Source organism: Dendropsophus ebraccatus, chromosome 11 (genome assembly GCF_027789765.1).
Source record: "Dendropsophus ebraccatus isolate aDenEbr1 chromosome 11, aDenEbr1.pat, whole genome shotgun sequence".
NCBI lineage: Eukaryota > Metazoa > Chordata > Amphibia > Anura > Hylidae > Dendropsophus > Dendropsophus ebraccatus.
The window spans coordinates 58,166,193-58,292,552 of NC_091464.1; the positions used below are offsets into that span (position 1 = coordinate 58,166,193).

General features: G+C 44.5%; 3 protein-coding genes across 5 annotated transcripts; 2 read left to right on the plus strand and 1 right to left on the minus strand.

Annotated features, from left to right (window-relative positions):
* Positions 1-5,082: 5,082 nt before the first annotated feature.
* Positions 5,083-9,624, plus strand: LOC138767455 (integumentary mucin C.1-like). The gene is made up of 4 exons (XM_069944957.1): positions 5,083-5,253; positions 6,110-6,182; positions 7,368-7,562; positions 9,151-9,624. The coding sequence occupies exons 2-4, from the start codon at positions 6,125-6,127 to the stop codon at positions 9,552-9,554; spliced, it is 657 nt and encodes a 218-aa protein (XP_069801058.1). The 5' UTR covers positions 5,083-5,253; positions 6,110-6,124; the 3' UTR covers positions 9,555-9,624.
* A 2,716-nt stretch (positions 9,625-12,340) lies between these two features.
* LOC138767456 (trefoil factor 3-like) lies at positions 12,341-18,165 on the plus strand. Its single transcript, XM_069944958.1, has 3 exons — positions 12,341-12,427; positions 16,128-16,394; positions 18,042-18,165. The coding sequence occupies exons 1-3, from the start codon at positions 12,346-12,348 to the stop codon at positions 18,053-18,055; spliced, it is 363 nt and encodes a 120-aa protein (XP_069801059.1). The 5' UTR covers positions 12,341-12,345; the 3' UTR covers positions 18,056-18,165.
* A 17,008-nt stretch (positions 18,166-35,173) lies between these two features.
* On the minus strand, positions 35,174-118,592 carry ABCG1 (ATP binding cassette subfamily G member 1). Of its 3 annotated transcripts, none has more exons than XM_069946225.1 (15): positions 118,536-118,592; positions 98,036-98,279; positions 53,310-53,427; positions 52,431-52,563; positions 51,931-51,981; positions 49,649-49,794; positions 46,568-46,691; positions 45,557-45,671; positions 44,510-44,655; positions 44,051-44,152; positions 40,790-40,958; positions 39,903-40,003; positions 39,659-39,817; positions 39,193-39,311; positions 35,174-38,188 (listed from the first exon to the last, which is right to left on the minus strand). In XM_069946225.1, exons 1-15 carry the CDS (start codon positions 118,551-118,553, stop codon positions 37,960-37,962), a joined length of 1,974 nt encoding a protein of 657 aa, XP_069802326.1. In that variant the 5' UTR covers positions 118,554-118,592; the 3' UTR covers positions 35,174-37,959. The 3 variants fall into 3 exon arrangements, with proteins under 3 accessions (XP_069802326.1, XP_069802328.1, XP_069802325.1); XM_069946227.1 differs by lacking the exon at positions 118,536-118,592 and adding an exon at positions 108,075-108,275 and having other exon boundaries at positions 35,174-38,143; XM_069946224.1 differs by lacking the exon at positions 118,536-118,592 and adding an exon at positions 108,075-108,275.
* Positions 118,593-126,360: the final 7,768 nt, after the last annotated feature.

Here is a 126,360-nt window from a genome sequence, read left to right on the forward strand (position 1 = left end):
TAAAAAGAATGTGACGTATGTACAGTATGCTTTATTGATTAAACACATTTATGGAATACTTTGTATTCCATAAATATATTCCATATAGTATTCCATAAATATATTAAATCAGGGGTGGGGAACCTCCAGCCCGCGGGCCGCATCCGGCCCCTGACACCTCCGGATGCGGCCCGTGGCACCCCTGTGACATGCGCTGCTCTGGAGCAGAAGGAGCTGGCATTCACAGTTTCCTCCTGTGTCTGTGACAGTTACCAGACACAGGAGGACGCTGTGTATGCCGGCTCCTTCTCCTCCAGAGCGGCACACGTCTTCTGCGGTTTGCGGCTTTCCTGTCATGTGCGCCGTGGTGGTGAGGCAGGAGCCGGCATACACAGCATCTTCCTGTGTCTGTGCCGGCTCCTTCCCCAACAGAGCGGCGCACATCTTGTGACTCCTGCGGGCCGCGCGCGATGACGTCATTTCACCACGCGCCGCCTGCAGGAGAAGACCGGCACAGAAGAGAGGAGGGAGAAGAGGACCTGGATAGCGTGGGAGCGGAGGAAAGGTGAGTGGGATGTTTATTTTTTTTTTATTTGGGGCAGGCACTGGGGATTAACTAGGCCACCAGGGACATGACTGGGGGGGATGGGGGGTTAAGAAGGCCACCAGGGACCTGACTGGGGGGTTAAGAAGGCCACCAGGGACCTGACTGGGGGGTTAAGAAGGCCACCAGGGACCTGACTGGGGGGTTAAGAAGGCCACCGGGGACCTGACTGGGGGGTTAAGAAGGCCACCAGGGACCTGACTGGGAGGTTAAGAAGGCCACCAGGGACCTGACTGGGGGGTTAACTAGGCCACCAGGGACCTGACTGGGAGGTTAAGAAGGCCACCAGGGACCTGACTGGGGGGTTAACTAGGCCACCAGGGACCTGACTGGGGGGTTAACTAGGCCACCAGGGACATGACTGAGGGGGTTAAGAAGGCCACCAGGGACATGACTGAGGGGCTTAACTAGGCTACCAGGGACATGACTGGGGGCTTAACTATGCTACCAGGGACATGACTGGGGGGTTAACTATGCTACCAGGGACATGACTGGGGGGTTAACTAGGCTACCAGGGACATGACGGGGGGCTGACTAGGCTACCAGGGACATGACTGGGGGGTTATCTAGGCTACCAGGGACATGACTGAGGGGCTAAACTAGGCTACCACGGACATCAAAGAGGGGCTTAACTAGGCTACCAGGGACATGACTGGGGGTATTAACTAGGCTAGCAGGGACATGACTGGGGGGATTTACTAGGCCTACCAGAGGCATCATTGGGTGTGGGGGGGGGGTAATTAGGCTACCAGGGACATGACTGGGGGGTTAACTCAGGCTACAGGGTATCACTAACGATTCACATCAGGTACAAGGGGCATCACTGAGGGTTAACTACAATAGCAGGGGCATTAGGGGAACAATACTTTGCCTTGCCCCGGGTGCTGCAAACCCACGCTACCCTGCTGCGCACGGTATGCGGCCCTCGAATGATTTTATAAATGCCCGACCGACCCTCGACATGGAAAAGGTTCCCCACCCCTGTATTAAATCAATACATTTAGAGGGCACCGAGCAGGGAGGGAGACAGGTGCCTGTGCATCCAACTACCTCCCCCCCTTCTCAGTGCTGTGGGGCACATATACACTGTACTACTCCTCCCATCATCTGCTCATAGTATGGGACACATCAGGGAACTAGTGGGCAAGACGCCGTTGAGCTCTGCAGTCCCTAGAAGGGCATGTGAACTGCATTGCATCAGCGGTGGTGGCATCAGCAGCGTCAGGGATATGATGGGGATAGCCCTGGTACTACTCCGACATCATCTGCTCATACTAAGAGCATATGATGGGAGTAGTAGTACAGTGCATATGTGGCGGCAGCGCATGCGGGGGGGGGGCTGTTTGGTGATAGGGATGGCCCTGATACTTCTCCTCCATCATACTTTGAGCAGATGATGGGAGAAGTAGTACAGTGTATATGTGTCCCACAGCACCTAGCAAGGAGGGAGGGAGGGGGGGGGGTAGTTAGATGCACAGGCACCCTCCCAATGTATTGATTGAATACATTTATGGAATACTTTGGGGAGCAAGGACACTTGCATTTTATAATGGAAATCAATGGAAAAACTGAGCAAAATGGATGCTCACATGTGAATCAGTTTTTTAAATGAGTTTATTGCATAAAACGGAAGAAAAAAATGGACTGCAAAATGCAGTGCAAACCCAGCCTAGCAGCTGCTGTTCCCTGCGGCCATCAATATAATGTTCAGGTCATTGACTGGCGAACAATGGCCGTTATTTTAGGTTGTTCACACACAGATTTTCACCAAGGGTGTTAAATGCGGATATCATTCAACCAAAACTTAAATGATGTACCAGCGCCTGTCATTGTAATGATCGCCAGCAATGTATCTTAAACAATAGCCATTAGGAGTATCAAGTAACGGCTGTTGAAAATCGTTGTAAGAACATAGCCCTTATCTTTATTAAAGGGGAATTTTAAAAAATATAATTTTTTAACCTATTTTTAAGACCCTCCAGTGGACATGTATAAGAAATCCCTTGATTTCTTATTAAGTAAGAAGGAGGAGAAGATCCACAGCGTCCAAAAAAAGTTTTGTTGTCTTTATTATGAGGCATATAAAAAGTTACAAAAGATAAAAACGTGGCCTACGTTTTTATCTTTTGTAACTTTTTATATGCCTCATAATAAAGACAACAAACCTTTTTTTGGACGCTGTGGATCTTCTCCTCCTTCTTACTATTATCACCGGGTGCGGCCCGCTACTACTCCACTTGCTCCTGCCTGAACGTCCACCATCACACAACAAACCACCTATGGTGAGCTGAGTTTTTTCTTTGTTCATGAGATTTCTTATTAAGGTTAATGCATTACTATTGCATTGAATTAAAGTGACACTGTCACCCCCTTTTTGCATTCTGACATCTCTACACAGGTGTAAAGGGTAAATTTAGCAGTTTTCATACCTTATTTTATATCATACGTCATGGTGCTTGTTCAAGTAAAAAGTGATCTTTTATGGACAGGGGGTGGGGCCCAGACCTTTGGGCCAGCCTGTTCCAATGGCCGACGAGGGGGCGGGACCAATGGTGTTGTTGTGGGCGGGGCTAAGTGGCGTTAATGCCGCGAGGGCCCCACCCACTTAACACAATCTGCAGTTGATAAAAGATGACTTTTTACTTAAACAAGCACCATGACGTATGATATAAAATAAGGTAATGAAAACTGCTAAATTTACCCTTTACACCTGTGTAGAGATGTCAGAATGCAAAAAGGAGGTGACAGTGTCACTTTAAATTGTCAAATTGGCGCAGTACTAGTACAGTCTATAGTACCGTAGTACATTTTGTATTCTTGCTTCATTATATTTTTAGGCCTTAGGCTTTGTCTTTGATTGGTGTTTTAGAAATAACACAGATTAGTCTTTGTGTATGTTTTATACAATGTTAGATAACTTTTTCTATATACATGATTTGTGAGCCTTTTTATTTTTACAAATCTTGATTCTGCTAAAACACAGGTGAAGCTTCCATATGGCGGCATACATAGTTCCTGTAGGTTAGTGATTATGAGTCACAGGGATCCCAGTTTACAGGGACTGTGCATGCCATGTACATTATACCATATCATGACGCTGATTTACAGCCAAATACAGTATGCCCGCCCCACCCAAAGTATTTCTTGGATGGCATCACAGCCGAAACTTCTTAACCCTTTTCCTCTCCGTCACTTACTGTGATTCATTAACAAGTCATACAGTAAGGGGATAGGGAATCGGGAATCATATAACGTCTATATATAGACGGGGATCAAAACAATTACCATACTGTCACCTCTTACCTTCAGGACAGAACTGCCCCTCATTCCATACCTTGTAGGAGCAAGGAGTGGCAGGAATGGGGATGGCTGCTTCCACTGTTATATCTGAGAGCATTGTCACACCGTCCATATGGAAATGGAGAACAAGGTGGGGTTGACCAAAGTCTTCAAAACTTCAGTGGAAGCTACAAATATCCATAGAGACCAACTTCCTGGTGTCAGTCCCCCATTATTTCTCCTCAGGTAAAACATGAGGCATTTGGGCCTTAATGCACAATCTGGATCAGGATCATCCTTACCCCACAAGGCGAGATCTTACATAGAAAACCAAACGAAAGAAGATTGACAGTCATCTTATGTTTTTTTTACATTTTCTAATAATTGTGCCAATGCTTGTAGTCTTCTTACTATGCTTCTTTCCTATTGTCCTGTAGCCCATCCCAGCCTTGTGCATGTCTACAATTTTGTCCCCGGTGTCCTTAGACTGCATTTGGTCATGGCGGAGGGGTTGGAGTGGGATTGAGAGTAGGAGCAGAAAGTAACAGATCTGTGAGAGGCAGAAATCTTGCTGGTTGGTTGACGATTAAATACTTATTTCATGTAATAAAATGCAAATTAATTATTTAAAAATCATATAATGTGATTATCTGGATTTTTTTTTTATAGATTCTGTCTCCCACGGGTGAAGTGTTCCTACAATACAAATTACACACCTCTCCATTCTTTGTAGGCAGGAAAACTTGCAAACTTGGCAGTGTATCAAATACTTATTTTAAGGGATCACAGCTTGGCCACTTCCACCCAAAAATCAGATTTTCCTATAGACAAGTTCAAAGATAATCAATTTCTTTTCCAAACAACAAAAACCCTTTAATCCTAACCCTACAAACCTTATGAATATGGTCATACTGGTGTCCACAGACCCATTGAGGCAAAATGGCAGTAACCATTCCTGTACCACCCATACATGAATGCACACCTGACCATTATCTGGTCATACACTGAGATGTGTTGGCCATAGACAATGGATTCCTCCTAATTTAGGATCCATTTAGGAAACCACTCTGGAGTTGGAGGAATTGTCAAGATTAGATTATGTAATCTTTTTTTGGCCATCTTCTGTGTTTTGTAATATGGATGTGTTTTAAATGGAAACAGGTTTTACTGGCAGTATAAACAAGGCGTGGATCGCCATCACTCACAGCCGTATGGAATATTCCCTGTATTTATACCATTCTAGTCACCCTGATTGCAAAGACATCAATTAATGAGATGTCATTTTGTTGAGTTTCGGAGCTTTGCTGTATCATCCTCTATTCTTCAATTGTCATTGTGGCGTAACATAACTGAGACGAACACCGGAGAGGGAACATCGGACAGAGCTGGAGGTAATTTTCTATTCTTTTCGTATATACTTTAGGGACAATTAGAGAAAATGGGATCTCAGTGATAACAAAAGTCAGGATTACCACCCTATTCTTATCAATTTTTCTCCTCGCCACAAGGACCGTAATATAACATATAGGCTTCTTTGTAGTCAACTAGTACTCTGTTTTGTACTAATAAGGGGCAACAACCCTGAAGGCTGACTTCTGCTTTTTAAGGGGCACTGGTTTAGCCAAGGGTGCCCAGGCAAGATGGGAATTATTGTTTTGCAATAGCTGGAGGGCGGCAGGTTGTGCACCACTGCTATAAACCTTAAATACATCTTAGGTATATCTGGAGAAATATAGTGACTTGGGCCAACAATCTATTGTGTATTGGAAGGCAGTTTTCTTCCATCTTCCAAGATTTTAAACAAGGATCAGGGATGTATAAAGATAAGTATTGCCGAATCTGGTGTATGTGATTTGGATCAGAGGGGTATTCAGCAGTGGGGTCACATGGAGGAACATCACTGGAGAGGACACTACGGTCTTGGTGGCCTGGGCATCCACAGCTTACACCATCCCATGTTGACTTTAATGGGAGATGGGCTTCAGACATGTCAGCTGCAGTACTAAGATATAGACAGGTGAAGTGCGCAGCAGCATGCTTTACTGACCGGCTGTCAATCAAATCTGATTTATTCACTCCATTATAGTCAATGGAGAGCATGAGTGGGATCTCTCGGCTGGCTGAGGAGTGAAGCATTGTAGCTATAGCTCAGAATCAAAGTGTCCCAGGTTACCCTGCTGTACGTCTGTGTCAGTCATTATAATGCTGGTTTCTGTATTTGTCTATATCTGATGTTTTGTATTTCAGGTCACCCATACGACAATGTCCCTGCAGTTGTTATTAGTCCTTGTGATCACCATCACCTCTATGGCTGTATCACGTAAGTACATAATTTGTACTGTCGAGGGGCTCAGCAGGGTTTATAGGACATGTACTGTATACTTATTTACTCCCCCCCCCCCCATTCTTACCCTCTGCCTTGGATAGTACAGATACTGCATCATCCTAGTCACCCAATCACAGAGTGCCTGCCTAGTCTAAGCTGCTCTGGGATTGGCTGATCATATCAATAAACACATCACTGCCCTAGACCATCATAGATCCTATCGTATAATTTAAGGAAATATCACTGCCCGGGACCACCAGGAATCCTAAAAATAAAAAAAAATACCATTGCCCTTGACCACCAGGGATCTGATTATTAAAAAAAACCTCACTGTTATTAACCATCAATGTCACTACCAAAGTTCATATAATTAAAAATGACACTGCCCTAAAACCCCATGGCTCTTATCATTATACATGTCACAACCCTAGACCACCAGGGATCCTAAAATATGAAATGTTACTACCAAAGATCATATTATTAAAAATTGCATTGCCATAGACCCCCAGGGCTCCTTTTATTATATCTGTCACTTCCCTAGAAAACCAGCGATCCTATAATAAAAAATCACAACCCTAGGTTACAAGGGATAACATATGATTGCCCTAGACCAACAGTGATCCTATCTTTAAATATACTATTGCCCTACACCACTAAGAATTCTATAATAAAAAAGCCATAGCCCTAGATCACAGGGGAGTCTTTTATTAAACATATTATTGCCCTAGACCACCAGGAATTCTATTGTTAAACATCACTGCTCTGGTCCACCAGGCAGTCTTTTTACTAAAATGGCATGTCCTAGACCACTAGTGCCATCACTGCCCCATCACTTAAACCCATCAGTGCCCTAAGCAACCATGAATTATTAACCCTTTTTTTCACACTGCCCTTGACCACAAGGGATGTTACCACCCCAGACTACTAGGGATGTAACTATAAACCTCTTCACTGACATAGATCACAAGGGATGTTACCATTTTCCTCTTTAGTACTCGGTAACCTAATGTTGAAAATTAAGTTGTTTTCTGGAAAAATATTAACAAAAAAAAATTCTATAATATTTCATATATTAGAAGATTTAAGATGAAGTAAATAGCTGAAAGCTGAAAATGCAGATTGATGACGTTTCTACATCATGATACTTGCTTGTAAATGAAATGTATTCTTTTTTTTAAGCTGATGCCCAGTGCAAAGTGCCACCGAAGGAGAGGACAGACTGTGGGTTTTCGGGCATTACAAAGAAGACTTGTCTCAGCAAGGGATGCTGCTTTGACTCAAGTATCAGAGGAGTGATTTGGTGTTACCACTCATCACAGCCTACAACAACCGAGACCGGGACCCACAGTACAACATCTGTACCATCACAGAGTGGTAAATACTTGTGACAAGGCTCTGTGCTGGGCTTACACAGTACACTACTAAAGATGGCATGCGGGGAGAAGAGGTTACTAATGCACTGGTCTTGCTGGGTAATGTGTGAGCAGAAATGAAAGAAACCGCAGCAGCACGGCAGCACAGCACTGAGCTGCTGCTGGGGACAAGCCTGCAGACTGAAGGGAAAAGGAGATTAGATACAGGAAGCAGCACAGTCTATATACAGCAAGGAAAGGGTTACACTAAGCACTGAACTGCCAGCAACAAGAGGGAGGAAAATTAGATACAGGAAGCAGCACAGTCTACATACAGCAAGGAAAGGGTTACACTAAGCAATGAACTGCCAACGACAAGAGAGAGGAAAATTAGATACAGGAAGCAGCACAATGTACATATAGCAAAGAAGGGGTTACAGATACACTACTAACAGAAACTGCTGCTGAGATAAGAGGGAAGCCTTGATTTACCTTGCATGGGCAGTGCAAATCCTCTGGAGAATGGACCTAGCTTGCAGGTGCACAGTCTTTCTCTCCATCCATCCATCTATCCCGCCCAGAGCACATGCGGAGTCCCCACTGTCTGTTGCTAGAGATAGATTTTTTTCAGACAACAGGAAATGGACAGCAGATGGCAGAGAAGCGAGACACCTAGTGACATCAGCTGTTTTTCTGAAGTAAAAAGTAATTTTTGGTAAATTAAGTAATTATTAGAAATGTTAAGAATCACATAGACTATCACATGGAGGGACGGTTCTGCAAAACCTAAATTTAAGCCTTTTGTTTGGAGGCCAAGAATCATGAGGAGGCTCCTGAGGCTTCTGTAGGACAAGAGAGGATCTTCGGATTAGTGATGACTCCAAAGAGCTAAAGTATTGTCGGATTATCGTGTTAAGTGATACTAAAGATTAAAAATGCCTTTAAAAGCTACAATAAATCTCACATCGCCCTAAAAAGTGCCCTACACCCTTCATTGTCACAGCTGCATTCTGCTAAGATACACGGCTGCACCCACTGTGTACCACTCCCATTACAGAGAGGGCAAAAGACAGCAGCCTGGCATTCAGCCGCAGAGATTTACAGGTAGAAGACAGGGCTCAGCTTATTTCTGCAGTCACTCTGTTAGATTCTCCAACTATTATATAAAAACTGAGCTATAAGAACTGGAGGCCATCAGGTAGATAAGCCCAGAAGTCATGGTGATAAGTGGTAGCGACAGGCAGATAAGTGCAATAAATGTGATATATCTAATAGCAACAGGTACATACTGTATTGTACATAGTCCAGAGCAGGAGAGGTTTTCTATGGGGATTTGCTACTGCTCTAGATAGTCCCTGACAGAGGTGGCAGCAGAGAGCGCTGTGTCAGACTGGAAAGAATACAGTACTTCCTTTAGGACATACAGCAGCTGATAAATACAGGAAGACTTGAGATTTTAAAGAAAATCTAAATAACTTTCTGACGGTTAATTCGAAAACATTTTTATTTTCTCCACAGTACCCCTTTAAATTTCCTTTATGGGTCCAGGACAGGTGACATTGTTGTGTTATCTCTGATAATAGTCTCTCTCCCTTTGGTATTATTAATAGGCACAACAGCAGCTTCACACCCTTTTGACATTGGACTGGCAGCAGAGCCTGTGACCAGAGAGCCCTCAGTGAATGCCACTCAGCAGACCCCTCAGAATGTGACCACCCAAAATGCCACGCTGCAGACCACCCAAAATGCCACACTACAGACCACCCAGAATGCCACGCTGCAGACCACCCAAAATGCCACACTACAGACCACCCAGAATACCACGCTGCAGACCACCCAGAATACCACGCCACACACCACTCATAATACTGCGTTGCATACAACCCATAAAACTATGCTGCAGACCGCTGGGCAGACCACCACACTGAACAGCTGTGGACCCCTCAGGAGCTGGAGTCACCTCACTTACATGTGTCTCATCTCTATAATGTCTGTAGTGGCTCTTTCTGGTTAATAAAATAGTTATAATAATCATGATATGTCTGTGCACCTGTATACAATGATATTAAAATGTTATAATATACTGTTTAGTCTACATTTTTGTACGGGGGGTGTCAATGGCAGACATATATTCCATGCGGTGGAACATTCTGAACATCCTTCTGGACATAACCCTAAACTATGGCATGAACCTGGATCACTACACTGTTTTGTTGGGTTCTATTAAATTGGAGACATCCACATGGTGGTCATGCACTCTGCAGGGGGCTGCAGTATAGGTGTGATGATCATCATATAAGAGCCACACTGCATAAGGACTGTCTCGAGGCCCTGAAGGGACCTAGTCTAGTCCTATGAGACACTGGTATAACATATCCTCACAGTTTTGGTTCTCTCTCCTTTCTCTCACTGCTTTCATGACTACATTAGACACAGGAGGCAGAAAGTTCCCAAGCTATCCTGGGTTTGGGCCTTGCGAGGCTCACTCACTCAGTAGGGGTACAGCAGAAATAACTGGTAACACATCCTTTCATTAGGAAGGCTCCCTTAGACTCCACCAGGCTCTAGTTTTTTGTTAATTCTTATTGACTGCACAAGAGCACAAAATCACTCTGCTGCCCAAGAGATTTTGTGTCTACAACTGAGCGTGTGCGACCACCAGCACTGGACAACGTAGGTGGACATTCTGAAAAGGAAATCAAAAGAACAGCAGGGGTGCCATCATTTTTGATGATTATATCTAGACATTTGAAGGACTACACATAAAGTCAATATAGGAAACTAGAGAGACTCATGAAAGATAGTAAAGGGCAACCTGAAAGGCGGAGGGCCATATATAACATGGTGGAGAGAGACATGAAAATATTGGTAGGAGACTAGGAAGATGTTAGTGCAATGATGGCTCCACCTTTCTTGGGTCCTGTAACTCCCAGTACTCAGATACCCCCAGGACTTGTAGTAAAGCACAACAGCATGACCAGCAAGCAGTCACAAGGATTTCATATAAACAAAGATCAAAACAGGACAGTAACAAGAACCAGATGGCAACTTACCATTAAAAGGCTGGATGTTTTGGATGAAGATGAATGAGGAAGAAAGCAGCCGGGAAAGAAGGAGAAGATGATAACACTAAGACCAACACAAGAAAAGGCTATAAATCTCCACAATCTTTTCCTAAATCTACCCCTAAAAAGTAAACTAAAGCTGCTTATACACCTTATCCTAAATTTGGCAGCAGATTGTACCAACAGTATAAAGTATATGGGGGCCTCCCCGCTCTCTACCAACAGATGATGAGAGTGGAGAGAAGGGTCGGGTGTGATGGATTTCTGTTGTTCTTAAAGGAAAAAGCCACACCTGATTATCCATAGGGGATAAATGATAAAAAAAAATTCTGACATCTATGGTCAGCTTAGTGGTGCCTGTACACCTTCAATGGCAGTTGCAGAATTGTCAGAAACTTTGGTGAAGGAATATCTTTCCTGAGAGTTTAAATTTAACATGTCCAATCCAGCGTCAGGATGCCACCATATACACCACCAAATGTCTAATGTGTATAGGGGGCTTTGTTCCATTTACGGAGTACTTATTTTTTTAGGGAGCTGTATAAGGCTTATTCACACTACATAAGTACCGTAGTGATCACGGCCGTGATTACTACGGTACTTACGTAGTGCTTCCGCGGCTGAATAGCGGCCGTAGAAAGCCCTGTCAGTTCACACAATGGAGCGCATGAATTCAGCGTCAGTAAAGATCATCCGGCTAGTACCGGACTACCAGCCGGGATGATCTTCAGAGACACCGGCCGTTCTGTTACAACGTCTGAACATGGCCTGAATCTGTAAGAAGAGTGCTCCCCCTACAATGGTATAAGGAGGTAGGTGGGTCCGGATGAGATGAACAAAGAGCAGTCATTGGTTATCACTAGAGATGAGCGCAACTCGACCATGCTTGAGTCTGTCCAAACCCGGAAGAGAGTCCTGGAAAACATGCCTAGATTTCTGTGTTCGGACAGACTTAAGCATGCTCGAATTGCGCTTATCTCTAGCTATTACATAACTGTCTAGTAATATGGTTGACCCTGTGACAAAGTTTTATCATCTACAAGCCTGTTATTGCTTAAAGCAAATGTACCATCAACAATCTTGTAATTTTTTTTTCTGCAGTACCTGCTCAGGGCCAGCGGGGGATCCAATGGCACGGCCCTTTTTTCAAAACGCCACCCGGTTCCCGGCTTGGAGCACTGAGGGCAGGCCTGGCGCCTTCCGGTGTGACGATAACCTGCTTGATCCAAGTGACTCACACTCCTAAAGACACACCCCAACGCGCATTTTCGTCAATCCTTTTTGTCAAGTTGCCTATGTAAAAAATGCTTTTTGTATAGATACAATATAGCTAGTGTTATGCATCTATCTTATATGTACGGTGGTCTCCCACCACCAACCTCCCAAGAAATGATGTTGGAGAAGAGCAGGACCGGATAGGGGAAATTTGAACACGCAATCCTTTTGTTCTTGGTGCAGCCACTACCACAGGAGGTCTGTATGTCTGAAATAAATGATTCTTATACTTCACATTTGTCTTACGTGTTCCCTTCTATCCGTCCATATGTTGTACATGTATAAACATTCTTAGCAAATAAAATAATCTGTCTGCAAAGTGCATGGCATTAACGTTAAGAAGAGGATTATGTGGAGCTCTACCCGCTCCCTTAGTAAACAGGTCTCATAAAATATACAAATACTTCGGATGTATATAAATGCGTGGAGCCGTCATTATAATAAGTGTCTATTATATCAGCCACAATGTCTCTGTGCTCGTTCTTAGTCCTCACCCTCACCATCATCTCCGTGCAGCTTCTGCAAACTAAAGCTGGTCCTGCTCTGAGTAAGTAGAAGAGGTATTGTATTACCATCTATAGTCTTATTCTTAACTTTGGTGTCTACATTTTCATTGGGGATTAAATGGATTATCCAGGCTTAGAAAAACATGGTTGCTTTCTTTCAGAAACTTAAACTCTTATCGTCAGTTCCATTGAAGTGAATGGAGCTGAAATGTAACACTGCACAAAACCTGAGGTTGGAGTGGCGCTGTTTTTGTAATAAAGTAGCTGTGCTTTTACTAATCCTTAATAACCCCTTAGGTATTGCCTCCCACCTACTGGAAAGATTATTTAGTCCAGGGGAATCTTGAGAACACGAAATCTCAGAGAGATCTGACAACAGTATTCCCGCACCTTTGCATTCACATATATGACCAGACTCGGATCTTTTCATTGTCGAGAGATTGAGCTACATACTTAAGATCAGAATTGGTCCCACGTGATGGTCATGAGTTTTGAAGGTTCTTGTGTTTGTCCCACGTTCATGCAATTCTTTACCATCTTGTTTGCTCTGCAGTTCCTCTACATAGGAAAGCTCTGCACAGGTTTCCCCCACCCAATAGAGCTGGGTACAGAATTGCATTCAAGTCAGTGGAGTTAAACTGCAGTACCAGACATGAACAATAGTGGAGCTGTTAATTTGACACAGTTCATGTTTTTTGTTTTTATAAATTATGTATTGGTTATATTTGCCCTAGACCGGATTAAGCTGCAGTCAGATGATACCAGGGATGGGAATATTATTCCTATGGTTAAAGATAGACTGATTAGCATAACTTTACAAACAACAAGTAAAGGATGATGGAAAGACTTGTGGCAGGGTCATGGGCGCCTAAGGGGCCTATTCCACAGAGGGATAATCGGCCGAGTCAGAGCGATAATCAGCTGAATCGGCCTGATTCGGCCAATTATCGCTCCATGGAATAGAGAGAACGATCAGCTGATGATCGTGTCATCGGCTGATCGTTCATTTAGTTTCAGACCTAAAATCACCGTTCGCCACCAGCGCATCGCTACGGTAGAATAGCGGTGCGTGGTGGCGACCGACAATTTCAGCAGCCCCATACATTACCTGTCCGGGCTGCAGGTCTTCTCCTTCTCCCGGGGTCCTGTGCGCAGCAGCTTCGGAGCGGGGCTGTCTGAACTGACAGACCGTTTAGCCAATCACTGGCCGGAACCGCCGTGGCCAGTGATTGGCTGAGTGGTCTGTAAGTTCAGACAGCCCCGCTCCGAAGCTGCTGTGGCACGGGACCAGGAGGAAGAAGGAGAAGACCTGCAGCCCGGACAGGTAATGTATGAAACAGGGGCTGCAAGGACATTGGTAACGATGTCCCTGCAGCCCTCGCTTAACGATCATCGGGGCCGTGGAATAGGCCCAGTAAATGAGCGCCGATCTAGCAGAACGATGCTCGTTTACATCATTGATCGGGCCCTGCTCGGCCCGTGGAATAGGGCCCTAAGGCTCATTGATATGTGAGATGTGAAGGCTAGAACATATGGTCTGATCCGTCTAGAAACTGTGAGGACACACAGAACATAATAATTTGTGCAGGGGCAGATTAACTTTACCATAGGCCCTGGGCTATTCACTAAGCCTGGGCCCCCCACCCCACTGTAACTACATCTTTAGTATAGCTTCTCCATAGTGCAGACTGTACAGGACCTGTGGTCACATCACAGTCACATGTTAAGGTCCTTCAGCATGTTCTTTAATGCTACTAAATTGTCTTCTGGCTATAGTTTTCCTCTAATCTGTGCAAAATTGCAGTTAAAAAGCAGTGATTTTTTGCAAATCAAGGCAGAACTGTAACCAGGAGACAATACACCATGGAAATGCTACATATGTTTGGGTGGCCATCGGCCACCAGGAGCTCAGGGCCCGGGCTACCGTCCGAAACGAACCTATTATAATCCGCTACTGAGCTTTCAGCATATGGAGTTTCATAGCCGTGTAAAGTTATGGCTGATCAGTATAAACTGCTTTAATAGAGTCACTTTGACACTCAGGACATTGACGTGTCGTGTCCCACTAGGGGTGTGGCATATATATAGAGGAAAGTAGTACTAAAGTTCGCCATTCGATGTCGCTATATTATGTATGCGTATATGGAAGCTGCACAGCTGAAGGATTGCAAAGGGTTATTGTTTTCTTTGTGTTACCTGAATTTTTAGACCAGTAGGAGTCTAGCTTTATTTTTTCCTATCATCGCCTCTCTTTCTTCTTCTATTGCACTCTTTCACCCACTCACAGCGCACTTAACACGCTGGTGAGGAAGTAAGTAACATGGGTGGAGGAGGAACTAAGTTCTTTTCGTTCCGGACGTTGTGGAGGATAGACACACGCTAGATAGCTCTCCACGGTGATCCTGTCTGTGCCCTGGCCCTCTGCCAGGTCCCCGTACCTTAAGTCAGTCTTAGTTAGTACCCCGCATGGGAAGGACGCAAGACAGCACACTGCTACCAACTTCTTCACTAGTTACACTCCAAAGCACTATGCATTGTTTAACTCCTCTTAGAAAAGGACAAGCCAGAGACAACCTCAACCCATGCCGTGAACAAGGAGAAGTCACAGAGCAGGACAGTATCCACAATAGAGCCAAAGAGCTAGGAACTGATCCGGACAGAGCAAAGTTGCAGTAAGCATAGGAACTCTGTCTCGTAGCGTGGGTGTCGGCAGTGAACCCTCAGCATTCCGCTCAACCCAGGTAACAAGGTCTGGGGTCTGTGTCACCCATTAGGAAGGTTCAGCCGAGTCTAGTGGGCATAAGGTCATAAGGTGGTGTGAAGACTAAAGTCAAAGGTCAATACACAGGGACAGGTGTTCTTCTTCTTCTCATTCTTCTTCTTCTAAGTATTCTACCTCATCCTCCAACATCCCGGCAGAGCACAGTACTACATGGGTTGAGACTCTCACGGCATCCTCCTCTCTGCTACTCTATCTCTTGTATCGCTCAATACAACTCAACCAACATGACTATCTCCTATCCTGCACTTCAGCTACAGATTTGGTGGCTCTATTGTCAAATGTTTATTGGAACTTTGTCAAGCGTGTTTCAGAGACTTTATCTAAAAGAACCTTATACTGTTGAACCTGTATTACCTGCTGCACATTTACAAATAGCAAACCGACTTAACTATAACGAGAGACTCTGTGATTATTCATGGAAACTACCAACACAGCACACACCGCAACCTTGGGACAATCTCCCCTTTCTGTGGGTGGCGGGTCCTACTATTCGGGAAGGTCACTACACCACTCTGGCCATCCGTGAACACTCAAACCCAAGGTACCCAGTAGCAACCCGGCAAAACACTGACCACAGGAGAGAAGGGTACAACCGGCCTTGTAAAATAAAAGCAGGCGTGTCATCACACCGGTGTGCCCACCAGGCACTGGCATCACGTGACAACATCCCAAGGTCCAGCTTTATCTCGGCCATCTACCACAGAAGTGGCATCACACCACAACAACTAGTGACCGGCCGCTCCTCCGAAATAACACCTCTGGGGGTACACCACAGAGGCATGTATTAAAATGTAAGCCTAGGCAAGAAAAAGGTCCTGATGGTCTGAAACTCCATAAATCTGTGAAATAATGGAACGTTTCCTGTATTCTACAGAAGTCACTCTGTTAGATATCTCCCCCCCCCCCCTCTTCCCACTCCTGATTGCATATAACACATGCCTTTATTTTTTTTTCTCAAGCTGAAGCTCAGTGTACTTTGCCACCACGTGAGAGGACAGACTGCGGTTTTGGGGGCATTGGTGAGCAGGAATGTATCAGGAAAGGATGCTGCTTCGACTCACGGATCCCTGGGGTCATTTGGTGTTACAAAGTCCCTGAACCTGTGGTCCCAGATATAGAGCCTGAGCCTCAGGTCCCAGAAATAGACCCTGTGCCTCAGATCCCAGATAGAGAGCCTGAGCCTCAGATCCAAATTCAAGAACCTAAACCAGTAGACGACCAAGAAGGTAAAGACATTATGGACATTACAGAAATACAACATTTACAAAGGGGTTGAATCATTGGGACACAGACAGGTATATGTTACTGCAATGATAAGGTTGGGTTAAGACATAGGGCCATATTACGTATTACCGCATTACCTGAAATTAGCTGTAAGTGATCGCCGCTTGTCTACAGAGCTGATTACAAGGCTTGTTGGTTACTTTCCTGTGCTGATTTAGTAAAAAATAATAAAGTAATACTTACATGTCCACGCTCCCCTTTTGGCTTCTCCATGCTCACCTCAGCTGCCGCTTACACCATCTCTGCAGTGACAGGCAGCAGTGATTGACTTAGTGGCCTATGCAATAACAATTCAGGGGAACAGCACAGGCACAGTAAAAGTAGAAAAGGTAGATACGGAGTGCTCGTCTCACCGGACAGGACCCCTCCTTCCAGATACAAATCCTCAAAAATCAGCAGGAGACAGCACTTCAAGGTGAAAAAACGTGATGCTTTTATTCACATCCTACTTCCGCAACGTTTCGGCTGGTTCTCAGCCTTTGGCGCTTGAGAAAGGCTGAGAACCAGCCGAAACGTTGCGGAAGAAGGATGTGAATAAAAGCATCACGTTTTTTCACCTTGAAGTGCTGTCTCCTGCTGATTTTTGATGACTTAGCGGCCTTTCACTTCAGAGATAGCCTCAGAAGCGTCAGTGGTGGCTGTGGTGAGTGGGGAGAAGCCAGGAGGACACCGGTGAGCCTGGAAAGGTAAGTATTACTTTAATATTTTGTATATACTGTTTCATTGGCCGCCGACCACACACCTCCTATTACACGTTACAATGCGCAGTCAATAGCTAAAAGACAACAATCAGGTGATGATCGTCTCCTTGGCTGGTCGATGTAAACTTGTAAACGGTGATAAAGACTTTATAGCTGGCAGTGGGAACTAAATAGTGCCTCTGTGGCTAAGGATAGGGGGGCACTTTGGTTTGCATTGGAATTGTTACAGTACTGTTATGAAGGAACTGTATCTAACATTTTTATGGGGGCTTGGTGATAGGTGCATACTGGCTGGTAATATTATTAGTGGGCCTGAATATGACTGGCAATGTTATGGGGAAATTGACAGTGGCAATATTAAGGGGGAATTAAGTATGCATGATAATATTTTAAAGGTTCTGTCAACAAATGTCACATTTGCACGTACTACGATATGGGAGGAATGTATTAGTATTGCAATGAAATGACTGGCAAAGCTACTGTATGGGGGAACCTTATATATTGTGCATGTTGCAATGTTGAAGGGGTTATCCAGCGCTACAAAACATGGCCACTTTTCCGCCTCTCTTGTATCCAGTTCAGGTGTGGTTTGCAATTAAGCTCCATTTACTTCAATGGTACTGAGTTTGAAACCCCGCCCAATCTGGAGACAAGAGAGGGGGAAAAGTGGCCATGTTTTTGTTGCGCTGGATAACCCCTTTAATAGGGTGTTTGACATGTCATGGAGACAATGGCTACATCTGGGAGTATGGCAATGTCCGGCAATGTTATGGCTGACAGTAACATGGGTTCCACACCAGTTGAACTTTAGAAGTAACTATAAATCACTATTGTATTTCTTAATTTGTTTGCTTTTTTAAATATTTATTGTATTTATTTGACTTACAGTTTGTATTGACTGAAGATCCATCCAGTCATGAAGCAACTAGGATGAAGAGTCCTCCGTACAGTCATCTTCTTGCTGACTTCTTCTCTCCTGATATCTCTTTTGCTTAGAAATAAAAAACCATCTTGAGCGTATTTAACAGTTTTTGCTTAATTTCTTGTTCTTTTTAATAACAATAATGCCTGAAACTTATGTCACAGAGACGTCTCTTGCAGAAAGACGACGGAGTTCTTCTCTTGAGCAATACAGTAAAGTTTATTTCAAGACATTGTAACACAACAGGGAACAGAAAGCATCAACAATACAGAGTAGAGAAGAGTAAACAAGGTTTCTATCCTCCATATGATTTATTACATATCATCTATTAGTAAGCTATCTCTACAAGTTATACGAATAACAGCCTCTAATTAAACTGTAAATATATATCTATACTGACAGCTTACTGACATATACATGGCTCCTAAACATCTACACAGTACACTGACATCTCATCACGACACATGAAATACACCCAATGTAGCACAAATCCAATCACATCAATACCAAGCTTTAATATTTACAGTCAGAAGAAACGTTAATACGAGCAAAGGTGGCACAGGCCTAGGTTGGTTCAGCCATAATGTCTCTTGCAGCCACCTTTGGTGCAAGAGACATTATGGCTGAACCAACCTAGGCCTGTGCCTGATCCTGCTTCCAGTGAACAGGTATCTGTGCCAGGACCAGGGCCTGAGCAGACCTGCAGCTCCCGATACAGCCATTGATGCCAGCGGGGGGGGGGGGGGGGGCGCACGGCCCCACTGCCCCTTATGGCAACTACTCGATGTAAAAATGTAAAAAGAAAAAAATACATTTTACTAAATAAATATATATAAATATTACAAAGAAATGTAGAAATGTAAAAAAAAAATAAAAATAAAGTACCTCTCTAAAGTGTTGAGCTAAAAGGATAACACAATTCTCCACCAAAACAAGGGACAATGATAGCCTCGACCATTATTGAAAGCATAACAGGAACCCATTTTTGACCATTTAGGCCAACACCAGGGTCTTGACCCATCCTTAAAGATGACATCATTGTGTCTCAATGGCTTCTCCTGTAATATTTATATCACGGCCTTTCACCGTCTTTTTTGTTTTTTTTAACATCTTGTCCGTATTCTTCTGATGATTCCTCCTTGTACAGACATCGCTTTCCCTCCTCCACTTCTCATACTTTCAGAGTCATTATGAAGAGTCTGATTCTTCTTTCATCTTTGACTTCAGCTCAGTCCAAATGGAGAGGCAGAGGTATAGTAGACTTAAGAATGAGTATAAATTGAATATAAATTATTATCAAGAGTGTCAGCACCAACCTTAAAGGGGTTATCCTGGATCAGTAAAGGCACAGCTACTTTCTAGGAAAAAAAACTGTGCCACCCCTGTCTTCAGATTGTGTGTGGTATTACAATTCATTTCCATTCACTTCAATGGAACTGAGAGGAGTGGTTCTGTTTTTGGAAAAAAGTAGCCATGGCTTTTCTTGACATGACAGTGACCATTTAAAGTCAATGTTAGTCGCGGGTAAGGCTTCTGCCCACTGAGAGGACATTTGCTATGACAGGTGTATACTAGCGATGGGTGCAATTCTTTGGCATTTGATTTCAGGTGGCTGAAGAAGTTGCATGCAGCCCTGTGGAGTCCTGGTAAACATGGATACAGCCAGTAGCCATAGGCCATAGGTTGTATCCATGTTTTCCAGGACTCCCTAGGGCTGCATCCAACTTCTTCAGCCACCAGTAATCAAATGCTATATGATCATCACTAGTGTATACTTGCGAGCTCCCCTGGCAGGTGGGAAAGGACCAATGGAGACTCTGATTTTGCAATAATTGGGCATATTTTTTCCCTTAGTTTTATTCCTATCAAGCCAGCAGCATGCCGGAGGTTTTCTTTCTGCAAGTCGACCATTCCCCCCTTCATGCCCATACATTGGGATGCCGAGGGAGGGAGCAGATTACATATGCACTGTCTCTGAAGGGATAAATTACACACAATGGCTGAGAAATCTTCAGTAAATTCTCTAGAGAAATCAACAAGCCCAGGTCAATAATGCGTGTTGGTAATGGGGGCTGCCTGAATGACTTTACCCTTTCTTTTCTAGGATTCTGTCCCCAGAAATTATAAGCAGATCATCCCTATATTGCAAAACTTGGTCTCTGTACCCATGAGGCTGAGGGTACACCCATGCCAGCAAAATTACTTAGGAAAACTAGTGTTGAGCGGAGAGGCCGAAATGTTCGGGTTCGGCAAAGTTCTCCAAATTTGATTGCTGGCATGTGACCCCTGGTGGCTGCAGAAGTTGGAGTGCCTAGGCCTGCATCTAACCTCTGTAGCCACAGGGAGTCAAATACTAAGGGGGACATGTATCATCCGGCGTACGGATGTTTTTCGGCGGAAAGTGATGATTTGCGCATTATTTTATTTGCAAATGGCCGATTTGCGAATAAAATATTCGCAAATCGGCACTTTCCGCTGAGTACGCCGGGGGGAGGGGGGGTGAAGGGGGCGGAACGGAGGGCGCTGACTCAGAGTCCGCGCGATTCACCATCCATTCCGCCATAAGATATGCCGAAAACCTACTCCAGTCCTCAGCTGCCGTAGGTTTTCGGCTGTGCGCACCGATACGCACGGGATTTATGTAGAGGCAGTCTGCTTGTTCCGCTCACATCTGACAGCGAGAGCAGCTGGGGATCCGTCCGATCTGAAGACAGGGACTGCAACCAGGCCACTACTCCGAGCTCCGTGGATGTAGGTGAGGAGACCTCGTCTGGCCTCAGTGGCTCCCTGAGTCCCGACCACTCCAGCTCCTCTAAGTTTACTTTTTCTATTGGGCTATCCCTCTCTTGCGAGGATGATCGGATTATAGCCGAGCCCTCGCCAGGGCCCCCAGACCCCGAACCCGGGGGAAAGACTTCCATTAAGGGCCCTATATCCCCGAGCCTATGGCGGCCTCCTGGTCACAACTCCCCGCCTCTGCCACGATGGGTATTCGGCCGGGACACAAAGATTATGCAGATAATTGAGGACATTCAGCAAGCTCTCTCCACCCTGCCGCCTACTACTAAAGCTGCACCCACTATGGCTATGGCCGCGCCGGCAGCTTCTTCTACAACGGGATTGGCTGCAGCAGCTACCACAAGCGATGATCCTTTCCCCGCTAAGGTTGGCCTACCAGGGGCATATCCCCCACAAGTGCCCTATCCAGACTATGCTCCTCTGTGCGACCATCCCTATACTCTGTTTGCAGAGTCCAATGCCGCTTCTGAGCGACTGTTCATCCGGAAGCTGGAGAGGCCTAAGTCAGGTGAGGTTCCCCTGGAGCGGAGATGGGGAACTGTCACTAATTTCGATAAGCAGCGGGGGTATGGCCTCATAATGGATTATTACACCGGCCTGCTGGTACTCGCTAACAGAAGGGCCGTGATGCGCGAGTATCAGCCGGGCTACTTGAATAACCTCAGGGAGGTGGCGGATTATACTCTGGTGGGTTCCCCGAAAGGCCCTTGGGCAGCCGCCATCACCAGGCCCAAACATGTGGTGCAACGGCCCTTCTTGCCTTCTCCATCGGAGCAGTGGGACGAGGACTGGCCTGATTTCAAACCCCTAGGCTCACTCAGCGCCACTCCCGCTCCCCTGGGCCCGTCCACTTCGGCAGCTAGAACCACCGCTTCCCCTGCTGTGGCTAAAGCCGCTGTCTCTTCCACTACTGTCACCTACCACATGGCCCCTAACATCTCTCCTGTTACTACTATGACCCCTAGTAGCGTGGTTACCACTGCGTCGGATGACGCTCCTGCTCCGGCCTCCTCCCGGTATTACCCCTGGGAAAAGAAGAGAGGGGCCACTTGGGGTCCCCCAGGACATTTCTGCTAAGTGTCCTCCGGGAAGCAAGGCCGCCCTAGCCATTTTGACTGTTCTTTATGTTTTGTTTACTGTTTCGTTTTAGATTTAAAAAGTTTAGCAATGTTTAAGAAATGTACCTGGTCCTCCTGACCAAGCTCCTTACCTTATCCAGCTATGTGCTGATGGACACTCATTGACCAAAAAGTTCTCTAGTGCCTGTCCCAGAGCCTTTACATGGACAATGGTCTATATTGCCTAAAGAGACCCTACCTAACAGAAACTTACCCAGTTCTTCCTAAAGCACTTTCATGATTATGTGATTGTCAGAAGTTTATTATTGCACTTCAGTATTCAAAAGTATATTTTCTTGTCAGAGTCTTATATATATTTCCTTCCTCTGAGTAAGCAGAAAAGTCATTTAGATAGTCTCAGAGTAAAGTGTGTCTTTTGAAAAAGTATTTCTTCTCACAGTGTATATTTTCATGTCAGCGTTAGATAGTTTCCTCCTCCTCTGAGAAAAGAAGTCAGTCTACATATCTATATGTACAGCCTCAGAGAAAGTGTATTTTTCCAAGGAGTATTTTCTAAAGAGTGTATTTTTCAGAAGGATCTTCTATTTTCTCCATGCATAGTATTATTGTATCTATTGTATCTACAACTGGAAAGAGTAATTGAGCCAATTCTCCTCAAGACCTCGCACTTTTTATTGTCTTTTGCATTTCCCTTCCTTTTGTTTCCAGTGTTTGTTCACCTCTGTCTTGTCCCTACACACCGTAGTTGCTACACATAGTCATACCTAACATTCACGCTTGTCCACACATATTGCACCTTGGATACCCTTTCGTGTGTTTGGCCTATTGGATAATTGTGTTGTATGATTGACCGGTATGTAAGGGGCCCCATGTATGTTTGCGTTTATTATTTTGTTCTTTTCTCTTTCAGGTGTCCAAGACACTTCACACAGACACCCAAGGCAGTACACAGTACACAGGTCTTCACAGTTTTCTTTTCAGTAGGGTAACTCATTTCATTGGAAACCTACTGTCTAACTGGCTGGAAAATTGAGGGTCGCCCGCCAGCAGTTAAGTAGTCCTGACTTCCATGTCAGATGGTTCACACACTAACTACCTGTAACCAGAGTACGTTAGGCACCCCTAGGTGAAGTCCTGCCACCAGGGTTTTTCTCTCTCGTCACTTTGTCACCTGTGCCTTAAGCGTGGGAAACACACATTTACATACTCACTTACACTAACATTCCTTTCTCTTGTCCTGGTCCTCTATGTTCATTCGGCCACATCTACCTCAACTTGTGGTTCGCCGAGGTTGGCTCATTTCTAGTAGGGAGGTATGCAGTGTCCCTGAACAGACCCTCTTATCCTCACGCTTTTAATATAACCAGTTCTGTTCTGGAAAGCTATGGTTCACTGCAAACTGCGTGTATTGTGTCACCCCCCTGCAGTATTCAGGTCTGATATTCCATTCATTTCTTGTATGTATATTCAGGTATCAGTGACTAAGGGTATTATGTCGCCCCCAGTGTTCAAGTATGGTACTTCTCATGTATATTTCTCTGTATATGCCTAGTGGTGTGATGATGCAATGGCTGGATGTCACGTGACTGCCCCTGCTTCCATGGTATTTCTAGGTTTCTCTACATTGCAAAACCTTATAATGAGAAAAGATGGTGGTTACTCACTCTCTAGATTCAGATGCTGAGGAGCGGTTGTATTCCAAGCCTCTTTCGTCACGCTTTGTCCTTTTACAGCCTTGGACGGCTACCACAGCAATATAACTATGGCCAGGCAGGTTATGGAGCACCCAGGAAAGGTGTTTGCCGCTGGAGTCTTTCTTCTCCTCTCTTTAGCTTCTTCTATCTTTTGGAGATCACTCCTGCTGGCTGGCTCACCAATTGCTGGAGACAGACAATTCTTAAAGTTCTTCTCTTGAGCAATATGGCAAGATGGCGCAACAAAAGAGGAATATACTGAAGCAACAATACAGAGAGACAGGCAGGCTTGCCCCCAAAGAGGAGTGAAGGTTTTATAGCCTTTATGTAATTTATTACATTTCCTTTACCAAAAGCTACACACAGACCTGAACTAAGTCCTATACTGCCTCTAGTGGCTTATTGACGTATAAACGGCCCATAAATCTGGACATCTACACATGGTCTCCTAGAAACCCCAGGAGTACACTGACTTTAGGCCACATGAAATGCACCTGAGGTCATTCACCTACCTACATTAGCACAAGTACAATTACATTAAAGGGGTTATCCAGCGTGGGGACTATTTTTAGATGTGGCTGCCTAGGTGGCTGAAAGAAATGACGTCCACTTACCTCCCCAGTGGACGTCTTTTCTTTCAGCCACCTCCTCCCCGGCCACATCTAAAAATAGCCCCCACGCTGGATAACCCCTTTAATAATTATAACTAGAAGACATTTAACCCTTCAGTTCAGCATGAGGTAAGATGGCTGCTAGAGACATCATGGCTGAACTAGGGCTAGGCCTGATTAGTGTGACTGATGGCCTTTATGCCCATTCTTTTGGTAGTTGTAGTTGGGTCATAACATTTTGGTAAAAGTTTTTGATATTTCTTTATAACCCAACCCTGATCTCCATTTCTCCACCATATTGTCTCTGCTGATTGGAGGTTTCTTGCTGTTCATGTTGTTTGCTTAGAGGCCCTCCAGACTTAGGGCCCCGCAGAACAGGTGGATTCATACTGACATGACGTGTCACTTTGCGCATAGAAGGGCCACAGTCAACTCGATTTGTGACATGGTTAAACTAGACCTTATTTAGAGGGTATATATCAATGAGGATGAATACATAAGGGGGTGAATATACATAAACTCACAAGTAAGTAATATTGTCAATTTAGACATATAAGGACCTCCATAAGCCTATGATGGGAACTAGGACTCGACAAATTGGATGATCACATTCCCGGTACATACAGTATATTAACAATTTAGATCCATAATGCAGAACTGTGTCTGCCGTGGGCCGGGGTAGCTAAGAGGTGGTGTTGCAGCTAGGTGGTGTTGGGTCACTTGGGCATTTGTCATGGTGGCCAGGATTGGTGTTGGAACCCACCCCCGGACACACTGCCACTGCGCTTGAGGTAAGATTAACCCAACTGTAAGGTGTGGGTACAGGTGCAGTGGCACACAAAAAAAAGTAGAGTCAATTGCTTAACCAGAACAATTTCCTTACTGGTAACTTTAGTGCAATACAATACATTCCTGGTAATTGCTGGTAAGAGCCGGTGCAGGTGACAAAGTAAGGGAAGAGTAGAGGTTGAGGTAGCTTGAGGAGTGAGTATAGGGACCGTCTTGGGGGCATTGTCCAAGTAAAACTGTACTCTGCTGGGATAAGGTTTAGTAGAAGTAAAGAAGAGAAGAATACCCGTACTCATGGTTCGATAGTGTGAGTGCCAATTTGGGTAGTATGAGCCGCAGTCCTTAACAACTGGATGTAGCAGACTTTCTGAGACTTCCCAGAAAAGCCATGCAGACAGTAGGATTCATCAGCTTCCAGCTATTTCTCCTACTGGGGGTCAGTACCTAGCTGTGGTTACTGCCCTGAGAATATAGGATAGGGATTCCAGACGTGGACAAGGTTTCCCGAGAGGATGGCTACCCCACCTGAGGGTTTAGTACTGCATACTGGAGCCGGTCTCTCAGTAAAGAAATAATTCTCTCTCTCTTGCCGTGTCTTCCCTCCACACCAACTGACAAAAGACCTCTCACCAGGAACTGACCTCACTTTTAGGGTATAAACCCACACACCGTATATGCAGCGTATTTACTGCTGCGATACGCAGCAAACTCGCAGCAAACTCGCAGCAAAATCGCAGCAGATTAGATCTAAATAACTGAACACAGCATCAAATCTGTACCAACAAATCTGCTGCGTATTTGTTGCATATCTGCTGCATATACGGTGTGTGGGTTTATACCCTTATAGGAGTAACTAAGCTTCACCGTGATTGGTAGGGATGCTGGAGACAGGAGAGAGACGAAGTGTAAGAGGTTGGAAAGTGAGGGAAAGATACCTGCACCGATGATAGGACAACAATAAACATGTGACAGACAACTGTTAACCCATAACCTTCCTTCTGCTGTGCTCATAGGAAGACTTGTACAGTAGGGAGTGACACCTAGTGGGGAAAATACACAACAGCACCTTCATCCCCTTCTAGTGCGGTACCTGACAGAGGCACTTTACCCAGGTGGCATAAGACTTAGTTGACCACCAGTAACGGGACACTACACCTGGACCCTTGATTTGGGGTTGGGTTTAAGAGTTTAGATGAACAATTCTGGGCATGGATTTTAATGAGAATATGGCTATAAAGCCAAGATGTGCAATGAGTTTAATGGAGGGGAGGTCATGTATACCACCTGTTTTGGTAGTCCTGGAACTACAGATATGAAGGTTAGTAGAGGATCTTCTAAATCTAATGTCATTACTTGAGGTTGTTATTAGTCAAGGAGTCATGATGTACCCAACACTATTTTAATGGTCTCCATGAACCTTTGATGGGGGGTTCATTTTTGACAGCTTGGCTGAAAGGTCATGGCATAAATTTCAGTGGCTAAAGACACCATAAATGTTCTTTTATAACTCTACAATGTCTAGTGACTTTGACCAAGAGGTGGTCATGTGACCAATGAAGAGTCCAAGACCAAAGACATGTCATTGCTCAAATAGTAGCTAAACCATCTTTTACTATGTAAGTTGTTATGAGACGTAAGACTGTGTACATAAGATCAGTGCCATGTTTTACAAGACTTTCCTGGATTAACTACTCAGACGCACCCAAGAAGGTCAACAAGGGTAATATCCTTTATTGAAATGCCCCACATCCTAATGGTTAAGTCATATACAGTACATTGTCCCAAAGAATGGTGAGCAATTACAGTCACATACCAGTTGCATCTACAGCAGTGCAAATCTATGACGGCGTGCATGGAGCGGTTGACCCTACACTCCCCCGATGAAATAGTGCAAAAAAACTTTACACACATGGAAACGAGCTATATGATCCACTTCCACAAGAGACATAGATGCACATTTCTGCACGCTGGTTGCTTGCATTGATTCTTGCATTGTTAATAAAAAAAATAATTGGAAATCTAGTTCCAAGTTAATAATAAACATGAAATTTTTTAATTTTTTTTTTTACATTTTTGATTTTTTTTTTTTACATTTTTTATTCATTCATTATGACTAAATGTTAACTCTGTTAAAATAGAAATATAAAAAAAATCCTTCCTTTCGACAGAGATCTGTACAAACATAATATAGATTTATATTTTGTGACATTAAGCTGATTAAAAAAATATTATTTTTTTTTGTTTCATTTTTTTTTAAAGGGAATTTTTGGATATTTTATAGGATCGATACAATGGAGCTTAGTCTTCATATACAATCTTTAATCTTTTACATAAACTCAACTTGTGCATTCAATGATTGATTTGGCTCCAAAATCTTTTTACAAAATAAAGGAGCTGCCCATATGACCAATCAGATTACTCAATACATAATAGCAGCTGGAATTTGATTGGCTCATATGGGTGACCTTTAAAGGGGATCTTAAAGGGGTTATCCAAGATAAGAAAAATACAGCTGATTTCTTAATTTCTTGTCCTCAGGCTGTGTGGTGTATTACAGGTCAGTTCCTTTGAAGTAAATGGAGCCAAGTTGTAATACCCCCATAGAACCTGAGGATAGCTGTGGTGCTGTTTTTGGAAGAAATTAGCTTTTTTCCCCCTTGTCTGGATAACCCCTTTAAGCAATTTCCCCATTCTAATTCTTTTTGGCGTATAGGGCCACTACTAAAGAAATAACTCCCACTCCCTCCCCAAGCTGCTGTACATGTATTAGATGTAGTGGAGTCAGAAATGTAGTGTGCGACCTGCAGATTTTGGATCTTTTCACTTCCCATTGTGGGTTTCTCTCTTGCAGAATAGTAAGGGCTATCTCCTCCACACCTCTCACAGCATAGTCTCAAACACACATACTGTATACGTACAGGGGGAGATTTATCAAACATGGTGTAAAGTGAAACTGGCTCAGTTGCCCCTAGCAGCCAAAGTGTATACACTCCGTCCGGGATTCCCTCAGCCTTCAGCACAACTAAAGTATCTTACTAATCACGGCCGTTGCAACAAAGGCCGTAATTACTGCGGAACTTACGTTGTGTGAACATGGCCTTACCCATAATGAGCATACTCATTGGGGGGTGGGGGGATTTATCAAACTGGTGTAAAGTAGGATTGTCTAAGTTGCCCCCAGCAACCAATCAGATTCCACCTTTCATTCCTCACAGACTCTTTTGAAAATGAAAGGTGGAATTTGGTTGCTAGGGGCAACTGAGCCAGTTCTACTTTACACCATGTTTGATAAAACTCCCCCACAGAGTCTCCCGCCCCCCCACCCCAGGATGTAACTCAGGATCAGTGCAGGACCCCACCAGCAGAATAGTGAGAGCAGCTCTGGAGTATAATACAGGATGTAACTCAGGATCAGTACAGGATAAGTTATGTATGTACACAGTGACCCCACCAGCAGAATAGTGAGTAAAGCTCTAGAGTATAATACAGGATGTAACTCAGGATCAGTACAGGATAAGTAATGTAATGTATGTATACAATGACCCCACCAGCAGAATAGTGAGTGCAGCTCTGGAGTATAATACAGGATGTAACTCAGGATCAGTACAGGATAAGTAATGTATGTACACAGTGACCCCACCAGCAGAATAGTGGGTGCAGCTCTGGAGTATAATACACAATGTAACTAGGGATCAGTACAGGATAAGTAATGTATGTACACAGTGACTGCACCAGCAGAATAGTGAGTGCAGCTCTGGAGCATAATACAGGATGTAACTCAGGATCAGTGCAGGATCAGTAATGTAATGTATGTTCACAGGGACTCCACCAGCAGAATATTTTATATGTAATATATAAAATGGTGCTGAGTTGTGGACATCCCCATAGGAAAGTGTTCTGTGGTTGCAGTAGCATTTACTTGAATGTCCAACATTGAGAACTATATACACAGACTAAGAATGCCCAAGATTAGAATATTCACAGCTACTGTCCTGCAAAAACAGCACCACCTCTGTGTTCAGGTTGTGTGTGGTATTGCAATTCAATTCCATTCACTTGACTGGAACTGAGCTGCAAACCTACAATCAAACTGAGGACAGGAGAGGTGCTGTTTCTAAAAGAAAGCGGCCATGTTTTTCTAAGCCTGGATAACTTAAAGCTGTTGTAGAGGATTAAAGAATGTGATGAACACAAGATACTGAAAGGGAAAATGCAGCAAGCTGTATATATTGTATGCATGTCAGGGATTTAACATTAATTTAAAAAAAAAAGCTGAAAAAGGGTAAAATCAAACTTTTACTAGAAAACCCGGCTTTTTACAAAGATTATTTCATTTTCGCTAGTGATAATCTTCAGATGTTGAGGCCACTTGTTTTGAACAGACTGCACAATTAATGTACTTGCAGCAGTGGCCACTAAGGCTGCATTCCCACGTTCTGTGATCCTGACGGATCACGGACGTGGAATGCATGTACCGGAGTCCCCCCGCGCCCGGACAGCATCTGTAATTAGATGCTGGGAGCGGGGGAGACTGTATTCATAAGTGCCGCGCTGTAATGAATCAGCCGCGCGGTGTTGTTACTACAGTGCGGCGCTTATGAATACAGTCTCCCCCGCTCCCAGCATCTAATTACAGATGCTGTCCGGCCGCGGGGGGACTCCGGTACATGCATTCCACGTCCGTGATCTGTCAGGATCATGGAACGTGGGAATGCAGCCTTAGGGTCCTCGTGAGTGTGACCTGCAGCTGAACCATTACACAGGGGTATAACTACAGGGGGTGCAGAGGTAGAGGTTGCACTTGGGCCGTGGTACCTGAGAAGGCCCTTAGGTCCATGTGTCACACAAAAAGACACTTGTATTATAAATTGCACATCATAGGTGGTGGCGCTGTTTCAGATTCTGTACTGAGTGTCAGGTTTAAATCTGTTAGATGTCATAGAGAGGGAATCCGCATGGATTAGATCAGTGTTCCCTAACCTGTGGATCTCTAGCTGATGGAAAACTACAACTTCCATGGAGCCTGGAAATGGAACTACAAGTACCATCATCACCGAACACCTAGGTGTGGTCCCTCTCTAACCTCCGTGGCAGTATTTACCTCAGGAAGAGGGAGAGAGTTATTACCACCCGGCCTGTGACAGGATACTGTATATCTTCATATATTCAACATAACCTCTATCCTCCCTGAGTTCTCCTCACTCCAGACTGCTACATTATGTGCAATGCTTTAATGGATTAGATTGTTATATAGAATTTTTTTTTTCTAGATTTAAAGAAGCCCTCTACCTTTACACTTACTTCCCTGAATTCCCCATTCTGCTCAGAATATTCAGCAACTCTGCAAAAATAAAAAAGGAGTTCATTATATTGACCAATACATAAAAAGAATCTAAAATACCATTTTAAATCCTTTATATGTAGTTTTACCCATGAACCTTAGAATTTATATTGCACATAAAAATTTGTGATGTAGTAGAAATGAGTTTGCTATTTAGGCCAAATTATGCTACAGGACATTAGAAATCTGCTCTGTCTCACTGTCACCATCTAGCGGTTATTTTGGGGCAGTGCAGATGAATTTCAGGCTGAAAGTAGCCACAAGCCGATCCAGAGACCTCAAGGTGATTTCCTGATGTGTCATATATGATCTTACATAGGACTGCAGGTGAAGCTACCATGCTGTTTTAATTCACAATACTAAACTAAATCACACATTTGACTGTACACTAAGTTCTGTATAGATGTATTATTGAATGCAGTCTCAGGCTATGTTCACATTACAGTATTTTTGCTCAGTATTTTGCAACCAAAACCAGGAGTGGATTTGAAACACAGAAAGGCTATGTTCACACACTTTTGAAATTGAGTGTATGTCCATCATTTAACGACAAATAATGGCCGTTGTTTTAAAATAACGATAATTATTTGCGATTCCAAAATCCTAAGAAAAAATTCTGTGTGGGAACATAGTCTTAAAGGACAACTCCAGTGTTAAAAAACAAAACACATACATTTTATACTTACCATGTTTCCAGTGATGATCGTTGCTTGAATTTCTCACCAGCCGGTCAGTTCCGGTAGGCGTCTTTGGATCTCCCTCACTTCCAGTTCCAGTGAAGTGAATGGGAGAGGAAAGGCTACTGGTGCGCATGCGCACTAACAGGCGTTTCATTGGCTGGCGTGCATCACAAGGCTTCCAGCTTGCTCAGCCAATCAGGGGTGAGCAAGCTGGAAGCCATGTGATGCACTCCAGCCAATAAAAAGGCTGCCAGTGCGCCAGTAGCCTTTCCTCTCCCATTCAGTTCTACAGGAAGACGCAGAGGAGGAAGATGACCAGTTATATAACTTTGTAATGTGTGTTTATTTAGGAAAAAAACATACAACGCCAAAGTTGTCCTTTAAAGGGGTTATCCAGGATTACAACAACATGGCTGCTTTCTTCTAAGAACAGCACCCCACTGGTTGTATGTAGTATTGAACCTTGGCTCCCTTCACTTCAATGGTAGAAAGCTGAAAAACCACACACACAAAGAACAGAGGTAGCGCTATTTCTCTAAGAAAGCGGCTATGTTCTTCTAATTCTGGATAACCCCTTTAAGCTGGCCCTACACAAGAGATAGCTGTCATCCGAATGTTTACCCAATTCCCCCATACACATGCATGTTTCACGCAGTTGAGTATGCATGTGTTCTCAATGTAAAGTGGAGAAGGCCTCTACCAGACTGTGGGTTCAGCTGGTACTGTGTGGGGCCTGAGCTGGAGAAACCTTCTGTATTGTATGTAACTACTATAGAGCCTTCCACCAGCTTCCTGCTACTGCAGAACGTTACACCCTACTATATAATGACAACAGAAGGAAGCAAACACCGGACGATCTCATGCTGCCTTATACATGTTTGACTTGGATCAGCGCAGGCGGACGATAACAAGTCAACACTTGTGTCACATACTTAAACATTGAGTCCGTGGCGGATATTAACCCATTGCATTGACATCAATGCTAAAGCGACAGTACAGCCAAGACTTATACACTGTCCTATGCCTAGTAACAGGGGGGCAAGGCTCAAGGAATCTCTCTTTGGCAGGGAGGGGCAACTGTGGCCCTCCAACTGTTGTAGAACTACAATTCCCATCATGCCTGGACAGTTAAAGCCAAAGGTTTGGCTGTTCACACATATGGGAATAGTAGTTCTGAAATATCTGGAGGACTACAGTTGCCCAACCTTGCTCTTTGGTGTTCTTTAAATACCTGTGCTCTGCCCCTTCAGACCCTGCATAAAACAATATACCAGTCCTGTCCAGTGTTCCTTTAATTCCAATTCTGTTTTAAAGTACCCATAGCCTTAAAGTGACAGTAGGTGTTACTGTAATTACATGCATTATAAAGCTCAGTCAGGGGGTTAATATTTGTACCGGGGATCTCTAATCGTCACTCTACAGCAGGATCTAATAAAGTGGCAAAACAATATATATGTATATCTCATATCTGTCAGCAATGCGGTTTGTGGTTAATATTGACTTTTCTCACTCCGTCTTCCCTTCCTGATGTGTCTGTGACTTTTGGGAGCCAGTCCAGTTTTGACTCCCATTGAACATTTTTACATGATTATTTATAGGGTGGAATAACAAACCACTCCTGGGAGTGCAGGAATACAGGTTGAGCAGCCCCCATGCACAATATAGAGGCTGACCGCAAGGGACTGGTGTAACAGAGGAAATACTAGGATAGATATGGGGTCATTGGCCACTTTATAGTAAAGTTGCTGTGTACAGTATTAGTAAATGTGTGCACTGCCCCTTACTGACAGCAGCTCCCTGTGTACCTCGCAGCACTGATATCAGGCACCCCTCCTCCAAACTGTGCTGTCCTGCTCTGTAAGCTGAACAGCAATCCTATGCACCTGGCCTGTATAGGCCTATAAAAGACACTAAGGCTATCTTAAAGTGACTGTACCACCAGGCCCAGGCTGAAGCACTGGAGGCGGGCCGACCCACCCTAAGTGGGAAGAAACTCTAGCCCCCTCCATGACGTCACTCCATTAGAATCAATGGAACCCTATCATAGAGGGGCTAGGGTTTCCTCCCACTAAGGGTGGGTCGGCCCGCCTCCAGTGCTTCAGCCTGGGCCTGGTGGTACAGTCACTTTAAGAACTGGCTTAGTACTGAGGTTTGGGTGCTAGAGTTATGACGTATGGGTTCTGGAGTCATTCATTATGGGTGCTGGAGTTTTGAGGCATCTGTGCTGCAGTCATGAGGTATGGACGCTGTAGTTTTAGGGTATGGTTTCTGCAGTCATGGGGTATCTGTGTTGTAGTTGTGTGGTATGGGTGCTGGAGTTATGGGGTGTGGGTGCTGTAGTTTTGGGGTATAGGTGCTAGAGTTGTGGGGTATGGGTACTGTATTTGTAGGGTATGGCTGCTGGAGTTCTGTGTATGGTCATTGGAGTAATGGGTTATGGGTGCTAGAGTTATGGGGTATGAGTGTTGGAATCATGGTGTATGGGTACTGTAGTTGTAGGGTATAGGTGCCGAAGTCATGGGGTGTGGGTGTCAAAGTCATGGGGTATGCTTGCTGTAGTTGTAGGATATGGGGGCTGGAGTCATGGGGTATGAGTGCTTAAGTTGTAGGACATTGGTGCTAGAGTAATAGGGGAATGGATGCTGCAGTCATGGAGTATGGGTGCTGGAGTTGTCGGGTATAGGTGCATGGTTTTTGGAGTAATGGAGCTCTGGTTTGGGTGCTGGAGTTGTCGGGTATAGGTGCAGGGAGCTGGAGTAATGGAGCTCTGGTTTAGGTGCTGAAGTTGTCGGGTATGGGTTCATGGGTTTTGGAGTAATGGAGCTCTGGTTTGGGTGCTGGAGTTGTCGGGTATAGGTGCATGGTTTTTGGAGTAATGGAGCTCTGGTTTGGGTGCTGGAGTTGTCGGGTATAGGTGCATGGAGTTGTAGTAATGGAGCTCTGGTTTGGGTGCTGGAGTTGTCGGGTATGGTTTCATGGGTTTTGGAGTAATGGAGCTCTGGTTTGGGTGCTGGAGTTGTCGGGTATAGGTGCATGGTTTTTGGAGTAATGGAGCTCTGGTTTGGGTGCTGGAGTTGTCGGGTATAGGTGCATGGAGTTGTAGTAATGGAGCTCTGGTTTGGGTGCTGGAGTTGTCGGGTATGGGTTCATGGGTTTTGGAGTAATGGAGCTCTGGTTTGGGTGCTGGAGTTGTCGGGTATAGGTGCATGGAGTTGGAGTAATGGAGCTCTGAAAAAAGGTTATGGCCTCTGGAGCCTTTAGGTTGGGATCAGGATGCTGCAGTGTGGATACTACGCCCTGGACTCTACAGAACTATTAGGGGGCTGATGTGTAGGACCCCCGGCTGTCTTGGTGCAATGCTGCGACTCAGGGCTGTTTGGAGGAGCTCTGAGGTGCAGACATTATATATTAAGAGATGGCGCATATGTCATTCCAACAACAATTTCCTCCAAAGTTATAACTCTGTATAATTGTTTGAAACCAGAGCAATACGAGAAGTGAAAGCTGAGCTGTGCCGGGTTGCTATGGGCAACGCAGAGAATCTTATTATAAACCAGCAGTGACATATTTCCTAGAATTTATATATTCCTTTAAATAATAGATCATGCTCACCAGTTCTTGTCTTAGCCATAAGGCCATAGCAACCAATCACAGTGCAGCTTGTATTACTCAATCCGCTCTAATAAAAAATAAAAAGCTAAATAAAAGGAAAAATATGTAATAAAAAAATGTGAATGATAATGATATGTAATGGATGAGTGATTGGCTACAAGCTGCCGAAACCATTCCCACATGCGGCTAGCAAGGGTTCCAACTAGATTTGTTAATGACCGCATGGTTTTTGTAGGGGTTACCTGCAAAATTATGCAGTAACAAATCTTAAGGCCCTATTACACGGAACAATTATCGGCCGATAATCGTTCTGTGTAATAGAATACAGCGATTAGCTGACATGAACGATGCAATGTATATACACAGTGACCCCACAAGCAGAATACTGAGTGCAGCGCTGGAGTATAATACAGGATGTACCCTAACTCAGGATCAACTAAGGATAAGCAGAACTGCGTGCAGCTCTGGAGTTACTGCTTGACTGAAGGGCTTTTTCTATGGCTACCAGTGTGTGACTCTATTCCAGATTACAATGTATGTGCAGTGATGAGATGAAATGAATACAATGGTGGGATGGAGTTGAGGTTTTCAGTACAAATTTATTCATCTATACAAAAGGTTAATACGTTCTCTGTCGATCCATTATATACACACAGCAGGATCACCAGAAATCTTTTGGTCAAGTGACAAATGAAAAAGGAAAATCTCTTCTACATCATTCTAGGTCCATTGTGCAATCATTGACTTAAATAACAATAAAATAATAATAATAATAAAAAGATTTTACTGAGAAATTATCAGATACGGATGCGGAAAGTGAGGCAACCATATAGATGACTGCGTCATTAAGGCCCTTAAAGGGGTTGTCCACGCTTAGAAAAACATGGCCGCTTACATCTAGAAACAGCACCATTCTTGTCTTCAGTTTGGCTGTGGGGTTTTGCAACTCAGTTTCATTGAAGTGAATGGAGCTGAATTGTAATACCACACACAACCTGGGGACAGGGGTAGTGCTGTTTTTGTAAGAAAGTACCTGTGCTTTTTCTAATTCCTGATAACCCCTTTAATACCCCCAATAGAATGATCCATATCCATAGTGACATGGTGATGTACATCTACTATACTTACAGCATAGTGACTACCTTCACTTATATCGGAACTATACCATTCGGGGAGGTAAAAAATGGTGCAATGTGCTGCTCAGAATGGGGCACGTTTTAAGTTTGATGTTTCCTGACCAGTTAAACACATGAACCATATAGGGCATTGATGGTGGTGAAGGTGCTTTATAAACATGCAGGTAGCATTCTACATACATTCAGCTATGGAACAAATCTGCATTGGGTTGTGAACTAAAAATGTCAATGTCTTTGTGCATATTGTTGAGGTAGTATGTGCGTATAGTGGAGAAACCCAGAGAGCAGAAGAAAAATACCAGCATGCTTGGAGGTGTAGAGGGGGCTTCACAATGAAAAAATAGGGGTCTTTTGTGGGGGGCAACTCTACATTGAGTCAAAAGGGTATTGTCATTCTATAGTCAAACTTGGGTCCTCCAACTGTTGCAAAACAATCCCCATCATGCCTGTCCAGGCATGATGGGGATTGTAGTTTTGCAACAGGTGAAGGGCCATGAGATGGCTGGAAGTTTTCTTATGTCCTATGCTCCTATGGCTGTATTAATCGGATTCTTATCGATAACCTTCCCTACAGGTTTCGGGATCGTGCACGGATTGTGGCTGGGAAGATTAAAGGAGTTATCTAGGATTAGAAAAATCAAAGCTACTTTCTTGCAAAAAAAAGCGCCACCCCTGTCCTCAGGTTGTGTGTGGTATTACAACTCAGCTCCATTCACTTTAATGGAACTGATCTGCGCAACCAACACCCAAACTAAGCACAAGCATGTTGCTGTTTCTGGAGAAAATGGGCCAGTTTTGTTTTTCTAAGTCTGGACAACTCCTTTAAGGTGGATAATTTTGCCCTGATGTCTGGTTGTTTTTAGGTGAATCAGAGTGTAAACTTTTTGAAAACATTGACATTTGTCCTAATTCCATGGTCTGTGCAACAAAACAGACCTAGTAACATCATCATGCTAAAGATGGACACCTAATAGAGTTTAAAGTGAACATGGCTGAGAACCCTGACATCCTTTTCTCTTCCCCAGCCAACACTACCACCACTGTTTATGCAGATATGGATGGGCCCTGAAATGTCCTCATCCACCCAAATTGCCACTTCATAATTGAAAATCTGCTTGGAAGTGATGCAGTTTGATGGCACCCCTCCCTGCCCTGGCCCCATGCTTTGGCATGCCAACAGGATGTTTATTTTTTTGGTAATTTTAAGTGAGTGATTTTGTGAGTACCTTACAATCAAATGACTCCATTGAACCTCCTGACTACATTCAGAACTTAACCAAGCCATAGAAGTTACATTTAAATATACATCTGTTCTTCAAGAATACTTCTGAGGCCAGCTCTAGGAAAACAGTGCTAAATCTTAAAGGGTATCTGTCGCCTTTAAATCATGGCACCTCGGCAGGTGCTGTTGCCTCCAACAAGACCCCCCCCCATAGGGTAATAAACTGAAGCATGACTTAACATGTAGCTCTCGAAAATACAGAGAGTCCAGTGAGGGCCCAAAGGTAAACATCTTAGGACCAGGAACCACTTTGGGAGGGCATTAGCATATAAAGCATGTTCCATGTAATCCTTCATTTGGGGGAATCATTTAATGGGTGAAACTATGCCCACTATGTGGTACCTTGGAGATGCCATAATCCTGGTGACAGATTCCTTTGAGTTGGGATTGTCAAAGAAAGTTGTAGCTTTCAGGAAGCTGTCGAGATCTATAACATCCAAGACGCTGACGCCTTAAGGAATCCAAAAAAATAAAAAAAGTAAACCTTGAATATTCCAAGTAAGAGGACTCCCCTCCATACCACAGTCATTAGCTGCAAGGACATTCTACGTCAATACTAGACCAAGGATGAAGACGTCAGTCCTTTCGTATCCTTGAAGGAATACAGAGTAGTCAACTCTCGACCTTCTAGATTTCCCTTCATTTTCTTCCTAGTTAAATCTAGAAAGTTTATATTTACCCAATGGCCCGAAGGAAAAAAAGAGATCTCCACAGTACTTGAGAAGATCACCCAACATGTCGACCAACCCAACAGGGTTTGGTAAAGTTGGGTCTCAAGATTTAGCATAGCAGTACAATAATGGTCTTCTGTGGATTTCCTCCATGTATCAGTCTAACTAACCTTTCTTCTCAGCCCGGCCTTTACCTTTCTGCCCGGATTTTGTATCGTAGTACGAAATAGGCTATGAGTCGCAGAGTGACGAAGAAAACTCCCAGGATGATAAAGTCTAAGTACAGCTTGGCATTTTCCACGTCGAGTTCTTTAAGTATGGCTTCCGACTTCTGGAAGTGGCAGGTTTCGTCTTTGTCGCAGTGCAGGTCTTCTCTGTCGAGGCCGTAAATGGATAAAATAACTCCCTCAAATCCGTATCTGTGAAGGAGAGATATGGTGTTAATCTTGGGAGAGTGATCAGTGAAGAATAGAAGATTTCTCTGTTGTTGTGTAGGTTGTTTAGATAGAATTCCCATGAGTAACCTAGGATAAGTGTCTGGGAAAGTACTGATTATCACTACTTGGTGACCAACATGTAATACTTTTCCCCTGTAGTGGCCACTGCTGCTTCATGAATACCGTAAACAAGCTGCTGTTGATAGATCTGAAATTTATCAGACAGATTATTGAAGCCAAAGCCAGGAATGGATTTGAAAAGAGGAGAAATCTTAATCTTTTCTTTATGACCTGATCTATGTTTATTGTCTGTTCCTGGCTTTGGCTTTAATAATTTGTCAGATATCTGTCAGATATATCTGTCTATGTAAACACACCCTATGTGGGCAATGGTCAAATTATATGTCTATATTCTGACTTTGCACCTTCCTATGTCTGTGAGGATGTTCATGTATTCATGAGTCAATTTCACATAAGCCTTGTTAAAAAGAAAGCGGTAACCCGACTTATTGATGCTATCAAAAATGAAAAAGCTAAGAACAATAGACAGAGCAGATTACACCTCCCGTTGCTGAGATGGCTGCATTCCTAGAACAACAGCACTACCTGTATAGCAAATGTTATTACACTATGAACAAACATTGTCTCTATGGGAAATTTCATGTTCATGTCTCTAAGTGTCAGTACTATTATGTTATACCCACAAATATTAACCAAGTGACACCTTCAGCAGATGATACTGGCATTGGACCATTCGAGGGTGCTGTGTTGTAGTAATTCAGCACCCCCTACTGGCCACAATGAATACAATCAAAGCAGTGTGTGTTTTAATAGGAAGAGAATGATAAGCATGTATCACTGTATGTATGACAAAGAGGTAATAGACTGAGTCCTGATGAAGCACCGAGGGATTTATTCTGTGTACAACACTGTGGAATATGTTGTCTCCATATATATATATAAATAAAGGTATGCACATTTATTACCTGACATATGACATATAGGACATCCACTGAAGGTAGCCGGGAATAGTGTCAAAGCTGACGAAGAATCCAGAGAAAAGCAGAACGGGAATCGCCGTCACCGGACCCACAAAGGTCGCCACCTGAAGGACGGGTATTATTAGCAGATGTAATCTTTATATTTTCAGATTTCTTTTTTATTGCACATCAGGTATAAACCAGTGTTCAAAGAATATTGTGTATAATTATCAAACACACATAAGAACATATGTCCATTGTACTAGATGTTCCAGATGGAGCAGAGCTGAGTAGTTATTCGTGCTAAGGATTGGACACAATTATAATAATTTCTGTCACTAGGGGGCAGTGTATACCCAGCTCTATGGCTCATGTTTACCAGGATAGGATTGTTACACAGGCCAATAGAAGGTGGTGATTGATAGTTGAGTATATGGGGCACTGTGTCAGTATAATGAATCGGGATGCGTACCTGTAAGGAGGTCGATGCTGCCCCTATAAGAAGCCCCAAGGACTGAGCCACCAGTGACGTCATTGTTCCCAGGGCCGAGAATAAGACAAATCTGAGGGCGTCCGACGGCTGTGATGTCATCCAATACACAATGCTGCAATATGCCACGGGGAACATTATCTGAAAACACACAATGCGGTCACTACATAACATGCCATTCAAGCATCTGAAAAGCAGAAAGGAATAATTGGGATGTGTGTGCTACCTGGAAGGGGACGTCAGCCATGGTTTTGGCTAGGTAGTACGCCTTCAGGCTGTACCAGTAGTTGAGATGTTCTCTAAGAAACACTCCCATCTCCAGAGGAACTGTGAAGAGCAAAGAGCATCATATCAGCACAATATTGTGCTCACAACTATAGCTTCCAATGGACATCTTTGTATTTCCTGAAACACTCTGTGCTGGGGTTGACTTTCTTGTTTTTACCACCTAATGGTCACTCACTGACCTCCCACTTGTCTCCATTCTCCTTCACAGATCATCATACTGACATGTCCCCTGTCACATATAGTCCGGTCCCCACTAACATCATTGCATCAATGGGCAAGTCACTGCCCCTCCTGAAATACTCTGTGCTGTTGGGATAACCCCTCTTCTTTCTGTATGTAACCATCAATTCGCAACCTCCTCCTTCTCCACATAACATGCCACTGCCAGCCTTGTCCTTACTAACATCACCATGTGGACAAGTCACTGCACCCTAAAAGGTCAGCACATTTTTCTCCTGAAATACTTTGTGCTGCTGGATACCCTGCTCCTTCTCCTAAGTCATCCTCAGCCAGTGATCTCCCACTTGTCCTCATTATTTTCCCCACACCATAACAGACCAATCCTAACTAACATACGCACAGGTCACTGCCTCCAGCCTCATGCTCCTCTCCTGAAATACTCTGTACTGCTGGTTACCCTGTTCTTTCCATTCTGTCTGTGATCACTCATTTGTGTCCCTTTCCTTTATCACATCATGACACTGCCCCGTCACTCAGCCCTGTCCTCCCTACCATCATCACATGAGTGGCCAGGTCACAGCATGCCCCTCTCCTCAAATACTCTGTGCTGTGGGGTATCTTGCCTGTAATACACAATATACTCACAGGTCAGCACTGTTGGCATCAGAGCTGCAAACATTAAGAAGAGCATGGAGAAGAAGAGGAAGCCGGAGTTACTCAGGACCTTCTTCGCCTCGTTCCCGATCCCGAGGTAGAGCAATCCTATGAGGATCCCAATTCCAATATGGGAGGTGATACGTAAGTGAGTCAGCACCTGGGGAGAGGAGGAAAGTCATGAGCCTAATGTGAACAGGAGCTGAAAAATTACTGTGAGGCTTAGAGCTGGGACATCAGTAAGGACTAATAATGCATCTCATCTACAATGCAAAGGTAATACAATGTAAGTTATGTAGTTACTGTTAGGCACTATATGGTACTATTATGTGTGCCCTGTATAGAGATATATAGTTACTGTTAGGCACTATATGGTACTATTATGTGTGCCCTGTATAGAGATATATAGTTACTGTTACATACCTCCCAACTTTTGCAAAGAGCAAAGAGGGACATGTGCGCCGCGGTCCCAATAGCCACGCCCCCATAGCGACCCTCCATAGCCACACCCCCATAGCAACCCTCCATAGCCACGCCCCTATATCAACCCTCCATAGCCACTCCCCTACAGTCACCACATGCTGCTGACTGAATAGTGCCCTATACAGTATCCAATCCCGCCAAAAATGCCCTATATGGTATCCAATCCCCCATTATAGTGCCCCACATAGTATTCAATCCCCCCAATAGTGCCACACATAGTATCCAATGCCCCCATATAGTGCCCCACATAGTATCCAATCCCCCACATAGTGCCCCACATAGTATCCAATCCCCCACATAGTGCCCCACATAGTATCCAATGCCCCCATATAGTGACCAACATAGTATCCAATCCTCACATAGTGCCCCACATAGAATCCAATCCCCCACATAGTGCCCCACATAGTATCCAATCCCCCACATAGTGCCCCACATAGAATCCAATCCCCCATATAGTGCCCCACATAGTATCCAATCCCCCATATAGTGCCCCACATAGTATCCAATGCCCCATATAGTGCCCCACATAGTATCCAATGCCCCCATATAGAGCCCCACATAGTAGCCAATGCCCCCATATAGTGCCCCATATAGTAGCCAATCCCCCATATAGTGCCCCACATAGTATCCAATGCCCCATATAGTGCCCCACATAGTATCCAATGCCCCCATATAGAGCCCCACATAGTAGCAATGCCCCATATAGTGCCCCACATAGTATCCAATGCCCCATATAGTGCCCCACATAGTAGCCATGCCCCCATATATGCCCCACATAGTAGCCAATCCCCCATATAGTGCCCACATAGTAGCCAATGCCCCCATATATGCCCCACATAGTAGCCAATCCCCCATATAGTGCCCCACATAGTAGCCAATCCCCCATATATGCCCCACATAGTAGCCAATCCCCCATATATGCCCCACATAGTAAACAATGCCGCCATATATGCCCCACATAGTAGCCAATCCCCCAAATATGCCCCACATAGTAGCCAATGCCCCCCATATAGTAGCTAATGCCTCCATATAGTGCCCCACATAGTAGCCAATCCCCCCACATAGTAGCCAATACCCCATATAGCGCCCCACAGAGTAGCCAATCCCCCCATTAGTGTGGCACCAGCGGCAAAAACAATAAACCAGTAACTCACCTGTCCTCCGGTCCCAGCAGCTCATCTCCCGGCAGAGCGTGCACTCCCGTCATCCTCCGGGGCGGGCAGCGGGGTATACAGACACTGACTGTGCCGGAAGTGATTCATGAGCAGGTCACTTCCGGTACAGTTAGTGACTCTGTACCCCCGCTGCCCGCCCCGGAGGATGACGGGAGTGCGCATTCTGCCGGGAGAGGAGCTGCTGGGACCGGAGGACAGGTGAGTAACTGATTTATTGTTTTTTTCGCTGGGGCCACTTAAAATGCGGGACACGGGGGGCCGTTCCGGGACCGCGGGACAGAACCCCGAAAACGGGACTGTCCCGCGAAATCCGGGACGGTTGGGAGGTATGCTGTTAGGCACTATATGGTACTATTATGTGTGCCCTGTATAGAGATATATAGTTACTGTTAGGCACTATATGGTACTATTATGTGTGCCCTGTATAGAGATATATAGTTACTGTTAGGCACTATATGGTACTATTATGTGTGCCCTGTATAGAGATATATAGTTACTGTTAGGCACTATATGGTACTATTATGTGTGCCCTGTATAGAGATATATAGTTACTGTTAGGCACTATATGGTACTATTATGTGTGCCCTGTATAGAGATATATAGTTACTGTTAGGCACTATATGGTACTATTATGTGTGCCCTGTATAGAGTTATATAGTTACTGTTAGGCACTATATGGTAATATTATATAGGGCAGCACTAAACCAATATTATTTTCCTTCTATAAACACACATCCACAGGTTCCCCACACTAGGGACCCTCGGACCTTGTCCAGCCGAGCCCCTATATGATAGATAGCCTGATCTTTGGGCTGGCTTCCTGGCTGCTATCAGTGGTCCCTGATTTCGGGGGGGGGGGGGGGGCGGACCCCCAGTGATGTGATGACACTCATGCTTAGCTCCCTTCTTTCTATTTTATTCTCAGAGCTTCCACATATTTTCCTGTGGTAAAGGTCAATTAGCGATTGATTGCCGCCTCTCCAATGATTGTAACAACCCTACTCTTCATGTCCTCTGCACGCAGAAAATCGTTCCTGTCGCCATGGAAACTGAGGTAGACGTGTATTATCCTTAAAAGTCAAGAAAATGCGTTTCCGAAATAGACACTTCAAGGAGAACATGGCAAATGGCTGAAAGGGACACTGGACACAACATGGAAGGCAATTTAAAGGGACACTCTGGGCACAACATAGTGGACAGCTTAAAGGGACACTCCGGGCAAAACATGGAGGACAATTTAAAGAGACACTCCGGGCACAACATGGTGGACAGTTTAAAGCATGGGTCTCCAAACTGCGGCCCTGTTGCAATACTACATTTCCCATCATGCCTGGACAGCTAAATCCAAGGCCTTAGCTGTCCGGGCATGATGGGAATTGTGGTTTTCTAACAGCTGGAGAGCTGCAGTTTGGAGACCCATGGTTTAAAGGGACACTCCAGAGAAAACATGGAGGACACCTCAAACAAAACATAGCGGATTTCTAGAAAAGACTCTATATGATCCATATGGGAGGTATACGACAACCATATTGATTGATTGGTTTACTTTACATTAGAAATTCTATCATCATACTAGTTAGACCATGTGACTTACAGAGTCCCTCATGATGCTGAGACACGTCCTCTTGAACAGAATACAGAACTGGGTAAGGCAGCTGGCAGAGAAGCTGTGACACCCCTCTGTGGGCGACGAGTCCTGCAACCACAACACAAGGACACGGTTATATCCATTCCTTATAGAAAAGTCCTGAAACTTTCTGATATACTTCGCCACAAAATTACTCAACATTCAGATCTCTGCTTGCTGTCAATGAATGGAAATATCCTCATTTACATCCAGATGTGGTCCCACTAGCATTGCTGAAACATGTTACAGTGTACCAGTACAGGAGGGGGCGGTATATGCTGCTGCACCCAAAATGGCAGCAGTATATACAGAAAAGTGCCAGAATAGGGATACATTAAAAATGTAGGCATTAAAGGAAATTACTGGTGCAAAGTTCATGTTAAATTACCCCTATCCTGTTCCTCAAGAGTCTATGTAACTGTTTACCTCATCAGATGGTTTGTGCCAAAGGAATGGGTTGGGCTCAGTCTCCCCACAATGGTCCCTCTTCAAGTCGGTCCCACACATCTCCTGAACCGCTCTGACAAGTCGCGGATTCTGGTCTCCGTATTCTCCAGAGGCCACCTCCATTACTGCGGAAAGGTGAAGAACACAGCATAGGTAAGGTTACATTGGTACAAGGGAAAAGGTTATCAGAGATACAAAAATACAGCACCAGGCTAGTGTTCTGCTGTTGGGGACATCAATTACTTATCCTGTGTTATACTCCAGAGCTGCACTCACTATTCTGCTGGTGGGGTCACTACGTACATCCATTACATTACTTTTCCTGTACTCATCCTGAGTTACATCCTGTATTATACTCCAGAGCTGCAGTCACTATTCTGCTGGTGGGGTCACTGTGTACATACATTACATTACTTATCCTCTACAGATCCTCAATTACATCCTGTATTATACTCCAGAGCTGCAATCACTATTGTGCTGGTGGGGGTCACTGTATATATACATTACATTATCTATCCTGTACTGATCCTGAGTTACATCCTGTATTATACCCCAGAGCTGCACTCACTATTCTGCTGGGGGTGTCACTGTGTACATACATTACATTACTTATCCTCTACAGATCCTCAATTACATCCTGTATTATACTCCAGAGCTGCAATCACTATTGTGCTGGTGGGGGTCACTGTATATATACATTACATTATCTATCCTGTACTGATCCTGAGTTACATCCTGTATTATACTCCAGAGCTGCACTCACTATTCTGCTGGTGGAGTCACTGTGTACATACATTACATTACTTATCCTGTACTGATCCTGAGTTACATCCTGTATTATACTCCAGAGCTGCACTCACTATTCTGCCACTGATGTGCAGTAATGTGTTTGACTCATTTGTGTTTGACACATTTTCAGTAGATGAACTCTCCAAAAGTGAACATAGGAATGCTCAGTGATGTTCAATGAGGCCCATTAATTTATTATAGAGAATCACAGTGATAATTCTAGAAGACGTTACTCACTGAAGTCCGCCGGGTTGTGATAGGTCGGGCAGTTTAATCCGAGAACCCGCAAGTACGGAACAAGATTTGACACTTTCCCACGGTAGATGCATTGTCCTTGGCTTAATACATAAAGCTGTGTATGAAAAGAAGAGGAGAAACGTGTAATGTTATCTGTTCTGCCGCTTTTCCTGCAATCTAATCCTAAAAGATATTCACCAGCGTTATTTATACTACAGACGAATAAAGATTGGTCATTTTGTTTTGGAAGAAAAAATTTAAAAAAGAAAAAAAAACTTGTATCAAGCTCAAAGGGGTTGTCCAGCGAAAATCTTTTTCTTTCAAATTAACTGATATCAGAAAGTTATATAGATTTGTAATTTACTTCTATTAAAAATTCTCAAGTCTTCCCATACTTATTAGCTACTGTATGTCATGCAGGAAATGTTGTTTTATTTTCTGTCTCACACACTGCTCTCTGCTGACATCTCTGGCCGAGACAGGAACTCTGTCTCAGTTTTCTATGAATCCCCAGACTAAAAATAAAAAACAAATTTCCTGCATTCTCATATAGTAGCTGATAAGTATGGGAAGACTTGAGATTTTTTTAATAGAAGTTAATTGCAAATCTATACAACTTTCTGACACCAGCTGATTTGAAAAAAAAAAAAAAAAAAGATTTTTGCTGGACAACCCCTTTAAAAAGCTTATCCTCCTTGAGCAACACCTGTCTATTAAAAGGCCTTCCCATTTATAAGCTGATCACATGACGTCATCAATCAGCTGTAATCTGTGGGAGATCCCTGGCAGAGAGTGACCAAATACAGTTGCTCCTCTGGGGCTGGTGTATAGAAAGTTCTCAGCTATGATTGGTCCACTGCATTCGTTCATGGGAGGTCCAAACCTCAAGGCTCTTCCTCTCCACAGATAACTTAGACCCTCCCATTGGGAGCATACAGTATATAGCATATTGCTTAGATCTGCCATCAGTGTCTAAATAATGATTCCCATATTATTTTGTCATCATCCCACCTGATCAAAGAGCTCAAACAGCTTGGCACTCGGCTGGTGAATGGTGCAGATTATATTTCGGCCACCTTGAGCCAAGGATTTCATTAGGGAGACAACCTGGAAGCAGGAGGAACTGTCCAGTCCACTAGAAAAAGCAACAGAGAAACAATTGGTGTAATAAATAAACCTCCTGGTTTGTGCACAAATTTGTGACTTTTCCTGTTCTTTCTCATTCTCTATGGGACTACCACATATTAGAGTCCAACTATCCTCCCTTTGTATACTGGACAATCTGAATAAGCACTATATAGATGTATCATATAAGCACTATATGGATGTATCATACAGCCACTATTATATAAGAACTATGTAGATGTACCATATCAGCATAATTAAATAATCCCCATATGGAGGTATCATATAGGCACTACTATACAGTATAAGCACTATATACAGTAGATGTATCATATCAACACTATTATATAAGCACTATTTGGATGTACCATACAGCCACTATTGTATAGCCACCATATGGATATATCATATCTGCACTATTTTATAAGCAACGTATGGATGTGTCATATCGGCGCTATTATATAAGCACCATATGGATGTATCATAGCATTATTAATAATAATAAGCACCGTATGGAGGTTTCATATGGACACTATTATATAAGCAGCATATGGAGGAATCATACAGTCAATATGATATAAGCACTATATAGATGTATCATATCGGAATTATTAATAATAACAAGCACCATATGGAGGTCCATATTATGTGAGCACAGCCTGGCACTTTTATTAACTTTCTTCTCTTAATCTGTCCCTACTAAACAGAGAAGGAGAAGCTTGTGCAGTCGTTTTTCATGGGCCTCTGTGGACCTTTCTCCGGCCCTGGATCTATGTAGAACACACTGCGGAGTAAAGCCTCGTCCTCAGCAATAACCTATAATGCAAGCCACGGCACAGCAAGCTTCCTCTGACCCATTTTCATGATTACTGCTTTAATTAGAAGTGAATGGATTAAAAGATTACAAGTTTTCTCTGTTCTCAGGCAAACGCGGCCAAGACTCCTCGATAGAGTAAAAAGTCAACGAGAAAAATATCCCGGCTACATTTAAAAAAAAATAATTATTCACCCCATTCAAGTTTTATTCTGTGTATGATCCATTTGCTATTTGGATTCAGGCATTTGATATGCTTGTGTTATTATTCCCACTGCCAATCACATTCTATAGGCAAAGTGGGCAGATCAATACCAAACCATCGATACCAGGTTGTACCACTACTGAAGGGAACACCATGGGCCCAGATGGAATGAACACTGCTATGAATTACAGGAATCATAATGCAATTCTGTCTTCTCCTGCATATTAGATGTTTGAGGCAGCTATCTCACTGACTGATCTGTTGCTCTGGATCAGCTATCATGAGTAACAGCCCTGGACTGTTTGGATTTGAATTCCTATTGGTTAGCCCCTATTTAAAGGGGTATTCCCTTTTCCTATGCCATAGGATAAGGATTCCTACGATGGAGATACAATCCTATGGTGGTTGGACCACCAGCAATCAGTTTAGATAGGGAATAACAAGCTTAGATGGGAATATGTAGTGTCCCAGTACAGATGTGTCACTAAATCCTGTATTCTGTGTTGGAGACAAACGAAGTGCTGGAGAGAAATGGAGAAAGAGTTGCTGCTGCAGTTTATAGCAAGGCCTTGTCCAGGCCAGGGCCCAGGGCCTCTAGTCAGTTAGTTGGAGTTTAGAGAGACAGAAGTTTTGTTTGAGCTTGAGAGAAACAAGTATGCAGTGCTAACCCCAAAGGTGGGGTAACTGTTACATGGGATAAACCTTGCCTATGCCAGGGACAACCAACTCAGATGAAAACGGGGATTAGTCTGCAGTGGAGCAAAAAGCATAAGCTGAAGTAATCCATTGTAACCTGCTCAACCTGCTCAGAAAACCTTGAGGTGTTGGCTATACCCTGTTGTTTAAACCTGGGACTTGGACTACTAAACTAGACACTCTATGGGCTCTTCTGGCAAAAGGCGGTCTTCTTCTTCTTTCTCAGTCTTGACTGTGAGTACGAGCTTCTTCTTCTTCTACACAGTACAAGTTATCCCGGCAGAGTTCTGCACTTATTAGGCAAGGCCCCAAGACAGTCCCTTAACCGATTCTACTTAAGGTACACTTCTCTATCTACCTTACAAGCACCCAAGCTAAACCTTCTGTGTTGTTCATCAGGAGCAAAGACGTTATTCTGTTCACCTTCGAAAGTACTAACAAGTTGTACTGTACTAATTGCTATTCTGGTTAAGTGCTGGACTCTGTGCTCATTCCTCTCTCTCCCACCTGCACCCACACACACCCAGTGCTCCCCTTACAAAGCTTAGTGCTAGTGTAAACCGAGAGTGGGCATCACCACTCCTGGCCGCAGTGTCAAGTGTCAAATAAAAAAAAAAAAAAACAGCTCACCCACTGCTTTTACCATCTAGCAACCCCAGTCATGGAAAATACCCCTTTAAATATGCCTGGCTGGTGCAGTTCTCTGTGAATCTGTATCAGGTACTTCTTGGATCTCTATATTTGTTTGGTTCTTGTTCTAGGTCCTTAGGTATTTCTTGGTTCTTTTTATGTGTCTTGTCGCAAGTTTCAGTGTTTTTCTGGGATTTAGAGAATGTGTGCTGTTTTTGCTAAGGAGAATTAATCCAGGGTTTTCATAGGGACATTGAAGGGACAGTGAGGTGTCTGGTATTAGGTTACTGTTCAGATAATTGGTTTGGGGAAAGATTATCTTTGTCCTCGCATTTGTCATCTGCTGCTTATCATTTATATACACACCATCATCCATTCTATCTTCTCAAGGTCCTGTCCTCTATTGGTGAGTTGTTATACCTTTTACCTGCTAGCGTTGATATATGATTGATTTCCTGACTATCTCCTTGTTATAGTATTAAACTGTACTGTAAGTCTTGGGGGTGTCTGAGTACTGGGAGCCACGGTTAGGACCCAGGAAAAGCGACTGATATAAGTGAAGCCAGATTCTGCAGTCTAGTATATATATATATATATATATATATATATATAATGTGCTTACCTTGTGGGTTCATCAAAGAACATAACTGGAGGATTGTTCACCAGCTCGAGAGCGATGGCCAATCGTTTTCTCTGACCCCCGGAGAGGCAGCCAGTCCTGGTGTCCGCACACGGCAACAACCCCAGCGCTGTCAGGATTTCTTTTACCTGTGAAGGTGTATATGGTCAGTACTGTTCATACATATATCAGTCACCTGACAGGATTCTGTGAATCAAAGGGTCTTAAACTTTAAAGAAGAACTCAGAAACAAAATGTTATTAAAGTATTGTATTGCCCCCCAAAAATTATACAAATCACCAATATACACTTATTACGGGAAATGCTTATAAAGTGCTTTTTTCCCTGCACTTACTATTGCATCAAGGCTTCACTTCCTGGATAACATGGTGATGTCACTTCCTGGATAACATAGTGATGTCACTTTCTGGATAACATGGTGATGTCACGACCCGACTCCCAGAGCTGTGCGGGCTGTGGCTGCTGTAGAAGTTGGTGGCAGAGGGATGCCCAGTGTCCCTCCAGTGCCCTGTGTCCCTCAGTGTCATCCTGCCATCATCCTCTCCAGCAGCCACAGCCCGCACAGCTGTGGGAGTCGGGGCGTGACATCACCATTTTATCCAGGAAGTGACATCACCATTTTATTCAGGAAGTAAAGCCTTGATGCAGTAGTAAGTGCAAGGAAAGAAACACTTTATAAGCATTTCCCTCAATAAGTCTATATTAGTAATTTGTATAACTTTTAGGGGGCAATACAATAGTTTAAGGAAAAATTTTGCCGGAGTTCTCCTTTAAAGTTGACAACTTATAAATGTCAATGCAGGGGATTTGTATTAGGAGAACAGAGTTAGTAAAATAAATATACATAAAGAAATTAATCAACAGAAAATGATGAACCTAAAGGTGAATAATACCTTTAAGTTAAAGGGACATTAAATCAAGAAATGAATGACAAAAAAAAGTACTTCTCCTGGTTCTCTCCATGTTTTGACCAGAGTTTAGGAATGGGCAGTGCTTAAAGGGGTACTTTTAAGAAAAAAATGTTTTCAAATCAACTAGTGCCATAAAGTTATACAGATTTGTTCATCACTTCTATTAAAAAGAAAATCAAGTCTTCCAAAACTTATCAGCTGCTGTATGTCCTGCAGCAAGCAGTGAATTCTTTCCAGTCTGACACAGTGCTCTCTGCTGCCACCTCTGTCCATGTCAGGAATTGTCCGGAGCAGTAGCAAATCTCCACAGAAAACCTCTCCTTCTCTGCACAGTTCCTGACATGGACAGAGGTGCCAGCAGAGAGCACTGTGTTAAAGTTGAAGAAATACACCACTTCCTGCATGACATACAGCAGCTGATAGGTACTGGAAGACTTGAGATTTTTTACTAGAAGTAAATGGATTTGGAAAAATGTTATTTTTACCGGAGTATCCCTTTAAGTAAGAGGGTGTTGCCTGTGAGTTAAGTGTGTGTATGTACAGGGTGATACAATATGTGCAGAAAATAAAGGGGAGCTCTTTTTCAGGATTTTATAAGGAGAAATCAATTCACTTGAAGAGAGGATAAGTCTTCATGGTGGCAAAAGGCCTTTCACAGTCTATGTCAGAACACTACAGTTAATGCAATTAGTGACATAATACGACAGCAATCTCATCAGGTTTTTAATCTTTCTAGGTCAACAGAGAGAGGAGAATGTGTGGATTAGTGAGACAGTAGAAAGTGATGGATGGCCAGGAAATACCCACAGGCGTCTGTTTAAGGACCCTATTATAAAGGGAGATTATCAGCAGAACAGAGTGATATCACTTTATGTAATAGGAACAGAAATCAGCCCATAAATTAAGCCCCCCTTACACTGGGCGACTGAGAGGAGCAAACCTGGGAAGGCTCTATAAACCAGAACCGATCACTAAGATCTGCATTCATTTACAGGCAGCACTGGGCAATGTAATAGGGTCCTAAGGGTTGTCACCTATTGTCCCATTTACAATATGGATAACAATCACTTATGGTGCTCATAGCAGCTTTCTATATACCCCAAATTACTGACATATTAGCACTGTTTTCTTCTTCCTCCTCTGCCGGTGCCCCAGTAGTGAATGGGATGAGGTGCAATGCCAGGTACAGCTACTTAATGTATATAGCAGTACCTGGCAGGATTTAGACACACACCAACTAGATATTGATGGACATTCTTATAAATATGCCATTAATATAATTGTCCCAGGAAACCCATTTGATACAGAAGAAAGAGAAAGCTCAGGATAAGGATATTCTGGATCATAACTTACCATTTCCCTTCGCCCCTCATCCTTCTCCTGCAGCTTCAAGTGAGCAGAGACCTACAATACAGTACAGGTATGAGTGATACAGAGGAAAGGCCTTGTACAGTGCAGTATGTCGGCGTCAGGGTGAGGCAATAGTAAAATATTACTAAGATATGTACCATAAAATACTACTAGGAAAAAGTATCAAACTTGTGAAACGTTACTGATCACACTGGTTCTCACTCCTGAGACCTGCTGTAATCTCAATGAATTGGCAGGAGGAGTGTGTGGCAGCGCACTAACTCTTTCGCTACACTATAGTATATAGTTAGATGTTCTGCCAGTTGGGGAGTGAAACACACTGCTGTGCTCTTCCCCCTGGCTGTGTCTTGTGATCACAGTGGGTCACAGGAGTGAGACCCGATGCGATCAGTAACTTTTGTCATGGCTTAACATTTTCAGCTCACTATAGTGTATGGGAACCTTAAGCATGTACAGTATGAGGGGTGCACCGTGTAACTCACCATCATGGCCTCCTGGACAGTTAGATGGGGCAACAACATGTCATCTTGCATGATGTAACAGGACACTTTACGGAAGGTCCTCAAGTCACGAGGCTGCCCGTTTATGAGGATCTCTCCCTTCATGCCAGTCTCTCTGGAAAACAAAGGAACAATTCTTATCACTGCCAAGGACAGGTCAGGTCCTCCAGGGCAAGAGACGCTCTTTGTAATTGCTCTTCACACTTGCCATGTATTATTACTGATTAAAAAAAAAGGATTTTGGTGCATCATCAAAGGGGTTCTCTGCTTTGGACTCCTTTTTTGTTAAAAGTGTCTGAAAGCAGATCACAGGATATAATATTGCTTTAAACCCCGATGATTAGCTGGAAACTGCCAGCAAGTGTCCAATTTCCCTGCAGTGCCACCACAGGTGAAATTAAGCATTACACATCTCCTATTTAAATCTGTTGGCTGTCTGTGTAATGCAGGTGTGACCCCCATATATATATTAAGCAGCCACATCTGTATCCTCTGGTTGTATATATATTGCATGGTATCTGTTATTTTGTATCTTCACTCAGATGGTTCTTACGTGTATCCCGCCAGGATGTATACATATTGTATGGTATGGTAAAGGTTATTTTGTATCTTCACTCAGATGGTTCTTACGTGTATCCCGCCAGGATGTATACATATTGTATGGTATGGTATAGGTTATTTTCTATCTTCACTCAGATGGTTCTTACCTGTATCCCGCCAGGATATATACATATTGTATGGTATGGTATAGATTATTTTGTATCTTTAATCAGATGGTTCTTACCTGTATCCCGCCAGGATGTATACATATTGTATGGTATGGTATAGGTTGTTTTGTATCTTTAATCAGATGGTTCTTACCTGTATCCCGCCAGGATGTTCATCAAGGTAGACTTTCCTGCCCCTGAAGGGCCCATTATCGCTACCAGTTCTCCACAGCAGAATTTCCCAGAGATTCCCTTCAGCAGAGTCTTATAACCTGAAAGAGGAAAAATTCAAATCATCAAACACCAAGAAAAGTAACAAGAAAGTAGTGTAAAGGTAAAGGCTATAATTCTATGCCTTACTGGATAATGTGTGGTCGTATAGAGAGTCTACAAAAGCTAATGTAGTGTCCCTGAATCAATGGGCCACTACTGTCTCTGTCTCTTCCAGTCGGCACTGAAGGTATTGCCAAAAAGGTTCATTCCACTCTCTTACACCTTGCACCTGTATTTTCTGTGTAAACTTTTGGACTTTTGTACCCACGGTTGGCCACAAGATGTCGCCACTGATTATATTATATTGCCTGCACATTGCAGTGGATAGGGGTTAATGCCAATGTTTTATAACTTGTTACTATGTTACTATTTCCCAGCCTATCCCAGGTGAGTTTTAGAGTGTTACAGCCAATGGGGTGTCATACTACCTCGGTTCTCTCCCCTCCAATAGGAAATTAGACCTGTTCTTTTAGAGGTTAGGCGCCCACACCTGATTTAAGTCTGATTTCTTTTAAAGCCACTATCCGCAAGTTATGGCCTACTATGCCTTATACAGGGGCAACTACAAGTGAGGGGAAATTCATCTGTCCACGTCTGGAGGGCCTAATTCAGTATTCTTCTCAGGACATTCTACACTACAAAGTAGCCGAGTCGCCCCACTGATGTTCGCTTGAACACCTTTTGTAACCTCAAGGGATTAGCTCCACCCAGTTGTTGAAGCCGGGGCCTGTGTTTCTGCATCGGGCAATCTGTGATCTCTTCTGGCAAGAGGCAGCATTGACAAGCTGTATGTATGGGGTTCTTCTAAGTTAAGTCAAGTCCAAATTACTATCTAAGAGACTGTTCTATTCAAGTCAGTTAATAAATACAGTCATTACCAGTTATATCAATGGCAATAATCTCCAAGTATAAACCACTCTTGTATTCAAATTTGTGCAAAAGACTGTACTGTCACTTTAAGAAAATATTTAAAGTAAATAGTACTTCAACTGCTTGAGTTACCGGGGACTCTGTCTTCCCTTAATCGCACCACAAAACAACAAGAGACTATCTGTTTAACAAGCAGGTGTCTGGGACCCAGGAAGGGCGTACACCACTCAGGCGCCGCGAAAAGTGCCACAGCGGTACCACAACCAGCCCTAGCTAATACCACCTGACTACTAATATATAACACAGCTATGTATAATGAATAAAAAAAAAAATCCACATGTTTTCTTGACATATAGCGACCATAGACTTTTGTCCTTGTGTGCTATAAGTTTAAAATATGGGACTTAAAGGATTTCCTCTGTGGACAATTAAAACTATTACAGTCCTTATCATGTCCCATATTGTATCCTGTCCCTGGTAGTAGCATTAATCACCTGTAGTCTATACAGGAACATAGAAGCACCATAGGGAGAAAAAGTATTACAGGGTACTTATTGAAGCCAGTGGGCTGTCTATGTAATGCACAGATCTGAGAGGTCTTCCAGGGCAAGAGGTGCTCTTTGTACCCATGTAGTTCTGTGACCCAAATTAGACATTCCCCTCTCATCATCTTCATATTTGAAAATTCTTAGTAGAGGATCCTTTGGGCAGAAAGGAGGGTGATTTTCCATTCATGTCCTTTCTTAGGAAGACCACCTATAGATCTGACTAGGCACTATGTAATACCTGTATTTCCCGTGGGGGTGTACTGCAGGAAAACAAAAGATTTACTATCAGGTTTCTCCACCACTGATTATTGGTGATCAATATGTGATCATGTTATTGTCAAGGAATTGACAAAAGGGATTGTCCATAGCTGGGAACGGCGATGGGTGCCTGTGAGGGCCCAAAGGTCCACATAATGATGATACAAGTGCATTGAGGCCTAGGAATTACATGGTATGGTAGCTATTTCTGGGAGTGGTTGTTTTCTGGGTTATGGTTGGGCCTCATCTTGATGCCAGAGCACAGGCCCAGCCTGACCCTGTCTTCCACTACCCAAGTATATGGACAGAGAACCAGTCCACATTCTTCTCCATCAAACACAATGAAGTAATAGATTCCTTTCTAACATTAATTTAATATTGACTCCACATATGAGCCCGGAGTACTGGGAATGGTTCCTGTACAAGCGCCTACACTATATCTATTGTTCACCACAGATAGAGGCAAATTATATGTATCTCTATCAGACCCAAGGACAGGATTTCCGCAGCCACATTGGCTTACGATCCCTCATTATACAGTCTCTATCCATTTAACCTAATGACACAATAATAAGGGAATTTCTTGCCCTTTCGAAGGCGACAAAGTTTCTATTCATCTCCTGTGGGAATCAGAGACAAAACATCAGTGTCAGGACATTCTCAGGAGATGAAGGCCGCTCCTCCTCACTGTGAAGGAATGCTGAGGCAAGTTGTATTCAATTATATTATTATTCTTGTTGTTTCACCTTAGCTAAAACTTATGAAATACCTTACAAATGTATATTGAACTCATAGGGCGCCAATAAGGTCATAAGTTATCTGTTTCTTACATGGATGGCTGTGCATTAGAAAGGGTGGCATGTAATTCTACTTTTGCCCTGTAGTGGCCACTACAGGGAAAACAGCTGTCAAATCTATCGATCTATTTCCTATTATCTTTCTTTCTTTTTATCTATCTACAGTGCTGGCCAAAAGTATTGGCACCCCTGCCATTCTGTCAGATAATAGTCAATTTCTTCCAGAAAATGATTGCAATCACAAATGCTTTGGTATTAATCTCTTCATTTAATTTGTCTTCAATGGAAAACCACAAAAAGAATTGTCAAAAAGCCAAATTGGATATACTTCCACACCAAACATAAAAAAGGGGGTGGACAAAAGTATTGGCACCCTTAGAAAAATCATGTGATGCTTCTCTTATTTGTGTAAGTAACAGCACCTGTTACTTACCTGTGGCACATAACAGGTGGTGGCAATAACTAAATCACACTTCCAGCCAGTTGAAATGGATTAAAGTTAACTTTAACTTTGAGGCCTTCAAAGAAAAGAACACGGTCCTTACAGTCATTGATGGTTACCGGAAGCAGTTGCTCGCAGTTATTTTGTCTAAAGGTTGTGCTACCAAGTATTAGGCTGAGGGTGCCAATACTTTTGTCCGGCCCATTTTTGGAGTTTTGTGTAAAATGATTAATGATTTGACTTTTTTTTTCCATTCTCTTTTGTTTTTTGTTTTTTTTATTGCAAGCAAATAAATGAAGATAATATTACCAAAGCATTTGTGATTGCAATCATTTTCTGGAAGAAATTGAGTATTATCTGACAGAATTGCAGGGCTGCCAATAATTTTGGCCAGCACTGTATCTCTGCAGTAGACAATCCACAGCACTCAGGGTTAGTATGTGCAAAAAAAACTTGTGTTTTATTGTAGGGAAACACTATCTATCTATCTATCTATCTAATATCTATCTATCTATCTATCTATCATCTATCATTTCCCAGCACAGGTGTGCCACTAAGTCTTATTGCACCTGGGTAAAGGAACTCTCTCAAGTTCATACAAAAGGGGATGAAGGAGATTGTATTCTGTGTTTTTCCCCACTAGGTGTAACTGTTGTATTTATTATGTATGTAATGTACTATGCACAGCTGAAGGTCTATGGGTTCATTGTTTTATGTCACCTGCCATATTTCCTCCTATAGGTGCAGGCTTGTTTCCCTTACTTTTCCTCCTATCCTACCTTTTTTCTCTTACCCACACACAGCCCTACCAGTCACACACTAGCTAAGGTAATACTATAAAAAGGAGCTAGTTCCTTGTGGGAGGGTATTCTTGTTGAGTCAGTGGAGAGAGACAGGCCCAGAGAGCACAGTTCCTGCTGCAGTGAAGCCAGGGCCTTACTTAGGCCAGGACCCTTGTCAGGGACCAAGAGACTTATTCTTTTATGCTGCTTACTACCGCTAGCATGCACTGCTAGAACACCTAGGTGGGAATGACGTCCTCTGAGGAAAACCTTGTCCACGCCAGGGATACCTTCTACAAGACACAGGGCAGCACAGGGTCCTCAGATCTCGTACAACCCTAGCAGGACAGAAAGCCGGCACTATAGGGCGAAAGGCGGTCAGATAAGATAATCTATATGTCAGTACTACCTCCTGCCTGCACCTGCAGTTACCAGAGTATATTTATTGTGTATTTTGCTGAAGTTCTTACCAGTAAACCAACTAATTCTGGTTAAGTCTTTGGACTCTGGTCTATTCTTCCGCACCTGCCCCCAAACACCTGATCATACTTGGGTTATCCAAACCTCAAGCACAGTGCAGGATGTATCCAGTGGAAGTAAATGAAGCTTCCTATTGCCTGACTGCAAGCAGAAAGTCTATTGGTTCATTATATAAAGAATAATAATTATTCTAGAACATCATGTCACTCATGAACCATTAATATGGAGACCAATAGGCAAAACTAACCCATCAGTAACCTGTGTGTCTATTAGTAAGAAGTGGATCAGGATCTAATATGAGGATGCAGCACAGAAGTCAGCGGTGACCGCCCGCACCCCATGCCCCACACCAGGACTTCCCTCCGAATGTTTCCATTGTGCATTAAGTGATCAATAGTCACCCGCAGACCTCAGCTATTACTGCAGATTCTTGCCCAGTATTGACTGGGAAAGAACAATGTAGGTCACTCATCTCCCGGCCATCCATTAGACAAACAGTTATACACAGGCAGCATAGAACACTCCAGAGATGAGTGGATTACAGCTCCGGAGTTATGTCAGGACAAGCTGGAGCTGTACTATATAGGCTTAGTTCACAATCAGGTCACAGGTTCAATCAGGAGCTGCCATTTCCCTAGGAGCACCAATGCCTTAACCACAACGTGGATGGATGAGACCAAGGTTTTTGGTGTAAATGAGAAACATTATCGGGGATATTTACTAACAAATCTAAAAACACAATTTTGTCAAAGATTTTGTGGCATAATTTTGTTTTGGCACATCACACCGGTGATAGGAGTCTCCGCGTGTTTCCGTGCAGCTTGTTGTGCTCAAGTATCCGACCTGCTGACCAGTCATCCTGCTGGAGGAGGATCGACGGAGCCCCCTACCACCGGAGTGATGTGCCGTGATACAGATGCATCCGTAGCAGTCTGTGAAAAGCTTTATTAATTAAATTACATTTTCTCACAGTGGTGTCTCCCATGACATTCGGTGGGCCTACTGACTCCATGAATTCCTTTATATAACGTGATGTTGAATTATTTATACAGTATTTTCAAGTTGTTTACAAAGCACTATTTGCACAACAGGTGTTTGTACACTAATATGGGACAATATGGATATCTTTAATCTGCAACAATATGAATTGAATTTGCACTAATGGACCATTGGTCCCTCACAATGATGGACATTTTCTTTGACCAATCACCATGATGGACGTTTCCTCTAACCAATCGCCATGGGACTCTTTTGAACATGATGGTAATTTTTGTTAACCAATCACTTTTTGCTACGTGTGTATTTAACATTGTAATGGAGTTCACTTCTTTGCACTTGAAAATGGCGGGTGTGCCGCCGAAACCTTGTGTGAGCTTTGCTTTGCACTATGTTATGATTTAATTCACATTAAATTTGATTTTCTTCACTGAACTGGAGTGCTGTGGACCATATTTAGATAGATAGATAGATAGATAGATAGATAGATAGATAGATAGATAGATAGATAGATATGAAATAGATAGATAGATAGATAGATAGATAGATAGATAGATAGATAGGAGATAGATAGATAGAGTTGCGCTCAAAAGTTTATATACCCTGGCAGAAAATTTGCTTTCTTGTCCTTTTTTTCAGAGAATATGCATGATAACACAAAAACTTTTTTTTTCCACTCCTGGTTAGTGGTCGGGTGAAGCCATTTATTGTCAAACTACTGTGTTTTTAATACTTTGTATTGCCCCCTCTAACATCAATGACAGCTTGAAGTCTTTTGTGGTAGTTATAGATGAAGCTCTTTATTTTCTCAGATGGTAAAGCTGCCCGTTTTGTGTTGGCACAAAGCCTCCAGTTCCTGAACTGCTAGATAGTGATGAGTATATTGGTCTAGTCCACTTCCCTGCTATATCAGCACAGCACTCTGATAATAAGTATATAGATATATTGTATATGTCATGCTGGTCACCAGGAGTAAAATCTTTCCCCATAGATTACATGTGTCCATATAACAGGGAGGCCACATTAAGAAATTTGCAAGTGCCAGAGCAGACGTAGTGAATTGTGGGTATTATAGGCAGAAAGTGCCTGAGGCGTGTTCAGACCCGGACAGTCTCCACATCCAGACAGTGATGATCAGTAATGAGCTCCTAGATTTCCCCTTCTTTCCGTTAAAAATGTCACTTTATAATAACTACTGAACGCTGTTTCCTGTACGAGTGATTATCGCCGGCCTCACCGCCATCATATCAGACATTTTGAGAACAAAAGATAGTTACAAAAATTTCTGTTATATGTAAGGAGCGGTAAAGAGTTACTTAAAAAAAAAAAATCAAAAATCCTATCTTAATAGTCCATCCATATGTTGTATTCTGCAAGACACATGGCCTTGCTTACTGTCCCTGCGGTGCCCCCACAGGAGGGATGAAGTATTACACCATTCGTTTTTTAAATCAATGTCAGTGTACTTTATGGACATGCTTGGTCCTCCAAGAGGGGAAACACTCTTGGCAGTCTGTGTCTAATAAACACAATTGGGGGAGATTTATCAAACTGGTGTAAAGTAGAATTGTCTTAGTTGCCCCTAGCGACCAATCAGATTCCACTTTTCCTTTTTCAAAAACTCTGTGGGGAATGAAAAGTGGAATCTGATTGATTGCTAGGGACAATTAAGACAATTCTACTTTACACCTATTCTACTTTGATAAATCCCCTCCCCCCCAATGAGTATGCTCATTATGGTTAAGGCCATGTTCACACAACGTAAGTTCCGCAGTAATTATGGCCGTTGTTGCAACGGCCGTGATTAGTACGGGACTTACGTTATGCTGAAGGCTGAGAGAATCCCTAGCGGCGCCACGAGAAACTGACATGTCAGCTTTCTGCGGCTGCTATTTAGTGAATAGCAGCCACAGAAAACCCTGTCAGTGCACACTATGGAGCGCACAGCTCTTGCCGCACGCTCCATTGTGTGCAGTGGGGAAATCTGATGCAGGCTCTCACGGATGCGGCCGCATTAGTATTCAGCGGCGCTAGAGATCATCCGGCCGGTACTACACTACAGGCTGAAATGATCTTCTCTGAGACCGGCCAGTCCGTGACCCGGCCAGGTCACAGAACGTCCAGTCTCATACAAAGTGTGAACATAGCCTAAGGATGCATTCACATGTACAGGATCTGCAGCAGATTTGATGGTGCAGATTTGATGCTGTGTTCAGTTATTTAGATCAAATCTGCTGCGGATCTGCTATGGATCCTCTGCGAATCGGCAGCATAAAATCCGCTGTGATACGGTGTATGTGAAGCTACCCAAAAGAAGTTATCCAGTTTGTGTAAATAATGCCTAAAATTTGCATGATGAAACCTTTTGCAGCATTCAGTTATTATTTTGAGTGTCAGTTCCCCAAAATCTAAAAGCTCTCTGCTTGCTGTCAGTGAATATAAATATTCTTTTATAACCCCAGAGAATTAAAACCATGACTAGCGCTTTTCTACTACCCTTCACATGGTGCAGCTTGACATGATCAGGGCAGAACTGGAGCCTTTACATGTAAACTAGAATGTTCACAGCAATTCCTGCCATCACCACTGGGGGAGCTCACTGTATAGTGATATTTACATCTCCCATTTAGTATGCTCTGTATAAATCCATATGTAGTGATGGCAGCTCACAGGCAGGATTTTGTCACTTAATTCTATGACTGTGAAGATAGTTACATTTCTCTGAGCTCCCAGTGAGTGATACTATTCTGATACTATGAGTTCTGAACAATTACAAAATATAAGATAGAGAAATAAGATAAATACACATGACAATGTAAAAATATATAAAAGCAGGATCATTATATAATTAAAATGCAGCAATTCATTTGGGAGCCACAAGAAGTGGGTCAGTGGTAACAAGAAGCGAGAAAAATGCTTAATATGGAGGAAACGGAGAGAACAAAATGTGTTTAACTGCAATGAGAAGCCTTAAAGACATACTTACCTACCATCTCCTATATATTTAATATCTATCTCCTATCTATCTATCTATCTATCTATCTATCTATCTATCTATCTCCTATCTATCTATCTATCTATCTATTTCCTATCTATCTATCTCCAGTAGTGGATTATAACAAGGGCGTTTTGGGCGGCAGCCCGGGGCCCTGAGCTCCTGGGGGGCCCATGACCACCCAAAAAGACTTATACTTTCAGTGGTGTACTGTCTCCTGGCTACACTTCTGCCATGATTTGCAAAAATCACAGGTTTTTTTTTTATGGCAATTTTGCACAAATCAGGACATCATGACGTTATCTGTCCTGTACTATGAACGCCAGGCTAGTGCTGCCATAGTTACAGTGGGGTGGGGGGTGGGGCAGGCTAGGTGAACAGCGGGGGGCCTATGGTAAAGTTAATCCGCCCCTCTATCTATCTATCTATCTATCTATCTATCTATCTATCTAATATCTATCTATTATCTATCTATCTATCTATCTATCTATGAAATTCAGAGTGAATGCAGCACTCGTGTAGCGATGAATGTGGTGCCAGGCGGTATATACCAGTGACCACCCGGTATAAGTAATATAAATCAGAAGAATACCGCAGCACTCATGGGATAGAATTCAACACAACGTGTTTATTTCCCCAAACCGCAACGTTTCGCTCTCCACACTGAGAGCTTTTTCAAGCAGTCTTGCTAAACGTCGCGGTTTGAGGAAATAAACACGTTGTGTTGAATTCTATCCCATGAGTGCTGCGGTATTCTTCTGATTTTTATCTATCTATCTATCTATCTATCTATCTCCTATCTATCTATCTATCTATCTATCTATCTATCTATCTATTATCTATCTATCTATCTATCTATCTATCTATCTATCTATCTCCTATATATCTCCTATCTATCTATCTATCTATCTATCTATCTATCTATCTATCTATCTATCTATCTATCCATCTATCTCCTATCTATCTATCTATCTATCTAACAAAACACAACAATCACTGAACTCAGGGAGAACAGTGAAAAATTCCAATGGAGTACTCATTTACGAGTCTCCATTGATTGTCCCATACAAAATTTGAATATGCAAAAAAGGGGTCCGTGGAGCCTCAGTTACGAGTCTCAAAACACGGAAATAGCCAGATATCCCTCTCTCCAGAGAAGGAAGCCGATTGCCAAAGGGCGCCTCCTAGTGGGGATCTTTCTATCTAATATCTATCTCCTATCTATCTATCTATGTATCTATCTATCTATCTATCTATCTAATATCTATCTGTACTCAAAAGTTTACATACCCCGGCAGAATTTTTGCTTTCTTAACTTTTCTTCTTTTTTTTTCCAGAAAATTTGAATGATAACACACTTTTTTTCCCACTCATGGTTAGTGGTCGGGTGAAGCCATTTATTGGTACTGTGATTTCTCTTTTTAAATCATAATGACAACCAAAAACATCTTAATGACCCTGAACAAAAGTTTACATACCCCAGTTACATACCCCACTTAATACAGTGTATTTCCCCCTCTAACATCAATGACAGCTTGAAGTATTTTGCGGTAGTTGTGGATGAGGCTCTTTATTTTCTCAGCTGGTAAAGCAGCCCATTCTTCTTGGCCAAAAGCCTCAAGTTAAAGGGGAAGTCCGGGCAAAATAATTTTAAGATATGTTATTGCCCAACGAAAGTTATGAAAATTACTAATAGACACTTATGATGGGAAACGCACCTATAGTTGTAACAACTGGAGTCGCTAGCGATGGTAGTAACCGCACCAGGGAGCGGAGTCTAAGGGACCGCTGGTTTTCACCAGAGCCCGCCGCAAGGCGGGATGGACTTGCTGCGGCAGGCGACCCCCAGGTCGCTACCCCTGGCTTGGTTGCTAGTGACAGCAGGCGAGGCGTGGCAGGAGCAGTAGGCAGATGATAGTGCAGGCAGAGGTCTGTAGGCGTAACCGCAGGTGGCAGGCAGTGCTCAGGAACAATGGGTAAGCAGCGGACAGGGACTAGGGACTGGGACAGCGGACAGGGACTAGGAACAAGGACTGAGGTCCGGAACAACAGGGAGCTGGGCCAAACGCTATGGGAAGCATGTAGAGGCTCCAACACGAGGGACAGGGCATGCTGGAATTTATAGGAGTGATTGGTGCAAACCTCCAATTAGGGGCGGACTGGCCCTTTAAATCCGAGACAGCCGGCGCGCCCGCGCCCTAGGAGGCAGGGACGCGCGCGCCGGCTGGCACAGCGGGTGACAGGAACGGGGCGAGGTAAGGCGCCCCCCGGGGCCGAACTGGTAGCAGCGTCGGGTCCCTGCACATGGACCCCGGCGGCTGCATGGGGAGGTCGCGGCGGCGTCCTGTGCGCCGTGACAATAGTGCATTTTCTCTGCACTTATTACAGCATGGTTTGTTTAGGTCTCTATAAAGTTGGTGATGTCACAAACTGCCAACACCTGCAGCAGCAATGGGACAGACTGGAGCAGCAGTCAGCAGTTTATGTGACAGGACATCACCAACTTTACAGAGACCTGAACACGCCATGCTCTAGTAAGTTCAGGGAAAATGCACTATAGGTGCGTTTCCCATTATAAGTGTCTATCAGTAATTTTCATAACTTTGGTGGGCAATAACATATCTTAAAATTATTTTGCCTGGACTTCCCCTTTAATGTAAATTCCAGGGCTGTCTTGTATGAACTGGGTGCTTCAGATTTCCACTGAGTGGCTCAATGATATTGAGGTCAGGAGACTGAGATGGCCACACCAGAACCTTCTCTTTGTTCTGCTGTAGCCAATGACAGGTTGATCATGACAACCTAAAACATCCAAATGACCCTGATAACATGCACAGAAGTTGACACAAGTTGACAAACATTTTGGCCATAACTGCCAGGAATTTTTTTTAGGATGCAAAGAAAAACCCACAAATAAAATCAACTGAAACACAGGACTCTGAAAACTAGCAGTGTGGCTGTTTCAAGATGCACAATGAGGAGGCACTTGAAGAAAAATGGGCTGCATGGTCAAGTTGCCAGAAGAAAGTTGTTACTGCGCAAATGCCACAAAGTATCTCACCTACAATACGCCAAATAGCACAGAGACAAACCTCAAAACTTTTGTAACAAGGTCATTTGGAAGGAGGAGGCCACAACCACAAATGTTACATTTAGAGAGGTGTCAACAAGGCCTATAATGAAAGGAACACAATTCCTGCTGTAAAGCACGGGGTGGATTGCTGATGTTTTTGGGATGTGTGAGCTATAAAGGCACAGGAAGCTTGGTCAAAGCTGAAGGAAATATGAATGCGGCACAATATCAGCAAATAATGGAGGCAGCCCAGAAGCTGCGCATGGAAGGTACTTGGATGTTTTAACATGACAACAATCCAAAACACCAAGACCAAGTAGACCTGTCATTGGCTACAGCAGAACAAAGTGAAGGTTCTGGAGTGGATATCTCAGTCTCCTGACCTCATTATAATTGAGCCATTCTGCTCCAGTGTGCAGTTCATGCAAGACAGCCCAGGAATTTACAGGAACTGGGGGCTTTTTGCCAAGAAGAATGGGCAGCTTTACCATCTGAGAAAATAAAGAGCCTCATCCACCACTACCACAAAAGACTTCAAGCTGTCATTGATGCTAGAGGGGCAATACACTGTATTAGGATCTGGGGTATGTAAACTTTTGATCAGGGTCATTTGGATGTTTTTGGTTGTCATTAGGATTTAAAATGAGAAAACACAGTACATTAGTTTGACAATAAATGTCATCACCCGACCACTAACCAGGAGCGGGGATAAAGTTTTTAGTTATCAATCATATTCTCTGAAAAAAAGATAAGAAAGCAAAAATTCTGCCAAGAACATTTACACTAATATATGATAACAGTGGCTCCTCTTATAACACTGCAGCGCCATTATAAGCTGTAGATGTAGTGATCCTTTCGCCATGCTCTGTGCTTCACACTGGTGCTGTCGGCCCCAAAGAAGTTATTACTGAGCAAGAGTCAAACTGGTCTTTCTGGTTTCAGGAACAACAGATGGTGACACAGTGGATTTTGTCGGTATTACAATCTCACTTGAAGATTTTCCAGCTTTTTAACCATTTTAGACCACTACCATTACATACACACACACACACACACACACACACACAAGTTCTATCTGTCTGTATTATGTTCTACTTACGGGAGAACAGGAGAATCTGCAGGATGCTACATCTTCTTACTTAATATACTAACCTCACCCTGTTCCTGCCCCTCCTTACTCCTGTAAACTGCTGCAGAGAAGTGAAGGAACAGGGAGAGGTGAGTATCTTTATGTTTGATCTGAAGTCTGTATTAAGAGGAAGTTTGGTCTGGGAATCCGTATTCTTTGTATGGTCTGGTCTGTCATCTGTATTTAGGGGATGTAATCTGTATTAGCTTATTAGGTGGTCTGTGCACGTTTAAGGATCTGGTCAAGCATCTGTATTAGCCTAGATGTTTGGTCTGGGGTCTTTATTAAAAACAAATGTACCATCAGCTACATCACTTTAAGATTTTTACATGAATAGACTGGCACCACAGTGCCGCGGTCCTTTTTTTGTACTGTGGCCCGGTTCCCGAGCTCGGCGCCGGTCTGCTCATGTGAAAATCTTAAATGGTACATTCACTTTAAAGGCTTTGGTCTGGGGTCTGTACATGTTTAGGAGTCTGGTCTGTATTTATTTGGGGTTGTGGTCTGGAGTCTGTTTTTCTCTATGGTTTCTCGTGTGGGGTCTGTATAATGTTTTTGGATCTGGTATTGGGTCTTTATTAGTTTAGGTGTCTGGTTTGGGGTCTGTAGTAGTTCAGGGATCTAGTCTGGGGTCTGTATATGTTTATCAGTCTGGGGTCTTTATTCATTTATGGGGGTTCAGGTCTGGGGTCTGAACTTGTTTAAAGGGTCTGGTGTCTGTATTTATTTAGGGCTATAATGAAGTTGTTGTTGTTGTTATTATTAGCATAGATTCACCAAGATTCCTTTAAAGGTTTACATAAAATTTCAGTGCATCTCCAGTGACGTTTTCTTTTGCTGGGGGTAAGGTCATGCGGATGACATATTATTCCTGTATTGGAGGAACCTTTAATAATAATGATAATAATATTTTTTATTTATATAGCGCCAACAGATTCCGCAGCGCTTTATGTTTCCACAACTTTCTCATATATTTGTTTAAATATTTTATTTTCAAACTCTCTGCTTACTGCCAGTGAATAACTACAGATGCTAAAACCCTGAACAGACCTAATGTTTCTCCCCATATGCTACAATTGTATCCAATGCAAATCACTTTGCTCTTCCACACTTGTCACATAATCATCTGTCTGCATTTGTTGATCCCGAGCCCATTGCAGTGATGATGTCATTGTATGAGCTGGGTGGCAGCGGGCAGGCAGGCAGGCAGGCAGGTGGCAGTGTGCGGTTGCAGAAATCTTGCAGTATTTTAATCTATTTCTAATATGAGACTAGACGACATTCACAGCTTTCACGATAAGTGAGAAATAGGAAGAGTCATTGTGATACAGACGTGTTCTCTGCTCACATTGCCATCGAGAAAACAGCAAAGAATAGACTGGACCCTCATCTGCCCCCAGCATCTAACGGATTGAGTGTATGATTTAGACATATACCATATAGATACAGCAACAAGCAGTCACATCATATTGTAGCTATCTCACAGCAAATGGTTTAGTGGACTCAAAGTCTTTACAAATCCCTATTTATTAAAGTGACTATATGAATACAAAGAACTTTATTGTAATGTATGTTATTAGGGGCACATGTCACCTTCCTCCAGGAGCCTGTAGTCTCTCTTTTCCTGTCCTGTAAATTTTCTTCCGTCATTTATTTTAATACAGTAAATAAGAGACAGAGGAGGGGAGAGGTGGGGGATGCAGCTGCAGATACTATTAATAGAATTGCCTATGTGCTACCTATAGAATTACACAGGTTTACTTGATGTAAACCCACTTTAACATGCACAATGTTGATTCGCATGGGACTGCAAAATAATCAACCCTATTATCTAAACTCAAAGGCATAACGGACTACATGTAGATTTATCTAGGATTGCAGGACTCCCAATAAGGGCCCTATTACACTGGACGATTATCGTGCGAAAAATAGTTCTATTGTTCAAATTTAAACGATAATCGTTCTGTGTAATTGCAGGAAACGATCAAAACTCAGAAACTCATCACAATGTATATTTACATAGGACTGCTGCTAAACACAATGCACAATGCCTCGGCAATGCAATACCAAGAGCAGCTGTGCTCCGTCTGATGCCTATCCATCCTGCATCCATCCACAGCGCTCTACAATCTGCCGCTTCTTGCATTAAGCTCTCGCTTTCCTCTTAGCAACAAAGCAGACGGCAGCCAATGGGAAGGGGTGTGCTCAGGCCGGATCTGGGTGCGGGGTTACTGGAGTGCAATATCCAGGAGTAACCGGGAACAGATATTAGTGACTGGAGCTGCACCTACACTGCAATGCACCTGCTCCGGCTCTCATTGTCTGCCGGGGATTATAAAGTAGGGCACATCCCAATGTTATTATAGAGATGATACAGCGCACGCAGCAGATAATATCTACATAGAGAATTAACCAGACGGCTGCCGCAATGGGATTGTATCAGCTGAGCCTGGGTTACTATAGGGTAAAAGAGCCTGAGCTATATACATGGATCCCAGTGAGGGGACAACAATGGTCAGGAAATACTATAAATATGTAATAATCATAACAACTAAATAACTATATATAGAGATAATAATAATAATAATAATAATAATAATAATAATAATAACAACATAACAATATAGAAACTATAAGGTCTCATAGCTAAAGAAGGATGTACAGACCCCTAAAGAGGTCTTAAGGCACGTACTATACTGTATGTCTTTGGTTATATACAGAAATGTGTTCTATGTGTATTGCTCCCCCTATAGGCTCTGTGCACACAGCCAATGCAACTATTATAATAACTACTATTGATGATATAGTGATAAATACTACTAGTATAACTAGAAGAGAGACAGCTAGAAATGGAGTCTTGCCCCATGGGAAACAAGTATGCAAATTAGCTCTCCTTTAGTAGGAAGAAAACTGTCTCTCTGGTGCCACCTATTGGAGGCAGCAATCTTCTAAATCAATGTCCAACCCACATAGGAGGCTTGTTAAAGGGTTGGCATTGACCCAAATAGTGGCTACCTCTACTAGGTGGCACTAGAGAGACAATTTTCTTCTTTCTAGAGGAGAGCTAATTTGCAAACCTACTATTTTTCCCATTGAGCATTGAGTGTAAGACTCCATACATAGCTGGGATCACCTCAAAAAGAAATAGTCCAACTCATAGCTGTCTCAAAGTCACCTCAGCCAGCCAATAGTGTACTGGCAGGGGGAAAGTACCCTAAAAACCAAGGTGTACTGACGGGGTTCTGGCTTGGCTAATATCTCTGGTTATGTTGTAAGGTTTGTCAAAGGGAAATTTCTAATTGGCAACGTTTTCCCCCTATTTCTACCCCAGTAGTAGTAGTGACAGCTATGCCCCATCCAGTGGATAGGGAACAACTTGACCAGTTGGGAATACCCTTTGGGTTAGACATTGACTTACATGGTAGCTACCTCCAATAAATGGCATTAGAGAGTCAGCATTCTATGACCACCACTAATAATAATAACAACAATATAATAAAATACTAATGGTATGGCTGAGCCCCCCATCTTCCTGCCCATTTACTGACATCAAGCAGAGATCTTGACAATGGTGAGAAGATGACACAATATATACACAGGACTGGGTGACGTATACCCGGTGTCTGGGGTGACATTGTGCCACCATCACCGCCGCAGTCCTCGCCGGACGCCCACTCCTTCTCTGGCAGATAAAACTCTAACTAGCACTTTTGGATTAGACTAAACCTGAGTGACATTTCTCCTTATGGGAATAGAATAGTCATTGTCACCAGAGGTTATATATATAGCGCACAGTCAGGAGCTCGGCACAGACGCTCTTGTTCCAGATCACGTGTCGCCTCTTTAGATGCTAATAACCCACAATTCCTGTAGCTACAAGATATTCTGCAGCGCTCCACAGAAAAGTCTTACTCCCAACATCCCCCTCGATGGCAGCGCCATTGGATGCCAATCAGTGGTGTAGCTGGCACCAGGTCCTGGTCCAGTTTGTTGCCCATGTTGTTGCCTGTACAGTGCTGGAACATGTACAGGTAGTAGTACATGTAAAGGAGGCACAGTAAGGGAGGGGGCAGAAACAGAAGGGCCCAGTGTTCAGGGGCAACAGGTACAGTATTGAGGTGCAACGACGCCTAAGACAGCACATTGGCATAATACTGGGAGCAGTAGGCACAGCATTAGGGGAGCAGCGGGTACAAGAGCAGGGATAGTGTTGAGCTGCAGCACAGCAGAAACAGATTTGGGGTGCAGAAAGCAAAGTACAAGGGGGGCTGCACAGCAGATACAATATTGGGGTATAGAAGAAGGCAAAATATTTGGTAGTAGCAGGCACAGTATTGGGGGCAGCACAGCAGGCACTATATTGGGTAGTAGTGGGCACAATATTGAGGGTAGTAGTAGGCACGGTATAGTGGTAGCACAGCAGGCACAGTATTGGGGGTAATAGTGTGCACGATACTGGAGCAAGTGGCAGGCGCAATCTTGGTGGCAGTAGCAGGTGCAGTATGGGGGCAGCACAGTATTAGGGGTAGTAGTGGGCAGAATATTGGGGGTAGTAAAAGACCCAATATCAGTGGCAGTAGCAGACACAGCATAGGGGCTCCTAGTATTGGGGGGCAGCAGTAAAAGGCACAGTATTAGGAATAAGCAGGGGTATTATTGGGGGACAGCACAGCAGGGACAGTAGGGGATAGCAGACATAGTATTGGTTGGCAGCACAGCAGGCATGGAATTAGGGGTGAACAGGCATAGTATTGAAGGCAGCAGTAGCAGGCACAGTATTAGGGGATAACAGCAGTGGCGTAGCTATAGGGGTCGCCGGGGTCGCCATTGCGACCGGGCCCCTACGCTAGGGGGGCCCGCACGGCCCCCCCTTGCCACTTGTGACACTGTCACTTTAAGCATCCCGAGAAGCTGCGGCCGTGCAGCTTCTCGGGATGCACAGATCGCTTTGATGTTCCGCCCGCACAGTGAGCACAGTGAGCAGGCGGAACATTAAAGCGATCAGAATACAGGAGCAGGACCTGTCAGCGTCCTCCTCCTGTATTCTCTCCCATAGGCTGCCGGCACTTCATACCAGCAGCCTATGGGAGGCCGGGCCGTGACCTCTCCGGCAGGCGTGATCATGTGACGTCATCACGTCTGCCGGAAGTCCCGTCCCTGCGACTCGCAAGATGGAGCCCGAAGAGGAGGAAGAGCTGCTGCCTGCACAGCGCGGATTAGGTGAGTAGGATGTTTGTTTTTTTAGGGGCACCTCTGGGGGCATTATTAGCTCATGGGGGCACCTCTGGGGGCATTATTATTGTATGGGGGCACCTCTGGGGGCATTATTATTGTATGGGGGCACCTCTGGGGGCATTATTAGTTCTTGAGGGCACCTCTGGGGGCATTATTATTGTATGGGGGCACCTCTGGGGGCATTATTATTGTATGGGGGCACCTCTGGGGGCATTATTAGTTCTTGAGGGCACCTCTGGGGGCATTATTATTGTATGGGGGCACCTCTGGGGGCATTATTAGTTCTTGGGGGCACCTCTGGGGGCATCATTATTGGATGGGGGCACCTCTGGGGGCATTATTAGTATATGGGGGCACCTCTGGGGGCATTATTAGTATATGGGGGCACCTCTGGGGGCATCATTATTGTATGGGGGCACCTCTGGGGGCATTATTAGTATATGGGGGCACCTCTGGGGGCATTATTATTGTATGGGGGCACCTCTGGGGGCATTATTAGTATATGGGGGCACCTCTGGGGGCGTTATTAGTTCATGGGGGCCACCTCTGGGGGCATTATTAGCTCATGGGGGCACCTCTGGGGGCATTATTAGCTCATGAGGGCACCTCTGGGGGCATTATTAGTTGATGGGGGCAACTCTGGGGGCATTATTATTGTATGGGGGCACCTCTGGGGGCATTATTAGTTCTTGGGGGCACCTCTGGGGGCATCATTATTGTATGGGGGCACCTCTGGGGGCATTATTAGTACATGGGGGCACCTCTGGGGGCATTATTAGTATATGGGGGCACCTCTGGGGGCATCATTATTGTATGGGGGCACCTCTGGGGGCATTATTATAGTATGGGGGCACCTCTGGGGGCATTATTAGTTCTTGAGGGCACCTCTGGGGGCATTATTATTGTATGGGGGCACCTCTGGGGGCATTATTAGTTCTTGGGGGCACCTCTGGGGGCATCATTATTGTATGGGGGCACCTCTGGGGGCATTATTAGTATATGGGGGCACCTCTGGGGGCATTATTAGTATATGGGGGCACCTCTGGGGGCATCATTATTGTATGGGGGCACCTCTGTGGGCATTATTAGTATATGGGGGCACCTCTGGGGGCATTATTATTGTATGGGGGCACCTCTGGGGGCATTATTAGTATATGGGGGCACCTCTGGGGGCGTTATTAGTTCATGGGGGCCACCTCTGGGGGCATTATTAGCTCATGGGGGCACCTCTGGGGGCATTATTAGCTCATGGGGGCACCTCTGGGGGCATTATTAGTTGATGGGGGCAACTCTGGGGGCATTATTAGCTCATGGGGGCACCTCTGGGGGCATTATTAGTATATGGGGGCACCTCTGGGGGCATTATTAGTTCATGGGGGCACCTCTGGGGGCACTATTAGCTCATGGGGGCACCTCTGGGGGCATTATTAGCTCATGGGGGCACCTCTGGGGGCATTATTAGTATATGGGGGCACCTCTGGGGGCATTATTAGTTCATGGGGGCACCTCTGGGGGCACTATTAGCTCATGGGGGCACCTCTGGGGGCGTTATTAGTTCATAGGGGGCAACTCTGGGGGCATTATTAGTTCATGGGGGCACCTCTGGAGGCATTATTAGTTCATGGGGGCACCTCTGGGGGCATTATTAGTTCATGGGGGCCACCTTTGGGGGCATTATTAGCTCATGGGGGCACCTCTGGGGGCATTATTAGCTCATGGGGGCACCTCTGGGGGCATTATTAGTTGATGGGGGCACCTCTGGGGGCATTATTAGTTCATGGGGGCACCTCTGGGGGCACTATTAGTCCATGGGGGCACCTCTGGGGGCATTATTAGCTCATGAGGGCACCTCTGGGGGCATTATTAGCTCATGAGGGCACCTCTGGGGCCATTATTAGCTCATGAGGGCACCTCTGGGGGCATAATTAGCTCATGAGGGCACCTCTGGGGCCATTATTTGTTCATGGGGGCACCTCTGGGGGCATAATTAGCTCATGAGGGCACCTCTGGGGGCATTATTATTGTATGGGGGCACCTCTGGGGCCATTATTAGCTCATGGGGGCACAGCAGGGGATCCTACATACAGGGGGCATCCCACATTCCTACTCACTTTACTGCACATAACACCAAACAGCGCAGTTACTATGGGAGCCTACAGGGGGGAGGAAGGGAAGGAAGTTGCTAGAAATGTGCGGAGCCTAAATTGTTTGTCTCGCAGGTTCTAAGGGGATGAAATGTATCTGGAAGGAATCATCATGGTGGCCTGGGCCGGATGGAGAGGAAAAGGGAAAGTGACGCCTCAGATCAAAGAAGACATCACCTGTGAGTCACTATATGACGGTTTTCTTATTTTGTAGAACATCATTTAGTAGGGGTGCCCCGAGGGGGAAAAGGTTGGGAAGCACTGCGCTAATCTGTCCCGCTGCGCCCGCTGGCACATGCTGTCATCTGATTGGGCCTCTTACCTAATCAGATGACAGCAAGTACCAGCGCCCCCTCCTCCAGACATCTGCCTTGGCGGCCCAAGCTGTGTCCTATGGCCGTATCTTTACCGCGTTGAGCTCCAGCTTGTGCTGCATCTACATTATCTGTACTCAGAGATATCACTGTGTTATCTGTGCTGTTACATAGGACTGCAGGTGACATCTACATTATCTGTACTCAGAGATATCACTGTGTTATCTGTGCTGTTACATAGGACTGCAGGGGACATCTACTACATGATCTGTACTCAGAGATATCACTGTGTTATCTGTGGTGTTACATAGGACTGCAGGTGACTACTACATTATCTGTACTCAGAGATATCACTGTGTTATCTGTGGTGTTACATAGGACTGCAGGTGACATCTACTACATTATCTGCACTCAGAGATATCACTGCGTTATCTGTGGTGTTACATAGGACTGCAGATGACTACTACATTATCTGTACTCAGAGGGATATCACTGTTATCTGTGGTATTACATAGGACTGCAGGTGATATCAGGTGACTTCTCCAGGTTGCAGAAGTTCAAACTTCATCATGCCCTGCTGACAGTTTATAATGGGAGTTGTAGTTTTGCAGCATGTGGCTCTTCAGGTTGCAGCATTACAACCCCCATCGTTTCCAACTGGCAGTTCATGATGAGAGTTGTAGTTTTTCAGCTGTAGAGTCAAAGATTGGAATACAATGATTAGACAATGACACAGTACAGTCCATTAATTATAGGGGGAAGTAGTGCAGTACATGAGGTGGAGGCAGTGGCAGTGCATTAGGACATGGTGGCACATTAGAGTAATTGGATATAACGTTAGATAGGACTTTGCCTGATCGGGTGAGATGGGGGGCCCCAAGCTAACATTTTGCACCAGGGCCCATCAGCCTTTAGCTACGCCCCTGGATAACAGGCATAGTATTGGGGAGCAGCACAGCAGGCACAGTACTAGGGAATAGCAGGAACAGTATTAGGAGATAGCAGGCACAGTATTGGGGGGCAGCAGTAGCAGGCACAGTATTAGGGGATAACAGGCATAGTATTGGGGGTCAGCACAGCAGGGACAGTACTAGGGGATAGCAGGCACAGTATTAGGAGATAGCAGGCACAGTATTGGGGGGCAGCAGTAGCAGGCACAGTATTAGGGGATAACAGGCATAGTATTGGGGGCAGCACAGCAGGGACAGTACTAGGGGATAGCAGGCACAGTATTAGGGGAAAGCAGGCATAGTATTGGTGGGCAGCAGTAGCAGGCACAGTATTAGGGGATAGCAGGCATAGTATTGGTGGGCAGCAGTAGCAGGCAAAGTATTAGGGGATAGCAGGGATAGTATTGGGGGACAGCACAGCAGGGACAGTACTAGGGGGAGTAGGCATAGTATTGGTGGGCAGCACAGCAGGAACAGTATGAGGGGATAGCAGGCATAGTATTGGGGAGCAACAGCAGTAGCAGGCACAGTATTAGGAAATAGCAGGCACAGTATTGGTGGGCAGCACAGCAGGCACAGTATTAGGGAATAGCAGGAATAGTATTGGGGGGCAGCAGTATCAGCACTATTAAAGGTGACATCATGACAGCAAGGCTGGTGATGCCAGGGAGGTTGAAGAAGTGCTGCAAACACTCAGAGCCAAAGATTTCTTGGCAGCGACCTCTGCAGAGGTGAGCTGTATCTGGAAGAATCCTTCATGATGGTCTGGAGTGAACAAGAATGCAGAGGCTGTAGATACCCCCAAACCTGCCCCCCTCTTATAACAAGTGTATAATCAGCATATAATGGCAATTGTTGTGAAAAGATACCACATCCCTATCTATGACCATGAAGAAGCTGATCCCAGCATTAATATTCATGGTCTCCTCGGTCTGGGCCTGTTAGCTCTATGGAGAATAGAGGACAAGATTGTCTGTGGGGGGCTCCAGACCCTCGCCCGGGATGGCTATTCTATCATATAAAGTTCCACCAGGCAGAGGACTGTTCTGCTCCTCTCTTACCTGCTGCGCTGGGTGGATTAGATGCTGATGCTAAGTGTCTTTCTTGTACTGTAATAAGATCCTGGAGGAGGTGAAGAGTCGCTGGAGGGTTAGATAATTGTTAGGATGGATGTATAAGTTGTAGAGCGGTATGACCCCAGAGTCAGCATCGGAAGCCGCCATATGACGGTAATTGAATCAATAGATCTCATAAATTCAGACTAAAGAAGATGAAATAACCCGTATCTATAGTGCTGACCATTATATAGCGGAATCCTTCCTATGGCTAATAAGGAAATAAGATAGTGTTCAGGTAATATACGTATAAGATGCACAGTAATTCCACTATGTAGTCAATAAACAATATATAAAGTCGCCCTCATACTGCTACTCCATAGACAAAATATGTTCACATAGTGGCAAATATAATGCTGCCATGCGTTTTCCAAATAAGCCCGCCATATAGTTATACTGCTATACAATTCCAGATAATATCATCATACAATGCCTAGATAACATACTGTAGTATATATAGGTATAGGTAATTGTCATGGCCGCGGCGGGGTCCCGTGCTCCGGGCCGCCGCCGCGACCGCCATCCTGCCCAGGCAGCTGCCGGGGTCCTGGTGCAGGGACCCGGCGCTGCGGTCTGTTCGGCCCCGGGGGGCGCCTCACCTCGTCCCGCTCCGCCTTCCATCTGTGCCGACCGGCGCGCGCGTTCCCGCCTCCTAGGGCGCGCGCGCGCCGGCTGTCTCAGATTTAAAGGGCCAGTCCGCCCTTAATTGGTTAGTTGCACCAATCACTCCCTATAAATCCCAGCATGCCCTGTCCCCTGTGTTGGAGCCTCTACATGCTTCCCATAGCGTTTGGCCCAGCTCCCTGTTGTTCCTGATACCTGTCCGCTACCTGGTCCCTAGTCCTTGTTCCTGATTCCTGTCCGCTACCCAGTCCCTACTTCTAGTCCCTGGTTCCTGCTTCCCGTCTCTCTGCTGTTCCTGTGTTCAGCCTGTCACCTGCGGTACGCTTACACGCCATTGTCAGTACCTGCTCCTGTCACGCCTCGCCTGCCGTCACCAGCAACCAAGCCAGGGGTAGCGACCTGGGGGTCGCCTGCCGCAGCAAGTCCATCCCGCCTTGCGGCGGGCTCTGGTGAAAACCAGCGGCCCCTTAGACTCCGCTCCCTGGTGAGGTTTGTGCCATCGCTGGTGCCGGTCCAGTGGATCCACTACTCCGGGCGTTACAGTAGGCTCCAACCATGGATCCCGGCGAGGTGCCTGATCTCCGTGACGTCGCCAGAGTGGTCGCTCAACAGGCTCAACAGATCCAGCAGCAGTCGCAGCAAATCCAGCAATTGACTGCCGCCCTACAGCAGCATACTACAGGCCAGCGCCCACCACCACCTGCAGCCACCTCGGGACTTCGATTGGCCCTCCCGAATAAATATGGAGGCGATCCCAAGCTGTGCAGGGGGTTCCTGACTCAATGCACAATGCATATTGAACTGTTAAGTAGTCAGTTTCCCACCGAGCGCTCTAAAGTGGCCTTTATCATCAGCCTATTGGAGGGTAGAGCTCTGGCCTGGGCCACGCCACTGTGGGACCGTGATGATCCTGTTGCTGCCAATCTCCGGGCCTTCCTGGCCGAGTTTCGCTCCGTCTTTGAGGAACCTGCCCGTGCCACCTCTGCTGAGACTGCTCTTCTCAACCTCTCTCAGGGGAGCTCCTCTGTCGGTGACTACGCCATCCAGTTCCGCACCCTGGCAGCTGAATTGGACTGGAACGAGGCCGCCCTTGTAGCCACCTTCAAGAAGGGCCTATCCAGCCGAGTGAAAGACGTACTCTCCGCCCGCGACCTCCCTTCTTCTCTAAACGATCTTATCTTACTGGCTACCAGAGTCGACAACCGGTTTTCCGAGAGAGAGGAGGAGGTCCGGCAGGAACGACGACTGAGCCTGCCCCGTCGCCATCCTCGGCTGGCACCGGTGTTCCAGAGTCCCGTTGCTCCTATACCCCAGTCGTCTCCAGAGGTCCCAATGCAGGTGGAACGAGCTCGTCTGACGACTGATGAGAGAGCCCGTCGGATGGAGCTGAATCTCTGTCTCTACTGCGGTGGTGCAGATCACTACCGGCAGAGATGTCCCCAGCGTCCTCAGCGTCCGGGAAACGCTCGCACCTAGGTCCGGTGGGAGAGGCCTCCCTAGGTGTGAATGCCACCTCTCCAAGGTTGACTATACCCGTCTCCATCCAGACGCCTTCAGGGCAAGTTTTCCAGACTACTGCCCTCATCGACTCTGGCTCTGCTGGCAGTTTCATCTCTGCTTCTTTGGTCCAAAGATGGCGGCTACCCGTGATCCAGCTAGCCCAACCCCGGTCTATCTCTTCGGTTACGGGGGAGATTCTTACCGAAACTGTGCACTGCCAGACGGCACCCCTAGCCCTCCAGGTGGGCGCCTTACATCAGGAGAGGATCTCCTTCTATGTCTTGTGCCATTCCTCTTCCAACATCCTGCTGGGCCTTCCTTGGCTGCAATTTCATACCCCTAAGCTGGACTGGAGAACTGGGGAGGTTCTCAGCTGGGGCCAGGACTGTCATAACCGGTGTCTGAGATCTCCTCAACCCAAGTGCTCTACGAGGTCACCTGCTGATGTCAAGCCTCTAGCCGGTCTACCGGAGGACTATCAAGATTTCGGTGATGTTTTCTCGGCCAAGGAGGCGGACTCTCTACCACCTCATCGGGCCTATGATTGCCCTATTGACCTTCTTCCCGGGGCATCTCCTCCACGTGGTCGGGTATACCCTCTCTCTGTGCCCGAGACTGAAGCCATGTCCTCCTACATCCGGGAGAACTTACAAAAGGGCTTCATCCGTAAATCCACGTCTCCCGCTGGCGCAGGATTCTTCTTTGTCCAGAAGAAGGACGGTTCCCTTCGCCCATGCATAGACTACCGGGGCTTGAATAAGGTGACTGTTAAAAATCGCTATCCTCTGCCACTTATTCCTGAACTATTCGACCGTCTTCGTGGAGCTAGGATCTTCTCCAAACTGGATCTCAGGGGAGCGTATAACCTGATCCGTATTCGCAAAGGAGACGAATGGAAGACCGCTTTCAACACCAGAGATGGGCACTACGAATACCTGGTCATGCCATTCGGCCTATGCAATGCCCCAGCGGTCTTCCAGGAATTCGTGAACGACATCTTCCGAGACCTCCTCTATGTCTGCGTCATTGTCTATTTGGATGACATTTTGGTCTTCTCCCCAGATCAGCAGACTCATGTGGCACAAGTGCGTCAGGTCCTCCGAAGACTACGGGCCAATCATTTATACGCCAAGCTTGAGAAGTGTGTTTTCCATCAGCGCAGTCTTCCATTTCTTGGCTATATCGTCTCCGACCAGGGTCTACAAATGGATCCGGCCAAGCTCTCAGCTGTCCTCCAATGGCCACGCCCTGTGGGACTTAGAGCTATCCAGCGCTTCCTTGGATTCGCCAACTATTATCGGCAATTCATCCCTCACTTCTCCACCCTGGTCGCACCCATCGTGGCTCTCACTAAAAAGAAGGCGGACCCCAGACGTTGGCCTCCAGAGGCCGAACAAGCCTTCAATAGCCTCAAGTCTGCCTTTGCCTCTGCTCCTGCCCTAGTCCGCCCGGATGTCTCCAGGCCGTTTTCTCTCGAGGTCGATGCTTCTTCTGTGGGCGCAGGAGCCGTTCTCTCGCAAAGGGACTCATCAGGCAAGACCAGAACCTGCGGGTTCTTTTCTAAGACTTTCTCCCCTGCCGAGAGGAACTATACTATTGGGGACCGTGAACTCCTGGCCATTAAGTTGGCACTGGAGGAGTGGCGTCATCTACTAGAGGGGGCTAAACACCCCGTTAACATCTATACGGACCACAAGAACCTCCTCTACCTCCAGTCGGCTCAACGCCTCAATCCCCGGCAGGCCAGGTGGTCTCTCTTCTTCTCTCGGTTCAACTTTACCATCCATTTCCGTCCAGCCGAGAGGAATCTAAAGGCCGATGCATTATCCCGAGCATCCGATGTCATGGGGCAAGAGGAATCTCCTCGTCACATTATACCTCCCGACCGCCTAGTACCAGTAGCTACGTCTGCTCTGCAGAGACTGCCCCCCGGGAAGACTTATGTGCGCCCCGCGCTCCGTAAACGCATCTTGAAGTGGGGGCATTCCTCTTTGGTGGCCGGGCATCCAGGAACTAAAAAAACTGGGCAATTGATCTCCCGTCACTACTGGTGGCCCAATCTCCTCCAGGATGTCAAGGATTTTGTGGCCTCCTGTGCAGTCTGTGCCAGGAATAAGTCTCCTCGTCAAAGACCTGCCGGCCTACTTTTGCCCTTGCCAGTCCCGGACCATCCCTGGCACCACATTGGGATGGATTTCATCACAGACCTACCTCCATCTGCGGGCAATACAGTTATTTGGGTGGTGACGGACCGCTTCTCTAAAATGGCTCACTTCGTGGCTCTTCCTGGCCTACCCTCTGCTCCTCATCTGGCTCAGTTGTTCTTCCGACACATCTTCCGCCTGCATGGACTTCCTCTTCACATTGTGTCCGACCGAGGCTCTCAATTTGTCTCTAAGTTTTGGCGTTCCCTCTGCTCGCAGCTCCAAGTAAAGCTGGACTTCTCATCAGCCTACCATCCCCAGTCTAACGGACAGGTGGAGAGAGTCAATCAGATCCTGGGTAACTACCTACGGCATTTTGTGTCCAGCCGCCAAGACAACTGGTCCGATCTCCTTCCATGGGCGGAATTCTCCTATAACCATCTGGACTCGAGTTCCACAGGCAAGTCTCCTTTCTATGTGGTCTACGGGCATCATCCTCGTCCTCCTCTGCCTCTCTCTCCATCCTCTGGGGTCCCAGCCGTGGAGGAGCTGTTATCTGACCTGCAGTCGATCTGGGAACAAACTCGACAGTCCTTACTCAAAGCCTCTGAACGCATGAAGGACCAGGCGGATAAGAAGAGGAGACCTGCCACGAATTTTCGTCCAGGTGACAAGGTCTGGCTCTCGGCCAAATATGTTCGACTCAAGATTCCCAGCTACAAGTTGGGTCCTCGATTCCTTGGTCCTTTTTCGGTGCTAAAACGCATCAACCCTGTCACCTACAAACTCCGCCTGCCTCCTACTATGCGGATTCCGAACGCCTTCCATGTCTCCCTCTTGAAACCTGTGGTCCTCAACCGGTTCTCCGATCAGTCTCCGTTCTCTGTACCACAAGCCGTCTCAGACGACGTCTACGTTGTTAAAGATATTCTGGCCATGAAAACTGTCAGAGGGAGACGTTTCTTCCTGGTGGACTGGAGAGGATTTGGTCCTGAGGAGAGGTCCTGGGAACCCGAGGCTAACATCCTGGATAAGGATCTCATCAAGGGGTTCCTGCAGGCAAGAAAGAGGGGGAGGCCAAAGGGGGGGGGTACTGTCATGGCCGCGGCGGCGTCCCGTGCTCCGGGCCGCCGCCGCGACCGCCATCCTGCCCAGGCAGCTGCCGGGGTCCTGGTGCAGGGACCCGGCGCTGCGGTCTGTTCGGCCCCGGGGGGCGCCTCACCTCGTCCCGCTCCGCCTTCCATCTGTGCCGGCCGGCGCGCGCGTTCCCGCCTCCTAGGGCGCGCGCGCGCCGGCTGTCTCAGATTTAAAGGGCCAGTCCGCCCTTAATTGGTTAGTTGCACCAATCACTCCCTATAAATCCCAGCATGCCCTGTCCCCTGTGTTGGAGCCTCTACATGCTTCCCATAGCGTTTGGCCCAGCTCCCTGTTGTTCCTGATACCTGTCCGCTACCTGGTCCCTAGTCCTTGTTCCTGATTCCTGTCCGCTACCCAGTCCCTACTCCTAGTCCCTGGTTCCTGCTTCCCGTCTCTCTGCTGTTCCTGTGTTCAGCCTGTCACCTGCGGTACGCTTACACGCCATTGTCAGTACCTGCTCCTGTCACGCCTCGCCTGCCGTCACCAGCAACCAAGCCAGGGGTAGCGACCTGGGGGTCGCCTGCCGCAGCAAGTCCATCCCGCCTTGCGGCGGGCTCTGGTGAAAACCAGCGGCCCCTTAGACTCCGCTCCCTGGTGAGGTTTGTGCCATCGCTGGTGCCGGTCCAGTGGATCCACTACTCCGGGCGTTACAGTAATATAGGTATAGAATAATTGGTCTACTACGCAGACTAAATATCACCATATACCACCTGAATAAAACTACCACACAGTGTTCATAAAGTGCCATGTAGCGTCTAAGTAGTGATGGCGAAAATATTACTGATATTATCACAAAATATGTCACCATATAGCCGCCAACCAACACCCCTATACATTACCTAAGTGCCACCATACAGCACCAAAATAAAACCCCTATAAATTGCCAATACAGTATTATTCTGTGCCTAAGCAGTGCCATACAGTAACGAAATAATAGAAAACAATATTGTCACACTGTTCCCATATAATACCACATACAGCATGCAGGTAATGTAACCAAAAAGCACCGCCACTCAGTGCCCATATAGCCCCAAATAATGGTATCATACAGCGTTTAAATTATAATAAAACCCAAATATTACAGACAAAACAAGCTCAGATCATTCCACCATATAGTAATGGCGTAATACCGCCATACAGTTGATAAATAGTTCTACAACACAGGTGTCAAACTCAGGCCCTCCAGCTGTTGCAAAACTACAATTCTCATCATGCCTGAACAACCAAAGCTAATGGGCATGATGGGAATTGAAGTTTTGCAACAGCTGAAGGGCCGCAGTTTGACATCCCTGTTCTACAATCTGCCATACAATGCCCAAATATTGCCGCTTTAAATAGATCACTAGTGTGAAGCCTTAATAGAAGAACAGATGTGTCATGGAGGGGTATGTGCAATCAGGGATTGGAAAAACATGGGTGCTACAAATGCAGTGTCCCAGAACAGGCCCTCTTATCCTCACACTTTTATTATAACCAGTTCTGTTCTGGAAAGCTATGGTCCACTGCAAACTGTGTGTATTGTGTCACCCCTCTCAGTGTTCAGGTCTGCTATTCCATTCATTTCTTTTATGCATATTCAGTTATCAGTGCCTAATGGTATTATGTCGCCCCCCAGTGTTCAAGTATGGTACTTCTCATGTATATTTCTCTGTATATGCCTAATGGTGTGATGATGCAAAGGCTGGTGTATCACGTGACTGTGCCCTGTTGCCATGGTACCCCCAATGGTCATCGAGCTTTGGCTGGGCTTACCATGTGACTTCCTGTTCTACCTCATTGTCTATTCCCTACCACAGAGGGGATAGGTTGTGTCTGTCCTCTCTCTTAGCAGGTCTGCGTGTGCTCTGCTGCTCCAGTCCACTGGCTGTGTTCCTGTCTCAAGTCTCAAGATTCTCATCTGGGTGCCGGTTCTTTAGTCATTCCTCTCATCATCTTCTCTAATCATCAACAGCAAGTATTTCATTCAAGTCTCATTCCACCCAGCATCTCATCTTCAGTTTCACTACTTCTCCCATCATCCAGCATGCTACTCTCACAGCCTATTGCAGCATCACCCATTACTCTGCTTTATTCAAGATTGCCTTATACCCGGTTGCATCCGGAGAGACTGTTGCTACTAGTTACCACCGTTACAATAAATATACAACTACCGTTGTTTCTGAACCTTGGCATTGGTGTGATAATTGGTGCCCTGACTAAAGGAAACGAAGAATCGCATGCCTAGTCTCCGCTCGGTCAGAAGCCCGGTTTCCAGCTGTGATCCCTCATGCCTAAACCGTGGCAACCATCCAGTTAGCAGTTGTCCCGGTTCCTGCCCGCAACAACACCCTCTCAGCGGAGTGGCCCCTAGGGGCCCGGGCATCGCACAAACAGCGCCACTTCAGGTTGTGTATGCTACTGCAGCTCAATCCATTGCAGTAAATGAGGCTGATACCACTCACAAGTGTGCTGTTTTAAGAAGAAAGCAGCCATGTTTTTCTAAGCCCTTTCATATCCGCATAGAAGTATGTGATGAGATATAACATAGCGGTGCGCATTAGTTCAGTGTTAATCCCGCAGACCAGCTCTACATGCCAGAATTATAAGGATTAGAAGGTTTAATTGCCTAAATACACTGAGGCAAACCTGCCCCGGGTCATGTCTGGTAACCTTACACGATCTGTTCAGGTTGGGGAATTAAGGTGAAAGCTTAGATCATGGCTGTAAGCACAGTGCAGGCTTTACAAATCCAAAAATGATATAGATATAGCAGAGCTGGGTTTGTCATTTGGGACACCTTATGGCGGCTTCTCTGTAGCATGTCCTAAAATGATGCCCCACCTTTTCCCAATATTAGCTCCATGCTCAGTATGTAAGAGCCAGCATGTTTGTAATGTATTTCATTACTTTTTATATATGACACTACACAAAAACAAACAGAAACTAAGAAAAAAAAACATAAAACGTAGGAGTAGATGTGTGACGAATGTTCTGGATTCTCCAGGAAAGCTGGCTGACAACCAATATGGCTTCCCTAACAGCTTCCTGCCTTCTAAACATCTAATCTGCCAAGATGCACAGTGACACATCACTTAAAGGGATTCTCTGGCCACAAAATGGGAAAAACTTATGGGAGACTTGTAACTAATGCAAGAATCTTGTTTTTGAAAGGAAAAGACTATGGGGGAGATTAATAAAACATGGTGTAAAGTGAAACTGGCTCAGTTGCCCCTAGCAACCAATCAGATTCCACCTTTTATTTTCCAAAGAGTCTGTGAGGAATGAAAGGTGGAATCTGATTGGTTGCTAGGGGCAACTGAGCCAGTGTCACTTTACACCAGGGGTGGGGAACCTTTTCCATGTCGAGGGCCGGTCGGGCATTAATAAAATCATTCGAGGGCCGCATACCGTGCGCGGCAGTTAGTAGCGGGGGTTTGCAGCACCCAGGACAAGGCAAAGTATTGTTCCCCTAGTTCCCCTGCTATTGTAGTTAACCCCCAGTGATGCCCCTTGTAGTCTAGTTAACCCCCAAGTCATGTCCCTGGTAGCCTAGTTAACCCCCATCAGGCATGTCCCTGGTAGCCTAGTTATTCCCCCCCCCATCAGTCATGTCTCTGGTTTCCTAGTTGTCCCCCCCATCAGTCATGTCCCTGGTAGCCTAGTTGTCCCCCCCCCATCAGTCATGTCCCTGGTAGCCTATTTGTCCCCCCCCCCCCCATCAGTCATGTCCCTGGTAGCCTAGTTGTCCCCCCCCCATCAGTCATGTCCCTGGTAGCCTAGTTATTCCCCCCCCATCAGTCATGTCCCTGGTAGCCTAGTTATTCCCCCCCATCAGTCATGTCTCTGGTAGCCTAGTTGTCCCCCCCATCAGTCATGTCCCTGGTAGCCTAGTTGTCCCCCCCCCATCAGTCATGTCCCTGGTAGCCTAGTTATTCCCCCCCCATCAGTCATGTCCCTGGTAGCCTAGTTATTCCCCCCCCCATCAGTCATGTCTCTGGTAGCCTAGTTGTCTCCCCCATCAGTCATGTCCCTGGTGGCCTAGTTATCCCCCCATCAGTCATGTCCCTGGTAGCCTAGTTGTCCCCCCCCATCAGTCATGTCCCTGGTAGCCTAGTTGTCCCCCCCATCAGTCATTTCTCTGGTGGCCTAGTTGTCTCCCCCATCAGTCATGTCCCTGGTGGCCTAGTTGTCCCCCCCATCAGTCATGTCCCTGGTGGCCTAGTTGTCCCCCCCCCCATCAGGCATGTCCCTGGTAGCCTAGTTATTCCCCCCCCCCCCCATCAGGCATGTCTCTGGTAGCCTAGTTATTCCCCCCCCCCCATCAGGCATGTCCCTGGTAGCCTAGTTAACCCCCATCAGGCATGTCCCTGGTAGCCTAGTTGTCCCCCCCCCATCAGTTATGTCCCTGGTAGCCTAGTTATTCCCCCCCCCCCCATCAGTCATGTCTCTGGTAGCCTAGTTATTCCCCCCCATCAGGCATGTCCCTGGTAGCCTAGTTATTCCCCCACCCCCCATCAGTCATGTCTCTGGTAGCCTAGTTATCCCCCCCCATCAGTCATGTCTCTGGTAGCCTAGTTATTCCCCCCCCCCCCCCCATCAGTCATGTCTCTGGTAGCCTAGTTATTCCCCCCCCCATCAGTCATGTCTCTGGTAGCCTAGTTATTCCCCCCCCATCAGTCATGTCTCTGGTAGCCTAGTTATTCCCCCCCCCCATCAGTCATGTCTCTGGTAGCCTAGTTGTCCCCCCCATCAGTCATGTCTCTGGTAGCCTAGTTATTCCCCCCCCATCAGTCATGTCTCTGGTAGCCTAGTTGTCCCCCCCATCAGTCATGTCTCTGGTAGCCTAGTTGTCCCCCCCCCCCATCAGTCATGTCCCTGGTAGCCTAGTTGTCCCCCCCCCCCCATCAGTCATGTCCCTGGTAGCCTAGTTGTCCCCCCCATCAGTCATGTCCCTGGTAGCCTAGTTGTCCCCCCCCCATCAGTCATGTCCCTGGTAGCCTAGTTGTCCCCCCCCCCATCAGTCATGTCCCTGGTAGCCTAGTTGTCCCCCCCATCAGTCATGTCCCTGGTAGCCTAGTTGTCCCCCCCCCCCCCCCCCCATTAATCATGTCCCTGGGATCCTAGTTAACCCCCAAATAAAAAAATAAACATCCCACTCACCTTACCTCCGCTCCCACGCTGTCCAGGTCCTCTTCTCTCCCAGGTCCTCTGTGCCGGTCTTCTCCTGCAGGCGGCGCGCGATGAAATGACGTCATCGCGCGCGGCCCGCAGGAGACTAAAGACACGCGCCGCTCTGCTGGGGAAGAAGCCGGCATAGACAGCATCCTCCGGTGTCCGCCAGCTGTCACAGACACCGGAGGATGCGGTGTATGCCGGCTTCTTCCCCAGCAGAGCGGCGAGCATCACAGGGGAGCTGCGGGCCGCGGGCCGCATCGGGAGGTCTCAGGGGCCGGATGCGGCCCGCGGGCCGGAGGTTCCCCACCCCTGCTTTACACCATGTTTGATAAATCTCCCCCTATGGCTTCATTTTCTGTCTGGTCACCAAAGCCTAAAAACTTGACTAAAATGTGTGTGGGTTATCCAGTGGAAATCTTTTTATCTTTCTCTATCTCTATCTTTCAAATCAAGAAAGCTATATAGATTTGTAATTTACTTCTATTCTACTTCTATTACAGGGGGGACACCTCTTTAAAGGGAACTCTAGTGGAAAAAAACAATTGTTTTCAAATCAACTAGTATCAGAACGTTATACAGATTTGTAAATTACTTCCATGTAAAAATATCAAGTGCTCCAGTACTTATCAGCTGCTGTATGTCATGCAGGAAGCGTGTTTTCTTTTCAGTCTGACGCAGTGCTTTCTGCTGCCACCTCTGTCTGTGTCAGGAACTGTCCAGAGCAGTAGCAAATCTCCATAAGAAACCTCTTCTGCTCAGGACAGTTCCTGACATGGGCAGAGGTGGCAGCAGAGAGCACTGTGTCAGACTGAAAAGAAAACACCACTTCCTGCAGGACATACAGCAGCTGATAGGTACTGGGAGACTTGATATTTGTAAATTACAAATCAATATAACTATTTAAAACCAGTTGATTTAAAAGAAAAATATTTTCACTGGATAACCCCTTTAACCCCTTAGCGACCCATGACGTATCTGATACGTCATGGTGCCGCGGGGGTATTCAGAGCGGGGTCCCGCTGGGACCCCCCTCTGAACGGAGCTGATCCCGGCTGACATGTGCAGCCGGGCAGTGCCTCTATTAGCCGGCGCGGGTCCCGTTGCCGCGCCGGCTAATTAAGCCTCTAAGTGCAGCTGTCAAACCTGACTGCTGCACTTAGAGGCTTTGTACTGCACATCCCTGGTGTCTAGTGGGACGGATCTCCCCCCGCGAAGCGATCGCGAGGGGGGAGATCCGTTCTTCTGCCCGTGCCGGGCCCCAGCGTCGGAATGACGCTGATCCCAGCTCGGCAATACATTGCTATGGCCTGCAGCAGGCCATAGCAATCTATCACCGATCTAATCAATCTTTGCTGTGTATATACACAGCATTGATCTCTATGAGAGATCAGTGCTGTTTATATACAAGTGCCCCAGGGGGGCTTCTAGTTACAGTAAAAATAAAAGTAAAAATGTTTTTTTATTAATAAAAAATCCCCTCCCCCATTAAAAGTCCAAATCACCCCCCTTTTCCCATTTTATAAATATAAATAAACAAACAAATAAATAAACATGTTTGGTATCGCCGCGCACGTTATCGCCCGAACTATTAATTAATCACATTCCTGATCTCACACGGTAAACTGCGTAAGCGCAAAAAAATTCCAAAGTGCGAAATTGTGCATTTTTGGTCGCATCAAATCCAGAAAAAATTTTATAAAAAGTGATCAAAAAGTCGCATATGCGCAATCAAGGTACCGATAGAAAGTACATGTCATGGCGCAAAAAATGACACCTGACACAGCCCCATAGACCAAAGGATAAAAGCGCTATAAGCCTGGGAATGGAGAGATTAAGGAACGTATATTTGTTAACATTGGTTTGAATTTTTTACAAGCCATCAGATACAAGAAAAGTTATACATGTTACATATCGTTGTAATCGTAACAACCTTAGGAACATATTTAACAAGTCAGTTTTACCATAGGGCAAACGGCGTAAATGCAAAACTTCCCGAAATCAAAACAAATTCCTTTTTTTTTTCAATTTGACAGCGCAAATGATTTTTTTCCGGTTTTGCAGCATATGTTATGGAAAAATAATGCCTGTCATTGCAAAGTACAATTGGTTTCGCAAAAAATAAGGGCTCATGTGGGTCTGTAGGTGAAAAAATGCAAGCGCTACGGCCTTTTAAACATAAGGTGGAAAAAGCAAAAGTGCAAAAATGAAAATTGGCTTTGACCTTAAGGGGTTAAAAGGATTAGTTCACCACAAAAAATGTGTTTTTTTCAAATCAACTGGTGCCAGAGATTTGTAATTTACTTCTATTAAAAAAATCTCCAGTCTTTTAGCACTTATCAGCTGCTGTATGTCCTGAAGGAAGTGATATTATTTATAGTCTAGAGAGCAGTAGAGGTTTTCCATGAGGATTTGCTACTCCTCTGGACAGTTCCTGTCATGGACAGAGGTGGCAGCAGAGAGCACTGTGTCAGGGTATGTGCACACTGAGCAATTCTCGAGGAATTGTAGCTGAAAGTTTTCAGGCAGAATTCAAGCAGAATTTAAGCCCCCCATTGACTTCTATAGGATTCCTCTAGCAGATCTACAGCAGAAAATTCTGCTCGGAAATTCTGCAGTGTGAACAACAGAGCAGAAAACCCATTGAACACAATGGGACTTTGCTCTGCACATTTTTTACGGGAGGAATTTCAAGCTGAATTTCAAGCTGAATTTCAAGCTGAATTCCTCGCCTTTTCCTCAGTGTGCACATACCCTCAGACTGGAAAGAATACACCACTTTCTGCAGGACATACACAGTGCTCTCTGCTGCCACCTCTGTCTGTGTCAGGAACTGTCAAAAGTAGTAACAAATCCCCTTTCTACTAAGGATTTTCATATAGTTCTTTTATCCCCCCCCCCTGTACAACACTGTTTTTTTTATGTACGAAAATATTGTGTGACGTGACATGCTCTATTCTTGTTACTATGTCATCACTTGTCTTCTTATGTTACAATCTCCATGTAATTTTTCTTGATTAGATGTACACCATTCTTAATGTACCGAATTAATGCTTGTACAGTTATAACATAAAAAACCTTTAATAAAATATCTTTAAAAAAAAAAACCTGTCCTGCTCTCCAGACTACAAAGAATACACCACTTCCCGCAGGACATACAGCAGCTGATAAGTGCTTGAAGACTTGAGAGATTTTTTAATAGAAGTAAATTACAAATCTCTGGCACTTTCTGCCACCAGTTGATTTGAAAGAAGTGTTGTTTTTGTTACCTCTTTAACAAATGCAAGGACCCTGCAGCACACCTTATTTCTGATGCTGAAACTTGTAGTTCCTCAGCCGTTGGACTAGAATAGATTGCCTTTGGCAAAGTATCGAAAGTTTTACTTCTTCAAGTGTAACAAAATGTTCCTTTCCACACAATTTCTAGCCAGTAATTGGCACTTAGAGGCAGCGGAGCTACCCAACTGCGGAGATAATGGATTCCAGTCTGCTAATACTGCACATTTATCTCACATCCTTTACAAAACCATTCTTTAAGATGCAAAGCAGCAAATCCTGCAGCACGCCACAACGGAGCGTCTTCACAGCTCATTCATATTCCTGCTAATTCCTCCATTGTGTCGGCAAATCACACTCCGAAGCTTCTCCGCTATAGAGACTGTTTACTCCCCGCACCGTCACCCATCTTTTCCAGACGCTTGACCCCGCTCGCACATCACTAGATGACTGGGCCATTGTGCTTCGGGCCCTCTAGTAGCTATAATAGACATAGTCTACCAATTCCTGTGCACCTCCAGTCACAAGAGCCCCCCCCCCCCCCCCCCCCATACACATATTAACCTTGCCCGACACAATGCTTTTTTTGTTCTCCCAGCTCCCTGGCACACAAGTGACGTGCCGGGGGACTGCACTTGGCCAGTTGAGTATGTTGAGGGGCAGGGGGGCCATACAGTTTTTTAGCTATGGGGCTCCATGATTCCTAGTTATGCTCCTGCCTGCACTTACACTCAGCCAATCACACTGATGTATAGAAAAGTTTCTGTCACTTTCCTCCTGCACATTTATGTGATTCTCACTTCCTGATTGGTCCCTGCTGAACACTTCCCTTCTCTATAGCTGCCATGTGACCACACAGACCTCTGACAGCAGCCCTGCTTCTCTATTCTAGCTTGGTGTGCTACCTTACTGCATTATGGGGATCTGCATCTCCATCCTGTATCTACAAACTGCTGCTATTTTTCAGGTTTATGCAGTTACTATATATTATACTCCACATGCTGATTGCTATACTGTACAGTAACTTATAATATCACATATTCAGCTGTTTCTGAATGTTTGTTTCATATTTTTTACATGTTATTTAGAATAAAAAATCATTATTTTAGGGGTGTAAAACCAATTGTCGGCATTTCAATAATTTCTTGGGATTGCTTTGGTTTAAGAGTGGATTTAGATAACAAGCACGATCCCGGGAACGAATTATGCTCCTAATCCAAGGCACCACTGTATTATAAACTGCATATTATTAGGGTAATACATGATAGCTATATATGGCAGTGTAATTTAGGCACTATAGGGTGACATATAGGCTGTATATGCAGTACTATATAAGCACTCTACCGTTGGTATTATATAAGAAGTGTATAGTGGTGGTTTAGTTATAGGCATCATAAGGTGGTGTTATATACAAGCTATAGACCTATGCAGTATTACTGTATGTTGCAACTATGTAGATAGTATTATGTAAGCATTATATTGGCTTATTATTCAAACATTATATGGTGGTATACACATATTATATCTGGTGTTCTTTCTTATACTTATACCTTATACTTTTGTTCTGAGGGACCTTCAGGAGGGTTGGCGACGGCCAGCGGGGTTCATGCATGCGCAATAAGCAACCTGTCTCTGACGGGCCTGCTTCCCTGCTGCGCCGTCCTGTATAGAGCCCACTATGCAGTTATGAATATGCATAGTGGGCGGGGAGGCTGGGCGGGCAGTGGCGATGCTCTCCGGCCCAAAGCAACACCCTAAATGCTCTTATGCAATTAATTTGCATAAGAACATTTAGCGATTTTAACAACAATGCAGGGACGTACAGGGGTGCAACTAATGGCTATGTATTACTGACATACATAGCTAATGCGGCATATCAGCAGGTTCTCTGCGAAGTATTTAAGTATGATATGGTGATATTATATAAGTATTATATAGTGGTATTATTTCAGCATGATGTGTTGGTATTATATAAGTATTATATGGTGGTATTATTTCAGCATGATGTGTTGGTATTATATAAGTATTATATGGTGGTATTATTTGAGCATGATAGGGTGGTATTTTATGGTGGTATTATTTAGGTGATATTATATAAGAATTAGGAGCTGGTGTTATATAAGTATTAGATGGTGGTATTATTTGAGCATGATATGGTGGTATTATATATGATGAGGTAGTGGTATTATATAAGCGTGATATGGTGGTATTATATGGTGGTATTATTGAACTGTAGGAAAGATATGGCAGATTTATGTTAAACTGAAATTATTTGGATACTGTATTGTGATACTAGTTAGGTATTGTAAGGCCATTTTGGCACTGTAAGGCTGGGTTCACACTATGTATATTTGAGGCAGTATTTGGTCCTCATGTCAGGTCCTCATAGCAACCAAAACCAGGAGTGGATTGAAAACACAGAAATGCTCTGTCCACACAATGTTGAAATTGAGTGGATGGCCGCCATATAACAGTAAATAACTGCCATTATTTCAATACAACAGCCGTTGTTTTAAAATAACAGCAAATATTTGCCATTAAATGGCGGCCATCCACTCAATTTCACCATTGTGTGAACAGATCCTTTCTGTGTTTTCAATCCACTCCTGGTTTTGGTTGCTATACAGCCTCAAATATACGTAGTGTGAACATAGCCTTATGCTGTATTTTGAGGGCTGAGAGTGAAATCATTATTCGGCATTCTATGGCACTATTACTTGGGCACTTACAGACTGGAGCATTGAATGATAATATTATTTGGGCAATGAATGGGTGTACCTTTTCAGGGCAGGGACCACCATTTAGGTAAAATTATGCATATATATATATATATATATATATATATATATATATATATATACAGTGGTGCCTTGGATTACGAGCATAATTCGTTCCGGGACTGTGCTTGTAATCCAAATCCACTCTTAAACCAAAGCAAATTTTCCCATAACAAATCATAGAAATGCAGACAATTGGTTCCACAGCCCAAAAATAATGATTATTCTGAATAACATGTAAAACAAATGAAACAAATATTCAGAAATAGCAGAATATGTGATATTATAAGTCACTGTACAGTAATGGAGAGGATGGGAAACACAAGGGCTGACAGAGACTGCAGGGAGCATGAAGGAATGAGCAGGGCAGATGTGGGCACAGTATAGCAGCACTCTGTCTGGGGAGAGAGGGGTTACAGCTATGGAGAGATTACCCCCACAGTCTTGTCCCCTGATGCAAGCCCCAGCCTGAAGTGGATCTGCTATGATTTGGAAGGTGAGGGAGACTTTCTGGGTCAGAGTACAGGGCCGTAGAACCCGCTATGCAGACCATGCTCCTCCCCCACTCGCACTCCCACCCAGTACAGGGAGCTCTTAAACCAAAGCAATGCTCTTAAACCAAGTCACAATTTTGAAAAACTGTGAGCTCTTAAACCAAAATGCTCTTAAACCAAGTTACTCTTAAACCAAGGTACCACTGTATATATATATATATATATATATTTTTTTTTTTTTTTTTTTTTTTTTCCAATAATACCTGGGGGTATCATTTGTACCTAGAACCCTATAAACCCATCCCCGGCACCCCCAAATTGTCAGCCATTTGCAGTCACTGTAGGATTAGTCCTATTAATGTAAAACTATAAAATCCCTTGGGCCATTGTTCTAAAGCCTCTTGTTCAGGAACATAATAGCATCCGCTCCCTGCGATATCACAATGTATTTCTATTCATCGTTTCTTTATGTTCAAATTATGGAAATTATGGAAATTTCTTTCTACTTTTTAAACTTTAATCCTTTTAGCTACGACATATGAAATGGGATCAGGTTAATTCTATAAAACAATGATCCCCAACCTGTGGCTTTCCAGCTGGTACAAAACTACAACCCCCAGCATGCACTGACAGTTGACGGCTGTTATGGCATGCTGGGGGTTGTAGTTTTGCAATAACTAAAAAAGCACAGGTTGGGAAACTGTGCTATAAAATAAAGCATGATACAACCTCACTGATTAACTCTGTGGTGCCACCTCAGGGGAAAACAGGCATAACACCATAATCTTTGAAAACTTTGTCATACTTGATGGAGACAATTCCCATTCTGAGGCTGGGTTCACACTACGTATATATCAGTCAGTATTGTGGTCCTCATCTTGCAACCAAAACCAGGAGTAGATTAAAAACACAGAAAGGATCTGTCCACACAATGTTGAAATTGAGTGGATGGCCGCCATATAACAGTAAATAACGGCCATTATTTCAATATAACAGACGTTGTTTTAAAATAAAATTAAATGGCGGCCATCCACTCAATTTCAACATTGTGTGAACAGATCCTTTCTGTGTTTTTAATCCACTCCTGGTTTTGGTTGCAATACTGACTGAAATATATTGACTAAAATATACATTTACTGACTGAAATATACGTAGTGTGAACACAGCCTACAGGTGTATTAGACTGGTCTAAGCTGGGGTTCTATACTTGCTACATAAGCTTCCTATATGCTACTTACACTCCTACTCCTTTGCATTTCAATTCTCTGCCACTTTCATGATCTCCGCTTGCTGCCAATGAATAGCTGGTAAGCATATCAAAGAATAAGATTTCTGCCTTTGATTTGTAAACAGCAATATTCCCATTCACTGACAGCAAGCAGAGCCTTAAAAAACAATTCAGCTTTCTAGTATACTCCATTGTGAAAATATCTACTTGCTGTGAGTGAAGGGTAACACTCCTGTTTACATCCAAAAATCCACTCTGTCCAAATACAGCTGAAGGTTTGTCACAATTGTATCCAGTCTGAACTATCTTTTCATCAGCAGGATAGGTCTTCTGTCCTCTAGTGTTTCCATTCACTGTCAGCAAGCATGGGTATTAAAAATCCTTAAAGGGGTACTCCGCGCATCTTCTGCTCTATCTTTGTAACACACTTGCTGTATTGTTTGCTCTATGCTGCAATAAAGCATCCTTTTGTATCTGAACGCATGGTAAGTGCTGCTACCGTCCTTTTTTTTTATTTGGATAACCACTATAATACTTCCCCCCTCCATGTACATACTATTGCTGCTGCTTTGGACAGTTCCTTACACAGACAGAGGTGGCAGCAGAGAGCACTGTGTCAGACTGTAAAGAATACACCCCTTCCTGCAGGACATAAAGCAGCTGATAAATACTGGAAGACTGGAGATTTGTAAAAAAAAAACAAAAAAAACAAAAAACAAGAAAACAGTCATTTAGAAATGTATAATATTCTGATATCAGTTAATCTGACAGAAAAATATTTTCTCTGGAGTACCCCTTTAACAATAAATGATTCAGCTTTCTTTGCATTTCTTATCTCCTCTATTGTCAAAACCTCTACTTGCTTTAAGTGAATGGCAACGCTCCTGTTTACATCCACCAACCTTGTCCTAATAAAGCTGAGGGTTTGTAACAATTGTATCTAGTTTACACTATCTTCTGTGAGCTAAACAGGACTCTGGATATCTGCTCTGATACAGTGTAACAAACTATTTGAGTTTGTGTCACTTGATACAATAGAAATGTTCAGTAGCTCAGCACAGGTTTTCAGCCCCTGTCCCATTCACTGACAGCAAGCAGAGAGCCTAGCAATAAATATTAGAAGGTTGCCACTAATCATATACGTGGGTGAACTCTTGGGCTATGAGATGCCCGACACGTGAGAAAGTTTGGAGATGGCACACACCGGGCTGGCTACATATTTCCTTCTCTGATTCATCGCTCCTATTGTAAGGCAGCGGCTGTAATCACAGGGAAGAATACTATACTTATCCAGATTAGCCCAGGAGGCGACTCAAGAACCTTCGGAGCAGCCTGTAATTTACTCCTCTATAGATGAGTGACTGCAGGTAACCAGGGATGGAAGGAGATCTGTGCTCCATCTACGCCACAGTGCACACAGGACATTGCTCCGCAGGATTGGATTATTTTTTAACCATTGTAGAGAGACGCTGGCAGCACCTCTATATAATGCTAGATGCACATTCTCTCTTTACCCCCCCCCATACATATGGACCCTCAGTTCAGCTGAGCGTGCATGTGCCAGACACATCTATAAGAACAACAGGGCTGGGCATGTTAAGCCTGTGATGAGGTGGCTGCCACACAAAGACCTCAAGGAAGGAACAAGCTGTATTTACACTAATCTGTAGGGGGTGCTATATGAGGGTAAACACAGTGTACGATAATCAGTGGCAGATCAGCAATACTGTAGCGTTATCCCGCCTTAGTCACTGACTGGCTGGGAGGCCTGTCAATCAGCGGGGTTGTGATGTGTGCAGCGCCAGAGATCCCGGACCCCAGCAGGGGTCCCAGAGCGGTGATCTGGGGCTGAAGAGGCACAGGCAGAGGTGAGTTAAAGGGGTTATCCAGCACTAGAAAAACATGGCCACTTTTCCCCCTACTGTTGTCTCCAGTTCAGGTGCGGTTTGCAATTAAGCTCCATTTACAGTACTTTAATGGAACTGAGTTTCAAAACCTGCAAGAATGTTACTTGGTCACTCTATGGTACAGTAAATGTCACTAATACTTATATGTCAGTAGCACTTTCTAGCAAGTAATCACGGTGTGATTGTGAGTTTTTGTCACTGTATAGTATTGTGCACTATATGGCGGTACACCTTGTGGGGATGCTAACAGAAGACCCTATGCTGCAGTACCAGAAGCAGCCAGAACTGAATATACGGCACTGTACATGACATTCAGCCGATCGGAAAGGATGAGGGAAGTCAGAAATCAGATATTGTGATTAATCTGATATAATATACTGTAATACAGGGAGAAGCGTGACTCGTATACTCGGTTCTCCTCCATATATATTACAACAAGTCAATACTCCTGAGCTGCCGTCATTCACCTAGAAGTCGTCCCCTGAGGATCGGTCAGGGGTCAGGATGGACACTTATCATTTCTGTCTCTCTGGTTTCCTAGTAACTAAGCAAATGAATTGATCTGCCGGAAGGGAATGCGCTGACACAGCGATGTGTTCCCTAAAGTGTCCCATATCTCCGCAAGGCAGCGCCCATTAATCCATTCTACGTGTGTGAACGCTGACAGGAAAAATACAGTCACAAGAAGCAGGTGAGGAAACATGAGGGCCTGGTTTACCATCCCACATAATATATCAGAGATATAAGGCTTATATGGAGATATAAGGCTTAAAGCGACTCTGTACCCAAAATCTGACCCCTCCAAACCACTTGTACCTTCGGATAGCTGCTTTTAATCCAAGATCTGTCCTGGGGTCTGTTCAGCAGGTGATGCAGTTATTGTCCTAAAAACAACTTTTAAAATTGCAACCCTGTGCCCTACGGGAGTATCTGTGCCCTAACTTTGCACCACACCTCCATTCCTCCTCCCCACCCTCTTCATCATTAGGAATGCCACTGGAACATTTTCTCCATGCTAAACATTTGCACAGGTGTCTTAATGATCCAGACCATTTGCCAGGCTTACACAGGTGGGGAATAGGAGGCAATCTGCCTGGAGCATTCCTAATGATGAGGAGGGACAGAGAGGTTGTGCCAGCCTAATGCATACGCCACCTAGGCCACTCCCGTTGGGCACAGGGCTGCCAGTTTAAAAGTTGTTTTTTAGCACAATAACTGCATCACCTGCCGAATGGACCAAAGGGCGGATCTTGGATTAAAAGCAGCTATCCGAAGGTACAAGTAGTTTGGGGGGGTCAGATTGTAGGTAGAGTTGCTTTAATCTCTAATTTCACAATAAAATTGCTATTGCTCTGCAGGCTGCCAAAGAGAGAAGCTGAAGCCAGCCATAGGGGAGGAGGCTCTACTATGATTGTAATGCCCCAGGTCTGTGCCTAAAGGAATGCTCAATGTGAAACATGGGACATCACAGCAACACCCTTAAAATTTAGTGAACACCCCCCAACAGCCAAATTCTTCCCATTTTAAAATCCAAGTGATTGGATTATCCCGGCATAATCGGGTCTGCTGTTATGTATGCTAGTGTAGAGCCTGAAGCGGGCGGAGACAGGATTCCATATACAAAACTGGCTAAAACTGAAAGTGTCCTTGTTGCCCTTAGCAACCAATCACAGAACAGCTTTTATTTTTCAAGAGAATAATAGAAACTGAAAGCTGCGCCGTGATTGGTTGCTATGGGCAACAGAGTGAGTGAGAGTTTTGTAACTCTGCCTCACTGTGTCAGCACCACTCTTGTCTCCAGTTTGGGTGGAATTTTACAACTCAGTTCCTTTGAAGTAAATGGAGCTCGATTGCAAATGACACCTGAACTGGAGTTGTGCTGTCTCTGGAAGAAAGTGGCCATGTTTTTCTAACGCTGGTTAAGCCTTTTAAACATATGGAGTATTGCCTGGAGTGTATCTTTAAGATTTTTTTTAAGCTTAAAGGGGTTGTCCAGCCAAACTGTTCTAAGCTAATATATCATTTAGGCCTTGGGCCCACAGGTATGGAAGAAGGCCCCCTACTTTTTGCTTAGAATGCATTTCTCGAATAGAATTGCTCCCAATATGGAGCAATATTAATGAAATAGTATATTCCAAAAATAGATTAGAGCTCATTGGGGAGGAAGACCCGAAACCTTTACAAAACATTGATCACTTTTCACCAGAAGTCACCATCAATGGTTTGTCCTCCTGCACTGACCTTTCTTTTTCCACCACGGCCCTTCGGGGATAGAGAAGGAGAGATCCTTGAATTCAATGTTAACCGCTGGCCTTCTGGGAAGAGAGGAGAAGCGTTGCGCCTCCGTCAGGCTGTTGTCTACTTTTTTTAAGTGTCCATTGAGCAGAGGGGTGTCCTGACTCCCACCGCAGCTGGAGACCACTTCATCCAGGGACACGCACACTGACTTCGGGTCTGACATGGCAGCGGCGGGGATGCTGGAATTCTGCAAAAAAGGAAGAAAAACAAAATTCAGTACAAATATACACTACCGTTCAAAAGTTTGGGGTCACATTGAAATGTCCTTATTTTTTAAGGAAAAGCACTGTACTTTTCTATGAAGATAACTTTAAACTAGTCCTAACTTTAAACAAATACACTCTATACATTGCTAATGTGGTAAATGACTATTCTAGCTGCAAATGTCTGGTTTTTGGTGCAATATCTACCTAGGTGTATAGAGGCCCATTTCCAATCACTCCAGTGTTCTAATGGTACAATGTGTTTGCTCATTGGCTCAGAAGTCTAATTGATGATTAGAAAACCCTTGTGCAATCATGTTCACACATCTGAAAACAGTCTAGCTCATTACAGAAGCTACAAAACTGACCTTCCTTTGAGCAGATTGTGTTTCTGGAGCATCACATTTGTGGGGTCAATTAAACGCTCAAAATGGCCAGAAAAAGAGAAATTTAATCTGAAACTCGACAGTCTATTCTTGTTCTTAGAAATGAAGGCTATTCCATGCGAGAAACTGCTAAGACATTGAAGATTTCCTACAACGGTGTGTACTACTCCCTTCAGAGGACAGCACAAACAGGCTCTAACCAGAGTAGAAAAAGAAGTGGGAGGCCGCGTTGCACAACTAAGCAAGAAGATAAGCACATTAGAGTCTCTAGTTTGAGAAACAGACGCCTCACAGGTCCCCAACTGGCATCTTCATTAAATAGTACCCGCAAAACACCAGTGTCAACATCTACAGTGAAGAGGCGGCTGCGGGATTTTGGGCTTCAGGGCAGAGTGGCAAAGAAAAAGCCATATCTGAGACTGGCCAATAAAAGAAAAAGATTAAGATGGGCAAAAGAACACAGACATTGGACAGAGGAAGACTGGAAAAAAGTGTTGTGGACGGATGAATCCAAGTTTGAGGTGTTTGGATCACAAAGAAGAACGTTTGTGAGACGTAGGACAAATGAAAAGATGCTGGAAGAATGCCTGACGCCATCTGTTAAGCATGGTGGAGGTAATGTGATGGTCTGGGGTTGCTTTGGTGCTGGTAAGGTGGGAGATTTGTACAGGGTAAAAGGGATTCTAAATAAGGAAGGCTATCACTCAATTTTGCAACGCCATGCCCTACCCAGTGGACAGCGCTTGATTGGAGCCAATTTCATCCTACAACAGGACAATGACCCTAAACACACCTCCAAATTGTGCAAGAACTATTTACAGCAGAAGCAGCAGCAGCTGGTATTCTATCGGTAATGGAATGGCCAGCGCAGTCACCAGATCTGAACCCCATTGAGCTGTTGTGGGAGCAGCTTGACCGTATGGTACGCCAGAAGTGCCCATCCAACCAATCCAACTTGTGGGAGCTGCTTCTAGAAGCGTGGGGTGCAATTTCTCCAGCTTACCTCAACAGATTAATAGCTAGAATGCCAAAGATGTGCAATGCTGTAATTGCTGCAAAAGGTGGATTCTTTGACAAAAGCAAAGTGTGATGTAAAAAAAATGTTATTTCAAATACAAATCATTATTTCCAACCTTGTCAATGTCTTGACTCTATTTTCTATTCATTTCACAATGTATGGTGGTGAATAAGTGTGACTTTTCATGGAAAACACTAAATTGTTTGGGTGACCCCAAACTTTTGAACGGTAGTGTACATACAATGTAACATTGTGATATTTAAAGGGCAAGCACCATCAGATTTGTTAGTGTCCAGGCATGATGGGAATTGTAGTTTTTGAACAGCTAGAGGGCCTGAAGTTCCTTCCAGGACAATTATATTATACATGGCGCATGTTATTGTTTCACGCTATATCATTTGCACTATTAATTCTGTCCCAGGGGTTCATATAGGGCTTTCTCTGTGTCTCCAGGTCATAGCCTCTTCCCACAGAACATTGCAGAGCTATTTGTGACCTCCTGCCAGATTACATAACGTTCAGCCGTTCCGGAGCTCATGTGCCATCCAATACCCAATCTACTTTACAAAAAGTCCAAATCTTTCACATCTAGTTCCCAATGATCATGTGTCTCCCCGAAGGCGAAATAGACAAAAAACCCAGAGCGGTCAGGTTACTCCACTAGAAATAACAGCGCAGTGATGTCAGGAAATCTGGATCCTGATTCAAGGCGAAATCACTACAGAAAGGTTCAGGTTCCATTGCTATTATAATGGGGCAGGATTAAAGGCGACCAGGACGGGAAAGAAAGTGCTGAATGTCCCTGCACCATCTATGGAGGATGGGTACTGTAGAAAGACCCCAATAAAATGTAGAAGAATTTAGGCGGGAACGGTTGGCATTTAACAATATGACCACTATTACTGCATTACTGTTCCTGTCACCCAGCTTTTCTGGAGCCCTGAATTCTACCTAGATATGCAGTGATACATCCAGTTTATCACTCAGGAGTGCTCATCCATTCAGGATCCTGAGTGGGAAAGGGTTGCAATAGTGTCTCTTGCTCTGGAGTACCCGTCCTGTCGTGTATTACGTAGACAACCCATTGATTTGAATAGACACTGTGTAATACTTCATTTATCCTGTGGAGGCGCTGCAGGAAAACAGATTACAGATGATAATTAGGATTCCCTGCATACTACATTATTAGCTTATTTTTAAAGAGACTTCCTCTAACAAGTAGGGATTGTCCAAGTCAGAGGGCCCCCCTATCGCACGAAGGATAACAACGGCCTTGTTTCGCAGCAATGGCACTGTTTTTTGTGACTTTGCCCTGTTATCTCTGCCAACCAGCCAAAAAAGGGCAGACATGGTTCACTTCAGGTTGTGTAGGGAAGAAGCCGGGATTGTATAAGGATTCAGCGCTCAGCTGCGAGGACAAATCTGCTTTTGTGAATCTGTCACTGAATGAAAATCTATTAAACAGAAAACAAGGAATGGAGCCAAGTTATTGCCCGACTGCGAATAGCAAGACCTCCAGAATCCAGCATCTATTCCCACATGTCTGTATAGAAAAGAAGAGAATTACAGTATATATTGGCATGTCCAATGGTCGGTCATGCTGGGGGGTGGGTTAAGTTTTCTATGTATAGAGTATACTATGATTGCATTATGATCATGTCCATTGGTCAGGTCATGTTGCGGGTTGTAGTTTTCTATGTATAGAATAAGTATTATGGTCATGTCCAGTTGTTTGGTCATGTTGGGGGTTGCAGTGCTCTATATCAGTGCTTCTCAAAATTTTTCTACTGGAGCCTCACCCAACAGACCAAGGCAATGCCTGGGCCTCACCAGACTGACCAAGAGGGGGCCTGGGCCTCACTATCTGTGGTGAAAGTCCATTTAAAAGCTAAAAATAATGCTAGGGTTACCTTTCACCCATCTCCCAAGCTCTATATACTAATAAATAAGGTACAAAATAAATTAATATTGTTGCTAAAATGGAGATTTTTGCAAATAGCAAAAGGACTGTGCAGATGATAGTTACTTTGTGAAAACTGACTCCCCAGCTGGGCCTCACCAACAACTAGGGGGCGCCTCACTGGTGAGGCCCGCCTCACAGTTTGAGAAGCACTGCTCTATAGAGTATAAGGGCCAGTTCACACTGAGCACAATTGATGGAATTCCGTGGTGGAGCTCTCCTCAAACAGTGTGTCTATGAGAGGATTCGCACGCCTCCATTTCCTCCGCCCTCCGCTCAAAGAACTGACATGTCAATTCTTTGAGCGAAGAGCGAGGGAAGGGGAGACGCATGAGTCCTCCCAAAGGGACACTGAGGCAGACGGAATCATGCAGCACTGTAGGATCATGGCTAAGTACAGTGGTATCTTGGTTTAAGAGTAACTTGGATTGAGAGTGTTTTGCAAGAAGAGCTCACAGTTTTTCAAAATTGTGACTTTGTTTAAGAGCACTGCTTTGGTTTAAGAGCTCTCTTTACTGGGTGGGAGGGGAGGGGGGAGGGACATGGTCTGCATAGCAGGGTCTACAGCCCTGTACTCTGACCAGGAAGTCTCCCGCACCTTCCAAATCATAGCAGATCCACTTCAGGCTGGGGCTTGCATCAGGCGACAGGACTGTGGAGGTCATCTCTCCATAGCTGTAACCCCTCTCTCTCTCCAGACAGAGAGTGCTGCTATACTATGCCCACATCTGTCCTGCTCATTCCTTCATGCTCCCTGCAGTTTCTGTCAGTCCTGATTGGCCCATGCTGAACACACACCTCTTCCCCATTGCTGTCATGTGACCACACAGACCTCTGACAGCAGCCCTGCTTCTCTAGTCTAGCGTGTTGTACTACACTACTGCATTATGGGGATCTGCATCTCCATCCTATTATCTACAAACTGCTGCAGTTTTTAAGGTTTATGCACTTACTATACATTATACATGACATTCTGATTGTTATACTGTACAGTAACTTATAATATCACATATTCTGCTGTTTCTAAATGTTTGTTTCATCTGTTTTACATGTTATTCAGAATATAAAATCATTATTTTTGGGGAGTGGAACCAATTGTCTGCATTTCTATGATTTCTTATGGGAAAATTTGCTTTGGTTTAAGAGTGGATTTGGATTACAAGCGCGGTCCCGGAACGAATTATGCTCGTAATCCAAGGCACAACTATATATAGAATATTATCATAGCCTAATATCTTAGCCGGGGACCCAGTAATGAGATTGAGGCATCACTGACTTTGCTGTGATGATCGGAGACGATTTCTGCTGATGATGATTATTTGCTGCTTCATTAAGAAACTTTTACTGCTGAGAATATGTCACCAAATGATGAGAACGGCAGAAAGAAGAATGAATGCCGGGAATGAGAAGTCATCTTACTGATGTACACAATATAGATCTAATATTACTATTAAGTTTATGATTTTGGACAATCCCTATATCATTAGATGAATCCCCCATGATATTCAATTGTTGGAAACCCCAACAACAAGCTGCAGCTTTAGGCTATGTTCACACAACGTAAGGTTCATATAAATCACGGTCGTTGTTGCTGATTTAAACAATGGCAGTGATTTATAAGAACCTTACATTGTGCTGCCTTCTGAGGGATCCCGGCCAGAGTGTATACACATGGTATACACTCCGGGCACGATCCCAAGCGGCGCAGCGAGAAACTGACATGTCAGTTTTCTGCAGCCGCTATTCATTGAATAGCGGCTGCAGAAAATCCTGTCAGTGCACACTATGGAGCGTGCAGCTCCGGCCGCACGCTCCATTGTGTACAGTGGGGAGTTCTGATGCGGGCGCGCACAGGGATGCTCCCGCATCAGAACTCTGCAGCGCTTAAGATCATCCAGCAGTTACTGCAGTATCGGCTGAGATTATATTATCTGACACCGGCCAGGTCACAGAACAGCCGGTGTCATACAGAGTCTGAACATGGCCTTAGGAGGAACCAGTAGCAAGTGTGTGATTTCTCTGCAGCACCACCTCTGGGGAAATAAAGGACTGCACAGTTGACCTGGAAATCATTGGCTGCCCATGTAAAGTGTGGTTCCTCCATGAACACTGCCCTTTAAGGACAGCTGAGCCCCTAATGTAAATGATAAAAACATAGCATCTATGATCTATCTATCTAGTAAGCAGAAACTCCTCAGCACTCCAGCAAGTAAAGTGAATCAAAACGTGCTCTTTATTCCATGAAGGTATACATGCTTGAGAAAGGTCCCAGTGTGGAAAGGCACGTTGGTATATATAGGCTGATGGAATAAAGGACGCGCTTTTATTTTCCACTACTTTCGGAGTGCTGCGGATTCTCTGCTTGTTTATCTCTTTATCTGTCTATCTATCTAATGTGTAACCCTTACATTTCCTGTAGCTGCATAGATTATTTATACAATATTAAAGCAGAAGTTTGGACCATTGCTCTCTGGGAGGTATCGTGTACAGCGCCCCCATCAGGTCAGGCCACAGCACAGCATCTATGAATTTATATGAAACATAAATATGTAAAGCATAAATCTTTTCAACCAGTTTACCATTTTTTAGTTGATTTCCTTGTGTTTTTTAATCATTGCCTCTCCCCCATAGTCTCCACAATTTGAGGTCATGGACGCTACTTTTGGCCTGGTCCACACTAACCAAGAGCAGATTTGTCATTACCAGGCTTGGGATGTCTGTATTTGTGCAGTACAGCTCCTGTGACAGTCACAGCTCATTCACACAGAGGTTGCCTGCACTGTAGAGGTTTACTCAATGTGCTGGATAAAAGACAGGGACATTTCTGTGTGTTACTGTTTTAGTTACATTGTCTTTGTCTATAACTGTAACTTTGAGAACAATCAGCCTTAGGTTAGTGATCAGAGCAGAAATAAAGCTCATTCCAAAGGGGTCTTTCATTTTCCTGTAAACCTATATATTGGGGGGGGGGGGGGTGGCGATCAGAGCGGCAGGGGTAGCGATCAGAGCTGCGGGGGTGGCGATCGGGGCGGCGCAGGGGGCTGCGGTTGACAGTGGGGCCGGGCTGCGAGTGGGTTAAACGATTTTTCCGTACGATATATCGTACCGTCTAAACGCTGATCATTATGAAAAAGAGAAACTTTACTCCGACATCGTTAATTGTACAATCGGGCCAATTATCGTTTCGTGTAAACGCAGCATTAAATTTCTTTATCTCTAGTTCTTTCATATCTGTGTATCTACAGATAATAGATAGATGACATAGATAGATAGATAGATAGATAGATAGATAGATAGATAGATAGATAAATAGGAGATAGATCGATAGATAGATAGATAGATAGATAGATAGATAGATAGGAGATAGAAGATAGATAGATAGATAGATAGATAGATAGATAGATAGATAAATAGGAGATAGATCGATAGATAGATAGATAGATAGATAGATAGATAGATAGATAGATAGGAGATAGAAGATAGATAGATAGATAGATAGATAGATAGATAGATAAATAATAGATAGATAGGAGATAGATAGATAGATAGATAGAAGATAGATAGATAGATTGATTGATTGATTGATTGATTGATTGATTGATAATAGATAGATAGGAGATAGAAGATAGATAGATAGATAGATAGATAGATAGATAGATAGATAGGAGATAGATAGATAGATAGATAGATAGATAGGAGATAGATAGATAGGAGATAGATAGATAGATAGATAGGAGATAGATAGATAGATAGATAGATAGATAGATAGATGGATAGGAGATAGATAGATAGATTGATTGATTGATTGATAATAGATAGATAGGAGATAGAAGATAGATAGATAGATAGATAGATAGATAGATAGGAGATAGATAGATAATAGATAGATAGATAGATAGATAGATAGATAGGAGATAGATAGATAGATAGATAGATAGATAGATAGATAGATAGATAGGAGATAGATAGATAGATAGATAGATAGATAGGAGATAGATAGATAGATAGATAGATAGATAGGAGATAGATAGATAGATAGATAGATAGATAGATAGATAGATAGCTGCGGGTAAAAGGTAGATAGAAGTATAATAGATAGATGGATGGATGGACAGATAGATGTATAGCAGTTTATCCCAGGTAACCCCTATGTGTTGTTATTATCACTATAGCAGCCATTGATGAGTCACTTTGTTCCATTCACTATTACATCTGCTCCTCCATTATTCCTGTATTTCCCACTTTGCCCTCCCATTAGACCTGTGCCCACCCTGCCCGGCCCCAGCTCACACACACAGGGCACACTCACCCTCCCTGCTCTTATATAAGACGCTTCTGCCTCTGTATATGTGGACTCTGCAGCCAGGCTGAGGATGCAGTGAGGCGGCAGTGCGCATGCGCAGCTCATCCTGTAATCCTGAGCTCACAGAGGTAACTATCGGTCAGTCCCTGCAGGTGCCCGGAGCCCACAGCCACAAGCGGCCCAGCAAGCTTCTCTCCTGCCCCGAAATGGTTAATCCGACAGGCTTTATGCAATCCATCTTCGATCACCCTCTTTAATCACTTAACCCTTTGCATATCTAATCTAACCAGTTGTAATGCAAATCTGCAGGGGGTGGGGGGTATAAGCTTTCAGCCATGCATGAGAGGGTTAACCATTAGTGACAGTCACGTTGTATAGCCTCATCATCATCATCACCGTCTCTAATTACATTCATAACAATTACTGGAGATAGCAAAGACTTGATTCACTTCCTAAATATGTGAACCTGGCTCCTCCATAGGATAGAATGGCGAGCAGGAGCTGCACTGTGTATACAGGAGGGGGCTACAGAGAGAGACCCTATCCTGCAGGGGGACTACAAGCTCCAGGAGGCAACCAGTAACACAAGTCACAGAAGGAAACCAGCCCACGGTTACAGGAGAACTACAAGTCCCAGTAGAACACTAGTGAGAAACAACAGGTCAGCAACAAATAGTGCTACAGAGGTACTACAAGTCACAGAAAGCAAGCAGTGTTCTCATGGAGAACTACAAGTCACAGAAAGAAACCTCTTCATTACTGCAGTGGAACTACAAGTCGAAGCAGCGCATGCTAGATGGTAAACAAGCCTCAGTAACCAGCAAGCTGTAGAACTACAAGTCACAGCAGGAAACCAATTCATTACTGCTTTATAAATAAATCAATAATCATAATATTGCAGGGAACTAGAAGTCTAAGCAGTGCATGCTAGGTGGTAAACAAGCCTCAGTAACCAGCAAGCTGTAGAACTACTAGTCACAGAAGAAAACCAGTCCATTACTGCAGGGGAACTACAAGTCTAAGCAGTGCATGCTAGATGGTAAACAAGCCTCAGTAACCAGCAAGCTGTAGAACTACAAGTCACAGAAGGAAACCAGTTAATTACTGCAGTGGGACACCAGTGATAAACAGCAGGTACTGCTCTAGAAGTACTACAGGTCACAGCAAGCAAGTGATGTGGCTATGGCTTCTGAAGAACTAAAAGTCCCAGCATATCCTATTTTAGTGTGTGTGTGACCTTGAATATTATAGACGATAGATATTTCCTATAGCTGAGATGATTTATAGATGTAATCCCAGCCAGAGCCATGATGGGGGGGGGGGTGCATATAAACAGGGATCCAATGCAGGACAGGGCTGTAGCATCCTGATGCAGCAGAGCTCAATGTGTTCCCTCATCCCTTGTTTGTGCATATTGACAAGAAGATATTGCAGCTGTCACATGAGATGGATGCCACTGACAAAGCCAGCTCTGCTACATTTACATTGTCAACAACAGTATATATGGGACATAGTTCACAGCATAGACACATTAGATGGAATAGCTGAGGGCATTGATGGATCAGTTTGAGGACATGCTATATATATATATATATATATATATATATATATATATATATATTTAATAACAGGATATGATGACATAAAGTGATGGATGGAGTAGAGGACAAGCTGACCTCTTTAGCCTATATACTGTTAGCATCAACAATACATGGTATACATGTCACATGGTTTACTAGAAAAACTGAGCTGACTGATTAGTTTGAGGACAAACTGAGCTCTGCTACTTCTATATAAGGTAACAACAATAAATGGTGTACATAGACATAAGATGGAATAGCTGAGTTTGTTGATGTGTTACCGAGAGGATAAGCTCAGCTCTGCTGTATCTATATAGTCAGCAACAGTACATGGTGTATATATCAGTTTACAACATAGACATCAGGTAGGATAGCTGAGGGTGCTGATGGATCAGGTAGATGACAAGCTCAGCTCTGCTGTACCTAGTGTATATAGTCAACAACAGTATATGGTGTATATATCAGTTTACAGCCTAGACAAAAGACAGGGCAATGATAAGGTAAGTGACAGCTCTGCTCCATGCACACTCACCATGGTGGAGGGCACACTGAAGGCTGCAGTCAGGCAGGCCATCCCCTGCCCACCCGGACTAGCTGCGCTGTCTACAGCTGCTGGTGCTGATCTGTGCCTCCAGTCCTGGCAGCTGCTCTCTCCTCCTCTGCCTGCCTCTCATTGGCAGCAGGCTGCAGATGGGCAGGAGCTTCTGGGTGCAGCTAAACGTGCTCTTGTTTTCTTCCCTGTCTCCTTCATGTGTCATTATCCCCACACTGTCTCCTCAATGAGCTGTGCTGCACAGGGAGGGGGCAGAGATAGTGTCTGCAGGAGAACTACAAGTCCCAGGAGGTAACCACTGATGTATTCAGGAAAAACTGCAAGTCTGTAAAGAAACAACAAGCAATGTTACATATGCAGGAGAGCAACAAGTCCCAGGAGACAACAAAACTATGCATTAAAATAGAGAACTACAAGTCTCAGGGAACTGTGATTTAATGCCTGCAGAAGAACTACAAGGCCCAGGAGACAGTGATACTCTGTATTAAAAAGAACTACATGTCTAAGGAAACAACCAGCAATACTACATCTGCATGAGAACTGAGTTGGTGTCTGAAGGCGAACTACAAGTGGCAAGAGACAACTAGTGATACTGTGTGTTCAGAAGAAGAACAAAACTATTCAAGATAGAGAACTACCAAGTCACAGGAGACAACTACCGTTTCTATGTATTTAGGAGAACTACTAGTTCCAGAAGACAACTAGTGATGCTAAATATTCCGGAGATCTGTACGATTTACCAAGTCCCAGAAGACAACTAAAGAACTATGCATGAAGAAAAACTTAAAGGGGAAGTCAGACAAAAATTCTTATTAAAGTATTGTATTGCCCCCCCAAAAGTTATACAAATCACCAATATACACTTATTATAGGAAATGCTTATAAACTGCTTATTTCCCTGCACTTACTACTGCATCAAGGCTTCACTTCCTGGATAAAATGGTGATGTCACGACCCAACTCCCAGAGCTGTGCGGGCTGTGGCTGCTGGAGAGGATGATGGCAGGGGGACACTGAGGGACACAGGGCACTGGGGGGACACTGAGCATCCTCTGCCATCATCCTCTCCAGCAGCCACAGCCCGCACAGCTCTGGGAGTCGGGTCGTGACATCACCATGGTATCCAGGAAGTGACATCACCATGTTATCCAGGAAGTGAAGCCTTGATGCAGTAGTAAGTGCAGCGAAAAAAGCACTTTATAAGCATTTCCCGTAATAAGTGTATATTGGTGATTTGTATAACTTTTGGGGAGGCAATATAATAATTTAATAAAAATTATCGCCATTCTCCTTTAAAGCCATAGGAAACAACCAGTGATAGTATGTCTGGAGGAGAACTACAACTCCCAGGAGACTAAACTATGCATGAAGCAGAACCACAAATCTCAGGGAACAGTGATTTTATTTCTGCAGAAGAACTACAAGTCCCAATAAGGCAATTAGTGATGCTGTGTATCCAAAAGAACTACAAATCCAGCATTACTATGTTTGCATGAGAACTTCTTGTCCCAGAAGAAAACTAAAGATTTATGCAAAAAACTAGAAGTCAACAAGTCAAGTGCTAGAGTAAAGTCACTGTTAATATGGATGCAGGAGAATTACAATTCCTAAGAGCCAATCAGTGACTTTATGCATTCAGACAAGCTATAAGTTAAACAGCCAGAGATATAGTGTATGGGGGAGAACAACAGGTCCCAGGAGAGAACTATTCATACTATGCATGCAGAATAGCAACAAGTCTAGCAAAACCATCAGTGATTGTTAGTCTGCAAGAGCACTATAAGTGTTAACAAGTCCTAAGTGACAACCAGTGATACTATGTATTCAGGAGGACTTCAAGGTTTAGGGTCCATTTACACAGAAAGATTGAAGCCAAAGCCAGAAACAGACTATAAACAGAGATCAGGTCATAAAGAAAAGCCTGAAATTTCTCCTCTTTTCAAATCTGTTCCTGGCTTTGGCTTCAACTCTGTCAGATAATCTTTCTGTGTAAAAGGACCCTTAGTATCAGTGATATGTGCACGAGAGGATAAATCTCAGAAGACAGCTGTCCATACTGTGTATTCAGAATAACTACAAGTCCCAAGAAAAGAACAACCAGTGATTGTCTGCAAGAGAACTATAGGCTCCAGGAGTCAACAATCCATTCTATATATGGAGGAGAACCATAAGTCCCAGTATTCAACCAGTCATAATATCTGCAGAACTAAAAGTCTCAGAATACAACTAGTAATGCTATGTCATTGGGAGGACTATAAGTGCCAGAATGCAATTAACTATACTTTGCATGCAGGAGCACTACTAGTTCTCAAACAACTAGTGATACTGTGCTTGCAGGAAAACAACATATTACGCTTTATATGCAGGAGAACTTCAAGCACCAGGAGACAACTAGTAGTTTTCCATGAGAACTATAAGTCCCAGAATACAGTCAGTGATTCTACTTCTGCTAAGTAATTACAAGTACCAGAACCCAACCAATTATACTATGTATGCAAGAATACTACAAGCCTGGCGCTACCCAGGGGGATGTGCCCTGTACTGTACATGCCACCATGCATCTCCCCCTTTAACATGTTCATACATTACCTCTATTATCCTGACTGTACATCCAGAGCCCCCTGGTTCATGAACACAATGTAAAAACAGCAGTGTAAACTGACACATAAATCCTGTCCCGCTCACCTTGCTACAGGGCTACAATACACTGTAACAAGCACTGTAGCTGCACACGCCGCAGGTTAGGAATAATACATGTCCCTGTCCACTGACTGCAAGCAAAGATAATAAAAAATAATGAGAATATAACATATATTAGAAAAAGTGACAGCCTTCCCATAGAGGGTGCCTTACATAGTACTTAGTACATAGTACTTTCTCTTTATACAGTAACTCCTCATAATGTATAAATCATGATACCATATAGCGCCCAATCATAAGATCATGGTGTCTAAATAACAGTGCCCATATAAAGCTACAATACATAAATGCTATAACGTGCCGTCGCACTGTAACTATTATATACTGTAAAGTAGCACAATGTCACAGAATGGGAATACCTCCATATACTGCTGAAATAAAACTAATGCACAGTGACTAAATAACTTATTACATAATGTAATAAGGCTATACGATGTATAAATAATACCGCCATATAGTGCTGAAATAAAACCAATGCACAGTGCCTAAATAACAACTCAATACATAATGTAGTAAGGCTATACAATGTATAAATAATATCGCCATATAGTGCTGAAATGAGACCAATGTACAGTGACCAAATAACAACTCAGTACATAATATAATAAGGCAATACAATGTATAAATAATACCGCCATATAGTGCTGAAATAAGACCAATGTACAGTGACCAAAAACTCAGTACATAATGTAATAAGGCAATACAATGTATAAATAATACCGCCATATAGTGCTGAAATGAGACCAATGTACAGTGACCAAATAACAACTCAGTACATAATGTAATAAGGCTATACAATGTATAAATAATACCGCCATATAGTGCTGAAATAAGACCAATGTATAGTGATCAAAGAACAACTAAGTAAACAGTGTAGTAATAACGCCATATACTGATTCTTGCGATCACTGGCAGCCACAAACCCCAGTACCAGGCCACATGGCAGCCACACACATCAGCCTTGATGTGAAAGTTGAAGAACTTACTATACAATTAATAAACAAGATCGGGCAGAACTTCTCCAGCCACCATTACTGAAAATATCAGGAGCATGAAGTCACTGAGAGTGGAGCGCTCCAGGGCCAGGAGCCTCGTGTCTGTCCCAGCCAGGAATGTAAGATTCACTCCAAGAACCTGCTGAGCTGGAATATCACTAGTGATCCTCAGCGGTTATAATAGGCGGCAATTATCAATGACAAGGTCACAGCCAAACTCAGAGGAGGCACCACAGGCACACGTGTGGGTAATGTCCTTGGCTATTGACCCCAAGTCATGGCCTCCGTCTAGCTGTGAAATAATCTGTCAGTCATCTGAGCTTTCCCTGAAACAGTTCTATGTGTGACGGAGATAGATAGAAGATAGATAGATAGATAGATAGATAGATAGAGCTTCTGGGTGCTGTTGGAATTTTTTGAATTTTTTGAATATATCCTCCAGGATCCAAGGTCAGGATCATCGAGCCGGCACCCACAAGACGTTTGAGCTCCAAGCTGTGCTGCTTGCAATACTTTTTGCATAGATAGATAGATAGATAGATAGATAGATAGATAGGAGATAGATAGATAGATAGATAGATAGATAGATAGATAGATAGATAGATAGATAATAGATAGAAGATAGATAGATAGATAGATAGATGATAGATAGGAGATAGATGATAGATAGGAGATATATAGATAGTTAGGAGATAGATAGATAGATAGATAGATAGATAGATAGATAGATAGGAGATAGATAAATAGATAGATAGATAGATAGATATGAGATAGATAGGTAGATAGATAGATAGATAGATAGATAGAAGATAGATAGATTGATAGATAGGAGATAGATAGATTGATAGATAGGAGATAGATAGATAGATAGATAGATAGATAGATAGATAGATAGATAGATAGATAGATAATAGATAGATAGATAGATAGATAGATAGGAGATAGATAGATTGATAGATAGATAGATAGATAGATGATAGATAGATAGATAGTTAGGAGATAGATAGATAGATAGATAGATAGATAGATAGAAGATAGATAGATTGATAGATAGGAGATAGATAGATTGATAGATAGGAGATAGATAGATAGATAGATAGATAGATAGATGATAGATAGATAGATAGATAGGAGATAGATAGATTGATAGATAGATAGATAGATAGATAGATAGATAGATAGATGATAGATAGATAGATAGTTAGGAGATAGATAGATAGATAGATAGATAGATAGATAGATAGATAAGAGATAATATAGAGCTGGACGGCACTGTGCGGCACTGCGGCTCAGGTGGGTGCTTCTACCTCAGTGGACGGACTCCAGGCCCACCTTAGTGATAAAATAAACCGAGAAGAGTCAGCACTCCAATATATGGTGAAAATAGAAGATGATTTATTCATTGATTTATTCAATATTTTATGCACATTGATGGGTGAATAAATCATCTTCTATTTTCACCATATATTGGAGTGCTGCCTCTTCTCGGTTTATTTTAGATAGATAGATAGATAGATAGATAGATAGATAGATAGTGTAGACGTGTCACAGGTGAAGTGCTCGAGGAGGTGTACATCTCGCCTAGGTTGCTACACACGGTGAGATGGTAAGTCCAGGATGGATCTGTTGCTCAGCAGTGTTATGCTGCTGAGTTGTTATTTATTTTTACCGGGCCTGGATTTACATGGAACGGCAGGTAGGTTTTGGTAGTGGGATTTGCCATTCCCTCCCCCGATCCACTTTGGGTGTTGTGATCAGGTGTGCTCTGATGAGCCTGGAAAAGGTAAAAGCTCTGCAGAGCTGCAGGTGGTTGCTCTCAGCCAGGAGTGAACAGCCTGGGTGTCTGTTTGGGAGCAAACTGTGAACATAGCCTCTACTGGAGCTTATGTATACCCTGCGGTATCCAGGTGGAAGACTCACTGTGATAAGTGTTAGATAGGTGAGCCAACCTGTTAGTAAGAGCCCAGACGGGCAAGACCTTTTTGTTTGTTTTATTCTTAAAGCACAGTGTTGCTGTATTTCTGTTTGCTGGACTGTTTATGCTGCAAATAAACGCCAAGCTGTTAATTTACAAGTCCAAGTCTGCTGTGAACTGTGTCCAAACACACCATCCCCCGGGAAGATCCCTACAATTGGTGCTGCGGAACGGGCAAAACGGTTGCTAGGGGCAACGGTGTGCATCACACATCACTCCAGCGACTTTGTCGGTGAGAAGAGCTGTGCAACGTGCTCTGCAAAAGATGACTGCTGATGACGATGTTGAGGCCAACTTAACTGTCTTTGAGCGGGTGGCTGAGCGGGAGAAGTTACCATCCACTGAGTGGGCAGAGGTCATTGCTCCCTATTTAACAGGCGAACCTCAAAAGGCTTATTATGACCTCAGTGAGCAAGAGGTCAAAGACTATCCTCGGCTAAGAGCAGAGATACTTGCCCAACTAGGAGTTACTGCTGCTGTCCGTGCCCGGAGGGTACGCAACTGGAGCTACAGTCTGGACAAGTCAGCGAGGTCCCAGATGTATGACCTGATTCATCTGGCAAGAAAGTGGTTGGAGCCAGACACTTCTACTCCTGCCCAGATCCTAGAGAGGGTCGTGATGGATCGCTACCTCCGAGCACTTCCTGCTGATCTGCAACGCTTGGTGGGACAAGGTGACCCTAAGAATGCCGACGAACTTGTGGAGAGGTTCCAGGCGACTGAGGACTACCTCCGTGATGTTCCTGCAGCACCTTCACCTCCCCGGAGTGCCAGATCTGTGCCGTCAGCTGGTAAGAGACTTCCATCTATTGGGGCAGTGTGGAGGGGGGCTGATAGAGGGAAGAGCGCTCAGGGGCAAAAGACTGGCGATGGTCCTAGGTGGCTAAGTGGCCCTAAAAAGGACTCCCTGCCAAGGAGACCAGGCCCTATCCAGTGCTGGAGATGCCATGAGACGGGACATATCTCTGCCCATTGCCCTCTTACCAGTGAGCCCATGGAGTGTGACGCTAGCCGGCGTCAGTCGCTATTTGCGGAACCGTCATGTGTTGCAGTCCCTGGACTAGAGACAGAACTGCAAGTCTGCAACATTACAGTCAATGACTTCCCTGTTAAGGCGTTGCTGGACTCAGGAAGCCTTGTCACCTTGGTGCATGCCAGTTTGGTGACTGGGGACTTTGTGTCAAACAAACATATGAGCATGGTATGCATACATGGTGATACAAAGGTTTACCCTATAGTACTGGCTAATGTCGGGACTGAACTAGGCGCTGTACCATATGAAGTGGGTGTGGTTAAAAACCTCATGCATAATGTGATATTGGGGCGTGACTTTCCATTGTTCTGGGCTCTATGGGGAAAAAGAAAATCCCCTGAAAGGAGTGAGGAGACCCCTAAGTCTATTGCATTACCCACAGTAAATAACACTGTACAGGATGAAAATGATGCTTTTCCTTTGCAGGTCCTGGCTGGTGAGGAAGAGGCTCCTCCCACTGAGCAGAATGTTCCAGACTTAGAGGTGTCTAGGGATAATTTTGGTACTGCACAATTACAAGACCCCACTCTCAAAAATGCGAGAGAGCAGGTCACTGTTATGAATGGGGTACCTCAGGAACCAGAAGCTGAGAAAAAGTTTCCACATTTTTCTGTGACTAATGATCTCTACTACAGAGTCACTAAGATTAATGATGAGGTTGTGGAACAGCTTCTGGTGCCTAAGCCGTACCGGCGTCAGGTATTGGACATGGCCCATAATCATGTTCTTGGGGGACACTTGGGGACAGATAAAATGCAGGAGAGAGTCCTCCAGAGGTTTTATTGGCCTGCGATTTATGATGACATTAAAAAGTACTGCGAGTCGTGCCCCACATGTCAGCTTAGCGCTCCAGTGTCACATTTCCGCAGGCCTTTGGTTTGGTTTGGTGAAACACTGCATCTAAGACAATTGCACGTGAGTTGTTTTATATGTTTTCCAGGGTGGGGATCCCCAAAGAAATCTTGACCGACCAAGGTACCCCGTTTCTGTCAAAAGTGATGAGAGAAAGGTTTGAGATGAGACAAACGTTGCTGATTTTTGCTGCTGATGATTTACTAATAAACACCACAAGTTTTTCACTATTTTGGATTTGCTGCAGCCTCATACTTTTATTGGAAGAGGGGACGTGGATCCAGTCTCCACTGCTGGCACTCTACACACCACGCCTGGGAGTGCACTCCACTCTATTGCTTATCCACACGTGAGGGAGCAGTGGAAGAGTCCCACCCACCCTCCCTATATGTCTGTTGGAGGTTCTTTGGGTTGTGTTGGTCCGAGGGAGGTGGCGGGGGTGTGTTTGTTCGTTTGTCACGGCGTGGGGGGGTAGGGGGTCCTTGGGGTTGGCTAAAATGGATGGAAAGTGGTACACGAGGAGTCGTGCACCCTCTTTAGTTAATAGATCATCGGGTTACTTGGAGGATGGTGGGCTCCTGGCAGGGTGGTGTCCCGGGGAGTAGGTGGGTGTTATACATAATCGGCCAGGTTAATTGCAATTGGGCTCCTGAGCCTGGGGTAACCGGCTGGGGGCAGTATCTATAATATTATAAGTATAGCACTAATGGGGAGTGCATTGCTGTGGGTGGCCGGTTTATGTTTTTTAGCTTCAAGGACCCCCTCCCGTGTTAGAGAAGTTGGGATAAGTTTAGGTAGCATATTTATTGCTATTGATATTGTATTACTGTTATTTTATGTTTGTATTTATGTTAATAAAGTTGGCTGCTGTGGCCAAATTTATCCAAAACTGGGGTCAGTGTTTTATTTCATAGGGGTTAAGTATAAATATAGGGGGAGGCCACGGCGGGATCATTTTTCCCATGTCATGTCATGTCATCAAAAGGTCCTACACCGAGAACCAATGCTGCATGAAGGTAAATGGGAAGAGAACAGATTATTTCCAGCAGAGCCAAGGAATCAGACAGGAATGCACTGGCAGCAGCTCTGGAGTTCTCTCCAACACCATGGGGGGAGATTTATCAAACATGGTGTAAAGTGAAACTGTATCAGTTGCCCCTAACAACCAATCAGATTCCACTTTGCATTCCCCACAGACTCTTTGCAAAATGAAAGGTGGAATCTGATTGGTTGCTAGGGGCCACTGAGCCAGTTTCACTTTACACCATGTTTGATAAATCTCCCCCCTTGTCTCTTCCTCCATGACCCTGAGGTGAAATTCCTTACTTACTCACCAAGTCCCCCTGAGTATTTTGAGCCATCTCCCGTCTTTCTGGCTGCCGCCATTCATTAACTACAAGTTTTTCTAAAAACCAGTTTGTACCCAAGAAGGCGCCGGCCAGGAAACTACATTTACCAGCATGCATTGCATCTCAGATCCAAGTGTCCACCTCATCTTGTAGTATCTGCCAATAGCTGGCTCAATCTGCTTCTGTTTTACACTGTAAACAAAATATCTATCAATCTATCTATTTTACACAGCCAAAGTTATAGTATGGCAGCATGGGGCATTGTGAGTTCTTTGAGATTCTGAGGGAATTGGGGAGATGTAGTGAGTCAGGTCCCTTAATCCTCTCTATAGCACATCTCATGAAGTGAAGCAGATTCCATTAGGCTACGTTCACACGTAGCAAAACTAGTGGAATTGCGGAATGCCGTTAGCCTCTCTCTCATAATGGGAGTCTATGGGAGGCGCGCGCTGCTGCTCTTTCCGCGCTGAAGAATGAGCATGTTCATTTTTCAGCGCAGAGAGACGCTGTGAGAACAGCAGCGCGCGCCTCCCATAGACTCCCATTATGAGAGAGAGGCTAACGGCATTCCGCGGCGGACAATTCCGCAGCGGAATCCCGCTAGTTTTGCTACATGTGAACGGGGCCTTATAGTGCATTTCAACATGATTTCAGGTAGATACAATAAACTCCAACAGAGAGAAACATCAATGGTTGTTTCTTACAGGGGGGTACTTACAGGTACCTGAGTCTCATCAGTCCTATCCTGTAATCCATCTCATTCCCACTGGGCTGAATTCTCTCCCCTTGTGGAAAATCCAGCTGTGCTTTGATCTATTGTTTCTACCTCACACAAAGGACCCATATTCTCTTTACCTCACACAACACTGACTGGACTCCCTTTCTGATTACTATTAAAGTGATAATGTCACCCGCTTTCTGTATGAGGACTTCTCTACACAGCTGTAAAGCCTAAATTCTGCAGTTTTCATACCTTACTTTATTATAGATTTCTTGGTGCTTTGTTGAGTGAAAAATGCTTTTTATCATTGGTGGATTGTGCCACCTGGGTTGGGCTTCACGTCTGCAGTGCCACTTAGCTCCACCCACATTGGCACTGTAGGACTGCCACTTCATGACATAATAGGCGACTGGGCCCCGCTACCTCTGCGGCCATTGGAATGGCCCGATCTAGAGGGGGTGGGGCCTAGACCGCAATGACGTCACAGAGGGGCAGGATCTACGGCGCCTATGTGGGAGGGCCTAAGTGGAGCTGCAGCAGTGAAACCCCACCCAGGTGGCACAGACCACCAAGGATAAAAAGCATTTTTCACTGGACCAAGTACCAAGAAGTCTATAGTAAAGTAAGGTATGGAAACTGCAGAACTTAAGCTTTACAGCTGTGTAGAGAAATCCTCATACAGAAAGGGGAGCACAGTATCACTTTAACACCCTCACGGCTGGAAAACTAGCAATGTTGTGTGCTGGCACTACTGGCATTCTCTAAATGCCAGACAAAGTTAAATAATTAACCCTTGACAGTGACAGTCAAGCTTACCCTGGGCCACATGTCCATCTACATAGATTAGAAAGAAAGAGACAGATGAAAAAACTGTTTCCTTTCGTTGGCCAGGTGCTCACTGATTGTTGTGATGTCAGTGGTGGGCGGGGTTAGATATGGGGTGTTACAGCTTGCCTGGCAACAGAAGAGACAGATCATGTGACTCTGGTCTCAGAAGGGAGGTGGAGAACAGAGGAGCCGAGACTATGTGGACCAGGAAGTGAGGATTTTCTGCAGCTTCAGGGTGTGAGTCAGGATTTGCTGCAGACAAACGGACCAGTTCATGTAATAGAAACTTATTACACACAAGCTTAGATTATGGGTAGGAATTCAGCAGGGTAACATTTTCTTAGGTTGAATACCGCTTTAAGGAAACCTCTTAAGTAAATGTAGTTAAGTGGGCAGTCCTACTCAGTGATAAATAATTCAATGAAGGCCAGAAAATCTCTAGTATTCACATCTCTACTAATATAGCCACACTTATATTTATAACTGTAGAACTCATCAAGTTAAATATTTTTGCAAATACATTTAAGGCCCATTCACACTACAGAATTGGTGCCTAAATTCTGCTCGGAACCCCTGCCTGCGGACTCTGCCTGCTGAATACCACCTGCTATCTCTTTTAATGGGAGGGCTCGTGTGCCTCTGCTCTCCACGCCTCTCCGCTCAAAGAATTGACACAACTTTAAAAAGTTATACAGATTAGTAAATGACTTCTATTAAAAATCTCAAGTCTTCCAGTAATTTTCAGCTGCTGTATGCTCTGCAGTAAGTGATGTATTCTTTCCAGTCTGACATAGTGCTCTCTGCTGCCACCTCTATCCATGTCAGGAACTGTACAAAGCAGTAGCAAATCCCCAATGAAAACCTCTCCTGCTTTGAACAGTTCCTGATATGGGCAGAGGTGGCAGCAGAGAGCATTTTGTCAGACTGGAAAGAATACACCACTTTCTGCAGGACATACAGCAGCTGATAAGTAATGGAAGGCTGGAGATTTTTTTTTTATTTTTAGAAAGAAATAATTTACAAATCTGTATAACTTTCTAAAACCAGCTGATTTAAAGCCATTTTATTCTCTGGGGAACTCCTTTATAATGTACCTGTCATATGAAAATGTAAATCAACAGTAGATGTGATATAAAGCAAGTTTGCAATTTACATTAATTTTTTTCTATCATGCTATAAAACAAAGCTGAACTTACCAGAAATCCAGGTGCAGCCTCCTAAAGGCAGATTTTTAGACTTGGGCATTTGTCACAGTAGCCTGGAGTGGTGTAGGACCCACCCTTGACAGTTTGGCACCGCAACCGCACAACAAGAAAAAAGTAAACCCAAGTGTACAGGTGTGTGTGTGGGTGTGGGTGCGGGTGGATAAGCATAGGCCAGAGTCAAATGCTTTGAATAAAATAGAGCAGTTTACTTGAAGAACTTAGTGTAATACCAGAAAATACTTTGGTAGGGACACAGTCCAGTGCAATACAAAAGTATAATCTTGCAGGTTACTTAGGTGCTTGTAGTTGAGGTAGAGATAAGGTGCTTTGGAGAAGAAAGAGCTTTGCAGTAGAGAGAGTAGAGGCTAGGGGTTGCCAGAGAGGTTTTGTCCAATGTAGAAATGTACTCTGCACGGAACAGTTGTAGGTGTGTAGAAGAGAAATAGAGAATACTCATACTAACTTATAGACTCGTCCCATAGTTGCAGGCTACCCATCCTAGGTTGGTAGTATGAGCCCCTGGCCTTGTTTTCTGGGCTAAGCAGACTCCCAAGACCTCCCATTTGTCCTGCACTGCACAGTGGAATACGTAGACTTTCCGTACCTTTGTTCCCCTGGGGTTAGTTCCTATGACTGCTAAGGTAACTGCCCTGAACTTTTAGAGAGCTTCTTGGCATGGACAAGGTGAACAGGGGGCTTCTTTCCCCTTGTAGAGTTCTAGTACTGCATAGTGGTTCTGTTACTCATATTAAAGAACTGTGGCTGCTTAGCTTAGCTGTGTCCCTGTTAGACTCATTTCAGACGACAACTAACTCAAACTAATTAACTCCTCCAATCGGGAACTAAGTCATAACTACAGGGGTCCGTCTAACCCTGCCTGTGATTGGTGGGCTGTGTGTGTGCAGAGAGAGAGACAAAAGAAGATAGGCTAGAGAAATCAGGGAAAGCACCTGTGAGTGGGCAAAGAACGACATGTGACACATAACAGTTAACCCTTGGTATACCTCAGCTGTGCATAGAATAAGCTCACAAACAAACACAGTAGTGACACCTAGTGGGAAAAACACTAACTGAAGTGGATACCTCATCCCACTTAGGTGCAATACAGGTTTAGGTCCCATACCAGGTCACCACACATCAATCACATGACTACCTTCTCTGAGCACGTAGATGACCTGGGAGACACACAGCACTTCCTGTGTTTAGACCAGTGGTAGGAAACCTCCGGCCTGCAAGCCGCATCCGGCCCCTGAGATTACCCCATGCGGCCCGCGGCTCCCCTGTGATATGCACGCCGCTCTGGTGGGGCGGGAGCCGGCATTCACAGCATCTTCCTGTGTCTGTGACACAGGAGGATGCTGTGAGTGCCATCCCCTTTCCCACCAGAGCGGCACACGTCTTCCTTCTCCTGCGGGCCGTGCACCATGACGTCCTTTCAACGCGCGCCGCCTGCAGGAGAAGACGAGCACGGGCTACAGAAGAGAGAGAAGAGGACCCAGGCAGCGTGGGTGCGGAGGAAAGGTGAGTGGGATGTTTATTTTTTTTTTTATTTGGGACAGGCACTGGGGGGTTAACTAGGCTACCAGGGACATGACTGGGGGGGGGGGTACCTAGGCCTACTAGGGACATGACTGGGGGGTTAACTAGGCTACCAGAGACATGACTTGGGGGGTTAACTAGGCTTCGCTACACCACGCTACTAACTGCCGCGCACGGTATGCGGCCCTCAAATTATTTTATTAATGCCCGACTGGCCCTCGACATGGAAAAGGTTCCCTACCCCTGCTTTAACCCCTTGCCTCTAAAGCCTGTTTTGGCCTTAATGACCAGGCTAATTTTTTAAAATCTGACCTGTCTCACTTTATGCGCTTATAGCTCAGTGATGCTTTAACGTATGCTAGCGATTCTGAGATTGTTTTTTCATCACATATGGCACTTTATGTTAGTGGCAAAATTTGGTCACTACTTTGTTTTTTTTTTGTGAAAAACATCAAAATATCAGGAAAAATTTGAAAAATTAGCATTTTATGAACTTTGAAATTCTCTGCTTCTTAAAAAGGAAGTCATAGCACATAAATTAGTTACTAAATCACATTATCAATATGTCTTCTTTATTCTGGCATAATTTGGTAAACATATTTTACTTTTTTAGGGTGTTACGGGGCTTAGAAATGTATCAGCAAATTATCAAATTTTCATGAAATTTCCAAAATGGATTTTTTTTAGGGACCAGTTCTTTTTTTAAATGGATTTAGGAGGCTTGTATACTGGAAACCCCCATAAGTGACCCCATTTTGGAAACTAGACACCTTAAAGAATTAATCTAGGGGTATAATGAGCATTTTAACCCTACAGGGGCTGGAGGAAAGTGTTCACCATTAGGCCGTAAAAAAATGGAAAATTTAAATTTTCCAAAAATATATACGTTTAGATTAAAGTTTCTCATTTTCAAAAGGAACATGAGAAAAAAAGCATGCCAAAATTTGTAACGCAGGTTCTCCTGAGTACAACAGTACCCCATATGTGGGGGTAAACCACTGTATGGGCACACAGCGGGGCTCAGAAGGAAGGGAGAGCCAATTAGCTTTTTTAATGCAGATTTTGCTGAAGAAGTTTCTGAGCGCCAGGTGCGTTTGCAGTGCCCCTGTAGTGCCAGCAGAGAGAAAAACCGCCATAAGTCACCCCATTTTGCAAAGTAAACCCCTCAAAGAATTCATTTTGGGGTGTGGTGAGCATTTTGACCCCACAGGTATTAGAGGAAAGTATTCAAAATTAGAAATCAGTTAAAATGAAAAACCTGAATTTTTCCAATAATATGTTAGTTTAGTTTGAAATTTCTCAATTTCACGTGGAACAAGAGAAAAAAAGTACCCAAAAATCTGTAACGCAGGTTCTTCTGAATACAACGGTACCCCATATGTGGGCATAAACCTCTGTATGGGCACACAGCGGGGCTCAGAAGGGAAGGAGCGCCAATTAGCATTTTCAGTGCAGATTTTGCTGAAGAAGTTTCTGAGCGCCAGGTGCGTTTGCAGAGCCCCTGTAGTGTCAGCAGAGTAAAATCTCCCCATAAGTCACCCCATTTTGGAAAGTAAACCCCTCAAAGAATTCATTTTGGGGTGTGGTGAGCATTTTGACCTCACAGGTATTAGAGGAAAGTATTCAAAAGTAGAGAGTAAAAATGAAAAACTCTAATTTTTCCAATAATATGTTTGTTTAATTAGAAATTTCAAAATTTCACGAGGAGCAGGAGAGAACATTCACCCCAAAATCTGTAACGCAGGTTCTCCTGAGTAGAACGGTACCCCATATGTGGGCATAAACCACTGTATGGGCACACAGCAGGGCTCAGAAGGAAGGGAGCGCCAATTTGCTGGAGCAAAACCGCAGCTAGTAATGGTTATTAGAACAGCGCAGTTACTAAAATACAATAAAAAAAAATGAGATTACAGGTAATGCGGGGGGGTTACGGACAGTCTGGGGTGGTTATGGGCAACCTGCTGTGGTTACGGGCAACCTGGGGTGGTTATGGGCAACCTGCTGTGGTTACGGGTAATCTGGAAGTGGTTACGGACAGTCTGGGGTGGTTACGGGCAACCTGCTGTGGTTACGGGCAACCTGGGGGGGTTATGGGCAACCTGCTGTGGTTACTGGTAATCTGGAGGTGGTTACGGGCAACCTGCAGTGGTTACAGGCAACCTGCTGTGGTTACGGCCAGCGTGAGGGGGTTACGGACAATCTGGGTTTGTTACGGATAAACTAAAGTGCTTATATGTAATTTGGGTTGGTTACGGCAATCTGGCATGGTTACGGGCAATCTGGAGGGGCTCATTGGCAATTTGGGTTGGTTAGAGGCAACGTGCGGTGGTTAGAGGCAACGTGCGGTGGTTAGAGGCAGTGTGCGGTGGTTAGAGGCAGCGTGCGGGGGTTAGAGGCAACGTGCGGTGGTTAGAGGCAACGTGCGGTGGTTAGAGGCAACGTGCGGTGGTTAGAGGCAGTGTGCGGTGGTTAGAGGCAGTGTGCGGTGGTTAGAGGCAGTGTGGGGTGGTTAGAGGCAGTGTGCGGTGGTTAGAGGCAGTGTGGGGTGGTTAGAGGCAGTGTGGGGTGGTTAGAGGCAGTGTGGGGTGGTTAGAGGCAGTGTGCGATGTCAGAGGTAACGTGGTGGTCAGTGGCAACATGCGGTGGTCAGTGGCAGCGTGCGGTGGTCAGTGGCAATGTGCGGTGGTTACGTGTAATCTGGTGCGATTACGGGAAACCGGGGGTGGTTACGGTCAATGTGCGGTGGTTACGGGCAACGTGCGGTGGTTACGTGCAATCTGGCGTGATTACGGGAAACCGGGGGTGGTTACGGGCAACCGGGGGTGGTTACGGGCAACGTGCGGTGGTTATGGGCAACGTGCGGTGGTTACGGGCAATCTGGGGGGGTTAGGGGTAATCTGGGAGTAAACTGCAATTATTACTATAATAAAAAGTGTGTTTTATTTTTTTGTATTTCACTTTTTGTACTTTTACATGTTCATTTTCACTGTATTACTATGATTACTGTGATATTTTCTATCAAAGTAATCATAGTTCAGTGACAGAGACCAAATTGGTCTCTGTCACTTTAAATTTTCAGACTTGGCTGGTTGTGGAGCGCATGCGCACTTCATAACCAGCCAGGACGTCGAGGAGGACGGACCTCCCAGGATCAGGTGAGTATATGGGGAAGGGGGGGTGACTGGGGGTGACAGGGGGGGTGGGGGGCGACTTACTGACACTTTTTATCCCCTGTCACCAATGATTTATGGTGACAGGGGATAAAAAGTGCTTCTTTGCACTGGGAACAGGCGATCAGCGGTACATAGTATATACCGCCGATCGCCTGCTCCGGGACCACAGGGGGGGGGGTCCCCGATCACTGCCCCATGCTCTCCGCTACCTCCGGTGGCGGAGAGCATGGGGCTTTGATCATTTATTCATTTCCATCCCTGCGAACAAACATCGTTTGTTCGCAGGGATGGGGGCGGACATCTTGGATCTGATGGCCGCCCGGGGAGGGAGCGGGTTAGTTATCGCCCCAATAAGGGGGGCTGATCTGGGGTCTGAGGGGACATTTTTCATCTCCCACCACTGTGGATTCACGGTGGGGGGAGATGAAAGCTATCGGCGGCGTCGGTAATTCCCGGTACCGGAGATCACCGCTATAACGGTAATAGTGGTGATCTCCGGTATCGGGGGACAAGGGGAGGGGGCCAAGGGACACACTTGTTGTGGCGGTGGGGGGAGGCAACGTGCTGCAGCCTCCCCCCGCCGCCCGATCGCCCGATCTCCCCATAGACGCTGCGGTCGCATTGACCGCGGCGTTTATGGGGTTAACTGCCCGGGGGGAGCGCGGCTCCCCTCCGGGCAGAGGCAGCTGGAGGATGCTGTGTGACATAGCATCCTCCTGCTGCCCGATCTTCTATAGGGACAACGGGGGGAGGCAGGGAAGCCATGACTTTCCTGGAACGTCATGTCGCGGGAACTACCTGTTTTACATGACGTTCCAGGAACGTCATTTTGCGGCAAGGGGTTAAACATTTTGGGGGAAAAAGAAACTAAACACAGTAAGTGCTGTGTTTTCCATGATAATTTAAAAAAAAAATTATTGTATATTGCAAATATGCTTTTTATCACATATACTGTTGATTTAGATTTTGAAAGTTCTAATGACAGTGATGCTTTAAGGCCACGTTCATACAGGGTATTTTTACATTAAACAATGGCTGTTGTTGTGGGTTGCAACAACAGCCGTTGTTTAATGAAAGTAGTTGAATACATTATAGCTTATAGAACACCAGCCGTGGTGTATACACACTGTGCACACTATGGCCGTGGTTCTATGCAGCTGCACAAAAAACTGACATGTCTAGTTTGTTGGGCTGCTATTCAGTGAACAGCGGCTGCACAAAATATGCTGTTCTCACAATGTAAAGCACAGCTCCTAGACATATTTTACATTGTTCTATATGGCTAATTACAAAAAGATGAAGTGATGTTCAACTGACCCATACTGCAGTATCGTCCAGGTTAACATCTCAGGCAGAGGCTGTTCTGTGACACACCCATGTCACAGCTAAGGGCATCACAGCTTCTTTTACTTTTTGACAACCACTTTAAGGGTTCCCCAAGTGTAATATGTATTCAAATACTAACATGCATCAGGATAGATAATGGGTCAGTAACACTAGTGTTGCATGCTGGGAATTCAGCCAACTCCACCTCCCTCCTACTATACTAGAAAACTTACAGTCAAAAAGTGTAGTGGGAAAGAGCGAGTTGGCTGAATTCCCAGCTAGAGTGTACACAAGATAAAGTCCATTGCAGGATGTACTCCAGACAGGAAGTCTGGCAGTAAAGATAACAGAGCAGACATTTTGTATTAAAAGAAAGAATGAATGAATTAACCCAATATACAATATGTTTATTTCTTAGTTGAAAATAGGTTTCATGATAGGAAAATCCCTTTAAGCTGCTCTTACATGACACAACTTTACCATCAATGCCAATAAACTATGGTAATGAATCGCCCTTCACTTCTGCCATAGATGCCCCCATGATGTATGTCTCCAATAATGATACTGGTG

Bases quoted from the DNA above. Each gene is read 5' to 3' on its own strand.
- LOC138767455 (XM_069944957.1), top strand. From the start codon at position 6,125: ATGTCCCTGCAGTTGTTATTAGTCCTTGTGATCACCATCACCTCTATG. The intron at 6,183-7,367 runs GTAAGTACATAA...CTTTTTTTTAAG, and splicing joins CACCTCTATGGCTGTATCAC to CTGATGCCCAGTGCAAAGTG. The intron at 7,563-9,150 runs GTAAATACTTGT...TATTATTAATAG, and splicing joins ATCTGTACCATCACAGAGTG to GCACAACAGCAGCTTCACAC.
- LOC138767456 (XM_069944958.1), top strand. From the start codon at position 12,346: ATGTCTCTGTGCTCGTTCTTAGTCCTCACCCTCACCATCATCTCCGTG. The intron at 12,428-16,127 runs GTAAGTAGAAGA...TTTTTTCTCAAG, and splicing joins TAAAGCTGGTCCTGCTCTGA to CTGAAGCTCAGTGTACTTTG.
- ABCG1 (XM_069946224.1), bottom strand. From the start codon at position 108,116: ATGGCCTGCCTGACTGCAGCCTTCAGTGTGCCCTCCACCATG. The intron at 39,312-39,658 runs GTACGCATCCCG...CCCGTCCTTCAG, and splicing joins CAGCATCGACCTCCTTACAG to GTGGCGACCTTTGTGGGTCC. The intron at 38,189-39,192 runs GTAATAAATGTG...TCTCCTTCACAG, and splicing joins TCCTATATGTCATATGTCAG to ATACGGATTTGAGGGAGTTA.